The sequence below is a fragment of the Ambystoma mexicanum genome, chromosome 1p (genome assembly GCF_040938575.1).
Source record: "Ambystoma mexicanum isolate Mex_15411 chromosome 1p, UKY_AmexF1_1, whole genome shotgun sequence".
NCBI classification, from domain to species: domain Eukaryota; kingdom Metazoa; phylum Chordata; class Amphibia; order Caudata; family Ambystomatidae; genus Ambystoma; species Ambystoma mexicanum.
This window is the reverse complement of record NC_090921.1, coordinates 28,028,130-28,172,308: the sequence shown is the minus strand read 5'-3', so window position 1 is coordinate 28,172,308 and position 144,179 is coordinate 28,028,130. Positions and strand designations below refer to the sequence as shown.

The following is a 144,179-nucleotide window of genomic DNA, read 5'->3' as shown; positions in this document are numbered from 1 at the left end:
ATGGAGCAGTGCAAAACAAGAAAGAGATGTATTTGAAATAATAAATGTGTTGGCAGGTTCAAGATTGATCAACGCTTTAGAATCCAAGATGCTGAATTTACAAAAACATATTTACTTGAGAAGCCTTTGAAGGGAGTAGTGGGTGAGCCGAACCCAGAGGGAAGATAACAGTTCCCAGGACAAGAAGCAGTGGCCTCCCAAATTATTTAAATTAATAAGAGCTCAGACAGCCAGAACTGGACTAAACTGATGCATGCGCCATGGATCGGATGACCAGTGCTGGAGGGGTAGAGAGAGAGAGATGGGAAGAAAGGAGAAAGTGGTGAAGAAACTGAGACCCTGGGTTCCTTAATTACATCATGTATAGAATTGAATGAAATGAGAAATCTACTCTTGAACAAGCATTTGAATTATTTAGAGATGCTTAAGAGGCAAAGGCTTAGCCGTTAATTTTTAGCTGTGACTTTGTCTCACTGGTTTTAGATACTGTTAGATATCTGGAATACATAGGTTTAAAATGAAAATTTATGTGATGAAGAATTGTGTAAATTGTTTAGTTCTAAAAAATTGTTAGATAAATGTGATATATTATATTTGTTATTGTTAGATTTAGAATTGTATAATATTGAAAGGTTGTATATCAACCATAACAGTAAAAAAAAAAGAAATTCTACAATACGGTCGCCTAGCACATGATGAAGACACTGAGACCACTGGCTATTCATTATGAGCCAAACACAGATAAGACACCTGCTGAGCTCCCCAGTACACAGACACCAGATTATACACAAGACCAGGTATAAAGGAAAGGATAGGCTTCATCACATCAGAATGAAAAGATTTACTTTTCATTTGAATTACCTATGTCTCTCTCATATCTTGACATCTCGCCAAAGTGTCCAAGGTTGGTGAGCAAGTTGCCAACCAATAGAGATCCTACTTGTCACACCGCCTATGATGAACAGTGCCACCCAATGAATTATCAATGTATTGATGGTTTGAAAGAATCATCTAAAGTACCCAATCATAGAATTAACACATATATATATATTTGTAGTTTGCAACGCTAACCAATCAACGTATTCATACCTTTTGGAATTTATACTGGCCCTCATTACGAGTTCGGCGGTAACCATGCCGCCGAAATCGCATCGGGGTCCGGGTCCTCGGAATGAGGATTTACCGGGCCATTCCGAATTCGGAAGGCCCGGTAATTCCTCCCTCCAAGGACCCGGACACGGTCCTTCCCCATTCCCATTTCAGCGCCCATAGGGCTGAATGGGAATGGGAATGGGAGAGGGAGCAAACAACGGGCCATTACGAGATGGCTCGTTGTTTGCGCCCTCTTCCCCTCGCGGGACCCGGTAAGCACACCTGGTTTTCCCAGGCGTGCTTACCGTGTCCCGCGAGTGGAACTCGTAATGCGCATGTACGGGGTGAACGGCGGCGGCGGCACCTTTTACGGCGCCGTTCACTCCGTACCGCCACAATCGTAATGAGGCCCACTGTCTCTCGTTTAAAAAAACGCTCACTTCTATTGTAACATTGAGAGCAAATAGTATGCTGTCCCGGCCGAGTTTCAATGCTTTGGATAAAGTTGGATTTATTTGTGCACTTTGAGTACTCCATTATTGAATATTGATTTTACTAGTGTGGCAAATTGGGCCATCTGGACACTTGGTAGCAGAGGATGGTCCCCTAGGAGTCTTGCAGACTGTTGAGGATTCCTTGCTGCGCTCCCCTTGGATAGTGAAGTCAGCCTGTGGAAATAAGAATAAACGCACACCTGAGAAGAGAGGTCCACAGGAGCCCTGATTGACGCAACTTCCTGCCTGGTCTTGCTGGACGCCGCTCTGGGCGCTGAGGGTAGAGCAGGCAGATAGAGGAGTGTTAGGCAGAATCTGGTTAAAAAATATAAGTACATTTATTTTTAAACCATCTGTTCATAAAACACTTCACTTCTATTAGATAAAACCACACTCTAAATATACTACACACAACCAATTCCTCTTGTTTAGGTCAATTCAAGGTAAGTACATTAGGATTTGACAGACCAGTGTTTCGAAACAAAGACGTTACCGTGGGTTAATACGCAATCACTTTTCGACAGTAATGACAGTTTGGTCTTACGAAAATAACGCGTACCCGCAAGAAGAAATACACCCGAATTTAAACACTGTTAGCACATAGAATTAAAACAAGGGAATAGTGGATAAAAATCATAGGCAATACTTTTGTCAAGGCAATAGAATCAGAGGACGTTTCTAAGAGGCAGATAAAAGTCAATAGGCCTGCGCCAGTGTGAAATGGAGCAGGGGCTCTGTTGTCGAGGATCACACGGTTAGAATAGTTCAGATTAAAGTTGCCAGGAGTATTTGATATTATCAAAGGGAAGCAAAAGTTATAAGATGGAAGAAAGAAGGGACAAGCATTCGGAAAGGAAAAGGGTTCACCCTGATTCCTGAAGGTCAGACTGTTAAGGATTTCAATCAGGCTATACACTCAGCTCTCGGCCTAGTGTACAGCGCAATGGAAAAACGTATTGATATATGGAGTCAATTATTTGAAAATTGTACCACTCGTATCACAACCCTTATTTAAGAATACCCGGGTCACGCTGGATCAGAAATCAGGCTGGTTTGTAAAAGGTATTATTTATTTACTTAGTTAAGATCAAAAACACAATGGCCCTCATTACGACCCTGGCGGAGTGGGTTTACGCCAGCGGTATTCGCGGCGGACCCGTCCGCCCTACTACGAGTTCCCGTAGCGCCATGGAGCGTTTTCCGCCTGGTTTTTCCGGGCGGAGAAATCCATGGCGCTACGGGACCTTGTTGTTAATTACGCCACCGTATTTTACGGTGGCGTAATTAACGCCTTCCCCACTCCCATTATACCCTATGGGGCAAAAATGGGAATGGGGAAGGGTAAAATGGGGAATGGGGATTTACCGCCCCTCCAAGGTCGGTGTGGGGCGGTAAATCCGCCAACCCCCATGGCGGTATCGGCAGCTTTCCGCCGTGCTCCATGGTGCATATTGCACCACGATTTCCGCCAGGGTCGTAATGAGGGCCAATATATTTATTAATAGGTAAACAACACTCACCAATGGGGTGACAGAACACATAATGATGTCTTTAATACACTGGCACTAAGTTATGAGCAAACAAATGCAGCACAGAAACTAATACCTTTGTGTTGCTTTCAGATCAGATAGCACAATGGTTAGAAATTCCCCCTGTAACACTTCTCAACCCCCCAATAGGCAATGCAAAGCGATGGAAGGAGAGAGCAGGTATTCAGGAATAGTACAAGTCAAACAGTGTCTTACTTCCCCCTTACTCATTACACAGAAAGAGAAAAACGAAGTGGGCTTTTCAATTGTCAGGTTTACTTTTAAAGTGGCTGTGCAAGAACTCTAAATGTGTGGAAAAATGCTTAAATTTATGCCCATTCCTATGGGAACCACTTTGAACAGTTGCACACAAATGTAAGCAATGATTTAGCAGAAAACATTTGCAATCTTAAAATCCAAGTCGGAAGAAGTTTAAATCTATTTTACACGTGTAAAGCTTTCAGATTTTTAAAATCGCAGCAAACTTTTCATTGCGCGATATGCGTGATAATGGGAGAATCGTATTGATGTGGGTGCTATGGATAGATATGGATGTTGGCTACAAGTACAAGTTGAATTTTGTTTTCTATCACAAAAACTGAGGGGGTTGTGCAGGTTTTAGTAAAGTTTGTTTTTGTAAAATAGGCGCGAGAATAAAATGAGGCTTTAGTTTTATAATCAGAAAATATTGGCTATGGACTAGAGCATCCCAGCTAAGCTACCAGGATGGCACAGGTAAGAGTCAGGAGTGAAGCTTTCCACCTTGGAGCGCTAGGCAGGTCACTCAAAGGAAATTAATGGATCATAGTTGACAAATGACTAGGAAAAGGATGCTTTTACAGATAGACAGAATAAGATTTCTTTGGGGTTTATTTTTTTCTCCTGCTAAGAGTGAGACTCTTTTCCTCCCACTCTTAGACATGATTTGAGGTGTTCCTTTGACTTTGTATGTGTTCTATGGGCTATGGGGTCCTTTACCCATAGGGCTTCATGTGTTTTTGGTATGTGGGTTACACAGCACCCTCCGTGCCGTAGCCCAGGGGTGTCATAGCGACCCCCAAACATAGACTCCATACCCTGGGACTGACTACTGTCTCCCAGTGCATGTAAAGTCACCATTGGCTTTACTAGTCTCAAATTGTGAACAGAACCAGTACAAACCATCCTATTGTGGATGTACTGGGCGGGGCAATTCGATTGCCCCGGGGTCTGTTGTTCGAGGGGGCACTGTCCAGTCCCCCCGACCGCGTTTTGGCTGGTGGCAGTGGATACTACTTTTTATATTCGACCGCAAAATATTCCTATGGGATTTTCCCATTGTTCGAGGCTACCACTTTTTAAAATAGCCTCGAACATACCGCCGGTTTATTAAATTAATATAAATTCTCCGGTTGGTATTTTTTGCCAAGACTCGATTCTAAAATGGCGTTTGTGTTCTCTTCTGTGACTCCAACCCAAGTCGAGCCCTTTGTTCCACTTTTTGGTGGGCTTCTCCACAGAAGCCTTCAAAAGTGGTGCCACTTTGTCTGGGTACCACAGGGGGTGTGGGAGGGGGTTTAGGAACCCTGGACTGAGTTGCCTTGGCAACTCAAGTCGCACTCTTGTGTGATTGGCCCAAGTGTGAATGGGGGTTTTCTGCATAAAAGCAGGGCTTTGGGGAATGGAACTTGAGAAGTCACCACAGGACCTAAAGAATCCGAGGAGGGAGAGGCCGAGCCGACCTGCAACGACGATACCACCGGTGGAGCCCTGCTGAACCGTCTCACCACTTTTCCCGACGACAGAGGAGATCTCCAGTCCGGAGAGTCTTCTTCCTTTGACTGGTGGGGATAACCAGTTTGGCCGTCTTTTCACCTTCCTGGACCATCTCATGGCCGCCTTGCCCGTGCCAAGCACCCCGGCAACCGGAATACCACGGTTTACCACTACCGCGAAGAAAAGGGTGGTACCTTGTAACCGGGAAACTCCACGGCTGATTTCTGCCCTGGCAGCGCAACGACCTTCAGCTTTCCTCCACGTCGAGACCTCCCCTTCCTCTGGATGAAACACCGACTTGCACCCGCTGCCAGGAACAACTGCCCCCGCTGGAGCGTTCTTCCCACTTTCAGGTACTGTGTCCCGCCTGGCTTCCCTTGCGACAGATCATTCGGGGTGACAGTAAATCCTCGACTTTCTAACCTGGGTTAGCCTGGGACCTGTTAACTAACTTTTCCTGACTTGATCTCAATCTTTTGTGAACTTTCTACAAAGACTCTTTGGGCATAACCCCACTGTGTGATCCTGGACACATTTCGCTTGCTCTCTCTAAGAGTGGGCCTGGCATTTGAACTTCCTTGCTCTCCAGTAGACTTTGCCTAACCTGCCTCACTGTGGTTCTTTGAAAAGTATTGCCATTTGTGTGCTTTCATAACTCTGCCTTTTTCCCTCCCTTTTTAAATAACTTATTAGAGTGCTATCTTATGTTAAGTGCTCTTCTCTGTCTGAAAATAAGTGGTATTTCTCATTAAGACTTGTCTAATAAGTAATTAGGGTTTTATATATATAATAGGGACTGTGTGTTGAATTTACTTACCTCTTTGTACTAGCGTAATTTACAAGTGTGTCTTTAAATAAATAATTATATACTTTTACACCAAAGCTCTGGTCAGTGTTTGCTTGTGCTACTGTATCTCTGTACTTATTGTGCATACTCTATATACTGCCTAACTCATCTTGAGATAGGTCTGACTGCTCAGCCACAGCTACCAGGTAAATCTGGGTGGTACAGAGTTGCTACCAATTGGGTTTACTGCCAACCACCTGTAGTCCTAAATCTTTTGCAGTGGTCCCTAAGGGAACTGCACAGGTTTCTGCCTAACAGTGGGGGACGAAATATGAGGCATACTCAACACAAAAGAGTAGATGATGGCTGATACAAACGAAATATGAATCCTATCCTGGAACATCCAAGGGATGAACTCACCAAGAAAGCGCAGATTAGTGGAACACCGGCTGGATCAACTATCCGGAGACATTGTGTTACTTCAAGAAACCAATCTATTAAAAGAAGACACACACCGCATAAGATTAAAAGGGGGGGTAGCAATATTACTAAGTGACAAAGTCCCGCTGTCAAAGATCACAATAAGAAGAGATCCAGAGGGCCGCTTTCTCTTACTCAAAGGCCTCTTCGAAGAGCTTCCCATCACAATTGTCACAATCTACAGTCCCAACACATCTCAAACCAGCTTCATTGCGGACCTTCTTCCAACCATCTTAACTTTCGCAAACGCCACTTGATCATTGGTGGGGATTTTAACTCCATGCCAAACCCGCAGCTGGACAAAACTCTCTCCCCCACAAACGCAGACTTCACACAGGCTCTATCCCTAGCTAAACTGTTCAGAGAAACAGAGACCGTCGATGCCTGGAGACTATTTAATGACATTTCACGAAACTACACGCACTACTCCACTGTTCACAGGGGATATTCAAGAATAGACTTTATTCTAATCTCCGGAGTGTTGTTCCCATGTTTAAACAACGCAGAAATCCATACCTGCATGATCTCCGATCACGCTCCAGTCTCCGTGAACCTAGCCATATCAGGCCAAAGAAACCCTATTCAGAGGTATTGGAAATTAAACGACTCCCTATTACTAGATGTAAGCATCAGAACAAAGTGGAGGACACAATAATCAACTACTTCAAAGAGAACACTACGGAGACCTCTCCTATCAACGTTATCTGGGACGCAATGAAGGCGGTAGTCAGAGGCTCGCTGATCGGGGCAGGAGCGGAACAGAGAAGAATATCAAACATCGCAACAACAAATCTGGAAAAAGAAGTGGTCCAACTAGACGCGGAATTGAATGCCCGCTACACCACAAAAGTAGAAAGATCCCTGAGAAAGGCTAAAATAGCTCTAGAAATGCATTGTGCTGACTGAACAGCCAAATCATTAGCATATACAAAACAGCTCTATTACAGCAAAGAGAACCAAGCAAATAAAGTACTAGCGCAGAAGCTAAAAACGATCCACGGCCGGAACAACATTCTCCAGCTACGAGGTGAAGATGGGAAGCTGCACTACTCCGAGACAGATAAAATCAATGAACTGATGAGGCATCATAAATCTATAATGTCCGGAGATCCTACGGTTCTAGACAAGCTGCCGGAATACGTGAGTACTATATCCCCCCAAAGCCCAACCCAGCTGGAATCCCTGGAAGCCCCCATCAATATTGAAGAAATTATCGAATCCATCAAAACCCTCAAATCCACCGCTCCTGGCCCAGATGGCCTCTCCGCAAACTTTTACAAAATATTTGCCAGAATTTTAGCACCCCAGATGGCCGCCTTATTTAACTCCTTCCTGACCGCAAGATCAGTCACTAGATCAATGGCCCAGTCGATCACAGTCCTGCTACATAAACCCGGGAAGGATCCCGAATTACCTGACTCTTACCGCCCGATATCACTCCTGAACAATGACAGCAAGATTGTCACCAAAGTACTAGCCAGGAGACTGGGACCGGTCCTCCCGTTCTTAATTAACAAAGATCAAACAGGGTTTATTCCGGGAAGAGGGACCCACGACAACATTAGGCGAACAATAAATATAATTGAAAGTGCCCACAAAATGAAGGTAGGGATGGCCGTGATCTCATTAGATGCCCACAAAGCCTTCGACCGGGTATACTGGGGTTACATGCAAGCGGTTCTCGAACATTTTGGCTTTGGCCCCAACTTTACCTCTTGGGTTATGGCTAATTATCAAGTTCCCACGACGCAACTACGGGTCTATGGCACCAGGTCAGGACATATACACATATCTAGGGGCACCAGACAGGGTTGCCCACTCTCACCCCTGGTTTTCGCCTTGTCTATGGAGCCCTTTGCTGCTAGAATTAGACAGAATGGGAGTATAAAGGTGATAACGGTGGGAGACCAAGAATACAAAATCGCGTTATACGCAGATGATGTATTAATCACAGCATCAAACTTAGCAACATCCCTGGGAGCATTATGGGAGGAATTAGGGAATTCGGGGCACTATCAGGATTCAGGGTGAACCTATCTAAGTCCTCAGCCTTAGCCATCAATCTCTCCACACAAGAAAGAGATTCCCTAACCCCCTGTCACCAATCCCATGGGCTAAGGATGCAATCCAATATCTCGGGGTCCAAATCACAAAAGACCCAACAAGGTTGTACTCAAGAAACAGCCCGCAATTAATCCGTGACCTGCAAAACGACCTTAAAAGGTGGAAACAGCATGAAATCTCTTGGTTCGGGCGAATTACCGGCGTCAAAATGAACCTGATTCCCAGATGGCTGTACCACTGCGCAGCACTACCAAAGCTCTACAAAAGAAAATAGTTGAATTTGTATGGGGAGGGTAAAAAAACCCGAATTAACAAACAAATTATGTTGAGGGGAAAGCACAGGGAGGGCTAGGAGGGCCAGACATGGCTAGATGCACCCTAGCCGCTCAATTATCACACACATTCTCCTGGGTGCAAGAAACAGACCCCCCCGAAATGGAAACAAATGGAAGAATTCTGGTGTCCGGTCCCATTATCTGATCTCCCACACCTACTAAACATAAAGCCACAGGCAAATAGCGGTCCCCTATCAGCCACAACTGTAACGGTCCATTGCTGGAAAGCTGCAGCTCGGAAATGGGGCATATGGAGCGCCTTGGGACCCCTGACTCCTGTCTGGAATAACCCTGACTTCTCACCGGGAAGGCCCCAGCTGGATTTTCAAGCCTGGATAGAGGGTGGGCTGGGTAAAACTAGCGACTTTTTAGAAGAGGGCTCACCCATCACGTTCACGAGGTGCAAAATAAAATTTGGAGTGGGCGAGCGGGAAAGATTCCACTATACCCAAATCAGGCACTGGATGTCCCACAGGATAACCCGAGAAAAATGCTCTAGTGAACTGACAGCGCTGGAGCTCTCTTTAACAACACCAACCAGCAGGGATAGGACCTCAATCATCTACCACCTCCTAGACAGGTCAGACCCCGCAAAAAAAGAAAGATATATGCTAGAGTGGGAAAAGGACCTTGGGCGAGAAATAGCGAGGGAAGAATGGGGAAAAATATGGGCCAGATTGCACAAAAGCTCGCAATGCATCACGAACAGGGAAGGGGGTTATAAACTTTGCTATAGATACTATATCACCCCAACCCAAATTCACAAGGCCATGCCAGATGTCCCTGGAACCTGCTGATGTGGTTGCCCAGTCCCCGGATCATTATTTCACTTGCTTTGGTCCTGCCCAAAGGCAGAGGCATACTGGAAAGAAATCTTAAAACATATTAAATAAATCTCCAGTCTCTCCATACCCTGGGACCCAGGAATTGTCCTGTTGGGAGAAACTGGAAACGGGGCATTTCTGATCTTAGGGCAAATACCCTGCCTATGCACGCACCTACTGCTAGCGGCAAAAATCGCAATGGCCCGATTGTGGAAAGACGAAGGCGGCCCTTCGATAGCTCTAATGTGGTCCAAATGTTGGGACATAGCAGTAGCCGAGAAAATCACGGCAATACGAGCAGGTTCCCTGAACAGAACCCTGAACATATGGTACCCATTTATGGACTACGCAGCTTAATTCCCAGCCCTCACAAAGAGGCCCCCACTCACCAGATGGCTCCAATGTAGCCCACTTTATTGAACGCTGGATCTCACTCAAAACACGTCAAAGACAAGGTTCATACCCGTTTATGAACAATATGCACCATCAATAATGGCAATAAGGCCAGCAATAGTCCCCTCAACCCACAAACATTTCGAGAGACACTCCACCGTGAAATAATTTATAATTATTGCATTGTTGTAATTGTTATATTGCTTTGAAAAAAACAATAAAATGTTGTTATGAAAAAAAAGATGCCATATTTTACATAGCAGCTATTCCTCAAAACCCCATAGTTGTGGGATCATGTCTCCCCTTTCTACAGAATTTTGCCCTTTTCGTTATGAACACACTTTTAAATTTTTATGCAATTTTCCACAAATGTATTTGTTTAACATGGGAATGAGTGTATAAAGTTTCACAATTCTAGTGGAAATACAGACCCCATAAACCCACATTTATTGCCATTCCTGTTCAGAACATGTCACATAGTTCTGGCGCCTCTTCCCACATGCAGCCAGAAATTAAATTACCAATTCTGTCATTTTATATTTTTCACCATTTTGCATAGCAAGTTATGTCTTTTAAAATGTCTTCTTTGATCCGGTTCAGCAACAGATGGTCGCTTGGCTCCACCCCTTTGTCTCTCCTGGGAGCCCAGTACATCCCCCTCCATGGGGGAAGCTCCTTCCAAGAGAGTTTACGACTGCCTTCACACTTCCAATTTCCTGGGTTGCAACTCTGTCATTGTTCCTTTGCGCTCTGTAGACCAGATTCTGTCCCTACCTTGCAATTAGCACCTCCCTGTGAGTTTCTGTTGAGCGGACGGGCCCTCCCTCTGGGAAATAAACCTGCTTTTCAAGTTCTTGCAGCTCAGCCAGTTTTAATTTAATTGTTAAATTATTTTGGCTTTTCCTTAGCACAAAACAAACTTGTTGCCTCAAATAACAGATAGAATTCTCATTCAAGATTTTAATCCTATGGGATCAAAAACAACTACAATATGGGTTACTATCAGTAACAGGCCTCTTATATTGCAAACATTTGACTTTCAGTTTATAACATGTTAAAGTTTAATCAGGAAAGCCCCTGACAGGTGTCATCACAGGTAGCCCTCTGCTGGACAGAGATTTTTTTACAGATGCACAGGCAGGCCACTTTTGCTGTGAAGATCTCTTTATGCTCTTAGCCTTTCAGGACCTTGCAAGTTCACAGTGATTCCTTAAACTAAGTGAATTGTAGCACCCAGCGAGAATTTTGAATATTTTGAAGGTGTTCTGGACCGGCATTCTGAAGTTTCTGCGGCAAAGAAAAGGTGATTTAAAGCAATATTGGAGTTTCATTTAGCTAAACACTGCTTTTTCCTTCTGCCCTCCACTTTCAATTGTTGTGGAGCCCAGTGACACATTTCAGTGGTGAGAGCTCTGTTCCACCACTGACAACATGCGCGGCAGATTGGGCATCCATCTTTTTGTGCGTTGAAAAGCACGATTTTCAGGGGTTTTGGCACACACAAGGGTTCTGCGGCCATTTTGCTTTTTCTGGCACCACCATAACAGAGTGATGCAGCATAGCAGAGCAAAGGTGGGTCAATACATCCCACAGAGCCCCCCTCCCGACTTGAGTTTGACCACCTGTGAAGGGGAAGTCGGGAGATTGGGATGGTCTTTTTCTTTTGTCCATGTGGAGAAAGTCAGCTGCTTCTCCCATCAGTGCTGGAGGCGACCCGCTCCCCTCGCCGGTTCTGGTCAGGAGCATTTCTGGTTCTGAGTGGGAGTATAGAACGGCACTCCAGGCTCCTTGGGTTTTTCCTCCCAGTCCCTGAGTGTTCCTCCTTGATGATTAGATGATTCTGAGTTCCAATGCTAGAAAACAGAACATAGCATGGTTATGGAAATTTCCCCACTACTACTCCCCGAGGTTGTAGTGGGGCAGATGCATGCATTGAACACAATTGGTGATATTCCCCATCTATATTTACTAAGGGTTTTAACAGGTGGATTCTTCTAGGTCCCGGATTTTCCCCCTCTAGGTTTCTGTGTGGCTCCTCTATTTGCCGCAAAGTATGCCTGGGATGGCAACTCTTCAGCTGGTTTGTGTGGACCCACTTGTCTTCCCCTTCTGCCAAACTGCCCTTGGGGATGCAGATTCTGTAGGCGACTAGTGAGAATCTGTCCACAATTTCAAAAGGACCCCGCCAAGTTGGGAGGAAGTTGCGCTGTTTGGCTTGGTTCCTTTGGAAATTGTACAAGTAGACCCGGTCTCCTACTTGGTATTCCTTTTTAGTTGTTTTAATACCATAGTGGGTCTTCATACTGTCTGCAGATCTCTCCAAATTCCGCTGAGCATAGGCAAAAGTTGTGGAGGCATTTATCAGGGTCTGCTCTTGGGTTCTCTAGAGCAGATGCTGGGTTAGCACTATCCTTCGTCCAGTCATCAGCTCAAATGGAGACATTTTAGTTGCAGAAGAAGGGCTAGATCTGATGTCCATTAGGACAAGGGGTAATCGAATGTCCCAACTTGGCCCAGAATCTGCCACAAACCTTTTCAATATGCTCACAATAGTTTTGTTGTACCTCTCAACTCCACCACTAGAGAACATCTGGTAGGCAATGTGTCGTTTCCTTTTGACCCCAAGCATCTCCCACATCTTTGTCATCACTTTGTTAGTGAAGCGACTACCTGTGTCTGACTCAATCCTTTGGTATAGTCCAAAAACACGAGAAGATGTGATTGATCATCAGGGCAGCTGCTGTTTCTGCCCTGCAATTTGGGCCGGGAGACATTCCACCCATTTAGTGAACAAGCATGTTACGGTCAACATGTACTTGTTCCCCCTAGAGGAGCGAATCACAGGCCTGATAAAATCGACTTGTAAATCTGATCAAGGCAGTGTCATCCCCCTCTTTTGGAGGGGATCACGGTGTGTGAGTAATGTTGGCTAAAACTGTGCACACACAAGACACCTCTTCAAGCATATTGGTTGAGGTCCTGCCCCATGTGTGGCCAGTATGCAACCTCTCGCAAGATTTCTAATGTTGTATGAAACCCCCGATGACCGGCTGTGCCTGCATCATGGGCGTGACTTAGCATCAGGCTTTGGAAGGAGGTAGGGACCACCCACTGGTCATGGCCAGATAGGGATTTCCTTACCAACAAACCGTCTTGGATTCGGAACATTTTTGGATATTTCATCAACACTCTGAGGTCCTCTTTCCAAATATAATTGGTATCAGTCAGGGGAAAGTTCTCAGGGTCCTCAATGTGTTGATAAAACTTTACTAATTATTGGATCCCCCTTTTGAGTTGTAATCAAATCAGCATCTGGGGTCTCCTTACTCCATTGTGCAGTTGAGAGTTCATTGTGAGCATTTGTCTGGGACCTAGTGATAGCAGTGACCTGGATTTTCCCCAATAGGGACTCAATTTCAAGTAGAACCCCTTGGCTCTGGTTTTGGCCAGCTGATCGGCTAGGTCATTTCCAGTTTTGTCTGGTCCCTCTACTTTAGAATGACCCTTGATCTTTTTCCAGTAGATGGTCATCCCATTCGAGGTGACAAGATCATCAATATTTGTATTCATTTTTTATGTTTTAAAGGTTTATTATTAGCACATAGCATGCCTCTGCTTTTCCAATTAACCAGGTGCTCCACATACCCGTTCCGTACATAATCTGAATCAGTGATTATGACCTGTTAGTGGAGTTGGTGCTGGACGGCAGTGAGGATGGCTTGATGCAAAGCCATCAGCTCTGCCACTTGACTACTTCGGGGACTGATTTTGTGCCCAGCGGAGGGTTCTGGGCCATCATTGACCCATGCATTCCCCACACCAGCCACAAGTTCCTTTTCCCCGTTGTTGTCAACATGGTAGGAGAACCCATCCACATAGACCGTGGGCATTCCCTCACACTTGTCTTCTTCATAGACCTTGTGTGGGGAATTAAGGTATGCCTCCATGTTGACCTTGATTTTAAGACTTTTGTCCTCAAGGCCTCAAGGCACAATCTTGCAAGTCAGCCAAACCTTGCGCGAGGGGACTCTTCTTGTTTTGGCCATATCTGACCTCCACAGGAAAGGCTTGCATTGACAGAATCCAGGAAGTAATTCAGGAATTACTCACATTTCCGGCCTGTATTCTGTCACTTTGAAGATATTGCAAAGGTTGGTGTGGAGTCTCCACTATGATGTGTTCCCCCTGGATAAACGGGCAGTAATTCTTCAATGCCCACACCGTCGTCAGGAGTGCCTTCTCACAATCGTTGAATTTTTTCCTCCACAGAGGATAAAGTCTTACTCGCATAGGAGATTACTTTATTGACCTTGGCATGCTTTTGATATAATACTGCTGTCAAGCATGTATTTGAGAACCCTGTCTCCAAGAAGAACTCCTTGTTTTTGACTGGGTAAGCTAGGCAAGGTGCTTGTGAGAGGCTTCTTTTGAGTTGTCTTACTGCCTCGGCTTGTTCTGGACCCCATTCCACTTGACCCCCCCCTTGAAAAGATGGATCAGGGGTCTTGTGATCTCTGTGTAATCCTCAATGAACTTTCTGTTGTAATTAGTTAGTCCAAGGAGGCTCCTTAGTTCCCGCAGGGTTGTGGGGTCTTTTATTTTCTGGAGTGCTTCTACTTTCTTTTCCTGGGGACAGAGACCCTCAGGGGTTATCTCATGCTCCAAGAAATTGACACAGGTCCTGCACCACTGTGCCTTTTGGAAAGAGAGTTTTGCTCCGGCAGCCCTCAACTAGGTCAGAACATAACAGATCTCCGCTATTTTTTCCTCCACAGTTGAGCTTTTGACTAGAAGATCATCTACATAGGCCAGGTTACCCCTCGCACCCAGGTCGGGCATGGCCTTATGCAGAAAGATGTTAAATTCATTGCTGGAGTTGATGTATCCAAAGGGAGTCCGGTTCCAAGTGTACTGCTGCCCTGAAGGTAAAGGCCAGTTTGTATTGGTCCTCCCTACTGACAGGTACAGTCCAGTACCCATTGGTCAGGTCAATTGGAGTGAATACCTTTGACCCCTGGATCTGGGCCAGCCCTTGGTCAATGTAGGGAAGAGGCCATCGGGGAAGTATGGATCTGTTTGTTGAGCTCCCTCAGGTCAGCACAGAGTCTCCACTGGCCGTTTGGTTTCAAAATCCCCAGCACTGGATTATTGAAGGTGCTGTGGACTCGACGAATTATCCCACGGGACTCAAGGTTCTTAATTATTTTAGTAAGGGACTCCATTGATGCGAGAGGCAAGCGATATTGCTTCACAAACACTGGAGTCATTCCAGGGTTTTGATTGATTGATATTTTACTTCTATCGCGCTCGTACACAAGTGTTTCAGAGCGCGACAAGACAAGGGAGGGGAACAGGGGAGAACAAAACAGCGATTTTACTAGGCCCAGTGACATTGAGAACGCACAAGTGCATGGGGGAGGGGAAAAATACATGGAAGGAGGGAGAAGTGGAAAATGCGAAGCAGAGGAGAAAAAGATAAATAACAATAAATAAATAATAAAGGCAACAAACAGTGGTAATGCAGCCAGCAATCTGCAAGTGCTAGGTTTAAGGCAGCAGACAGGGTAGGTCTGATAAGTGCAGGAAGAAAAAGGGGGGGCGGTATGGGTACAGATACAGACCCCAGTGCAAGGGGTGGCCCGTAGGCAGTGCGGCAGGGTGGCAGGGTGAGCAGGTACCTGGGCCCGAAGGACAGAGGGTGGCCAGGTGCACAGTGCCAAGAGAGAACAGATCAGCAGGGGAGAGGGGGAGCGAAGGCAGGAGAAAAGAGGAAGGTCTTGAGGTGCTTACGTCACAGGAGATGGCTCTCCTCAAGTATTAGAGTGGCAGGGAGGCTGTTCCAGAGGGAGGCCTCGGCCGAAGATGGAGATCTACCCCCAGCTCGTTTCTTTGAAAATCGACTGACCCTGAGGGAGTTGGAGGTAGAAGAGCTCGAGAGGGGAGGTATTTGCGGAGGGATAGCTGAAGGTATATTGGACCCAGGCCCCAGAAAGCCTTGTGGACAATGCAGAGGGTTTTGAATTTAATCCTTGCATCTACTGGGAACCAGTGGAGAGATTTCAGAGCTGGAGAGATACGATCCCAGGGCTTGAGGCCAAGGACAAGTCTTGCAGTCCTGTTCTGGATTAGTTGCAGAGGGCGGAGAGTAGAGGCAGGTAGATTTAGAAAGAGGCTGTTACAATAGTCCAAGCTAGAGAGAACCAGGGCTTGGGATACCATGAACTTCTGGGGGAAGGAGAGGAAAGGCAGAGTACCTCTGAGGAGGTGCAGTCAGATATTTGACTTTTTAGAGACCTCAGAGATGTGGGCGGAGAAGGAAAGGGTGGAGTCAAAGATGACCCTGAGGTTCTTAGCCTCGCAGGTGGGGGTAAGAGGAGGGCCAAGGGAGGCCGGCCAGAGAGTAAGGGGAAAGAATGGTGAAGGTGTGCTGATGAGGAGGATCTCCGTCTTGCTGGCATTTAGACAAAGATCATTGTTGGCACACCAATCTTGAATGGCAGTTAGGCAATCAGAGATGAGAGAGGGAGAGGAGGTGGCAGAGGGCAGCCTGATAATGAGTGTCGTCAGCGTAGCACTGGAAATTTGAGCAGAAAGTGGCAATGCAGTGGGCGAGGGTTGTGAGGTATTGGTTGAAAAGCCAGGGCGAGAGGTTAGACACCTGGGGAACACCACAGGCAGAGAGGAAGATAGATGAAAAGAAGGACTCAAGTTGGACCTGGGAGGGTCAAACTGAGAGGAAAGAGGTCAGCCAGGCCAGAGCCTGATCAGTGATAACCAGGTTTTCACGGAGACGGTTGAGCAGGATGGTATGGTTGACCGTGTCGAAGGCGGAAGAGAGATCGAGGAGGATGAGGACAGAGGGAATGTTAGAGTCAAGGTTGGAGAGCAGATCTTCATGGATGTTCAGGAGAGCAGTTTCCGTGCTTCTGGCAGCTCTGAAGCCAGACTGGTGGTCATGGAGACAGCCAACAGAATTGGAATGAAGGTTAAGCTGAGAGATGGCCAACTTTTCCAGGAGTTTGCCAAGAAAGGGAGTAATGGAAATTGGGCGATAGTTAGCTGGACAAGAAGGATCAGCTGTGGGTTTCTTGAGAAGAGGATGCACAAAGGAGTGCTTCAGAGGGGAGGGGAAGGATCCCGAGGCTTAGCAGCAGCAGGGGTGTTGGTTGGTTTTGGGCTTATGTTAGTACTTTTACTTTCTAGTGGCTTCTGCACTTCATAGATGTGAGTTGCTTGTTCAATGACCCAGTCTAGTGATCTTTTCTTGTGAAAGTCCCTCACTAGCTGGGTCATAATGTATTTAGGGAGGGCATGAAAGAAGGTATTGACACATTCCCTACTGTCAGTGTGCACCCTCCTGGTGGTCTGCGCAAAGGCACGTTTAAGTTCTTGGACAAATTCTTGTGGGGCCTGGTCTTCCCCACATTGCAGGTTGTAGGATGCCTTGCGGGCCTCTTGAGGGTTTCTATGAATAGAAAAATGCTTCAGGATGGCCGCCCTATGGGTGGACCATCTTGAATGGTTCTGATCCTCCAGCCCCGCAAAGAAGCTGGAGTACTTAGGTGAAAATGTCCACTTTACATACTGAATACAGTTTTGGCTGTCCTTCAGGTGGAAAGTCTCCATCATTTACTCAAACAATTCAAGGTGCTCCCAAACTGAATATTTGGCATTTTTGTGGTAGGGCGTGATGACGCTCCTAATAGCTTTTATTTGCTTCAGGGGATCCTTGAGTAAAGCTCTCTTAACTTGTTGGCCTTTTTAGTTCTGGTCACCCTGGTCCACTCATCCTCTAACTCAGAGGCACTGATACCTGAGGTGGCTGTCTGATCTTCTTGGCTGTCCCGGATTCTGAAAGCTTGATAATGGCTGGCAGAATGTGGGGGCCTAGTCTCATGAGACATGTGGCGCTCATAAGAGTCATCTGACTCTCCCTTGCTCCCAGGATTGGCTGAGTACACCCCTCCCATCCCCCTACCACCACCCCCACTGTCCTAGCTGGGAAGAGGTTTTTAAGATGCTCTTAGAGGGCGTAGTCTCATGGAATTCCCCACCAAATTTCACTGACTGATCTCTAGGTAGGTGATATTTCAGAGGATCCAGTTCTCTGATTCTCCCCTCACTGGAGTCTCCCTGATCAGAGAAGATGGCCGTAGCACTTGGGAACCTGTACATAGATGCTCGCCCATCCATTTCTGGGAGGCGCTGACCTGTCAGTCCCATTTTCCTATTATGTTGAAGTCTACCATCCCTGTGGCCCTTGGTTCATATGAGCCAGTGGACATGGGGGTGGCAGAGTCCATGGAACTAAAGGGATTAAAGTCCCTGATGCCAGGATTCCTGAGGTTATGCTCAAGGCTTTCTCTCTCCCATCTTACCTCATCTCATTCAGACCCAACACACTGATGATATGCCAGAATCTGACCCTTTTGTTCTTCTATTAAGGCCTTACTGGTTCCTATGAGTTGTTCCTGCATGGCTATCTGTCTACGGAGCCTGTCATTCTTTTCACAGAGAGCCTCAATGTCGCTCTGTGCTTCCTGTCTGCATTGGGAGTATTGGGCCAATGTTAGCTGCAGGAGACTCACCTCCCGAGTTTGGTCCTTACTGGCCTGATAATTCTTTGCCAGAGCATCCTCCACCCGCCTGGTGTGCTCTAACAGATTTTCATAATCCCTTTTGATTTCACCAAGTTCCTGAAGGGCCAGGTGATTTTCTTCTAACTTTGTTTTTAAATGGCTGACTTCCTGGCCTATGGCGTCCCTCACTTGACATAGAGTTCCCCTCTGCTCAGCCAGGACGTCCCTTTGTTTCCTAATGGCATGTAATTTCTGGCGCTTCTCATCAAAATCTGTTTGAGTGTGGAGATCCTTCACTATTAATCTATTATTTTCCTCTTTTAGTTCATCAATCTGACTTTCTAGGACAATTATCTGCCCCGCGCAGGCTCTATTATAGTTTAATTGCTGTTTTAGCTTTTGTTGGCTCTGTTTTAGAGAATCCGACCTTTCTTGACACTCTTTTTGCAGTGTCAGTAATTTGGCATCTTGCTCTACCCTCTCTCGCTGCAGGAGATCCAGATCTTCCTTTAATTTTGTCAGGTACTGTCTGGTTTCTCTCTCTGATTCTTGGCTCTTTTGTAGCCTTTGCTCTGCAGAGTCCAGATCAGTTTGGGTTTTCTCTAGGGATTGTACTTGCCTCTTTGCCAGATCTAGGCTTTCGGCATATTTTTCCTGTATTACTCCAATGTGGAGGTACAGGTAAGCCACTATTTTGGCAATTTTACGTTGCTCTTCTTTTACGTTTGGGGCCATATACAGTTCACTAAGTTCCTGGTGTAATGGACTCTGGTCCTGCCATGTATCTAAGTCTGTGGCAGTGACTTGCTGTTTGATTTCCTGCAGCCAGACTTTCTCATCCTGCTCTACCCATTCACCCCTGACAAACAATTTGTGCAGTAGGTGTTCCCTTGCAATATTGATTTCCACTGGGGTCGCCATTCCAGAAATATTAATTAACTTCTGGCTTATTTCAGGGTATATTTACTTTTTCAAACAGGCATGATTTCTAGAGTATTTATTCTAGGGGCGCGTATACAGTGTAGCACAGTACTCACACCACACAAAGTATTGTTACTCTGCAGGTTAGATGGCTGTGTTAGACTGTCACAGTTGGCAATCAATCAAACCCCGGACTAGAGCCCCCAGATTTGTTAAGGATTTCAATCAGGCGATACACTCAGCTCTCGGCCTAGTGTACAGCACAATGGAAAAACGTATTGATATATGGATTCAATTATTTGAAAATTGTACTACTCGTATCACACCCCTTATTTAAGGATACCCCGGGTCATGCTGGACCATAAATCAGGCTGGTTTGTAAAAAGTATCATTTATTTACTTAGTTAAGATCAAAAACACAATATATATATATTAATAGGTAAACAACACTCACCAATGGGGTGACAGAACACAGAATGATGTCTTTAATGCACTGGGACTAAGTTATGAGCAAACAAATGCAGTACAGAAACTAATACTTTTGTGTTGCTTTCAGATCAGATAGCACAATGGTTAGAAATTCCCCCTGCAACACTTCTCAACCCCCAATAGGCAATGCAAAGCGATGGAAGGAGAGAGCAGGTATTCAGGAATAGTACAGGTCAAACAATGTCTCACTTTCCCCTTACCCCCTTGCACAGATAGAGAAAAACGAAGTGGGCTTTTCAATTGTCAGGCTGACTTTTAAAGTGGCTGAGCAAGAAATCCAAAATGTGTGGAAAAATACTTAAATTGATGTAAATTCCTATGGGAGCCACTTTGAACAGTTGCACACAAATATAAGCAATGATTTAGTCAGCAGAAAACATTTGCAATCTTAAAATCCAAGTCGGAAGCAGTTTAAATCTACACGTGTAAAGCTTTCAGATTTATTTTAAATTGCGGCAAACCTTTCATTGCGCGATAATCGCGATAATGGGAGAATCATATTGGTTTGGGTGCTGTGGATAGATATAGATGTTGGCTACAAGTAGAAGTTGAAATTTTCTTTATATCACAAAGACTGAGGGAGTTATGGAGGTTTTAGTAAAGGTCATTTTTGTAAAATAGGCGAGAGAATGAAAAGAGGCTTTAGTTTTAAAATCAGAAAATATTGGCTATGGACTAGAGCATCCCAGCTAAGCTACCAGGATGGCACAGGTAAGTGTCAGGAGTGATTCGCAGTCCAGGTTCCTCGCTGTCAACCTTGGAACGCTAGGCTGGTCACTCAAAGGAAATTAATGGATCACAGTTGACAAATGACTAGGAAAGGATGCTTTTACAGATAGACAGAATAAGATTTCACTCTAGATTTTAACAATATTACTGATTATGGAAGGAAGGATAGCTCAGAGGTTAGGAGGGGAAAAGATAGTGCACAGAATCAAAGGTTTCTAGCTTCCTGTGAATACTCACAAAACAAATGAATTTAAGATTTTGGACCGTCAGGATTCTGGACCTGTCAGGGACCGACAGCTGGGCACATCGGCTGGACAGGGTCAGCAAGGCGCTCTGGTCACAGCACGGCACAGGACTGGACAGGGTCAGCAAGGCATGGACTGGATGGGATCTGCCCTTCTTGGTTCTGTTCTAGAATTTGAGGCCTAGCTGACAATGGTTCAGCTATGCAATAGGCCTTTGCTTTGCCAAATTTCTGGAGTCTGGAACAAGGAAGATGTAGATTTCAGCAGCAGGGCGTTCCGCCAGCATCAGGAGAGTGAGTGGATCTGTCTGTCCTTATGTGTGGTCAGCTGTGTCTATTTATGCTATAAAATAACATCATGAAAGGGGTGTGTGTGCCGGCTTATCTAAGCTTGCCCCTTTGAGCTGGGATAGGGTCAATACTTCATCTCCGCCTTGTAATTTGAGTGATTGGCTCAAGACTGGGTGATGTCAGGTTTTATGATTTGCTTTGCAATTCTCAGAGACCTCCCTTTAGCCATTGGTCTCCAAATCTGATTATATATTAAATGTACATTTCTACATTGGTCACCTTTATACAAATCACACATAAAGATGCCATATTTTACATAGCAGCTATTCCTCAAAACCCCATAGCTGTGGCACCATGTCACCCCTTTCTACAAAATGTTGCCCTTTTCGCTATGAACACACCTTTCAATTTTTATGCAAGTTTCCACAAATGTGTGAGTTTAACATGGGAATGAGTGTATAAAGTTTCACAATTCTAGTGGAAATACAGACCCCATAAGCCCACATTTATTGCCATTCCTGTTCAGAACATGTCACACAGTTCTGGAGCCTCTTCCCACGTGCAGCCAGAAATTAAATTAACAATTCTGTCATTTTTATATTTTTCACCATCTTGCCTAGCAAGTTATATGTCTTTTAAAATGTCTTCTTTGTTCCACCCCTTTGTCTCTCCTGGGAGCCCGGTACATCCCCCTCCTTGGGGGAAGCTCCTTCCACAAGAGTTTACCACTGCCTTCACACTTCCAATTTCCTGGATTACAACTCTGTCATTGTTCCTTTGCGCTGTATAGACCAGATTCTGTCCCAACCTAGCAATTAGCACCTCCCCCTGAATTTCTGTTGAGGGGATGGCCCTCCCTCTGGGAAATAAACCTGCTTTTCAAGTTCTTGCAGCTCAGCCAGGTTTAATTTAATTGTTAAATTCTTTTGGCTTTTCCTTAGCACAAAACAAACTTGTTGCCTTAAATAACAGATTGAATTCTCATTCAAGATGTTAAACCTATGGGATCAAAAACAACTACAATATGGGTTACTATCAATAACAGGTGTCTTATATTGCAAATATTTGACTTTCAGTTTATAACATGTTAAAGTTTAATCAGGAAGGCCCCTGACAGCAGCTGTCATCACAGGTAGCCCTCTGCTGCACAGAGATTATTTTACAGATCCACAGGCAGGCCACTTTTGCTGTGAAGATCTCTTTATGCTCTTAGCCTTTCAGGACGTTGTAAGGTCACAGTGATTCCTTAAACTAAGTGAATTGTAGCACCCAGCGAGAATTTTGAATATTTGGAAGGTGTTCTGTACTGGCATTCTGAAGTTTCAGCAGCAAAGAAAAGGTGATTTAAAGCAATATTGGAGTTTCATTTAGCAAAGCACTGCTTTTTCCTTCTGCCCTCCACTTTCAATTGTTGTGGAGCCCAGTAACAAATTTCAGTGGTGAGATCTCAGTTCTACCACTGACGACATGCGTGGCAGATTGGGCAGCCATCCTTTTGTGTGTTGAAAAGTGAAATTTTCAGGGGTTTTGGCACGCACAATGGTTTTGAAGCCATTTTCCTGTTTCAGGCCCCACCAAAACAGAGCAATGCAGCATTCCATAGCAAAAGTGGGTCAATACAACCCACAGGACGGACAGAATGACCAAATGGACACAGTACCTTATTCGGCTGAAGAAAGCTGGTGCTACGGCAGTTGTTCCTGGTAGTTACTGCAGACTCATGGTTCCTGGAGCTTCAGTTGTGTAGACAAGAAGGAGGACGTCTGGAGCGATCTGCACTACCCAGGGATGAGGCCAGCAGCAGCAGCAAAGCAACGATGAATAAAAGGTGCGCTCCTTAAAAATAGGAAAATGATCTTCTAATGGCTATCCGGACCACTACAGTGGTCTACAATCAGTGCAGTGATTTTGACCCAGAAGAGGATTCTATGGCTGTTCAAGGTGAGCTGGTTGATCCCACCAGGCTCAAGGGAAGAAGACTCCGGACTGGATCTTCTCTGTCGTTGAAGGGTAGATAGCTCAGGACTGCAGCAGGGCTTCACTGGGATCCAGGAGTTGCTGCAGCCGTCTTCTTCTCCACTTCTCTTCAGTTCTTGTAGTTCCAGTGGCGACTCTGACTTCCAGCCCAAGAGTCCTGCCTTTTATGCCAAAATCCCCCATTCACACAGCCTGGCTGTCAATCACACAGCAGGGGGGGTTGTGCAGCCCGGACAACCACCTCAGCCAATGGATACAAAGTGTGACTTGGGTCTCCAAGGAAATCCTGTGCAGGGGGTTACTAAACCCCTCCCTCACATTCAACCCACCTAGACACCCAGACGCCAATGGAGGGCTTCTTTGCAGAAGCCCGCCAAAGGATGGAAAACAAGGAAACCAAACCTGGTTTGGAGAGAAAAGCAAACAACAAGAAAGACCTTTCCAACACGAAATGGCGAAAAACCACGCTAGGACCCACGATAAAAACGATATGGGGTAGCGGGTTTTATGTTCACGTCTGTCACCACAGCCAGAACACTAACACGGAAATCCGTGTAAAAATGATAGTTACCACTGCCACCAGCCATGTCGAGTCAGGAAGAGGGACAGAAAGTGCCCCTTGAGGTACAGAAGGACAGGGAAAATATACCCCCCACCCAGTACTCATTTGTAAAATGGATTGTACTGGATCTGTATTTTAAAAGGACTAGTAAAGCCAATGGTGACTTTACATGTTTCTGGGGGACAGTAGTCATCCCCAGAAATGGAGTTCACAAGGGAAGCCTAAAGGACATCCCTGTGACACTGCACTAAAGGTGCTGTGTGACACACAAGTAAAACGATGATGCCTAGGGAGTTCGTGACACTCCATAGCCCATGAGCACAAAAAGTACAACACACCCAAAACAACACTGTAAGAGTGGGGGAAAAGGCTCACACTCTTACCAGGTGGAATAAATAAACCCCAGAAAACCAGCAAAGCTGCTGAGGGACTCATAGGTAAGGGAAGTTAGCCATAAATGAGAATTCTCCCTAACAAGGAGGCTTGACACCGAAGACCTTCAGGTGATCTTTGATGGGAGCATAAACTGTGCATGGCAAAACCGGGGATTTGGTGTTTTGTATATTATTAACTTGTGAGATATTTGAGATATTGAGAGATTGAAAACTTCCAACAAGGCCGGGAAAAAACGCACATTAAGAATCTTTTAGGGGAAGAAATATAAACGAGAAGGATCCCCACATATAATGGGAAGACAGCTGCATTTCGAATTGAGTTAATGAGTGTTGTGGTATAATATAGGATATTAAAGATGGTTTTTGTTGGTAGAAGAGTGATTTAGTGTTGTTGACAATGGAAGTGGTTTAGATTGTGAACGTTGTTCTTGCTGCTGTGTAGGAGAGGGATTTTATGACACGTGGAACGAGTGGAAGAGTGTGTTATTATTGGTGAAAGAGCATTTAGGGGAGAGGTGTGAAAAGGAAAGAACAGGCGAGCAAGTGTTGAAGCAGTGTTTGCTGACTAATGCTAAGTTGTGTAGGGTAACTCCACAACAACCAGACCAAGGAAAAACAACCTGCTAGGGAAAAAGGCTAGTTTTTTCTTTTTTCGAGAAGAACAAGAGCTTTATTTTTTATACAAAAGGGAAAAGGGGACAGGGGCTGTCACAGAGCTCTCTCTCATCCTCAAAATGGAGTCTGTCTTACGAACCTAAAAATCCTCATTCATGTCGCGCTCAATATACAGTATTCATCCCCCACCTGCATTGGCTGTCGCCTATTTACATGCTAATGATTGCATATAGCCCCTTTTCTAATTAGCAGTGTTGTTTTCTCCTCCATCTTCACCACACGTGGGTAACAGCCTCCACTTAACATTCTGATCTCAGTCCGTGACTGAGATATACCACTGAGTATTGTGATCTCAGTCCATGCCTGAGATAAGCAACTAAGTATTCTGATCTCGGTCCATATCTGAGATATACCACTCAGTATTTTGATCTCAGTCTGTGTCTGAGATATACCACTCAGTATTCTGATCTCAGTCTGTGTCTGAGATATACCACTCAGTATTCTGATCACGGTCTGTGTCTGAGATATACCACTCAGTATTCTGATCTTGGTTCATGTCCGAGATATACCACTCAGTATTCTGATCTCGGTCTGTGTCTGAGATATACCACTCAGTATTCTGATCTTGGTTTATGTCCGAGATATACCACTGAGTATTCTGATCTCAGTCCGTGTCTGCGATATACCACTGAGTATTCGGATCTCAGTCTGTGCCTGATATATAATACTCATTATTCTGATCTAAGTCTGTGGGGGTCATTACGAGTTGGGCGGTAGGGGATACCGGGCACCGGTAAGGAGACCGGTCCTGGTAATCCCCTACCGCCCGATTCCGAGGTCCCCTAACGGGAACCGCAAGGGACTTGTGGTCGGACCACACGTCCCTTACGGGTCCCTTTAGGGAAACCAGGCAGCTAATTACCGGCCTGCCATTAGCAGGCACGTAAATAGCGCCTTCCCCATTGAGCTCAATGGGGCTCAAATGGGAATGGGGAATGGCTGGTGCAATGGGGACTTACCAGTCCCGCCAGGCTCGGACTAGACCGGTAAGGCCCCATTGCACCACACCAGACTCGGTCCCGTTATTGGAGGAGTCATGGCGCAAATAGCTCCATGACTACCTCCAATCTCGGAATGAGGCCCTGTGTCAGAGATATACCACTGAGTTTTCTGTTTTCGCTCCGTCTCTGAGATATACCACTAAGTATTCTGATGTCGGTCTGTGTCTGAGATATAACACTCAGTATTCTGATCTCAGTCCGTGTCTGAAAAATACCACTGAGTATTCAGTTTTCACTCCGTGTCTGAGATATACCACTAAATATTCTGATCTCAGTCTGTGTCTGAGATATAACACTGAGTATTCTGATCTCAGTCCCTGTCTGAGATATGCCACTCAGTATTCTGATCTCAATCCGTGTCTGAGCTATACCACTCAGTATTCTGATCTCAGTCCGTGTCTGAGATATACCACTCAGCATTCTGATCTCGGTCTGTGTCTGAGATACATGATATGATATGATAGGTTATTTATAACGCTCTTACTACCCAGAGGGTTCTAAGCGTGGACCCGGGGATTGAACCTGTGTTGCTTCGTGTCGTCTTGCTTCCAAGGCAAGCATGTTGCAGCTGAGCTATCCTCTCAGAATACCACTCAGTATTCTGATCTCGGTCCGTATTTGAGATATACCACTCAGCATTCTGATCTCAGTCCATGTCTGATATATACCACTCAGCATTCTGATCTCGGTCCATGTCCGAGATATGATGTGATCGTTTATTTATATAGCGCCCATACACAATGTGTTTCAAAGCACTTCAAGGCAAGGGAGGGAACAAGGGAAAATACAATGACATTCTTACAGGCCATGAATAGTAAGGTTGTGAAATTAACTATCTTACTCGGCCTGACGACATTTCAGAATGTGCAAGAACTAAGACATAGGGCCTCATTCCGAGTACGGCGCTAACCAATGGCGCTATTAACGCCTTGGTTGACGCCGTACCCGGACCGGCAGCGCCTTGGTGGATGGCGGAATCACCGCCCCATTCCAAGGTTGGCGGGGCGGTAATTCCCCATTCACCAAGGCTCTTCCCCATTCCCAAATGAGCCCCCATAGGGCTCAATGGGAATGGGGAAGATGCAAATAACGGTGACCGTTCATTACGGTCACCGTTATTGGCTTGGAGGCCCCTTTGCGCCCTCGACTTTAACACCTGCTCAAAGCAGGCGTTAAGGGCGAGGGCGCAGAGGGAACTTGGAGTATGGCGGTAAGGGATTACCGCCACTGGTCTCGTTACCGGTGGCCGCGATCCCTTACCGCCATACTCGGAATGAGGCCCATAGATAAGGAGGGGAGGGGAGAGTGGGAAAGAAATGGAAACAGACAGGTGACTACCATATTAGGCCTGATGACATTTCTGGTAGAGCCAGAGAAAACAAAAGGTGAGGGAGAGGGGTGCAGAAAGGTAAGGGAGGAACAAAACAAGCGACTATCGTACTAGGCCTGACGACATTTCAGATAGTGCTGGAGGGGGCAAAGGGGAAGAAACAAACAAGTAAGTGGAGTGGGGAGGAGACAGACGAGGTTGCTATCATACTAGGTCCAGGGAGAATTCTGATAGAGTAAGTGCATAGAAGAAAGTAAGGGCAGGGGTGGAGGAGATAGGAAAAGGGAGAGGAGAAGAGAACAGAAACAGTCAAAGAATGGAGAAGCAAGAGGGGAGAGTGAATACAATTGCAGAAGTCGGTAGTAACACATAATGTTGCAAGCCAGGATACAAGATGAAGATGGGAACAGCATGATTCAGGTCCACCATAAGAAAGGGTGGCGTACTGTGACTTAATGTAGTCCATAAAAGTAAAATCCAGCTTTTTCCACAAGACGGTGATGGTGAAACCAGAATGTATCAGGACAGACTCCTGCAGAAGTAGCCTGGAGGGGGAGCAGGGTAGAAGAATCAAGCAAAACAGGCAACGCCTGTGTGCGAGAAGGGGGGGCACAAGGGAACATCATAGGGGGGACCAAAGGGGTGGGGATGGCCTGTGGGGACTGAGGGAGTAAACACATGTTGGTGCATGCTTACCTGCTGTCTGAGCAGGGGGTCGTGCCCTGGGTCCTCCTGGTCCGAACAGGTCCAAACAGTCAGTATTCTGATCTAAGTCTGTGTCTAAGATATAGCTCTCGACTGGGTTCAGATTCTACTCCTTATCAGTGTCTGGCCTCTTCTTCTGGATTCTTAAGAGCTCTTCTTCCTCCAGATCAGTCTCCCGGCCTGACACATGGGCTATGGGATTCAGGGAGTTTTTGTAGCAGAGTTGATTGGCTTCATGATCTAATAAGGCCCTTGATTAGTTTTTGTCTATTCCGCTCCTCTTGGTTATGTGTATGCATTCCCTCCATTGTATTCCCCAGATGCTGCTGCAGAATGGGCAGGAATGATCACTCCGCCAGCTGCGATCAGTCATTTTTAAATCTTGTCCTTCTTAAGTCTGGCGGAAGTGTCCTGACAGCTGCACGGCTCTGCTAAAGGAAGATAACATCCTGTCCGTGCATGTATGGAGGCACTGGTGTCCTGACAGCTGCATGGCTCTGTAAAAGGAAGATAACATCCTATCCGTGCATGTACAAAGGCACCGGTGTCCTGGCAGGTGCATGGCTCTGCAAAGGAAGATAACATCCTATCTGTGCATGTGTGGAGGCACCGGTGTCCTGGCAGCTGCATGGCTCTGCAAAAGGAAGATAACATCCTATCTGTGCATGTATGGAGGCACTGGTGTCCTGACAGCTGCATGGCTCTGCAAAGAAAGATAACCTCCTATCTGTGCATGTGTGGAGGCACCGGTGTCCTGGCAGGTGCATGGCTCTGCAAAGGAAGATAACATCCTATCTGTGCATGTGTGGAGGCACCGGTGTCCTGGCAGGTGCATGGCTCTGCAAAGGAAGATACCATCCTATCTGTGCATGTGTGGAGGCACCGGTGTCCTGGCAGCTGCATGGCTCTGAAAAGGAAGATAACATCCTATCTGTGCATGTGTGGAGGCACCGGTCTCCTGACAGCAGCATGGCTCTGCAAAGAAAGATAACATCCTATCTGTGCATGTATGGAGGCACTGGTGTCCTGACAGCTGCATGGCTCTGCAAAGGAGGATAACATCATATCTGTGCATTTATGGAGGCACTGGTGTCCTGGCAGCTGCATGGCTCTGCAAAGGAAGATAACATCCTATCTGTGGATGTATGGAGGCACCGGTGTCCTGGCAGCTGCATGGCTCTGCAAAGGAAGATAACATCCTATCTGTGCATGTATGGAGGCACTGGTGCTCTGCATGGCTCCTGACAGCTGCATGGCTCTGTAAAATAAGATAACATCATGGCTCTGTAAAGGAAGATAACATCCTATCTGTGCATGTATGGAGGCACCGGTGACCTGGCAGCTGCATGGCTCTGCAAAGGAAGATAACATCCTATCTGTGCATTTCTGGAGGCACCGGTGTCCTGGCAGCTGCATGGCTCTGCAAAGGAAGATAACATCCTATCTGTGCATGTATGGAGGCACTGGTGTCCTGACAGCTGCATGGCTCTGCAAAGAAAGATAACATCCTATCTGTGCATGTGTGGAGGCACCGGTGTCCTGGCAGGTGCATGGCTCTGCAAAGGAAGATAACATCCTATCTGTGCATGTGTGGAGGCACTGGTGTCCTGACAGCTGCATGGCTCTGCAAAGGAAGATAACATCCTATCTGTGCATGTGTGGAGGCACCGGTGTCCTGGCAGCTGCATGGCTCTGCAAAGGAAGATAACATCCTATCTGTGCATGTATGGAGGCACTGGTGCTCTGCATGGCTCCTGACAGCTGCATGGCTCTGCAAAGGAAGATAACATTCTATCTGTGCATGTATGGAGGCACTGGTGTCCTGGCAGCTGCATGGCTCTGCAAACGAAGATAACATCCTATCTGTGCATGTGTGGAGGCACCCGATGATTATCAAGGCTGCTGCTGAATAGCTTGATGGTGCTACAGTGGGGAGAACAATTGTACTGGGTGTTTCCCTGACATGCTGCCATGGGCCCTTGCTAACTGTGTGTTGCCTGTCCCCTCCCTGTGTGTTGCATGTTCCCTCCCTAACTGTGTGCTGCATGGCCCCACTGTAACTATGTTGCATGTTCACTGCCTAAATGTGTGTTGTAAGGAAGGCATGTTATCAAAAGTAAGACAGACACAAGTGACCACAGTTCAAGGGTGTTTATTGAACTTAAAAAGGGTTTGAAAAAAACCCAATCTAATCCTAAATCTACAGATGGGAGCAAGCTATAACCATCAAATAATGATAACGCAGTCCTAGTGGTGTGTTGTCAAAATAAAAGGCCCTATATTAATAAACATATTGCCAATCCTTGCCTCTAAATACAACTAGTGTGGGAAACAATGGTCCTCATTCTGAGTCTGGCAGTAAAAATCTGGTGTTACCGTGATAGCGGTCCTACCAGGTCCATCACTGGGTGTTGCCGGAAACAAGGTACGATTATGGCTTGCGCATCCCTTATCAGCAGAACCGGTGACACCGCCATCACGGTAACACCGGTGTAGACAGATGTCCCATCGCCAATGTTGGCGGTGCACCAGCCTCTGCTGCGTGCATGCCAGACCTAGCGGCACCGCATACACGGAGCCAGAAACACCGGAACCAGAAATAACGTGATATGATAGGGCATTTGTAACGCGCCTATACACAAGTGTTTCAAGGCGCGACGAGGCAGGGAGGGGGGAACAAGGGGAAGACAGACAACGATCCTACTAGGCCAGGTGTCATTCAGACCGCGCAAGTGCAGGGGTAGGGGGAAGGGAAAAAGTGCAAGGGGAAGGGGAGGGGGGAAGTGCAGTACAAAGTAAGTAGAATAAAAAAATGTGATCGCTGGAAACGGAAAGAGCCCAGCGGCCATTACAGAAATCACAATCCACTGCAATCTCCCTGTTCCTGAAGCCATCCAGCCTTACTGACTGCCACAACACATCCAGGGACATGTCATTGAGGATTCCCCAAACCCGCCAGTGGAAGCCACGCCCCAGTGAGACAGAGCTCACCGTGCTGGTGGACCACATAGTGGACAATGCTGGGGAGCTATACTCTGCAGACCAGCACCACAGCATGCAGCTCTGATGCAAGGCAATCTGGGCAGGAGCATCCCGGAAGGTGACAGTTGTGGGGGTGACAGCACCGAGTGCGAAAGACTGCCACAAGTGGTGGGATGACCTCCGGCTAAGGGTGCACAACCTTCTGGCTGCCTACTGCCGCAAATGTACAGCCATGGGTGGCAGAGCACCCTCACCCCTGAAGCTACTTCCCCGGGAGGATAAGTACAGCAGTGTGCTGCATTTGGAGGGCATAGAGGGAGTCGGCGGAGCAGAGGCAGGAGCTGGGCCCCCAGTCGAGGGTGGTGAGTACAGTAAGTGTACAAAGATAAAGCTCACTCAAGCAAATCCTGCCCCGTCTACCATCAATGCACATAAATGCCCATAGCATTGGCCACATCATCCTGACCAGACCCAGCACTCCCATGCCCCCCTCACTGAATGTAGTGCAAATCAAGTCACATGCCCTAGCCCAAGCATGCCCCATACACAACCACATGACAATGCACCACACATGACTGCGTGTGAACTGACACTATGGTGCCTGTAAGTAAACCGCCGCCACACATGTCACAGGACCAGCAAACACATGACAATGCCCATTACAGTGGCTGCCAGGGCTACAGCGCCCAACAGGCCTGTCTGTGGCAACTCCAGGCACGCACCTCCCCCAAACAACCTCCGCAACACATCCCGAATATCTGCACACGGGCAGACACGCATGGCACTACCCACTGCCCAACGTGGGTGTGCATGTCAGTATAGCCAGCACAGCTGTGTCACATGTGGCGTCTGCACAGTGCCTGAGGCTGAGTCTACACAACACATGCATAAGTTAGACATATCATGCAGCAGTGCCTGCCCCCACAATGTAATATAGCACAATGACCGTGTTGCATTTAATCGTACAATACTCAGCCAATCAATTCCCTAACATCATGCCTTTCGTTCACCCACAGGCACATCATCTGACACGGACGGCGGTCAAGCACACACTTCAAGGGACAGCAGACGTGCAAGGGCCACAGCACACCATCGCTTAACCTCTGATGCAAGCACTGTGGCCATCATGGGAGTGACAACTGCAATGGTAAACCAGGCAGAGCCCGCAGACACCCCCTCTGCCTGCTCCACCTGCTGCCCCATCCCACAGGCAGCCCCTCTGCCTGTTACACCTGCTGCCCCGTGACACAGGCAACCCTTCTGCTTAATCCACCGGCTGCTCCATCACACAGGCAGCCCCTCTGCAAGTTACACCTGCTGCCCCTGTGACACAGGCAACCTCTCTGTTTGCTCCACCTGCTGCCCCATCACATAGGCAGCCCCTCTGCCTCCTCCACCAGCTGCCCCATCACACAGGCAGCCCCTCTGCTTGCCCCACCTGCTGCCCCGTCACACAGGCAGCCCCTCTGCTTGCTCTTCCTGCTGCCCCGTCACACAGGTAGCCCCTCTGCTTGCTCCACCTGCTGCCCCATCACACAGGCAGCCCCTCTGCTTGCTCCACCTGCTGCCCCTGTCACACAGACAGCCCCTCTGCCTGTTCCACAAGCTGCCCGTCACACAGGCAGCCCCTCTGCTTGCTCCACCTGCTGCCCCATCACAGAGGCAGCCCCTCAGCTTGCTCCACCTGCAGGCCCCATCACACAGGCAGCCCCTCTGCTTGCTCCACCTGCTGCCCCGTCACACAGGCAGCCCTCTGCCTGTTCCACCTGCTGCCCAGTCTCACAGGCAGTCCCTCTGCTTGCTCCACCTGCTGCCCCCATCACACAGGCAGCCCCTCTGCCTGTTCTATCTGCTGCCCCATCACACAGGCAGCTCCTCTGCCTGTTACACCTGCTGCCTCTGTGACACAGGCAACCCCTCTGCCTGCTCCACCTGCTGCCCCATCACGCAGACAGCTCCTCTGCCTGTTCCACCTGCTGTCCTGTCACACAGGCAGCCCCATCACACAGGCAGCCCCTCTGCTTGCTCCACCTGCAGCCCCGTCACACAGGCAGCCTTTCTGCCTGTTCCACCTGCTGCCCCGTCACACAGGCAGCCCCTCTGCCTGCTGCACCTGCTGCCCCTGTGACACAGGCAGCTCCTCTGTTTGCTCCACTTGTTGCCCCCATCACACAGGCAGCCCCTCTGCTTACTCCACCTGCTGCCCCGTCACACAGGCAGCCCCTCTGCCTGCTCCACCTGCTGCCCAATCACACAGGCAACACCTCTGCCTGTTGCACATGCTGCCTGTAAAACATGCAGCCCCTCTGCCTGCTCCACCTGCTGCCCCGTCACACATGCAGCCCTCTGCTTGCTCCACCTGCTGCCCCGTCACACAGGCAGCCCCTCTGCTTGCTCTTCCTGCTGCCCCGTCACACAGGCAGCCCCTCTGCTTGCTCTTCCTGCTGCCCCGTCACACAGGTAGCCCCTCTGCTTGCTCCACCTGCTGCCCCATCACACAGGCAGCCCCTCTGCTTGCTCCACCTGCTGCCCCTGTCACACAGACAGCCCCTCTGCCTGTTCCACCTGCTGCCCGTCACACAGGCAGCCCCTCTGCTTGCTCCACCTGCTGCCCCATCACACATTCAGCCCCTCTGCTTGCTCCACCTGCAGGCCCCATCACACAGGCAGCCCCTCCGCTTGCTCCACCTGCTGCCCCGTCACACAGGCAGCCCATCTGCCTGTTACACCTGCTGCCCCCGTCACACTGGCAACCCCTCTGCCTGCTCCACCTGCTGCCCCATCACGCAAACAGCTCCTCTGCCTGTTCCACCTGCTGTCCTGTCACACAGGCAGCCCCTCTGCCTCCTCCACCAGCTGCCCCATCACACAGGCAGCCCCATCACACAGGCAGCCCCTCTGCTTGCTCCACCTGCAACCCCGTCACACAGGCAGCCTTTCTGCCTGTTCCACCTGCTGCCCCATCACACAGGCAGCCCCTCTGCCTGCGGCACCTGCTGCCCCTGTGACACAGGCAGCTCCTCTGTTTGCTCCACTTGCTGCCCCCATCACACAGGCAGCCCCTCTGCTTACTCCGCCTGCTGCCCCGTCACACAGGCAGCCCCTCTGCCTGCTCCACCTGCTGCCCAATCACACAGGCAACTCCTCTGCCTGTTCCACCTGCTGCCTGTAACACAGGCAGCCCCTCTGCCTCCTCCACCTGCTGCCCCATCACACAGGCAGCCCCTTTGCTTGCTCCACCTGCAGTCCCATCACCCAGGTAGCCCCTCTGCTTGCTCCACCTGCTGCCCCTGTGACAGCCCCTCTGCCTGCTCCACCTGCTGCCCCGTCAAACATGCAGCCCTCTGCTTACTCCACCTGCTGCCCCCATCACACATGCAGCCCCTCTGCTTGTTCCACGTGCTGCCCCATCACACAGGCAGCCCCACTGCTTGCTCCACCTCCTTCCCTCCTGCCACAAAGGCAGCACCTCTGCTTGCTCCACCTGCTGCCCCCATCACACAGGCAGCCCCTCTGCTTGCTCTATCTGCTGCCCCTGTCACACAGACAGCCCCTCTGCCTGTTCCACCTGCTGCCTGTCACACAGGCAGCCCCTCTGCCTGTTCCACCTGCTGCCTGCAACACAGGCAGCCCGTCTGCTTGCTCCACCTGCTGCCCCCATCACACAGGCAGCCTCTGTGTCTGCTCTACCTGCTGCCCCATCACACAGGCAGCTCCTCTGCCTGTTACACCTACTGCCTCTGTGACACAGGCAACCCCTCTGCTTGCTCCACCTGCTGCCCCCATCACACAGGCAGCCCATCTGCCTGTTACACCTGCTGCCCCCGTCACACTGGCAACCCCTCTGCCTGCTCCACCTGCTGCCCCATCACGCAGACATCTCTTCTGCCTGTTCCACCTGCTGTCCTGTCACACAGGCAGCCCCTCTGCCTCCTCCACCAGCTGCCCCATCACACAGGCAGCCCCATCACGCAGGCAGCCCCTCTGCTTGCTCCACCTGCAGCCCCGTCACACAGGTAGCCTTTCTGCCTGTTCCACCTACTGCCCCGTCACACAGGCATCCCCTCTGCCTGCTGCCCCTGTGACACAGGCAGCTCCTCTGTTTGCTCCACTTGCTGCCCCCATCACACAGGCAGCCCCTTTGCTTACTCCACCTGCTGCCCCGTCACACAGGCAGCCCCTCTGCCTGCTCCACCTGCTGCCCAATCACACAGGCAACTCCTCTGCCTGTTCCACCTGCTGCCTGTAACACAGGCAGCCCCTCTGCCTCCTCCACCTGCTGCCCCATCACACAGGCAGCCCCTCTGCCTGCTCCACCTGCTGCCCCGTCACACATGCAGCCCTCTGCTTGCTCCACCTGCTGCCCCGTCACACAGGCAGCCCCTCTGCTTGCTCTTCCTGCTGCCCCGTCACACAGGTAGCCCCTCTGCTTGCTCCACCTGCTGCCCCATCACACAGGCAGCCCCTCTGCTTGCTCCACCTGCTGCCCCTGTCACACAGACAGCCCCTCTGCCTGTTCCACCTGCTGCCCGTCACACAGGCAGCCCCTCTGCTTGCTCCACCTGCTGCCCCATCACACAGGCAGCCCCTCTGCTTGCTCCACATGCAGGCCCCATCACACAGGCAGCCCCTCCGCTTGCTCCACCTGCTGCCCCGTCACACAGGCAGCCCATCTGCCTGTTACACCTGCTGCCCCCGTCACACTGGCAACCCCTCTGCCTGCTCCACCTGCTGCCCCATCACGCAAACAGCTCCTCTGCCTGTTCCACCTGCTGTCCTGTCACACAGGCAGCCCCTCTGCCTCCTCCACCAGCTGCCCCATCACACAGGCAGCCCCATCACGCAGGCAGCCCCTCTGCTTGCTCCACCTGCAGCCCCGTCACACAGGTAGCCTTTCTGCCTGTTCCACCTGCTGCCCCGTCACACAGGCAGCCCCTCTGCCTGCTGCCCCTGTGACACAGGCAGCTCCTCTGTTTGCTCCACTTGCTGCCCCCATCACACAGGCAGCCCCTTTGCTTACTCCACCTGCTGCCCCGTCACACAGGCAGCCCCTCTGCCTGCTCCACCTGCTGCCCAATCACACAGGCAACTCCTCTGCCTGTTCCACCTGCTGCCTGTAACACAGGCAGCCCCTCTGCCTCCTCCACCTGCTGCCCCATCACACAGGCAGCCCCTCTGCCTGCTCCACCTGCTGCCCCGTCACACATGCAGCCCTCTGCTTGCTCCACCTGCTGCCCCGTCACACAGGCAGCCCCTCTGCTTGCTCTTCCTGCTGCCCCGTCACACAGGTAGCCCCTCTGCTTGCTCCACCTGCTGCCCCATCACACAGGCAGCCCCTCTGCTTGCTCCACCTGCTGCCCCTGTCACACAGACAGCCCCTCTGCCTGTTCCACCTGCTGCCCGTCACACAGGTAGCCCCTCTGCTTGCTCCACAACTGCTGCCCCATCACACAGGCAGCCCCTCTGCTTGCTCCACATGCAGGCCCCATCACACAGGCAGCCCCTCCGCTTGCTCCACCTGCTGCCCCGTCACACAGGCAGCCCATCTGCCTGTTACACCTGCTGCCCCGTCACACTGGCAACCCCTCTGCCTGCTCCACCTGCTGCCCCATCACGCAAACAGCTCCTCTGCCTGTTCCACCTGCTGTCCTGTCACACAGGCAGCCCCTCACCTCCTCCACCAGCTGCCCCATCACACAGGCAGCCCCATCACACAGGCAGCCCCTCTGCTTGCTCCACCTGCAGCCCCGTCACACAGGCAGCCTTTCTGCTGTTCCACCTGCTGCCCCATCACACAGGCAGCCCCTCTGCCTGCTGCACCTGCTGCCCCTGTGACACAGGCAGCTCCTCTGTTTGCTCCACTTGCTGCCCCCATCACACAGGCAGCCCCTCTGCTTACTCCACCTGCTGCCCCGTCACACAGGCAGCCCCTCTGCCTGCTCCACCTGCTGCCCAATCACACAGGCAACTCCTCTGCCTGTTCCACCTGCTGCCTGTAACACAGGCAGCCCCTCTGCCTCCTCCACCTGCTGCCCCATCACACAGGCAGCCCCTTTGCTTGCTCCACCTGCAGTCCCATCACCCAGGTAGCCCCTCTGCTTGCTCCACCTGCTGCCCCTGTGACAGCCCCTCTGCCTGCTCCACCTGCTGCCCCGTCAAACATGCAGCCCTCTGCTTACTCCACCTGCTGCCCCCATCACACATGCAGCCCCTCTGCTTGCTCCACCTCCTTCCCTCCTGCCACAAAGGCAGCACCTCTGCTTGCTCCACCTGCTGCCCCCATCACACAGGCAGCCCCTCTGCTTGCTCTATCTGCTGCCCCTGTCACACAGACAGCCCCTCTGCCTGTTCCACCTGCTGCCTGTCACACAGGCAGCCCCTCTGCCTGTTCCACCTGCTGCCTGTCACACAGGCAGCCCCTCTGCCTGTTCCACCTGCTGCCTGCAACACAGGCAGCCCGTCTGCTTGCTCCACCTGCTGCCCCCATCACACAGGCAGCCCCTCTGCCTGCTCTACCTGCTGCCCCATCACACAGGTAGCTCCTCTGCCTGTTACACCTACTGCCTCTGTGACACAGGCAACCCCTCTGCTTGCTCCACCTGCTGCCCCCATCACACAGGCAGCCCATCTGCCTGTTACACCTGCTGCCCCCGTCACACTGGCAACCCCTCTGCCTGCTCCACCTGCTGCCCCATCACGCAGACATCTCCTCTGCCTGTTCCACCTGCTGTCCTGTCACACAGGCAGCCCCTCTGCCTCCTCCACCAGCTGCCCCATCACACAGGCAGCCCCATCACGCAGGCAGCCCCTCTGCTTGCTCCACCTGCAGCCCCGTCACACAGGTAGCCTTTCTGCCTGTTCTACCTGCTGCCCCGTCACACAGGCAGCCCCTCTGCCTGCTGCCCCTGTGACACAGGCAGCTCCTCTGTTTGCTCCACTTGCTGCCCCCATCACACAGGCAGCCCCTTTGCTTACTCCACCTGCTGCCCCGTCACACAGGCAGCCCCTCTGCCTGCTCACCCTGCTGCCCAATCACACAGGCAACTCCTCTGCCTGTTCCACCTGCTGCCTGTAACACAGGCAGCCCCTCTGCCTCCTCCACCTGCTGACCCATCACCCAGGCAGCCCCTCTGCTTGCTCCACCTGCTGCCCCTGTGACAGCCCCTCTGCCTGCTCCACCTGCTGACCCATCACCCAGGCAGCCCCTCTGCTTGCTCCACCTGCTGCCCCCATCACACATGCAGCCCCTCTGCTTGTTCCACGTGCTGCCCCATCACACAGGCAGCCCCACTGCTTGCTCCACCTCCTTCCCTCCTGTCACAAAGGCAGCACCCCTGCTTGCTCCACCTGCTGCCCTCATCACACAGGCAGCCCCTCTGCTTGCTCTATCTGCTGCCCCTGTCACACAGACAGCCCCTCTGCCTGTTCCACCTGCTGCCCGTCACACAGGCAGCCCCTCTGCCTGTTCCACCTGCTGCCCGCAACACAGGCAGCCCCTCTGCTTGCTCCACCTGCTGCCCCCCGTCACTCAAGCAGCCCCTCTGCCTCTTCCACCTGCTGCCCCGTCACACAGGCAGCCCCTCTGCTTGCTCCACCTGCTGCCCCCGTCACTCAGGCAGCCCCTCTGCTTGCTCCATCTGCTGCCCCCATCACACAGGCAGCTTCCTCCCCCATCACACAGGCAGCTCCCTCTGCTTGCTCCACCTGCTGCCCTGTCACACAGGCAGCCCCTCTGCGTGTTCCACCTGCTGCCCCGTCACACAGGCAGTCCCTCTGCTTGCTCCACCTGCTGCCCCGTCACACAGGCAGTCCCTCTGCTTGCCCCACTGCTGCCCCCATCACACAGGCAGCCCCTCCGCCTGTTCCACTTGCTGCCCCATCACACAGGCAGCCCCTCTGCCTGTTCCACTTGCTGCCCCATCACACAGGCAGCCCCTCTGCCTGTTACACCTGCTGCCTCCGTGACACAGGCAACTCCTCTGCTTGCTCCTCCTGCTGCCCCCATCGCACAGGCAGCCCATCTGCCTGTTACACCTGCTGCCCCCGTGACACAGGCAACCTCTCTGCTTGCTCCACCTACTGCCCCTGTCACACAGGCAGCCCCTCTGCCTACTCCACCTGCTGCCCCATCACACAGAGAGCCCCTCTGCCTGTTCCACCTGCTGCCCTGTCACATAGGCAGCCCCTCTGCCTCCTCCACCAGCTGCCCTGTCACACAGGCAGCCCCTCTGCTTGCTCCACCTGCAGCCCCGTCACACAGGCAGTCCTTCTGCCTGTTCCACCTGCTGCCCCGTCACACAGGCAGCCCCTCTGCCTGTTCCACCTGCTGCCCCTTCACACAGGCAGCCCCTTTGCTTGCTCCATCTGCTGCCCCCGTGACACAGGCAGCCCCTTTGCTTGCTCCACCTGCTGCCCCCGTCACTCAGGCAGCCCCTCTGCCTGTTCCACCTGCTGCCCCATCACTTAGGCAGTCCCTCTGCTATTGCCCCCATCACACAGGCAGCCCCTCTGCCTGTTCCACCTGCTGCCCCATCACACAGGCAGCTCCTCTGCTTGCTCCACCTGCTGCCCGATCACACAGACAGCCCCTATGCCTGCTCCGCCTGCTGCCCCCGTAACACAGGCATCTCCTCTGCTTGCTCCACCTGCTGCCCCCATCACACAGGTGGCCCCTCTGCTTGCTCCACCTGCTGCCCCATCACACAGACAGCTCCTCTGCTTACTCCACCTGCTGCTCCATCACACAGACAGCCCCTCTGCATGCTCCACCTGCTGCCCCCATCACACAGGCAGCTCCTCTGCATGCCCCACCTGCTGCCCCATCACACAGGCAGCTCCTCTGCATGCCCCACCTGCTGCCCCCATCACACAGACAGCCCCTCTGCTTGCTCCACTTGCTGCCCCATCACACAGACAGTCCCTCTGCTTGCTCCACCTGCTGCCCCATCACATAGGCAGCTCCTCTGCTTGCTCCACCTGCTGCCCCATCACTTAGGCAGTCCCTCTGCTTGCTCCACCTGCTGCCCCCATCACACAGGCAGCTCCTCTGCTTGCTCCACCTTCTGCCCCATCACACAGACTGCCCCTCTGCCTGCTCCACCTGCTGCCCCCATCACACAGACAGCTCCTCTGCTTGCTCCACCTTCTGCCCCGTCACACAGGCAGTCCCTCTGCTTGCTCCACCTTCTCCATCTGCTGCCCCCATTACGGAGGCAGCCCCTCTGCCTGTTCCACCTGCTGCCCATCATACAGCCAGCCCCTCTGCTTGCTCCACCTGCTGCCCCCATCACACAGGCAGCTCCTCTGCTTGCTCCACCTGCTGCCCCATCACACAGACAGTCCCTCTGCTTGCTCCACCTGCTGCCCCATCACATAGGCAGCTCCTCTGCTTGCTCCACCTGCTGCCCCATCACACAGGCAGATCCTCTGCTTGCTCCACCTGCTGCCCCATCACTTAGGCAGTCTCTCTGCTTGCTCCACCTGCTGCCCCATCACACAGGCAGCTCCTCTGCTTGCTCCACCTTCTGCCCCATCACACAGACTGCCCCTCTGCCTGTTCCACCTGCTGCCCCCATCACAGACAGCTCCTCTGCCTGCCCCACCTGCTGCCCATCATACAGCCAGCCCCTCTGCCTGCTCCACCTGCTGCCCCCGTCACACAGGCAGCCACAAGTGGAATCCCACGGGGACGTGCACCACCACCACCACCACCACCCCAGCCGGCCGAGTCATATGCCACAGACAGCAGTGATGGTGATGGAGCTGTCGAAGCAGGCCTAAACAGCGCCGAGGACACTGAACACACCTCAGAGGTTTTGGACACATTTAGCCCCATGAGCCCCAGAAGTCCTGTGTGCTCGCCCAACGCCTCACTACAGGAGGTGAATGCGCGTCTCCAACGAATGGAGGAGCGATAGGATACGCTAACCGTACTGGTGCAGTAGCACGTAGAAGAGTCACTCCTTCAGATGCAGAGCAATCGGGCATTTGGACGGCGGGTTGCCCGTGCCACTGTCCTCATGTCTCGGAGGGTCCGTGAGGGCAATAGTGTGCAGTCTAACATTGCATGGACAATGGCACTGGCCCTACAGGCTATCATGTCCCGACTACCACCTCAAAACATACCAGTGCCCTCCACCAGAACCACGCCTGCAAGCTCCTAGGCAGGAAGCCCCAGGAGGAGATTTATGCACTTGTCTGGCTCCTATCAGAAGGACAAACATGCTGTCAAGCTGTTAGGCAGAATCACATGCAGTACTCTTTGGGAACACTACATGCAATTAAAACTACACGTGTCAGTACCATTTCACCTTTGGTACAGGCCTGTACTACACAGTTATGTGGTAGCAGTGGCTGAGCAGCCAGACCGATCTCGAGTTGAGTGAGCAGTAGAACAAGTTACACAAAGGACCAACCAATACAGTGATTGAAATATACACTTACTCAAGGTTTCTTGGTAAAAGAATATACATTTATTTACTCAGTCAGTTGGAAAACATTACACTAGCAAGAGCAGCTCAATATCACACACTAATAAACCACAAATACACAACCGGTAAGTAAATGAACAAGTTTAGCTCCCCTGAAGTGGGAGCAAAATGGCACCTGAGATACTTAATAAAGGGGTAAAAAGACAAGGTTATAAGAATAGACAGCCCGAATTCATTCATAGGCAGGGCAAAGGGTTACAGTTAACTACAACCAGCAATTCTTCTCACTAGGCCTGGGCCAATGTCAATGGTTCAGAGTCTTTGTATAGGATAGCACAGTTCTGGTAGATAACGGTGAAGTTTTTGCCACAGAGTTTAGAAGAATTTGGCTAGGTGAAAAAAATCACGAATGTTTAGGGAAGGACAAGCCTTCAAAGTTGAGAAAATTTCCACAAACTTTTGCGATGGCCGAAAAGATTTCCGGACCGCGTTTGCACAGTACCTTGTTAGTGAAGAAGAGCTGTAGCTGAGGCAGTTGTTCCTGGCAGTTTGAGCAGAAAACTCTCATTGATCTGTTCTCTAGAAATGATTGGACTCAACTAGTGGCTTTGTCTGAAAAGTGTGCTGCAGAGATGAAATCGTTACATAGGACTTGGTGATTGACCAATTTGAAAGCAGCCGACAGACAGGTCAAGAATTAGGAGGAGGGCGAGTTGGCGGTCAATGGTGTCGAGCTGTGCTGGTTTGGTACACCTAGGGCCTGTTCCTGCTCACCTTCGACTGTTTAACGCCTGGTACCCGGTGCCAGAATTACAGGCGTGGTGGTCACGGTGCCACTGCCATTTTTATGGTGGTATTTCAGTGTAGGCGGAACTCTGAATGTGCCCGTACTAATGCTGTGCCGGTAATTCAGGGATGTATGGCAACTCTTGCTGCCTTTTGTTGTCACCGTGCTACCGGGTGCGGTAGCACTGTGGGTGTCACTTTGTAGTGACTGTGTTTCTGCACTTGTGACTCTGAATGTGCTGGTCCGGTAAACAGTGCTGGCACTGTGCAACCGGCACCGCTATTTCCAGACTGGCATGCTTGTAATGAGGCCCAATTTTACAAAAAAGAAAGAAGTGTTCACAAAATGATATCAGGATGTTCCGGCTGTTGGCCTCCCTTCCTCACGTTTTCATCATGGCATAAGGCGGTACACTTGAGTTTAGCACAGTCTCAGGCTTCTCTAGCACGAAGTTGCAGTTCAAACATTAGCATCAGGGCCTTCCGTTTTGCCTTTCAAAGTCTCTTGATCCAGAGGGCCTGATGCAACAAACAAACAAATCATTTAACTCTTTCAGATTTTCACAAGTACTCAATTTCTCAGGCGATTCACTATTTACTCTGGATCCCCCTCAGCCAGGCTCAGATTTAGTTAACACAATGTCCTTCACCTTGGACCCCCCTCATCCTGGCTCAGATCCGCTTTACACAATGTTCGCAGAACAGGATATTCTTTCTCGGGTGACTCACGGTTCATCCTGGATCCCCATCAGTCAGGCTCAGATCTCGGATCCCTCTCAGTCGGGCTCAGATCTCGGATCCCCCTCAGGAAAGTTCAGATGTCGGATCCCCCTCAGGAAAGTTCAGATGTCGGAACCCCCTCAGGAAAGTTCAGATGTCGGATCCCCCTCAGGAAAGTTCAGATGTCGGAACCCCCTCAGGAAAGTTCAGATGTCGGATCCCCCTCAGGAAAGTTCAGATGTCGGATCCCCCTCAGGAAAGTTCAAATGTCGGATCCCCCTCAGGAAAGTTCAGATGTCGGAACCTCCTCAGTTGGTCTCAGATCAACTTCATATACTTTCTCATCAATTATCGAAGACTTTTGAATGTGCATGAGGTTTTGCTTGACATGTTGCAGGACCACTTTAATTTCACAATTCTTGTATCACTTTTCACATTTGCCTCCTTTCAGCTGGATACCTAACAGATACTTTCGAATGAGCACCCACGTGGTACCGGACCATTCTGTCTACGGTATCGTATCTTGACTTCAAAGTTAAATCACTCATCTTCTGTTTAATTATGTTTGCGTCGCTTGCCACATACGCTTCATATACAGTACTCTTTAGTTTTCACTATACAATGTTGCTGTTTACAACCTTGGCTTCAACATAGATCAGTCTCCATAACTCACCGGCTGTGCTAACTTCACTGGCACTGCTTTGTTGTAGGACCCAAGGGAAGTGCCACAGCAGCAAACAATTCTATCCGCCTTGACTATCGATGCGGGAGAGCCCTGGGTACCTCTGACACACAATGCATGAATCTTCAGTTTTGATTCCAGGTCTTAGGTTTCCTATTCTCAAAGGTTCATGAAAGTAACAGTCTTTTGTTGAAAAGGTCAGGGGCACTTCACTCCTTGCAATCCTCTTCGGTCTTGCCGTCTTTTGCCTTGTATTAACCTGCTATCTTGGAACTGCTGCTCCCTTGTGTGCTTTGCCTTGCTCAGAGTGTGCTTTCGTATTCCGCCTTTTATCCATATGGGGAATTGTGATGGAAGTCAGGCGTGTGTAATGATCAGTCATTTCCTGACCCTGCCTGACCATTATATTGGAAATTAACAAGGGGGGGTCCTGGGAGTCCCTCTGCCAGACATTAGTCCTGGTTATGAGAGACTTACCCAGAGTCTTTCACAGAAAAGAAATATCCCAAACATATCAGTCTTTGTCCTACCCTGGGGCAGTCCAGCACCAAAATGCTAGGACATTCTCCTCTGAACAAGAGTACCAACAGCAACCCCAGATACGTGTTTTGGTCTGGTTGGACCTCATCAGTAGGGTGGATCTGTGCCTTTCTTAGAATAGTGAGCAAGGGGTCCACGTCTGGATTCCCCTAGTAACTTAGGGTGAGACGCAAAGTTACTTAAATATGCAAATTAAAAAGGGGGGTCCTGGGAGTCCCTCTTCCAGACATTAGTCCTGGTTATGAGAGACTGACCATTATATTGGGACATGACAGGTTTACGGCTCGGGTGTTAGTCCGTCTTTTCTCACAGTGAGCTGTCTGTTAGAAAGTGTTTGTGTTGTAAAGGGGGGGGGAGTTGGGGTTGAGTTCCTAAGTATCCTACCTGGTAAGATGGGGTAAAGGTGTCACAGGGAAGGGGATACCGCGTCTCACCATCCAGTGTCCCACTTCCACTCCCAAAGACCCCATACCCAAGTGATCCACCCGCACTGGTCCGCCCCTGGGAACTTGATCCATAAGCAATGGCTGTGCCCTGGCCACCTGGATGACAGAGCCCCGGGGACTAGCGAGTGAGGCACCTTCAGGTTTCTTGCAGTGTTGCATGTTTATTTATTACATTTGTAGCTGCGCGCAAAGCCCTAGGGCATGTAGGCGCTAGTTGGGAACAGAAGCCATCAGGTAGCAATAGAAGACCTTGAAATCATTTGAAGATTGTGGATACATAGAGGGTACAATAGAGGGCAAATTTTCCCCATTGGGCCCAATGGGGAATGAGGCATTCCCGAATGGGCCAATGGAGAATGTGCAATAACCGTTCCACCAAACCCGTGATCTGGCGATAATAGCGCTGGGGGTTTGGTGGTAGGGTTATTAGCGCTGGCGTTACCGCCCAACTCGTGATGAGGCCCGTAGTGTCTTCTGTGAAACATCTGGCAACTTCCGTGGTGCCGTAATGTGATCTAAAGCTTGAATTCCATAGATAAGATGTGCCGCGTGGTTTAGGTCCATTTAGGGTTTGTCCGGTATCTCAACTGAGAAACCACCATTTAAAACAAGGGCTCCAGGGTGAGGGACCAGTAATGGAGGCAGCATCACCCCAAGAAGTCCAAGGTCATAAAAGGCAGCTTTAAGAACTAGTGCAAACAAGCAATCAATGTGTGTTGTGACTGCCAGAATGGGAAGCGTTTCAGAAAGTTGGGACTGGTGCAGTAAAGTATTGGCTTCATAACTTGACAGTCAACTCCGCATTCTTGCAATATTCCGGCAAGGATCTGGGTTTCTTAAGCATCCAGGTGGTAGCTGAGGTCTTAGCTATCAATGGTGTTCTCAAAAGGTTCTGCCATGGGTGGCAGCAAGGCCACAGGAGCCTGCCCGAGACATATCGATTCACTCGAGTTAAGTTCATGTTTACTTCACATTTGGCGGTTGCTGCCGCGACTAGTCATTACCCAGAAATTACATATAGTAAACTGTTCCAAGTTTGTGTATAAAGCATTTCACACATAAAAACTATTCTTATACATATGTCACTTCTCACTTAACATTTGGAATTTCCCTTTCCTTCTGTATTCGACCCGGCTGACCAATCGCAGACAAGAATTACACATGGGAAAGAGGCCGATGGATCTTCTGATTGGAAGAAGACCTTCACTCACACCTCGAGCTCCAAACATGAGCCAATGAGCCGCATGAAAGAGAGGTTTTCCCCCCTGCACTGGTTGCGAGAAGATCTTCACTCACAAAGCAAAGCTTCTGAGTCACCGGAGAATCCACACCGGCGAGAAGCCATTTGCTTGCAAGGAGTGCGAGAAGAGCTTTGCTGAGCTGACAAATCTTCAGCAACATTTGAGAAGCCATACAAGGGTACAGCCCTTCATCTGTATTGAGTGCGGAAGGAGCTTCACACAAAAGAACCATCTTCAGCATCAGCGAAAGATCCACACCGGGGTGAGGCCCTTCCACTGCTGCGAGTGCGAGAAAAGCTTCATCCGAAGGATTGACCTTGAACATCACCCAAGAGTCCACACGGGAGAGAAGCCCTTCCCTTGTGACACGTGTGAGAAGAGCTGAAGCTACAAGCCTACTCTTAAACAACATCAAAAGAACCCCATAAAAGAAAGCCTCTTCCCCTGCACTGACTGTGAAAAGAGCTTCATGAAAGAGGCACATCTCCAATGCCACTTGAGAACCCACACGGGAGAGAAGCCCTTTACCTGCACCAAGTGCGGGAAGAGTTTTACTGAAATGAAAAACCTTCTCAAGCATGGGAGAGTGCACACAGGCGAGAGGCCCTTCCTTTGCAAGAAGTGTGATAAAGGCTTTATTCGAAGAGTAGACCTTGAACACCACCAGGTAATCCACACAGCAGTGAGGCCCATTCCATGCGCTGCGTGCGAGAAGCGATTCACTCGCAAAGGCTACCTTCGGCAGCACCTCAGAATCCACTGAGGCAGTGAATGTGAGAAGCGCTTCAGTCAAAAGACAGATCTTCAGCAACACCAGAATGGCCACCAGCTTGAACAGGGTGTTTCCTGAATTTATCAATATGTTTATCCAGGAGTGGCTGGTCAGCCTACCTATTAATATCACTGTATCATCTCTGCATCTGCAGTTTGACCAATCTCTTACTTACAGGCTGTCTCTAAGGTGCTGAGAAAAATAATGTTAACTAAACACCTGACCAAGTAAACCCAAGCATATCCCATTGAGTCTCCAGTGCTCAAGAGTTCAGTTCAGACTATGAGGCTATTTATTGTATCTACTGTGATACACTTACACACATAGCACCGTTAGCTGCCTGATGCACCACCGGGAAGCATGTGGTGCTGCTTCAATCCTTCAAATGAAGCTTTTCTTGCACTCACTTTCCCCCAGAAGCTCACTGTCTCCAGAGCCCTGGCTCTCTCCAAACTGGACTGCTGCAATAGTTTCTATCTCACTCTTCCTACTTCTACTCTCCGACCCCTGAAACCTTTCCAGAACAGAACCGCGAGACTTATCCTTGGCCTCAAGCCCAGGCACTGCATCTCTCCGGTGTTGAAATCACTCCATTGGCTCCTCGTGGCTGCAAGGATCAAGTTCAAGTCCCTCTGCAAGTCCACAACGCTTTCTGAGGCCAGGGGCCTTACTATCTACAACACTCACTTCCCAAATACTCTGCTTCTATAGCCCTCCACTCAGCCTCCTCCAACTCTCTGCGGGTGAGCGTTTCTAAAAAACCGAGATTTGGGGGTAGATCCTTATCCTTTAAAGGTGCCTCCCTCTGGAATAGCCTACCCACCTCTCTCTGTCTTCAGCCTGACCTGCTTAGGTTCCAGAAACTCCTCAAGATCTACCTCTCCTCCTCCTTCTTCTTCTTCTTCTTCTTCTTCTTCTTTTTCTCTCTCTCTCTCTCTCCCGCCCCCTGCTAACCTCCTTCTCTTCGCCAACCTGCTCAATTAACTGAATGGTCGCCTGGTGCACCTCCCGAGCCTCATAGGTCCCAGGCTCCCCGCCAGTCCGCACTTGCCTCCGCACTCAGCCAGCCACTACTGCAATATGCTCCATGAGAGGGGCACCCAATCTGCACTTAACCCAGGCCCTTGCTAGACGGTGCGCACCTGTCCCCCATCCCCTCCCTCGCACTTCCTGTTGTGTGCACTTGCACGCTCCTTGACTATGAATGTTCTAGTCCTTGCAAGTCAGTCTGTCTGTCCGGTCCTCCCTCTGTCTCTCGTCCCTAGTTTGGCCGTGCTTGAAATACTTATGTATAGGCGGATGGATGACAAACTACCAAGCAATGCCGAAATGTTGGCCAGGTCAGTACTGTTCTATTGACCTGCAAGCTCCTCTACCGCTCCGCCTCTTGCTCCCTCCCTCTGTATCAAGCGCTTCACTAGTATATATGCCTCTGGCCCAGCAAGTAAATCATTCGGAGTCTTCAAGGCCTAAAAATGACAACTGTACTCCCATGTTCCTTTCCCACCTTGGAGCGCTTTGAAGCACTTCACTTGTGTATAAGCGCTCTACAAAGAAAGAACATAATACTGGACATGTGTGCATGGTCAGGGGATGCTTGGCTCTACACTCCCATGGTTCACAGGCACACCTGTTATCAGAAACATGCTTCCTTTCAGGATACATGCTGGTCAAAAATGCATTGTGTTGCACATATCGCCTACACTAAAAATGCACTGTCATAACATAGGCCAATGAAGTGCAACCTTGCAGCTCTTGAAGGGAAGTGCCTGAATGCTCACACCAGAAAGAATACAACCTGCCCGAGAAGAAAAGGCCCAAGTCAATCTCACACACAGAGGAGAGCAACAGCAAAGAACGTTATAAGAGACACATCGTCATAGTGACGCAATACATATAGTGAAAACCTGCACAGGAGGTTGGTGTTCGCCTATACCGAGTCTGCCTGCCCCATAAGGGACGTCCGTCCGTCCATCCGAAGGTCAAAGAACACTCCTAACACAATGCTACTTTATCATAATACTGTGCACCTGGCAGGCCTTAAGACTGGCACAAAGGAGGTTCTGGGGCACTCTAACCTTCATGCACACATTTCACTCACTCCCTTCCGCAGGATCCGGCTCCAAGGTCTCCACCCACATTTTGAACTATAATGTATCCCTCCCAGCACCTAGCAATACAAATCTCATGATTGTCACTTCAACGAAACACCCTGTCCATCCTCTTTGAATATTTCAGGACTTGTTACTTTGGGGTTGGTGGTCAAAGGGCACCTCGTGCCATGGAATTTAGGGATCACAAGGTTTAGTCATTTATATGGGCTATATTACTCGTGGTTGCCTGGCGATAGGCCGGGCATGCTTTGGCCAATGTGAGATAACATGCACACCAGGCGCCAGTCTATGATCGCGGCCTTGTAGAGCACATTCGTTGAGAATATAAAAACATCTTTGCAACACTGTTAGAACAGTGAATAAGCTTTATGGCAGTCAGGGTTTTGTGGGTTGTCCTCATGGGAGCTCGGGCATGGCTGGAGATTTTCTTGGTCTCATTTGCTGCACAGGCTTTGTCTCCAAATTATGGTTACTAACATCTATACAAAATACACTAATATTTATAAAGAATGTCAGTCTTGCTCGTGCTTTGGGCTATACTATGTGGGTTGATTGTATTGAGGTGGGGTCATACCACTGTTCCCCCTGCCTTCTGGACCATCATAGTGTTTCAAATGCTGCTTGCCTTACTTTAAAGTGCTTAGGGGGTGGGACGGGGTTGCCCCCTTTATAAACTTTCGCCAGTTTCGTTACTTCTACAGTAACAAACTCCTTAATACCCCTGCGCTCCCTCTGTCTTCTTTCTGCTTCCACATATGGCTGTCCCCCATTTATTGGTACCCACACTCTACATACTGACTGCAAACTCTCCCCCCTATGCGCATATTCCTCAGGTAAGCAGATCATATGGATGCATCCCCCACCAGGTCCACCCAAACCTCTGTATAATTCTCTATATCATGGGGCTGAGTAGTGATAGTGTGGTATAGGTGATACATACGGGATGGGGAGCATTTCATGCTTAGGGCCACACTGTGGGAGATAGGTCTGTGCTTCAATAACTTATGTCTCGCAAGGTGCTTTTGAAACCCCAATTGATACCATCATTCTTCCGCTATTGGGTGCTACATTGGCACAACATCGAAGGCCCAGTTGACAGGTGCAGAAAATAACAAGGATAAACACGATGATGGCCATCAACATCTTCATGATTGCACCGAGCCACGATGGGGCCCAGTCAAATGCCATGGTGAACCAGACACTCTCCTGTACTCCTCCCTCTTCATATAAACACCCAGGATATGGACAGCTGCAATGATGTGGGATAACAACGCGTTCTCTGCATCCTCTGAAGGCACGAACGTGCAACAGGAATCACCAAGCATTTTGCAAACCCGCCTTTCATTGCTGTTAAATTGTGCAGCACATAGCACCTAGATGCCCCCGGGCTAAGTGCGCTTAACAAATGTAAAAAAAGAAATAAATAAAAATACATATAGCGGTTCTGCATCATTATACGTCTAAATGCACGCCACTCAACCTTGATCACGTTGAACCCGTTCTCTGTATCGTTCACGAGCTGGTCCAGCTCCCAGCGCACAAATCTGTAACCATTTTGCATTTGCTGCAGCCTGCGCACCTGGCAACAGTAGAGATGTAAAAAAGGATTCTGCTGAGCTGACCTATTCTTCTGGTATTTCAACGAGCAATGCAGGAGTCTTTTTGTCCTCTTTCGTTGTTGGAACTGTCCTTTCCCTGGCAGAATGCAGAGCTCTTGTGTGGACAACAGGTTTTTGTCTTCTTCGAATATGGGAAGGCTAGTTTGCTCCTTGGCAGGCAGTACTCCCCCCTACAGGTGTTCTCCTGGGATTACTAGTAGTGCTGAGTGCAGCGTGGCTAGAGAACAATAGCCTCTGCATGATGGCGGGAGGTGCAAGTAAGGATGTTGGCCACAGACCCAGTAGTAATCCATTACAGCTGCTATTCCCTTCCTCATGTCTGCAATCAAGATAGCCTTGCTGCAACGTTCGTTCCGACAAAGACGGTACCCTTGCTGTAGAAACACTCCATATACTTGTTCCCTGTGCACTTGCACCGAATTTTCCATTGTTGCAATCCACGTCAGCTTTGTGATATGATCTGTCCATATTGGTGCACAGAAATTGTCCAATCGTGCTATTATGTCCTTGTTATATGTTACCAGTCTGTCTGCCAGCAAGGTAGTGTGGTGTGGTGTCCTGCTATTTGTTATCGACATGTTTGCATCCTTTCACCATCAAATCGGGCAACTCCACACACTTCATGTTGTTTGGGTTATCGTTGCACTTCACAAAATCTGACCCCACTAATTGCAGTTGATACTGTGTGCCCTGAACGTTTCTTTCATTATGCATAGCGCAAGAGGAACTAGGAATTGTACCTCTATCATTGGGACTGCTTGCAGTACTAACATCTTGGGAGCCCCTGAAGCATGTGGAATGAGTGAACACGCATAACAGCTTCCATTCACAACATTTGTTCCCACGCCACTCATGTCAGTATACCAAGAGTTGGTAAATTCGGCATAGCGTATTTCCTCAATCGCATCCAAACCCAGCCCTTGATACGCATCATACTTCTTTCGTACTTCCCTTTTCATTATTCTATACACGCTCTCAGGGGTTCCAGCTTTAACAGTGCTATCGAAAAAAACATAATATTGTTTCGAATTATTAAACAATCCTCGAATTGCTGGAAACAACCTTCTCACTATTACTCTCATTGCCAATTGTGCACATACTCTTGCTGTTATATTGTTCCTGTTATATTCATCACTAACACTTATATCAACACTATTGTTACTCCTATATTAATTTTCATTGTTATTGATAGCAATCCTATTGCTACGAATATATGTAAATCAACTAATCTTATTAAGATCTATATGTACTGTCCCATTTAAATATACAGTCCCATGCCCCCTTTTATAGGACCTCCCCTATAACATACTCTCCCAAATAAATACCCAATAGTACCATCAATATCATACATAGGCCTGTCATAATGGTCACCCTACAATAGTAGGCATAGGTCCATATATTGTAATTTATGCATCTACACTTCGGATCCCGACTTAACAAACAATTATTTACATTTGTGAGATTCATCATCTTCTCTCCTGAAATGGAAGCAAAAGACACACAACAAAGGAAAGGAGAGACGTACAAGACATACTTTTACATAGATAGAGTGTTACGCTCACCTGGTATCCACAGGGACGCCACCCAGCCGGGCTACTCGCTGGTATGCTTCTCAGCTTTGCCCTGATGTGGTCTGCGGGGAAGGTTCTGCCTGAAAATACAGGAGGACTGTGTTCAAGACTGACCGACTGGGGCAAGTATCCTCCCTCCACCCGGTATGCTTTCAGTCCCTCTGGCACCCTCTCCTCACCTTGTGGTAGAATTAGACGTGCTCTCCGGCCTGCCTTCTTCGCAGGGGCACGTTGTTTTTCATGGGCGAGTGCGGTCCAGTTACTTCATTGACGCCGGCCCGTTTGATATTGTTCAGGTAGGTCTTATTGCTGTTCTTTACTTTTGTTGCTATCCTGCATGCCTTTCTTTGTTTAAAATGTCTCTTTTTTCTCCCTTAGGTATGCGGAGCTTCAGCACGGCGAACTGGCTTGGTTGAGCCCCGCTGGTAAATGATGGCGCATTAAGAGCGCTATGATGCAGTAAGTAAGTGCTATGCGTAGCGCTGCAAAGTCTTGCCTTTGCTAACCTGTGTTTTCCTTCCTTGTAGGTCGCAGTGTTCTTCAGCGCAAGTGGAATGTCCGGAGTGGTGCCAGCCGAGAGGCGACCAACCAGGTAAGCCTTTTGAGCAGTTCGTAATTTGTAAATGTCTCTACAGCTTTCTTTAATGTTGCCTCTATCTTCCTCTTTCAGGTCGTTCTGTCCGGGAGGAGTGCAGATTCGAGGAAGCTGTTCTCAGTAGCTGCGAGTGTTTAAAGATGAAGACTGCAGGTAAGATGCTGCTGCTAATGATGTTCCTTTTGTCTCCTTGCAGGTTCTGCTTCTCCGAGGTTCGAGGGAATAGCTGGACACGGTGAGCGTCATGTTGCAAGCTGCAAAGTAACACGAAGCATGTTCTGCAGTCAGGGTGTGGTTTATATAGCCCAGGTAAGGTAGTACCAGGGAAAGTAGTTCCAGGCCTGCCACACCCAAAACACTAGACCGCATAGCTTGGTTCTTAGGGAAGCTATGTGGATGCCTCCATTTTGGCTGACAATACAATAAACTAGTTCCCAAGCACATTGTTCTTCATGGTGTATGAGCCCGGCGCCAGGACTGGCCCCAGGAGGGCTTTTGAAGAGGATGCCAGGCTCTAGAGCCCCAAGTCATGACTCCACCTGGCCAATGGTTTTGCCAGAGGGGGTATTGGGCGAGGGTCGGGAGAGAGAGAGAGAGAGAGAGAGAGAGAGAGAGAGAGAGAGAGAGAGAGAGAGAGAGAGAGAGAGAGAGAGAGAGAGAGAGATAAAAAGAGAGAGAAAAAGAGCTCCCGAAAAAAGAAGAATATGGAGCTAGCAGCTGGGCTTCAGACCGCCAACGAAGTGTGACACCGCACACGTCTATTGCCTGGACAGGCCAGTGAGGTAGATAGGGTGCAGGTACTGCTGCCCCTCCTTTTAAGATAACTGATGTGCCGATGTGTTGTCTGAAGGTTCCCTGCGGATGTCAGAGAGGTGGACCCAATATCGCAAGCCCTTACCTTTACAGCTAGGGGAGTGCAAAACATGACACCGTAGGGCCCGTGGAATCGAGGGTTGTTCCACGTATGCATCAAATTGCGAATGTAGACAAAGTCACCGAGCAGTAGTGTGGTCATGCACTCAGGATCTGTCGCCATTGTGGTTGCGACATCCGGAGTGTCTGTCTCAATTCTAGGAGGTGCAATCTCTCGGGAGACAAAACACATTTAATTGCCTGCATTAGTGTGGTCAAATAATCTGTGAACTCATCACCTAACAACGCTGTTGCCCTATGTGCGTCTGAAGCTCTTCTTCCAGAGGATATGGGGGTGTGCATACGCAAACCAGGGACCACCTCGTGAGGTGACAAATGGTGGTCTTTGATGGGCTGTGTACGTAGACTGAAGAGGGCCAGGGGCAAACAGTGCACCCAGTTCTTCAACGTAGTACACAGTTTGGACAATTTGCTTTTGAGGAGCTTGTTGATCCTCTCCACAGTGCTGTTGTTTTGTTTGTTTGTTTTGTTTATTATTTATAATGCGCAAACATACCCGGGGGCATCGGGGCGCAGCTTTTACAAGAATTTTCTAAGCTTAGTTACAGTACATAGGGAAAATAAACAATACAAGAGTAGGGTACATCAATATTATATACAAAGCAACAGTGAAGTATGCAGGCTGTTATATACATATAGGGAGGAAGCACACGAGTTAGCAAGGTGTGTGGGTGGTGTTAGGCACTGTGTTGTCTTAATGGGTCGCCAATTTCAGCCAAGAGATTACCTTGGAGCGGAAATTCTGATAGGGTTCGTCCGCTCTGAGGTTAGGAGGCAGAGAGTTCCATAATGTGGCTGCTTTTACCTGAAAGCTGTAGCCTATCGAGGCGCGTTTGTAGTGGGGAACAACTAAGCAGTCTTTCTAAGCTGTTCTGGCGGGTCTTAAGGGAGCATGTCTGTGGAATCTGTTAATCAGATAAGTTGGTGCAGCATTATTAAGAGACTTGTGGGTGAGTGATGCTGTTTTTAATAGAATGTTGTCTTTGGTGGAGAGCCAGTTGTTCTGTTGGCTGAGTTTTGTGATGTGCTCTCTTCTGGAAATACCCAGAGCAGCTCTGAGAGCGTTATTCTGGAGGGTTTGCAGTTTTGTGGTGGTGGCCTTTGAGGATCCCAGGTAAAGAGCATTGCAGTAATCAAGGCGAGACAATATGAGGGCTCGGGCAAGTGTCAGGCAGCTAAAGTCCGACAAGGTTTGGCTGCGCGGATTAATTTACAGTGTAATTTACACGTATAGGCCGTGGAAGATGCAAGGGAGCTCACTTGTTTTTTGAAGGAGAAGCTGGTATCCAGGTAGAATCCCAGTGTTTTGACCTCCTGACCGACTTTGATGTTGTTCCTGTCAATCATGAAGGAATTGTAGAGCGGGCCAAGTTTCATTAGGCTGAAAGTGGTACCTAGGATGATAAGTTCTGTTTTATCATCATTCAGGCATAGTCCATGCTTGGCCATCCATGCCTGGATGATGATATACACCCTATTTAGCAAGGCCAAATCCTTTCCATAATCTCCAGAAAGCGGAAGGAGGATCTGGGTATCATCTGCATAGTTAGTGTAGGTGATACCGAGATGATCCAAATCATCGAAAAGGGGCTTGGTAAATATGTTGTAAAGTGTGGGGGAGACACAGGAGTCCTGAGGTACACCGCAGGTGATGGGTATGTGGGTGGTAAATTGAACACATCCAGTGCTTAATGCCAAGTAGTGCTGTAACCTGCTGAAAGAGTGTATTGAAAATATGCATGCCATTGTCTGACCTTAAAACCTCACACACACCCAATCGAGGGAAAACCTTGCGTACCAAGAATCTAGCAGCACATTTGGCATCCGGATGTGCACAAGGCCTTGCTTCCACCCACCTTGAAATAAGGCAAACCACTACTATGAGGTATATGGAGCCATTGTAACGCTCAAACATATGAGCATAATCTATGTGTAATTCACAGAACAGCCTAGTAGGGTGGGGCAATGCACCCTGTAGCGTTCGTAAAGTCTTCCCTGTACTGAAACTTTGACATGTGGTGCAGTGTATGACCATTTCTGTGATGCTCTCCTGGATGTTTGGTATAAACCAGTCTGCCTATATATCTGCTGTGATGTGCTCCTTCGAACTGTGGGACGAATAGTGTAACTGTTCAACTGCTACTGTTAGCAGCTATTGGGGCATTACTGTCTTTCTAGAAATCTCTTGTCTTCACACTAGATCTGTTGGGGATTGCTTGCATCCCCCTCGTAGTCACAATTCCTTCCCCCTTTCTGGTGCCTTACCCTGTAACTGTATTATACAGGAAATAGGCAATGCTGCATAAGGTGTTGGATGATCACTGGCTGGTGGGGTGGTCACAATGTACTCAACAGGCATTTTATTTTGCAGTTACACCGCCATATTGGCAGCCGCATCGGTGGGTTCGTTCCCCATTGATATTTTATCTGTCCCATTAGTGTGGGTGGCACACTTGACGACTGCCACAACAGATAGCTGGGATAATGCTTCTATCAGTGCTGCATGCTGCACTGGGGACCCATCCCCCTCCGAAACGCCCTCTTCTTCCAGCAGGATAGACCGGCGTGCACAGTTGTTGTGACGTACACTGAGTCTGAATATATTGTGACATGGCACCCTTGGGATGCTCACAATGCTTCAATGAGTGCTATGAGTTCTGCCGCCTGTGCAGAATAATGCATGGGCAATCTTTTCATAACCACAGTCTCATATTCCCCTTCCTCAAGTCGTACCACCACTGCCCCTGTATTTCTTTGTCCATCCTCCTGGTCAATTGAGGACGACCCATCAGCAAAGGGTACCTCACTCTCTGCCAATGCGCAATCTTTCGCTTTGGGGATATCATCTTCCTCCCCCTCGTATGTAGCGCAGTCGTACACTGTTAGATCTTCAGCAGTGGGCATAACTATTAGAAAGCAGGCCGGATTCATTGTTTTGCATCTAACCACATGAATGTGGGTCTTTGAGATAATAATCTGGTACGCCGAAGATCGCTGTGTAGTCAGGGTAGATTTTGACCTTTCCATGAAGGCAAATGTTCCACATACAACGCAACTCAGCACCCCATTACAATAATAGAACTTTTTTCTATTGCAAATGCAGCAGCTGCTAAAGCTTGGTCGCACGCGAACTGCCCTTGCATTGCTGAATTCAGTGTGCTGCTGTAATAGGCCAACGGCTTATGGCCCATAGTAATTTTCTGTGTGAATACTGCAGTCATGAGCTGGCCATCTGAATGTGAGAACAAGCTAAATTTATGTGTGTAGTCTGCAGTGGCCAGTAAATGTGCTGAACTAATGACTCCTTTTAGATTGTCGAACTGTTTGATCAGATGTTCAACCCACTGTAACTTATGATCCTTTGTTTTTTGTGCTTCACTAAGGGCCTGCATAAGCGGTCTTGTGTATATGATCTGATATGATTGGTTATTTATAACACCCATAATACCTAGAGGTTTCTAAGCGAGGACCTGGGGATCGACCTGTGTTGCTCTCTGTCGTCTTGTTTCCAAGGCAAGCACGTTGCCCCTGAGCTATCCTCCCGAGGTATGCTGCGTAAGATCCATGCCCTACAGTAGTTGCATAGTAGTTGCATAGTCCCAAAAATGTTTGCATTTATTTAACTGAAGCAGGCCTGGGGGTGGCATGTACTGACGCTGCCCTATTTAGTAGTATCCTTTAGCATTTGTAGGTGTGTAATGGAATCCCTTCGGCAGTGCTGCTCACTTTCACTGCACACTAACAGATCATCCATGCACTGGATGATCGTGCTGGGCACCTGAATATTTCCTAAATCAGCACGCAGTATTCTGTTAAATAAGCTCTGTTAAATATGCTTGGGCTCTAACAGTACCTCTGAGGTAACCTAGTTTGTTCGAAAGGCACCTGGACCTGTGTAAATGCCGTGAGGTACCTCAACACAGGATGGAGTAGAATCGCGAGGAATGAATTTTCGAAAGTACCCAACTTGATCACATTTACAATTGACCTTTTGTCCTTTTTTACCTGCAAATTGATGTCCTTTTTTACATCTGACCTTCCATTATCAGGTACCTTTTTTCTTTCTCTTCCTCTGCATTTTACCATATTTCCTTCCAGTCTTTTCTTGGTAACTTCCTCTTTCCTTGTGTTAATGTTTGGAGGAAAAAACATCCATGAATATAAATTCTAGAACATTTTATTGGTGTCCCTACAATCCAAGTAACATAAACCACTCAACAATATTTATCAAACTAATTCATGTTTACGTTTAATGTCCACATGTATCTGATTGCCTTTAGTTCACAAGTCTGCTGCAATGGCATAAATCTAACAGTGAAAGACATTGGATTTCAAGAGTTCACCACTACAATGTTATGAAGCTGCAGATGCTATGCTGGTCAAATAGTTTGCTATACTTAAGAAAATACATTTTTCTGCAATTTCTCTCATTTTCTTAACGTCTTGCACTCCTTTTAGGTTTCTTTTTTGGATGTTCATTCCACTCAATGTCTAAATTATTGTGTTCTCCTGCACCACTGCTCTGTTTGGAACGCGCTTAGGAATTTCCATAATGTGGGTTTGGCATGGCCCATTGCCTCACATTCAGGCCATTATGCCCCCCCTTCCAGTTTATTTGTTTTTGGTGACTTATTTAATATGGCATTGAAACAATTCCAGTAGTCTAATTTGATTTTGTGTGCCTTGAGTCCGAAACGGATCTGTGCCCCTAGCCATGTTTCTTCATAGTAATTAAGAAAGTCGACCAATTCCATTTCATGTCTTTTATAGTACGTGTCATTTACTAATGATAACGAGTATCCTGTAATCACATCCTCCTTGGGTAAGAAAGCAAGAGTACAAAGCTTGCGCACATGGTGCTGAAATTCACTGTCAGAGCAATATTTTTCTGTAATCCATGCAAATTGCACCACAGTGCCTGGTTGTAATAAAAATAGCAACCTTGTACAATGAAATTTGGGAAAACATGTGTGATTGCTTTTATCGTAGTCATTGCTACATGTTTTGTTTGCTTCATATGGCTCTGAATCGTGAAAAGATTAAGGAAGGTTTTCTGGCATATCAATATCACTGAATTTTTTCGGTAATCTTGGAACCTTATTTACAACATTTTGTTGGTACAGAACCTGCTTTTTTAACAATTTTCCACATGGCATTGCGCCAGCCAAATGTGGAGGTAGTTCTCCCAGTACTTGTCTGACTAGTTGTCTGCTAATACCTGCGTCACCTTTTGCCTTTTTTTCTAGTTCAGAAAGATTTTCTTTCACATCAAGTTTTGTCACATGTGGTTTGTGATTATGATTCTTTGTATGTTCTATGTATTTGCCTTTAGTACAAGCTCTTCCTCTACAATTACCTTTCTTGTACTCCACCTTGTGTCATTTTGAAATCTCTCCATATTATATATGTATACATTGCTTTACAGCAGTTTTTTTCCTCTTGAAGATACTATGTACTCTGCCTTTTCCATTTGTTTTAAAAAATCGAACTGTCCCTAATAAACGACATATGAAAGGAGGATTGTTAGCTCAGTTGCGTTTTTTGCTTTTCATTTCTTTTTTTTTGTTTAGCAATTTGTATTACGATTTGTAATGGATAAATGAAGGATATAATCATCAACAGTTAACAGTTATAATACTTGCTAACCAATAGTCCTAGATACACATTTAAGATGAGTTAACAATTAAAAGGCACAACGTAGTGTATCAAGGTTACAATAAATGTAGAGATGCACTAAATATTCCTTGCAAAACTCGTAACATCAGAGTTCCTTGAGGCAATATATGAGAAATATATATCTGAAAGGACTACAAAAACACAAATGAAGAACAAATCAGACAGGACAATACAAGAAAAGAGAAGGATGAACAGACAAAACAACAAATTAAAAGGACACTGCTGTGGAGGCATGAAGATATTCGATAAGTAGACTCCACTTTTACGTACATCAATTAGAGAAGTGGCGCAACCCTTTTCTATTCTGGGAATTTAGCATTTATAATTCCACCAAGTAGCATAAGATAAGCGATCAAAACATTTCCAGTTAGAAGATATTAGATGAAAACCAATGAAGACAAGTAGGTGAAATAACCTGGGAGAGGAAATATTAGTTAAATCAGAGTAACCATGCGATCCAATAATAAGATTGTCAAGATTGAGTTGTGCTGTAAAATGAAAAAATTCTTTGTAGAGTTATCCAAATTCTTTCCAAGAATGAAAAAAACACATTTACAGTAAAAAATACAGTGTTTAAAATCAGCCGTACATTCTTTACAAGACCAGCATAAGGTTGTCAAGTTGGAAGCAAAATTGAAATACGTTTAGGTAGGCTCTACTCAAAATAAAAAAAGGCAGTCTGAGTTAGATTTGTGGCTTTCTATTAATGCAAACAAAAAATAATTTTCTTTCAATTCAAAACTAGCACATTTATCATCAGGTGATGTGTATATCTATTTTGATTTTACACGATTCAGGATCGAAATAACTTAATTTCACAATATCCCTCTTTCTTCAATCCTGTGAGCTGTTATTCGCGCATACTCCAGCAGCACGTTTACTTTCCACACAAACAGCACTGTTTACACATTACACAACTTCAGTTACCCGGCATGCACAATTTCCATGTCACCATCCCAAACCTTGCGAGAGCTCGATCCAGAGACTTTTTCTAGCCCTCAACTTCTTCGTTTGTAAGTTCCTTCTTTGAATATTTCCTTTTTTTTTCCAAAACTCCTATTTGTTTTACAATAAATGATAACGTGCAGCATTTACATTTATAATATACCATGCGCACTGATGAAATGTTGATCGGACGGAGAGATTATAACACGCATTCACATTTATAATATGTAATGCACACTGACGATCTGTTGATCGTACGGATAGATTGGCCGCAAGCTGTTCACCCGGGAACAATTGTAATATGCCATTTATCAAGTCAACTACAGTGAAGTATGTGGCTTCTTTGGGGATACTGCATAAAAGTGTTGTAAGATTCGGAACGACTGTAAATTCTTTCTGTACCACGTCATTTAGGGGGCGCAAGTCCTGAATGATTCTCTGATTGCCCTCTGTTGATTGTTTGACAGGGTATATCGCTATGTTACACAGAGACATTGATGGCACGATGATCCCCTGGTCCAGTAGGGCCTGTATTGTCTTTCTAATATCCTTCTCTGCCTCCCTCGATCATGGATATTGTTTTACCCTGGGTAGCACTGCACCTGGCTTCAGTGTTATACGCACAGGGGACACGTCTTTCAGTAGTCCTACATCATGGGGATTTGTAGTCCACAAGTGTAAAGGCTTGTGTTATAAGTCTTCATCAAAATAACGGGGTGGAGTTAATACTGCCATCAGTGGGCACTTCATCCTTTGGTACTGTACCATTATGTCACAGGGGATACAAATCTCGAATATTATTTTCCCATTTTTGTCATTGTTCTTAAACAGCTCATCATCTGTCACCTCCTTTAATTGTACTGTTGGATCTAAACAGAGCACTGTGCACCACTAACACCCATCCCCGCCTATTCCTAGCATGACAACCCTCTTGTCAGACCAACAATCCCTGTAAATTCAGCGACCATATTGTCCCTGCCACCACCTCAGTTGACAACTGGACAAAAGATTAAATCTGTGGGCATTCGTCAACACTGTTAAGCAATCTGAGGCACCGCCTCCATGAGCACAGTAATACCATATATGATCATTTCCAGCTCCATAGGACTCCCGTGGACCACCACATCCCTTGTCATTGTATTATCAACATTGCCCTTATTGTGCACATCCCAGGCATGGAGAAAACTATACCACAATCTGTAAATGATATTGTCATGTTTAATTTGCTGAGCAGGTGCCTGCCCAGCGAATTGACAGGGGAACTTTCAGCATATAGTAGGGGAGCCCGCACCACCTTCCCTCCCACCTTTACATCCAACTCCTCAGTGTATGGAACCATGGAAATAGCCCCAGAGAATCCCTGCATGTCGAGATATTTGCCCGATAATGGAACATTTCCTTCCATGATGCACCATTTCGTTACACCGGTTTACACCATAAATATGAACTGTTTGTCTCCTATCTCCGCCCCCACCAAGGGTTCCTCTTCAGGGTGGATGGTCGTTGACAAGACCAGACAGGCAAGTGCTCTCTGTGAGCTGTCCTAATTGAGATATGTGTTCAATCAGGGGAATGAGAATGGGTTACCCCATCACTGTTACTCCTCCAAAGGGGGCGGTGGTCCCACTTGGTGATCTATTGACCGGGGCCACACCACTCAGCTGTTTCTGCAGCAGGTGCCATAGCTGTATATCAAACACATGAGGCTGCTGGTTGTATGTCAGGGCTTGCTCCTATCGATACCCTTGATTCTGATACCCTTGACCCTGTTGCAGATACCCTAGTCCTTTGGGCCCTTAGTCCTGCTGCTGTGACCCATAATTATCCCCCATTGAAGACCTGCTCTTGCATTCCCTTGCAAAATGCCCCCACCTCAAACAATTCCAACATTGTGCTGGTCCAAACCCACCCCCCCTGGTTCCAAATCTCCCCCTCTTGCTCCTCAGAACCCCCCTCTTCCTCGCTGCAGTCGTCCTTGCTACCACTGTGGGCCGGCGTACTGTTGCCCACCTCCCCAACATCTTTGTCCTCCTTCAAGCCCAGAGTGCAACAATAGTGGACCTGCTGGGTGCTTTCCATCCCTTCCAACTGCACTGGTGTCGCACAGGTACCTGGACAGCAACCTTTGCCAATTTCTTTTCTACCAATTTCGCTTCCTCCGTTTGGCGCCTTTGGGCGGTTTCCCTTTCCCATTCCTTGATTCTTTTGCAATGGTGCACTATTATACTCTGTGTCACTGGCCTCCCCTTTGCTTCGATACCCACAATCTTATCGAACACCTTATGCTCCTCCTTTGGCAAGCACCTCTTTACAACAAAATAGAAAAATGATATTGAATGATCCCACAGTCCTCCTGTTTCAGCGCTACACATCTCTAGTCATTTAAAAATTAATTATACTGGGTCCTCATCATCACCCATTGTACACTGTATCGGGGACTGTAAATCAAGGGTGTCTGGGAAACCACATCTGTGCTCTAATTCTGTTGAAGGATGCTCCATCGTGTGTATTGTCCCACAGGGTTATTTCCGGATACCAAGCTTTTACCCACATATCGCCGGCCCAGCTCCCAATTATAGCAACCATCAAGCTCTTTAGATCCCCTATTTCCATGAACACTCCTGCTGTTTTTTTCTCAAATTTGTATATCCACTTGCTCGCCCCTGCTGTGAGCTGCAGGAGTGACTTAATTAAATTATTATCCATTTGCGTCCAGGGCACATACTCTGTCCTCCCTGCCCCCTTGTGTATGAAGGGCATCTGCATCTTTGTCCTACTTCCCACACCCTTCTCCATAATTCCCCTTCTCTTTACCAATGTTATTGGGCCGGCCCTATTCCTCAACCTGCCACCCCACAAAACTTCTACTTGGGGGGGTACTCTCAACCACCTTTTCACCCCTTTCTTCTTCTTCACCCTGTCCCCAATGTATCATTGTCATCCTCCCTCTCATCGTTTTCCAACACTGTATTCTCCTGTCCAAGGACTGTCCACTCACCCTTCTCAACACATATGCTTCTTATTCCTTCAGTATGCATCCTGAGCAGCACCTCCGCTGATCTCCATTTTCCTGATCCTTTTCCGACACCCCTACATCCCTCACTCCTCTTGAGGATGCCTGTATCCTGTTCAGTTCTGTTAGCAACTCTGCCAACCTACCTTCGAACTCCCTTGACCTGACACCTGCGGATGCCGATACTTTGGGCGGGTGTGCATATAGTGGTTGGGAGAAGGGTTGCCTGTGGTGGTACTGGTGCTGAAGGGGTACCTACCACAATGGGTACATAGGTTGGATTCATGTAACCGTCTGTGGGACATGCTGCCGGAATTTTCCATCTTTCTGTATCTGCACCCCCGCACTGTCCCAATGGTCCTCTGTGTCCTCAAACATTCGCCAGAGGTCTAGAATTTCTTTTCTCTTCTGTAGCTGTTTCCCCTTGTACTTCGCTACTAAAAATGTAGCCATGTGTTCCAAGACGCTCTTATTGTGGGGGCCCTGCTCTGGCCACGGGCAGGGCATCCCCCACTCCAGTCTTTGAGATCCACTGCTTATGGTATTTCTCCACCCTGTCACGATATAGCGACAGGACCTTGTACATAATACTCTAGTGGAATTCCTCCCCCCATACTAGTGCTGTCTGCGTCTTACTAACCCTGCAAAGCCCAGATAATGCGCCATGCACGCTGACGCTGCTTGTGCCAATGGACAAAAACAAAAAAGAAAATCACCCCCACCCTTTCTGTGCCCCTTCCCTGTGCGCACTCACACCACTCCACAAAAGCATCCAATGCCACACCACGCCACGACACACACAATTACCGCCCCTCCTAGGGCCTGTTCTTCATCCAATAAAACACAAATACAATAAACTGAAATTACAAGCTAAAATAACAACCACTTCTTGTTCCAGGACTAATACTTATATGAGACCACTACCTTTATTTTTGTATTCCTCTTTTAAATAATATATTTTATCATGGTACCACCTTCCCTCCCCTTCCGAGGAGGGTCAACCTGCCGTACGTTTGCCTTTCCTTATAATGCCTTACCAAAACAATCTTCTTCACAATACAAACACCAATAAGATATAACAGAAACCATGCCCACGTCACACCAACGACCTCGCTCTCCACATGTTCACACCTCTCACACTTCCCCATGCATCTGTCCCCTATTTGCTATTGCTTACAAGAGTATACTCATATGTGCATGCTCACCCAAACTCACCCGTCACAGAGTTACAACACCTGCATGCACTCTCCTCAGAACTGCGCCCCGCTTCAAAGAGCAGAGAGGAATTCTCTTAAAATGGCTCCTGCTAAACCACTCGAAACACTTGTTTTTTCAGGACTAGTTGCTGTAGGTGGGCGCGGCTCCTTCTGGAGAGGCAGCCTGGAAGCCTCCACAAATACGAGGCACACTGGGATTACATCGGGGTCCCCAATTGAAGGAAGGTTCCTGAACACTCACAGCAGAGAGAATAAGAATCGCTACAGAAGAAAGGCCCAAGTCGAGCTTGTACAGATAACAAGTTTTAATCTCACACACAGATGAGAGAGAGCAACAGCAAAGAACTCTGCTGCTAAGAACGTTCTGCCAGAAAAGGGTACAAGAGGAGGCTTAAGAAGAGACACATCATCATAGTGACGCAATACATACAGTAAAAACCCATCTGCCCCATAAAGGATGCCAGGTCATTGGTTCCAGTCCAGTCCATCTGTCTTCCATCACATGGGTGCTGCATAGATCATCTTCTTCTAACTGACAAAGGTCAAAGAAGAAATTAATTAAGTTCCTAACACAATGCTACTTTATCATTATACTGTGCACCTTCGCCGGTTTTAAGACTGGCACAAAGGAGGTTCTGGGGCACTCTAACCTCCACACACACATTTCACTCACTTCCTTCCGTGCCCAATCCGGCTCCAAGGTCTCCACCCTCATTTTGAACTATAATGTATCCCTCCCTGCACCGCGCAATAAAAATCATATAATTGTGGGTCAAAGAAGTGCAATGTGCGTCCTCTTTGAACATTTCAGGATTTGTTACTATGGCGTTGGTGGTCGAAGGTCACCTGGTGCCATGGTATTCAGGGATCTTGTGGTTTAGTCAGTTATATGGGCTAAAACTTGTGGTCACCTGGGAATGGGTCAGGTCATGCTTTGGCCAGTGTGAGATAACATGCACACCAGCCGCTCGTGTATGATCGCGGCCTTGTAGGGAGCATTCCTTGAAGATAGAAAAACATCTTTGCAACACTGTTAGAACAATGAATGAGCTTTATGGTGGTTGGGGGTGTGGGTTTTCCTCATGGGAGCTCGGGTATGGCTGGAGATTTCCCTCATCCCACGATTAGGGCCAAATGCATGAAATGCTGCATTTGCTGCACAGTCCTTGTCTCTGATTACTAACATCTACACAGAGTGCACTAACATCTATACAAAATGGCAGTCTTGCTCATGCCTTGTGCTATACTATGTGGGTTGATTATATTTGGGTGAGGTCATACCACTGTGCCCCCTACCCCCTGGCCCATCATAGTGTTTCAAATGCCACTCGCCTTACTCTAAAGCGCTTAGGGGGATGGGCAGGGTCACCCCCTTCCAAACACTCTGAAGTGGCTCAGCACATGTCACCACAGTACAGGTCTGTCCATATGTGCAGCTCCACACCTCTTCAAATTGAACAGGGCAGAAACCAAGGTCAGCTTTCTGAGCTTGGGGTTAGTAGCCAAGACAGATTTTTGGGTATCTCTGATCTTTGTCTTCAGAAAATCATTCAATTCCTATGCCAGGGTCCTGGAGGGGCATGACATTGTGTGATGTGACGCGAAGGTGGTCACAGGTGGCACACCCTGTCATCATGATCCATGACCAGTCCTGTGTTGACTGATGTCCGTGCCTACAGGATATCGGGCCGCGGTCACTGGCACCCTCTTTCACAGAGGATTTGCTTATACAAGCCCCTTATACACAAGCCTTCTTAGTATAAAATGGCCAAATTATAGCACAGTTAAACCCACACTCGGTGGAAAATAAAAACAGTTGCTCATTCTAGTACAAAAGAAATTCATGTGCAGGTATTCTTCTTAATGAACAGCTTTCAGGAAGGCACACAGATATCATTATAGCACAGTATTACAATAGGTGCTGTCGGCGTCTGTATTTTTCTGCCACCGTCACCCTTTTACAAGGACAAGGCTCTTTCATTTGCTTTCCACTTACAATGAAACCATCTTTCAGTGAGAGGGAGAATTAAGATCAGTAGGTTGTTTAGTTGTCTGCTGTAGTCCCTAGTATTTAGCCTGAAGCTCCTTAGGTGGTCAGCCTCAGTATTTGCAAGAGTCGTGGGACCTGATGCAAGAGTGGGGCCGTTGCTGCTTATACCGTGTGCAAGGAGAGTTTTACCAACAACATGCAACTAAATCTTGCACAGCGATCCGGACAGGGAATATGCCGGCTTCCCTGCAGTGACTGTGACAAAAGCTTTATACAAAAGAAAATGGCAAGAGAACACACATCCTCTAGAAACCAATTCTCTAAACCGTGCAGGATGAAAGCTCAAAGCAAAGTATAAGTCAGGGACTTCACAATCTGTGCACTGGTGAGAAGGAAAGACTCAGATATACAAGTATTTGAGAATCCACACTCCAGGGTTGCCCTTTCGTGCACGGTTACCAAACCTCTGGCCCAGAAGCGGAGCTCTTTCCGTGATGTGTGTGTGATAATAGTATTATTATTTGAAGGGTAAGTTGTGGGCATCGCCGGAGGAGCTCCTCGGGTGAGGGCCCTTTCTGTACAGAGTTACTGAGACAGGTTTTACATAAATGCCACAGTCACATCTTTCCAGGCGTGCAACCGTTGCACACAGGAACCTAAGGCCATGGGTCATGAGCTCTTCTTGAAACGCATTATTGGTCTCGTGCCGAAGCGATGCGACTTACCAGTTTGGGCTGGATTGCTCCTTTTGGCATGAGTGGAGGTGATGACCTCAAGGAGGCACCCAGATAATTTGGCCACGTCATCCCTTCCCCCCCGTGGGGGAGGGGGCGTTGGGTAAAAAAGGCAATGAAATCAGGCCACCAGCCAGTGAAAATAAAGGCGGCGGGATACCCGTGAAAATGAGCAGCAATCCTGCGAAAGGAGAACAAAGGGTAGAGTGGGGGAGCCAGGAGGTATAAGGTGTCGCACCCAGCATGCCGCACCATCTTGCTGCGACGGCGCCGGAAGGATGGAGTCTCAGAGCCGTTTTCATTCCGGGTAGAAGTCTTTGTAAACAGCGGTGAGCTGCACTAAGCAACCTGGAAGGAGGTCGCTGCAGCCATTTTGCAGTTGTGTGTGCCGTCGTTGATTGGGACCAGCACCAGAGAAACTCAGCTAAGCGGATCGGGCAGTGCGTGTGCCCGGAGGGAAGCTGACCAGCAAAGAAGTGCGGGGGAGAAAGGGTAACCAGTATCGAATCAGGTAGTGCGTGTGCCGGTCGGGTTGCTGCCAGGAGGATCGCCGTCCTGCAAACACTTGTTGGGTGAGTGAGGGTCGGGCAGGAGCAGATCAGGCAGTGCATGTGCCATGGAGGACGCTGCCAGGAGGGACGCCAGCCCGCAATCGTGCTACCATGCCCACAGGCCTTATCACGAGGGCCAGGACAAAACAAGTGCTCTGAGCAGCGCAAGGGAGAACAGTTCAGCAGACGGCCCGCGGCGGAGAGCATTAAAGCAAGCCACATGGCTATTTTGAGTAAGAAACAGGAACCGCACACCACCGTGCGATCTATTGGGCAGCACTAGAGGAGGAGAAGCGACACGCATATTAACTGAGGAAGCAGAAAGAGGTACCCAGGCAGCGCATGTGCCATAGGGGACTTCTAGTGCGCAAAGGCCTCTGCAAGAGACTAAAATGGAGTCACAAGGCACGCCCGATATGAGCAGTGCTGAAAAGGGTGTGGAGCAGTTTCTACAGATGGCAGCAGCCAGGCATGGCCCTAACTGGCTACAGAAGGTCGAAAAGGAGCTGGAAGGTGGTGTGGCCGGGCCTTCAAGAGACAGGCCGCAGTCCCCATTACGGTTTCCTGCCACTAAGGAGATCTCTACAGGAGCACCAAAGGTGATTTCTGTAGGGGACAGGAGGACAGTGGCCTCCACCTCAGGCATAGGGTAAGGGTAGGCCATGCTGATAGGCTGGACACCAAGTGCCTTACTCTTACAGTTGGGGTCACCCTTCTTGTGGTCCAGAGCCCCACAGTCCCAACAAGTGTCAGGAATGCAGGGTACAGTACTAGGTCCACTGCGAGCCTGCTTTGCAGCAGGAGCACCACTACTCTTACTCACACTCCCACGAGACTTATCCCCACTAGATTTGTGGACCTTAGAGGGAGAATGTAGAGGGTTATTTGGATGTGGCTGCTTCTTGGACTCCTCAGCCTTCTGAGAGATCCCTTTTTCTTTTTCCTTGTCCTTCCCACTGGCATCCGCAGGGGACAACCTGTAGGAGACCCATTTGTCAGCCAACTTGGATAATTTAAAGGGGGCCAAGATGTTCTGGTCAGCCATGCACTGCTGAACAAGCCTGAGAAAAATGTTCCAAAAACAAGTAGACAATTTAACAAGAGACTTCACTTTGTAACCATCAATCCACCCCATCATGTTCATATGAGTAGCACTCACCGAATCAACCCAAGACATATTCTCTCTCTTCTCATAGTTCCTGAACCGCTTAAGGTACTGGGCAGGTATCTTTTCCAAACTTGGCAACCAAAACAGCTTTGATTCACTCATGTTGGTCTCTTTCTTCCACACTCAGTTTCAGAATACAGTCATAACCAGTCTGAGGAACTCTACTTAATAAACACTTAGTCCATTCTCTAAGGTCAACATCATGGATACCATATGCCATCTCAAACGCTTCTATCCATTGGAGGACATCAGAACCCTCCACATACACATCAACCAAATCTTTTATAAACTTGGTAGCAGGAGACTTGACACTCTCAGCTGCTCTGGCTGAAGTTTCCACCTTAGCTTTCTCCAGCTTAATTTTTCGACATTCAGTGTCTCTGTTTTTGAGTTCAAGATCCCTTTCTTAGAGTATTACAAGCTGTGCCAACTCCTTTCTTCCACTCTGCTTCAGTCTCTAATGTTTTGTATTCCAAGGCCAAGTTCCAGGGAATCCCTGAGAAACAATGCTGGGTTTTTTAATTGAAGTGGTAGGAGAGGTGGCAATCCCATTGGTAGCAAATGTGACCGTGACCTCACCATTTTCATCATGTGTATAACAATTTGTCTGGACATCCACAAGGGCAGCTATAAGCTCTGTCCTAGACTTATCCTCAAAGTTTATTCCTCACACTTCAAAAGCACTGTGGAGATCCTCTAAACTCATTCTAGTCTATTTGCGTTTTGCAATAGTTTCTATTGTTTGTATCAAGGTGTTACCAGTATACACCACTAAACCCTAGATTAGCAGTGGATGTTTTGTAGTAGAAAGGTTAAAGACATGTCTTAAAACCAGTGATCCCCCACTGTAAAGACTGGCAAGGGGATATCTGTATTTCTGCACTCTGCATGGTTGGGGCAGGAGCACAGAGCAGCACAGGCAAGGCTCTCAATTGGTACCACTGGACGAGCAGCCAGGCTTAAGCGTTCAGGGGGTGATGCACGCTGGTTTTTGGGTACAGTGATTTCCTAAGCCCCCACAAAGGAATGTACACACACTATGTTATACAATAAGAGTCATTTACTAGCATCAAGGTTTTGATAAATTAGGTTCAAGTAAATATACACATATAAATGATAACTTTGTACTTTGGCAACACTACTCCAACAATGGCAATAATATACATACTCTATGTGGTACCACACAATACTTAGATTTATTAACAATGCCCCAAATGCTGACAGTATTTAAAAAGCATAGCAATCATAAGCAAGGAGTAACGTCATAGATCAAGGAAGAAAGGCAGATTAGTTTCAGAACATAGGCAGCATATTCTCTTTAGACTTAAACATTGATACAGTGTGAGGATCGCCCCACCTGGGCAACCTGTAAGGGAAAAGTTAGGGTGTACCTTATGTTGTCTATTACAGCCCAGTCCATAAATGTTCTTGTTTTCATAGGTCTACTACCCCAAAGTACCGGAGATAATAATGATATTTATTTATTTATTTATTGTATATGGTAAAGACAAAGAGATACCTTTACAATATCATGATTGCAATTACATGAATATCATAAAAAACTTAAACACATATAAAATGTATCAATAGAACCCAATAAAACCAATACGACTAAAATCGCAATAAAATCTTCCCAAAGATTTAAAACAAAAAAAGCAAATCTTTGACACAAACATACATCCCTACAGAAAGCTCTAATGGAAACACGTTGTCTCTATAATACATCATCATATGCTTCATTAGGTACATACAAATTTCATCTAATCACAGAAAAACTTGGCAATTCAAGTATCAGGAGGTAAAGGACTAAGAATTTTCTCTTTTCTCATTACAGTCTACTTTGTAGTAATTTTGTCTTTTATCCAGCAGTTTACCTTCTAAAAACCTTATAAACGAAGTTAAAGAAAGGGTCAGAGATTGGCTCCTTCCCCACATACATCTTTGCCACAAGGTTTCTCTACTTAATCCTGAATCTGAGAGCAGGTAATCACCCAGTATTTGTTTTCTCACAGGTTCAAAAGAAGAGCAGTAAACTGTCAGATGTTTTAATGTTTCTAGATAATATAAGATCCATTTTAGTTTTAAATTTCAAAATCAACAGAGGGGATTCTTTCATGATCATAATAGCCAAATCTTTAAATAGAGATGCAGGCGGTGGCGATAGCATATTTGCGTAGTTGGAAAGAAGACGCCAATGCCATTTCACTGATAAAGGAAATAATCCTTGCTCATGACAGATAATCATGTTAGGGGTGGATAGAGCAAGTCCCAGCACCTTTTTCCACAACATTCCTTGTACTACATCCAAAGTTTCTTCAATATCACATAGACAGATGTCTAGGGAATAAAGAAGAATAGGTTCTATTTTTTGGAGATAGAACTTGAGATTCGGAATGAGAGAAACTTTTCCCAGTCTTCGAAAGATAATCCGCATCTGGGAAATAAGAGGTTTGACTTGGTCATTGAGTACTTTCTTCCAGTGTTCAATAGAATATATCGTAGCTAAATTATATCCTAGATAACGCATAGAGGGAGTCTTAGGAATTAAAATTCTGTTTAGGCACCAGTCAAATTTTACCATCTTTTTCCTTCCGTCTAAAAAGGAGATAATAAAAGACTTTTGGCCTCATTACACGGTAGGCGGTGAACCAAGGCGCTATTAGCACCATGGTTCATGCCGGTAAAATACCGGCACCGCCTTGGTGGAAAGGGGAATTACCGCCCCATTCCAAGGTTGGCGGGGCGGTAATTCCCCTTCCACCATTGCCCTTCCCCATTTCCATTTTTGCCCCATGGGGCTCTATGGGAATGGGGAAGGCGCTAATTATGGTACCGCAAATTGCGGTACGGTAATTAGCTCCACTGGTCCCTTTGCGGGTTGCTTTTTAACGCCTGCAAAAAGCAGGCGTTAAATTCCCCAACCCGCAAAGGGACCTCGTAGTAAGGCGGTAAGGATTTACCGGTACCAGTAAAATACCGGTACCGGTAAACCCTTACCGCCTACCGTGTTATGAGGCCCTTTGTTGGATTCATTTGCAAGTTATTCTTTTTGCATAGCTGTAGAATAAATTCAACTCAGTTTGTCAGCCAAACGGAGTGCAGTCAAAGAATAGTAGATCGTCGGCAAAGCCAAGCCAATTTAGAATTAGGCCACCTAACTTGACTGAAAAGAGGACTGCCTTGTCCCACCCTTCATCAAGATCTAGTAAATAGAGGTTAAACAGGACTGTAGCCATATTGCAGCCCTGTTTAAGCCCAATTTCCGTGGCTATGGGATCGGTAATAGCACCTGCCCCAGTCAATCGTACGCTGTATGTTGGCTCCTAATGCAAGGACGCGATAGCTGCAACCAATTTGATAGAAAAGCCATACTTCACCATTTTTTCCCATAGTAAAGGTCTGATAACAGAGTCGAAGGCTGCAGTCAGATCAAGGGCTGCCATATATATATATCGGTCCTGTATTGGAATATTTAGTATGCCGATGTAAGTGTGCAACTATAGTAGCATTCAGTTGGCATCCCATATGTTTGCGGAAGAAGACTTGAAATTTTGACAAAATGGAAAATGCTGAGATGTGTGATTGAATAGATGTTAATAATAAGCTAGAATAGATCTTTGTGGAAGCGTCCTTAAGTGCTATCGGCCTAAAATTAGCCAGATCGTCAATAGCTCCCTTCTTGTATACTGGAATTATGATGGCGGAACGCCATGAGCTGGGAATAATTCCTGTTAGATGAATCGCATCAAACTTTATTTTAAATATATCGTCCCATAATTCCGGGTTAGCTTTCACCAAGCAGGGTGGAATTACATCAGGCCCCGGTGCTCGAGAGCCTTTTGAATTTATAATAGCCACACGAATATTATTCACATCCCACGGACAGTTTACACCTACTAAGTTAGATGCATTTCTAAATCGTTTATTAATAAAGGGCAGGCACATTTGGATTTTATGAACTCTACCCAGCAAGTGGCCGAGATCGAAGGTTCTTCAATTGAGTCCGAAATCCCAGTTACAGTTCTAAGTGTGCCCCACACCTGTCTCGAATCATTTTTTAGGAGAAGCGATAACATTTTCCGGTTATCAGTCAAATCATTTTCATATTTTAAGGATTTTAATTTTCTTAAGTATGTTTGTGAAATATATTGTTTATGAATAAAATATAAACGAGCTTCATAGTTGGATCGCTTAAGCTGGCGTAGCTTCTTCCGTTTTTCTTTTTTTAAGTTCGCCACCTTAATATTAAATTGGTGTCTATGTGTATGGAGTGTAGACGCCGAACTTTCTCTCATTTTTTGTGACATGCGAGTACAAATTCTCCAGGAATTGAATGATTCAGCTATAACACTTTGAATTCCACCTTGATTCACTCCCAAAATAAAAAGGAGGGTCATTATTAATCTTCAGTAAAAATTTGTGACATAATTATGGGTTCCATTTAAGGGATAGCCGAGAACGATCAAATTCAATCGCTGTTAATATTGGATTTAATTCAAACATACCCAATTTTAGATGAAGTAGTGAGTTCAAGGCAAAATGATCACCATGTTGCAAGTCACAAATTAGTATTGGATCAATCATACCTAGTAGCTTAGTGGATACGAAGATATAGTCTATCATGGACATCCAGGGCCCTCTAGACCAGGTGTGCTGATATGAACCGCTTGCAAAGGGAGCCAATTGGATGTCCCATGATAGAAAATAGTCAACCCATCTTCTTCCGTTTGTCAGCAAACTCTGATCAGGTCTCTGTTTGCTTGTACTGGTCTCCTTGTTGATGGCTAGACAGGTAGCATTGAAATCTCTTCCAATCAGAATACAAATATTAGAATTTGTAGACAATACATTTTCAAAGATGGTACTGATCTGATTGGTGAGATTTTCAAAAGAGATCTTATTGGGATTCCAATATAGTTCTTCGGTGCTGCAGCCACAGTATGGACATCTGAATGGCTTCTGACAACCTGGACCCAACCATTGCACTGGACTACGTACCCTCACCTATGCTGGAACATCAGGGCGTCTTCTTCAGTTTTTGGTGACAGGAAACCCACCAGCAGACCTTCCTCTACACACAGCAAACTGGGATCTTCTTCGAGGGGGAAAAAGTGGTCAGATGCTGTGTCAGGGATGTCCCTTTAAAGAGGTGGAACTTTCGCAGCTCCGGGTGTCAAGCAGCACTATGCAAGTGTAACCCCTCTTCTGGGCGATACATAGCAATCTGGCACCCAGCAGTAACTAACACGCCTCCGGACCCTGGGCGACAACTAGACTTCTTCGGATCGAGATTTCCAAGCACTCTTTTGGACTCACCAAGACTCTTTCTCCAGAGGGCAGGCACACAGGACTGGCTTCTAGTGTACTTCTGATGAAGAGCTGCAGGTGCACGATGGTCCATCATAGGTCAGGAAGAGGTCACCTAACCAGGTCCTCTCTCGATTCCGTCGTTGGGTCAACTCAGCATTCATCGGATTCCTTGAACAAATGCAGCTGCAGACTCCTTCCTGCGACTGGTCGCAGGATTCAAGCTTCAGGTTTCAGCTTCCACCTGAGAACACATTGGGGTTCCTAGTTATACCCATTTGTTCCCTATTTCCAGGCTCAGTCAGCCAATCATACATGAGTGCATTCATGCAGGCAGGCAGCCAATCGGCCTCACAGGCATTCAGGCCATTCACTCAAACCAGACACCCATAACACAGAATGTGGATTGGAGCAATTAGCCAGACTTTCAGAACACTACACTTAAGGTCTGCAGTCACTCCAGTTTCAGTCAGGGCTAGCTAAGTCATTGTTTCATATATCCAAAAACAGACACCCACAACACAGAATGTGAGTTGACTTCAGACTCCACTCATGCAGGTCCCACCCCAAGGGTGTACCCACAACACAGAGCCGCCTGGAAGGCTCCAGTCAGTCTGACAGGAGGCAGCCCCAGAGCCATATATGGTATTTCAGCCCAACAGCCAGTCAGGGAGAAAGGGACAGAGTCAAGGCTTCCCAGGACTTTGGGAAACAAGGTGTTAAGACAATAGGGACGAAGAGGCTAAAGTGGCCATCTTGCCTTTGTCCAGGAATCCACTGATTCCTATGGCAGGGCCTGTGTGTCCCAAAAATAGAGGACACTCAGAGCCCCTGTCAAGTCAGCATGTAGCTGCCACCAGCCCATACCCTGCTTTGTGGGCAACACACAGGTGTCCAAAAACACATAAGGGGTACAAGGGTGTACCCTCACGCATTGGGTGCCATAAAGGGTATCCCATGGGTGCTATTCACCAAAAGGAAGAATGAAGAGCTGCACTGCCAGAGGTCCAGGCAGGACCTCAGTGGCAGAAAACACACACAGAGAAGTAGTAGGATAAGGACTAGCAGCCCCTGCCCCTCCAAAAAGCATTTCTAGCATCACACTCAGACTCAACAATAAATGGTTTCATGTCATCGGGGTGTTGTAAAATCGGAGCTTTAATAAATTCCTGTAAAAGGGCCCTAAAGGCTGCTTCAGCTTTAAGATCCCAGATAAACACTTGGTTCTTCTCAAGTAAGCAGGTGATATCGGATGTCCATTAGAAAAACTAGGTATGAAGCGCTGATAGAAAAGTAGGAACCAAGAAATCATTGCACGGCTTTAACATCCTGCAAGCTTAGCCAGTCACTTACGAACATGAAGACCCTGTTTAAATAGTGTTTTCTTGGGGGTTTTTGGCTACTGAGCTTCAACCACTAATTATTCAAATCTTCTCACAGCAACAGCTGGTGTTGAGTGGTGGCTGCTAGGTTAGGGTACTGAAAAACCTCTAGTACGTTTTTTTTCAAATTCTGTGAAATCAAGAATCGCACTCCCCGCTGTAATATAGGAAGATGGCCAGGCCAACGCATTGCCCGCAAGACAGTTTAAGATATATCCAATCTTAGCCTTATTACTGGAGAAGTGCATAAGACGAAACCGGAAGTGGATACTGCAGTGATTGCAAACAGGGAAATTGAGGCATGTCTGGTGGTGGGAGGTAGCAAACCCTTGATCTTAGAGGAATGTAACATGGCTAACATTAGTTTATATACTTCATCAGGGAAGGGTCCTGTCCAGCGGGATCCTGCTTGTCCTGTATGTTCAGCTTAGTGGGCTCAGCACTCTAATCCCAAAGAGTGTGGGACCCGCTTAGGGAGAGGGGACGAATTCCCAGGATTTGACACAAATCTCATAGAACAGGTTATTTGAACCACGTTCGTTCTCATTGGAGGGCCTCCCACATTTTTGTGCACCCAAAATAACATTATAGAATTCCTAAATTGCCAGTCTGTACCCAGCAATTGCCAGTGACTGTCTGATATATGATAGGATAGGATAGGTTATTTAGAACGCGCTTAATACCCAGAGATTTCTAAGCGTGGACCTGGGGATCGAACCTGTGTTGCTCCTTGTAGTCTTGCTTCCAAGGCGAGCACGTTGCCCCTGTGCTATCCTCCCATAATTTAAACCCACTACACATTATGTCATTATGGGGAGGCAGGATAGCACAGGTGCAACGTGTTTATCTTGGAAGCAAGACAACGCAGCACGATACAGGTTCAAAACCTGATCGTGCACTTAGAAACCGCTTGTTGGTATCAAGCGCATTTTGAAAGAACAATTATAATTATGGACCACTCATCTCAAAGTAAAACCTGACGTCCTGCCAGATGTGAACTTGGTCCGACACTGATTCTTCTCACCATTTTTGCTATCGTTGTATAGGCTATCCACAGCGTGGACTGTCGCTGGCCCTCTTGTCTGTATTAGCACATGCAGGTCATTACTGCAATCCTCTCAGCCAATCAGAATGCTCCAAGTGGTATTGACTGCATTCCTAGCATTCGGACAAGCAGACAAGGGAACAATAAAACTAATTTGACCCGACAGAAAATTACTCTGGCAGAAAGACAAGAAATTCATATCACCAAAACCAAACTAACTGCACACCCGCGCCTGTGCTTCAGGAAATCGGGTCTGTCATTACTTCAACTCGCCTGCTTACAAAGCAAGATACTATCTCTCTGGGGAAATCTTTATTCACTGCACCTTCAACATGACAGGCAACGACCAATAATGCTTGCACTTGCAGCAACGTTTCACTACTGCATTTCACCCAATTCATGCTCTCGTTTAAACTGTTCCAGGTAAACCAAGTTCACAATTAAAATGCTTATCAAAAAACACAACCTTCTTCTATAAATATTACAAATTAAAATACTTACTTTACTCACAATTCAATGAAAGTGTTTACTTAAGCACCTTTATAGTTTAAGCCCTTGGTAGGTGTCACTATAACCTGCAATAGTGACCCTCCACCAACGTATGCTTCTTGGCTTTGCCTCCGGCCATAACTTGAGAGTGGTCCATTACCATGGAATAAGGACTGCTCTCTCAGTCTATGAAGTTTTGTTTTTAGGTGTTTCCATAATTCATTGAGTAATCATGCAAAAGGCCCTGCTTTGACCTCAGTGTAAAGTGATCTTAGGCCTTGCAGGGCCTGGCCCACCCTCTAGAAATCTTCATAGATGAAATACATGAACAGGGCTATACCCTGACCTTTATTCCTGTTCTTGGAGTAGAGCTCTGTCCAATGCATTTCTTCCTCCTCACCCCACTTCCCCGATAACTGTGCACCTCACTGGCTTTTTCTCTGAATGGTTTGAACGCAGTTATTAATGGTAGAGGACGTGTACACATTGGATGTTCTTTAGCATGTAAATTCTGAGCCGGTTCTGCCGGACCAATCCGGAGGCCAATACACCTTACGGTCAGTTACAACATCCGGCGGACACTGGGTCGGTCCTTCTAGAAGCAGCCATACCAAGAATGACAAACGTTGAGCAACGCTTCCTCATAAGTGGACCTGCCCGACATAGGGTGTGCAGCGCCCTACACCATGTAGGAAAATCACGTGAAACATAGAACGGCTCCTTTAGTTCTGTGGGAATTCCCAAGGACTGCCACAGAACCCGTCATTCATTATCTTAACCCGAGTCACACATCTCGTTTCAGGTGCACCTTCTTGGGATTGGGATTAAGGGATAGTAAATTTCAGTGTACACCAAAGGAATAGAGGGATTTTTTTGCACCGGGTACACGAGTCTGACTTTAGTAGTGAACAGATAGCCTAAACAGCAGAAATATGTAGACCAAGAGAGAGGACATTACAGGATTAAACTTTTCAAGTTGCAAGCTAGTGGGTGTAAAAAGTCACTTGTCCCTTCAGTTCTCCACATACACACAGCACAACATTTCTTACTCGCCCAGAATCAATCATCACTGGCCAATGGCTAGTGGAGGGGGCATATCCTGAAGTCTGCACTACATGGTGAATGTACACACTGCAGATGCATCACACCCCTGCATTCCCAAATGCACTGAGAATTGGAAACTCAAGAGTGATCCAAGCGCTGCTGCCAGACTCCCCGTACAATTCCTCTTCATTCTGGAGGCGACTCTTTCCACAGCAGCCAGATTACAGTCATTTATTGAGACTCCAAGATGATGTTCTGTTTAGAATAATTTCATCTGAACCCAATTGCTCATTCATTTTTATGGAAGTTTTGCATGCACTCATTTCCATCCCTTTAGGTAAGCTTAAATGTTGTAGCTCGACCTTTGCTATATTCCTAGCCTCTATGGACGAGGCCTACTCTGTAGCCTTGATCCGACACAACGTATCCTTTACTCGAGCTGCTGTTATTGCAGGAACTGGTCTGCCATTATTACATCCTCTGGAAATGAGCATTGCTGGCCTTCCTTGGATGGCCAAGATTCTCCAAAAAGCGGCACTGTATGGATTAAATGGAGCACAATTTGATTTTGCATGAATACCAGTCTGGATTTTGAGCTCAAATTAGAGTGGAAACCGGCGTGGTCTTCGTCTGGGACGACCTTCTTCAGCATTCGGACTAGAGCCATCTGTCTTTATTGGTCATGCTGGTTTTGTCCACTGCATTTGACATGGTGGACTATTCCATTCCTCTGGCCTGGCATGTCGATGTAATCAGAATTTCCAGTTCTGCCCTGGAGGGGTCTCGGAGCTTCAATGGTGAAGCCTGGTCCTTTTACCTCAGATCCTTTTCTGGTTACCTCTGGCATCCCACTGTGATCCTCTCTTCAGTCACCTTGGCTCTTGAATACATAAAGAGATTACCCTGAATGCCCCTTCTCCATTACATACATTTCCGTTCATATGCAGATGATGCGCAACTGTTCTAGAAGACGTATGAACAGCTTCAGTGTCGACTGCAATTCAATCCTAGAAAGAGCGCACACATGCTCCTGGAACCCTCACGTTATCCTCACCTCCTTGCTCCTTTGCTCTTCCGACAACCTTTGCCAACAAGGTCCCAAACCTTGGATCCATATGGGAGCCTGATCAGAGGCTGACCGCGCGCTCTTTTCAGCCACCGCCCCTGGTCTTCAGCTTTCAGATCCTGCTACAGAGGTTGGGGCATTGGCCAACTCATGGGTGGACCATGCAACTTCTCCATAAGCTGGTCTTCCAAACCATCTTCTGCAGAGACTTCAGCTCTCCCAGAAAGCAGCCATTCGACTCATTTCACATCTCCTACCCCTGATTGTAGACATGAGTTGCATTGTCTGCCCGTCTGTCAGTGCTTCACGCGAGATACTCTGTGCCTCATTACAGGTTTGACAGTGCAGGAAAAAAAATGGCAGAAATGACGTTGCCGCCACTTTTTATATGTGATCGCGGAATTACCACAGTTTTTCCCACACTGCCGAATTATAGAATGTACTGCTGGTGGGATTACCACAGGTTAAATCTGTCAATTTGTGGAAGAAAAGTAGAGGATTCTGCTCCAGCTTGTTGATGGAGGTAAATCCTCCAATTTACCTCCAGAAATCAGTGGAGTTACAACACAGTAATTCCCCTGGTGGTAAATCTGACAAAAATCCCCATAGAGACGTACGGAATTCCAGAAATTAGGAATTACACTGCCCTAGCGCCACCACTTGTAATCCCATGGTAACTCCACAGAAACAAGTGGCAGCAGCGGTATTCAGGGTTTGGTGCTAGCTTCTTACTGTGGAAGGGTAAAGGGTAAGATAAAGCAGCTTTCCCTTTTATTGCACAAAATGAGCAAATATGCTCTCATTTCTTTCCTATAACTATAGTCGGTTTCATTGCATTTAGTGTTTCAATCCCCTTAGATTACCACCCCCATGCTGATTGACGGTATTCTTGTCCGATAGATGAGAATCACACTTAATTTACTCTGATTTACTGCACATCCAGCAAAATGTCTGAAGAGTCTAACTTGACATTTGCCCCTCCATGCGTGCAGAGGAAGGGTCTCTCACGCTCAGAGCAATTTTAAGGCTTGTGCACTGTGTGGCATCTTTGGTGATGCTTCAGTGTGGATAAATGTGTAAAGTGCTTCCCACACACCAGGCACCCATAAGGCCTCTCCCCCGTATGAGTCCTCTGATGCTGGACCAGAGTTGAGGACTGCGAGAACCTTTTCTCACACTCGGTACACTGGTATGGCCTCTCCCCTGTGTGTGTACGCAGATGTGTCCTCATGTGGGATTTCAGCCGGAAGTGCTTACCGCATTGTTTGCACTTGTGTGGCTTCTCTTCTTTATGGATCTTTTGATGCTGACCCAGAATTGACTTCTGAGTGAAGCTTTTCTTGCACTCAGTGCACTGGTATGGCCTCTCGCCAGTGTGGGACCGCTGATGTATAATCAGGTGTGATTTGGCCCCAAAGTACTTACCACACTCGGCACATTGGTAAATATTATCTCGTGTGTGCGATCGCTGATGAATATTTAGTTCTGATTTCAGGCTGTAAAACTTACACATTCCCATGCACTTGTAGGGATTCTCACAGGTATGGATCATCTCTTTCTGGGACAGATCTGTCCTCTGAGGGAAGGAGTTCTCCCCAGTATGCACGCTCTGATGCTTGTGAAGCTGAAACCTCTCTGTAAAACTTCTCTCACACTCTGAGCACTTGTAGAGTTGCTCGTGCACGTGGGATCTCTCGTGCATCATTAGACTGGGGCTGCTGGTGAAAGACTCACCACATATGCTGCAGGAAAAAGCTTCCTCCTTCAGGTGCCTCTTCATGAGTTGGGAGTTCTGGATGAAGGTCTCTTCGCAATGTCTGCTTCCATGGAGGCTCTTTTGACAACTCTGGTGCCTTACAGACCCCGATGAGCCTTTGCAGCCTTCCCTGCAGTCAGTACATGTACACGGCATTTGCCTCTCATGTAAATGTGTCGAGTTATTTCCAAGTTCAGCAGACAGGCTGTGTCCATCTTCTGTAGGACTAGTCTTCTTTCCCTGGATAGTCGTTCCTCCACAGTTTATTTCCAGGCTCTCGGTTTTAATAAGGGCTCTATTTTCTGTTGAAAGAAGCAAAATGTGGAGTAGTTATTAGCTTTTATAAATCATACAACCGTAGGATAAATGAGATTGGTTTAGAAGAGTCAATGCTTAAGCCAGTTCCTAACCAAGGCCCTCTGGGGTCATGAGTAAATCAATCCCTTCCCGGTCCTTCAGATTAAATTTAGCAGTGATGAGAAGGAGCTTAAAATCCAAGCACATTTATACAATTAAAAATGCATTTCAGTTTGGAATAAACGGGGGAGATTAGGAAAGGTTTAAAACTGATATTATTGTACTACTTATGTTATTATCCTTCATTGTTTGAATATTATAAAAAAAAGTTATTAAAAACAAATACCAGCAATTAGATACAAATTCATACCAATTGCTGTGCCTTCTGGAGAAGAGGTTTGTTTATTTTATTTCTATAGCGCACATGACCCTGAAGTATCTGGCCACAATTAGAGCACAATAATAAGGTCACAGACATAGGCAGTAGACAGATTGCAGTTGCATAAGTGGACGTATATATGGCCGGGGTACAGTTGAACAGGGTAATACAGTTGGATTAGACAAGAGAGGCATGCAATAGACAGATGCGTTAGTGAGGCGATGAGGGTAAGAGTTCCTTATCTCAGTTAGTTCTTGCTAATCAGCCAGGAGATGGCACCTCTCCGGAAGTTGGAGAATGGCTGGGTTGTCTTGAGAGCAGGTGGGAGGGTGTTCCACTGTTGGGCCCACACGAAGGGAAAGCTGCTCCCTCCTGATCTTTTTAATTTGTATCTAGGGACCAGTAGACAGGGCGTGTGAGCTGATCTGGTGGCATGCGAGGTGGATCTGATGGTGAATTTTTCTGTTAGGTAGGGTGGCGCCGTGTGGTTCAGGGATTTGAAGGTAAGGCCCAAGGTTTCTGGCTCGCTTATTTCTTTTATGGAGAGCCATTTGTGTTGTCTTCTTATTGCTGAGATGTGCTCTCTTCTTGGTAGATTTAGGGCATCTCTAAGGGCATTGTACTGCAATATTTGTAGTTTGTTGGTCACAAGCTTACTAGCGCCCAGGTAGAGTCCTTTACAATAATCCAGTCTGGACAGTAGGAGTGCTCTGGCTAGGATAAGGCAGCTTTCTGTTGAAAGCAGTGGTCTGCAGGCTCTCATTAGTTTGCTTGTGTACGCAGTGGCTGAGGCAGTCGCGTTAGCTTGTTTGTGCATGTTGGATTTGGCATCCAGGTAAAAACCTAGTGTTTTGACTTCTTTAGCTACGTGGATATTATTCCCGTCTATATTGAAGGAGTCATAGCTAGGGCTCATCTTGTTTAGGTTGGCTGGGGAACCCAGCAGCAGAAGTTCTGTTTTGTCATCATTCAGGCAGAGGCCATGGGTGGCCATCCATGCCTGAATGATTAGGTCGATTTTATTCACAAGCCGTACATCCGTGTCATAGATGCCCGTTAGAGGGAGGAGGATCTGGGTGTCATCTGCGTAATTTGTGTAGGTGACACCCAGATAGTCCAGTTCATCAAACAGAGGCTTTGTCAAGCTATTATACAGGATTGGGGACACGTACGAGCCCTGTGCCACTCCACATTACATGTGATGGGTATGGGGTCAGCTGCTGCAGTCGGCGAGAAGACTCGCATGGTCATATTGTTGAGGAATGATTCGATCCAGGGGATTGCCGACTGCGGGAAGCGGGCTGCTGTGGCGAGGTCGCAGAGTACTCTATGGTCCACCAGGTCAAAGGCGGCCGATAGGTCCAGAAGGAGCAGGATTGCAATTCTTCCCTTGTCTTTCAGTTCGTCAATCTGGCTTTTTAAGTCAATCAGGGCTGTTTCAGTCCCATCTTGAGGTCTAAAGCCAGATTGTCGGGTTCCCACAAGTTGGTTCGTCTCTAGATATTCTTGGATTTGCAGATATGCGACCCTAGCGAGGATCTTGAGCAAGAATGGGACAATTGTAATTGGCCTTTAATTGGTGGGTAAAGTGGGATCTAGGGTTTGTTTTTTAAGTATTGGGAGTACCCTGGATTCCTTCACATTTCTGGCTACAATGTCTGTTGAGAAGGAGACGTTGAATAATTTTGTTAAGAAAGGGGCTTGGTCTCTGGCAGCATCTTAGATGATCTGTGCCGGGCAGCTATCTCCCTGTCATCTCGTGGGTTTCAGGGAGGCGATGATTTTTTTGTACTTCTGGTACAGATACTTTTGAGATTTGAAGCCTTGGGAGCGATGAGTGAGATGCTCTGAAGGTGGAGGAGTTGAGGCTATGTTGGTTAGGTTGTGCCGGTTGTTTGCTATTTTAGTTTGCAGGGTGGCAATTTATTTGGTGAGAGCATTCTGGATGCTCATGCACCAGGGCTTGTCTTCTTTGCATGAATCGGTAGGAGAGTTAGGCGTCCCCATTTCTCCCAGGATGATGAAGAGCTCTTTGGTGCTGGATCCAGCTGGGTTAATTTTGTTGTTGTAGGTGTCGCACTTAGTGCGGATGATCTCCTCTTTGTATTTAGCTGAGAGGTTGGGCAGGTTGGTTTTGTTCTCTAAGGATGGGGTGTGTTTCCATAATGACTCCATTTTCTTTTTTCGGATCAAAGTGTTTTTAACTCAGGGGTGAACCAGGAGTTCAGGTGGGCTCTCGGTTTGCCTTTGCATATTTTCATGGGAGCAACTGTGTCTAAGGCTTTGGACATGGTAAGGTTGTAGGTGTCTACTAGTAGGTAAGGGTTTGTTGTGTTCAGGAGAGAGTTTAGGGTGGGGACCCCCAGTGGCACGATTACCTCTGCAGTGAGGTTCCATTTGTTTCTTGTTGGGCACGGCCGTGTTATGGGGCTGGTTTTGTTAGGTGGGTCGTTTGTGACTATCTTGAAGGAGAGGAGGTGGTGATCAGTCCATGGTTGAGGTAGGATGTCGGTGACTGATGTTACAGTTTAGGTTTGCTATCCAGTCAAGGGTCCTCCCTTTCTCATGGGTAGACTGGGTGATTTTTTGCAAGAAGCCGTGATTGGTTAGGGTGTTGTCCAATGATGCTGCTTGGGGGTCATTAGGGTCGTTGAAGCCTAAATTGAAGTCACCCAGTATAAGGATTTGTGAAGAGGTTTTGGTATTGTCGGATTGTAGTGCTGTAATATCTTCCTCAAATGAGCCTATGGGCCCTGGAGGGGGTGCGGGGGGGGGGGGGGCGATGGATTAGGTGAATTGTACCTGTGCTTTTGTGCAAAATATGTAGTTTGGTTGAGAGTAGTTTGCAGGAGGAGAGAGATGGTGAGGTGATTATTCTCATGTCAAGAGTATTCTTGAAAATGATGGCGATACCCCCTCCTCTGGAGTCGGGTCTGTCCTCTCTAATGATGGAGAAATTGTCGGGAACTGCTAGTAGGAGTGAGGGGCCAGCCGCAGCGTGCAGCCAGGATTCAGTTACTGCTAGGAAGTCAACATTGTTGGCTAGGATGATATCTGCAATGTCGGTGGCATCACAGACCTGGCATTTATTAGGGCTCCCTTGATCATGAGGTCGGAGCCGTGGGAGGTGGGGGTAGTACGACTAGTCTTTGATAGAGTCTTATTTTGGGTAGCTGATGTTTTATTTGTGGTTGAGATCCCGGTCAGGGATTATTTTTTGGTGGATGGAATAGGTTTGTGATGATTTTTGGTTGGTGGTAGGTTGTGGGTTGGTAGTCTAGAGCGGAGTCTATGGTTCCTGTCGTTGATGTAGCATGGTGCTTTAGTGTGTGTAACCATGGAGGGAGTTGAGGGAGAGGAGGCATGCTTGTTGGTTGGTAGGTTGACCACAAGCTTGTTGAATGAGCGGGTCTTGGAGCGGTCTGTGGTGTCAAGGCGTAGTTAGGATAGGAATGTGGTGGGCCTGATAGAAGCCATCGGAATGTCGAGGTTTAGCGAGGGTAGGAATGGGGTGGCTTTGATCCTGGATGCAAGGTCATTAGTTGCGATCATGGTTGAGTAGGGGTGGTACCTACTTGAGTGGTACGGAAGTGGAGAGTGCCAGTAGGCAGCTCCTGAGAGACCTAGTACTTCTAACAAAATTGGGAGTGAGGTGTACATGTTGTGCCCTTTGGCTGTAGGATTGCACATGAGCAACTTCATGCAAGTATTTAGGTGTGGCGCGTTACAACATGTTGCGTATGGCTAAACATCAGTGGGCATTGTGGGGCTATACAGTGCAGTAGGCTCGTCCTGGTATAAGGCAGTATGCGAATGCAAATACCAACAAAAATTAGACAGTAGGCTAGTTCAAGTATAAGGCAGTAGCCAGATGCAAATATCAGGCCAGGTCAAATGCAGTAGGCGATGGGCTAGTCAACATAGGAAGCAATAGGCTGGTCCACATATAAGGTCGTAGGAAGGTGCTAATATTAGTTGTTAGGCTAGTCAAAATATAAAGCAGTAGGCTAGTTCACAGCTAAAGCGGAAGGCTAGTCCATCCAAGTGTAGGCACGGTAGTTTAGAAACATATAGTACTGCTTCAGATTACTTGTGAAGTCCAAAAAGCGTTGGGAAGGCGCTGTGCATTTAGGTAACAGGCTAGAGCTATAAACAGTTATGAACATAGGCAGGAGGGTCGAGATGCACAACAGTAGGCTAAAGAAGCTAGTAGGGAGATCATTTAGGCCACTAGTGAGGTGGTAGGTGAGGTCAAGTAACAGTTAAAAATCACATGGCAGCCGGTGGCCCGTTCACAGGGCTAACAGGTTGGTAACGTGACTAATGTTGGGATAGATCGAGCTACAGGCATATTCAAGATACTGACAATATGGCAGGTGGCCGCATTCAACGTTGAAGGATAGAGATGTGCAGTGTACAATGACTAGATCTCAGGACTAATTATATGCGCAGATCGAATGGGAACAGTAGACGGTGAGTGTCGGGGTGTAACAGCATCCACCGCCAAAGGCGCCGCCAACCCCTATGAGCATGGAGGCGGCGCAAGAGCACCGGGGAACGTATGCTGCACAATGGTTCCCAGGACCTATCCTCAGGCCCGTAACCTTACCATTCAACTAGATACAAAGGACGATCCTTGGGGAGGCAAAAGCCCAGTAAATCTGCTACCTCGTATTCTTCACCACCATCCACCTGAAACGGAGGAGGGCGATCGGGCAGCCGAGTAGAAGGTGGGCACGGTTTCAAAAGACAGACATGAAATACCGGATGCTGCTTCCAAGAGGTAGGCAGGGAAAGGCGTACCGCCACAGGATTCACAATATTAGTGATGGAAAAAGAGCCCACAAACTTAGGCAACAACAAATGCTTGCCGGTAATTCGCAAATTGCGAGTAGACAACCAGACTTTCATGCCCACTTTGTAGTCAGGTGCAGGAGTCCTGTGCCGATCCGCGTTTCTCTTGGTCCTCACCTGGGCTTGTAACAGATGCGACCGGACTGTCCTACGGATTGTTCCTAGCTCCCTCACACAAGCCTGAGCAGCTGGGTTGTTGATGGGAAGTGCCGGGTCCAGGGGCAATGACTACGGCTGGCACCCTTACAGAGCGAAGAATGGCGAAACCCCTGAGGCCGTATGCATCGAGTTGTTATAGGCAAATTCAGCGGACGGAAGCATTGCCATCCAAGAAGCCTGAAAGCGAAGGCAGAGGCACTGAAGAAATTGCATGAGATTTGCATTAACCCTCTCAGTCTGACCATCAGTCTGAGGCTGGTAAGCAGAACTGAATCGGTCGCCAATGCGAAGGGATGCGGTCAAGGCCCTCCAGAAGCGAGATGTGAACTGAGGGCCCCGGTCCGAAACCAAGATAGTGGGTAGACAAAAAAATAAAATAAAAATAAAACAAAAATCGAAAGATGTTCTTGAGAAAAAGGGAAGCCAGGACAGGTGCTGAGGGCAGACCCGAACATGGAATAAACAATGGCATTTTGGTGAAGTAGTCAATGACCACCCAGATGGTATTAAAGCCATTCACGGGAGGCAGGTCCACAATGAAATCCATAGAAATCATGTACCATGGTTTGTGTGGCACGGTAAGAGGCAGTAACAGACCCCCAGGTTTCAATTGGGAGGTCTTGCATTGAGAACACACTGAACAGGAGGCTAAATAGTCAATCATGTCCCTAGACAGAAGGCCACCAGGCCCATGGGCGTAAGGCCTCCAGCATCTTCTGTTGACCTGGAAGAGCCGCCATTAATGAGTCGTGTGACCAAGCAAGTGCACGCATACGTGCCTGCCCAGGAGGCACAAACAGACGTCCTTGGATGTAGGGCAAGCCTTGTACCACATCAAGATTAAGCGTTTCACAATCCTCCATATGCAAGAAGACCCATGCTGAAATCAGGGTAAGTAGTGTAGGCTGAGGAGTGCAGGCACAGACCACACTACAAGGCAATAAGAGAGGGCTGTCGGTCGTTTACTGCAAGGATTGAAGGACAGGCACGACAAGGCATCCGCGCAGGAATTGAATTGGGCTGGCCGATACGTAATAGAAAAATGAAACTGAGAAAAGAAGAGATGCCAGCGGGCCTGCCGGGCTGTAAGGCATGTTATCGATTTGAATGCCAGAAGACTCTGATGGTCCGAAAAGACAGTGACTTGATGACGAGCACCCAATAGGTTGTGTCGCCATTTGGAAAACGCATCCTTGATGGCTAGTAGTTCTCGTTCGGTGATCGGATAATTACATTCATAAGGGGTCAATTTCCTTGAGAAAAATGCAACAGGGTGGACCTCCCCCGAGTCTGGACATCTTTGTGAGAGTACTGCCCTGATAGCTGACCCGGAAGCATCGGCCTCAACTAGAAACGGGAGAAGGAGGTTTGGATGTTGTAATACCGGTGCAGCAGTAAACGCGGCTTTAAAGGTTTCAAAAGCCTGCTGTGCCTCTGGGTTCTATTGGTAGGGTTTTTTAGAGCTAGTCAGTGCCGTCAGAGGGGCAGAAATAGAAGGAAACGGGCAGATGAAGCGCCTGTAGAAGTTCAAAAACCCCTAAAAGGACTGCAAAGCTTTAGTTGATGTAGCAACAGGCCATTCCAAAATAGCCCTGACCTTGGACCGACTCATTCAAATTCCTTGGCTGGTTAAATCATAACCAAGGAATTCCACCTCAGTGGAATTGAAAATGCATTTTTCTGCCTTGACATATAAGTGGTTTTCCCTCAGCCTCTGCAAAACATATCACACCTGTTCAGTGTGTTCTTCTCTGGAAGAACAATATAAGGATATCGTCTAGAGACACTACAACGAACTGATCAAGGCAGTCATGGAAGATGTTCATAAATGCTTGGAACGTGGCTGGGGCATTGCATAGGCCGAACGGCATCACTAAATATTCATATAAGCCGTATCGGGTTTTGAAGGCGGTCTTCCACTCATCCCCTTTTCTAATTCAGACAAGATTATTAGCACCCCGGAGGTCGAGTTTGGTGAAGATCACTAAAGAACCGATTTGATCTAAGAGCACTGAAATGAGCGGGAGGGGGTACTGGTTCTTCACTGTAACCGCGTTCAATGCCCTGTAGTCTATACAGGAGCGGAGGTCTCCCTCCTTCTTTGGGACAAATAAAGAGAGGGGATGCTGCAGGGGATCTAGGTCTGATGAACCCTGTGGCCAGGGCCTGATCTATGTAGTCCTTCAGGACCTTATCCTCTGGCAAAGTAAGGGCGTAGACCCTACCAACAGGTATCTTGGCCCCTGGCAATAAGTCAATGGGGCAGTCATAGGGTCTGTGGGGTGGCAACTGGTCTACCCCCGCCCCTTTGTTGAATACATCTCAGAATTAATCATATTCAGAGGGTATTTTGGATTCAGGAGAATTAGTGATGGCTCCGATTACTGACATGGACGCCACCAAAGCCTAACAGGAAGACTCCGGACACACACTAGTGTTCTGGAAACATCTCTCATTACACTCCGAGGAAGGAAAATGCACGGTTTTCTTTGCCCAGTCAATAGCTGGGTTGTGGTGTTGCAACCAGGGAATGTCCAAAATGACCTGGAATTGGGGAGCCTTGATTAAATCGAAAGAAATCGACTCTGCGTTTCCCTCCTCTGTTTGCATATGGACGAGGGACAGGTTTTGTGTAACCAAGCTGGAGATTAAAGACGTGCCGTCCACTGCGTGAACAGCCTCGGGTTGGGCCTTAGACAAGGTAGAAATGTTATTACGTGTGGCGTAATCATAGTCCATGTAGTTCCCGGGTTTGCCCCAGAGTCAATGATGGCCAGAGAAGGAAATGTAGTGTCCTCAGTAGTAGTAGTAAACACCACCGGCAGGCTGACAGGAGCAGAAGCAGTACCATGTGAGTCCAAAAAAAGTACCCCCAGCGTAGGGACTCTATCGCCGGGTTCTGGCATTTCCCGTCTTTTTAACAGGCTTCTTAGAGCAGTCCTTCAATTGGTGTTCAGCCGATCCGCAATAGATTATGTGATCTACGATGTTCTCGTTGTGCAGGAGTCAGAGGACCTGATGCTCATACAAGCCACAACTAAAGGAAAGCTTTGCAGGACCAAGAAGTGAAAATTCATATCTTCCCAGATGTAACTGGAGCTTAGAGATTGGAGTTGAAAACCTTGTAAAGGAATGGTCGTTGTGACGAGTACAGAAATCTCTCTGGCATCCTGTCAGATTATGAAAATCTCACATGGCACTGCATCACATATCTATGCTAATGGGTGCTGCTTGGGACTTTCTGGAGGACATTAAAAAGGATGCAACAAGATTTGGGCAGCCCGATTTCTAGATCTACTGTCATGCTTATTTCACAAAACCTAGGCCACCCAAAGTCTTAATTCCAAGCAGTGAACTCACTCTTGCAGGCCACATCCGTGACAAAGACAACATATGAGAGAGGCGACCTCATGGATCACATTAAAGATGGGAGATCAGTGGCATAATAAGAGGCTGGCATGATGCCCGCACTCCTCTCACAAGTCTCCATTTTCTTCCCACCCCTGTGTTTTTTCACCTCCTCACATCCTGTTCTTTTCTATTAACTTTACGCTTCACTTCTCTTTTTCCTTTTATAATCACGCGTTCCACTGCACCTTCACTGTAACTCCACTTCACCAGCTCCCATATATCCTCTCCCGTTCACTACTTCTTCACATCTATATTTTACATAGGCCCTTCTTGCCTGTACCATGACAGCCTGGATCTAGCACTCCTCACTCCCCTCCAAGAGAGAGGATCAAAGACGGAGTAGTCAAAGAAAACCACCGCTACCAGGTTTCAACTGGCATGTGACATTCTCCCTACTCAGTTCAGACCAGACTCCCCAATGAACACCAGGGCATCATTACCCTGCAGTGTTGTCCAGAGACGGGCAGATGAAGAAAAGTGACAACCGAATCTTTGAACCACCAAACGCCCAAAAAGAGCTCTTCAAAATCAAATGAAATTAAAAATCCCCCGGGATGCAACAACACACCAACTCCGTCCACAAAACTATGCAATGACCTTGCAGACCACTTCAAAAACAAAATCACCACCATCCAACAAACCATACAAAGCAGACCTCCCGATCCGACCATGGTCCCCACTTACAGTCAGGAGGAACACCCGAACAAACTACAAAGCTTTCCAGAAATAACAGTGGAGACATTCGTCAAACTGGTGAATGAAAGCAATAACTCAGGGTTTCCCGAAGACCCCTGCCCGCCAGACATATACAAATCAATTCTTAAACAAGGAGCACCCATGGAATATCGCAGGAATGTCCTCAACCTTTCTTTTCACAACTGGGAAAGTGCCAGAAGCCTTGAAATCAGCGTACATCAGGCCACTACTCAAAGATACAGCAGGAACCGTTGAGGACCTTTCCAACTACAGACCCATTGCCAACATCCCATACACAGCCAAGCTGCTCGAAACGTACATATACAAAAAGACCCAAGAATTCATAGAAGAGCACTGCCTACTAGACCAGGCACAAGTTGGCTTCAGACCAATGAGAGGAACGGAATCAGCTCTCCTCTCAATATGGGACGATCTGAAAATGAACGCAGACTCGGACAACAGCACTGCCTTGATACCACGAGACCTATCGGCAGCATTCAACAGTTTATTTTTTACATTTTTTTAATTAATTTTATGTCAATCAACCAACAAACCACAACCAAACTTGCAGTACATATTACAATTTATCCAATTTTATACAACACAATCTTGTTGTCTGCATCTCCCCTTTCCTCCCGCCCCCCGAGCCTACATCTCTTTGTGATCTACTTCTGCAGTTTGTAAACGGATTTCCTCTCGTGTCCTCCTCCAGATCCTGGTCACTTGACCAGTCTTGCATGGACCCAAATAGTGTGGTTATTAGGTATCTCCAGCTTGTTAAGGTTTCTGCTTCTTCTTCCCCCCCCCCCCCGTTACTAGCATCTTGCCACACTGCTGTTTCGGCTTCCGCCCATTTCAGGAGGTCTTTCCACCATATTTCAATCCTAGGTCTGTGACACCTCTTCCATCCCATGGCGATCCTACCCTTCGCCAGTAATTCCAACAGTTATCTTAATCCCCTTTTCCTCGAATCTGTGTGCTATTTCTCCCCAAAATTTCTCAATTTCTGGGCACACCCAGAGCATATGAGTCACCCCAGCATCTTCCTCGCCACATTTGGGGCATGTTTGCTTCCCTGCATTGTTAAATGTAGCTATCCTGCGGGGTGTCCTATAGGCCCTGTGAGTTATATATAGCTGTATTTGCTGCAGTCTGGCATTCCTTGACACTTTCTTGTGGTATCCTTGGGCCCGCTCCCACATTCCATCACTCATTGGGGCACCCAACTCCTCCTCCCAGTCTTGTCATAGTTGTACCACTTCCCTACCCACTTTAGACATAACCAGCTCATATATCCTGGATATCTCATGCCCGCCTTCTGCTATATCATATATCATTTCTATAGTGGTATCCGGTTGTCCTTCAAATACTGTTTCTGCCCATTTCTCTTTAATCCGGTGGACCACCCTGTGATATGTAATATATTGCCCTCTATGTAGCCCCGTTTCTTCCACCAGCGTCCCGAATTCCTTCATCTCCCCTTCTAGCCAAATATCACCTATTGCCGCTATCCCAACCGGTTCCCAGTGTTTCCTAATTATCTTCATTAATTGCATCTCTTTCCCCGCCAGCACAACCAGTGGCACTTGCGGGGAAGATGGGGTCGGATTTTCCATTCGCTGAAAAGCCTTGCGCCATATGTTCCACCCCAATGTCATCATCTTTGGGCGCTCTTTCATGTCTGGTTTGGGCAGCCATAGGATTTCTTTCAGGAAGTATGGTGTACAATCCTGTCTGAACAACTTAGATTCTGAGGTTGGGTCCTCCGATAGCCATTTTGCCACATATTGCAGCTGCCTCGCCAGGTAATAAATTTCGAAGTTTGCAAGTTTATGCCCCCCTTATCATACGCATTTTGCAGTTTCCAAAGGGCTACCCTGCTCCTTGTCCCATGCCAGAGGAACCCCCTACACATGCTGTGCACCTTGTCAAAGAATCGTCTCGATTTCAAATACGGTATATTCCCAAAATAATGCAATAACCTGGGTAGGAACAACCTTTTCAGCATTGCCCCTCTCCCCATCATCGCCAGGGGGAGCTTTACCCAAAATGTCATGCTATTTTCGAAGCCCTTGACCGCCTTCTTTGTGTTATGCTGGTGCTCTTCCTCTACCGTATGGTAGATGTCTATCCCACGATACCTAAATGTATTAACCTCCCACGGTATTTGTAAGACTGGCAATTTCTCGTGGGATGCCGACGTTTCTACCCGTAGGGAATATACATGATTTATTGGGGTTCACCGCTATACCTGACAGCGCCGCAAATTGTTCCATCACTTCCAGAACATATTGGAGATTTTCTTCTGGGTATTGTAGATACAGCAGCATATCGTCAGCATATAAGGAGATCAGGTGCGGTTCTCCCCCTATGTTTATCCCCATCATGTCATATTGTTACCTTAAGTATATCGCCAAGGGCCCCAGCGCTAGTATATACAACAAGGGGGACCACGGGCATCCTTGTCTGGTACCTCTACTAAGTTGCCACCTTTCTGATATTATCGCTCCCGTCTTAACCCTGGCCAATGGCGCGCTGTACAGCAATCTGACCCATTTAAGGTACCCAGGTCCTATCCCATAACTGGATAGGGCTGCAATCAGCCATGGCCATTTAACTGAGTCAAATGCTTTAATTGTATCTAGCGATACAATTGCAATTTCCAATGTTTCCCCTTTTGTGTGTTCTAGTTCTATCACTCGATGTAGTCGCCTGAGTTTGTTAGTTATATTTCTATGTGGGACATAACCGGTCTGGTCAGGGTGTATTAGTTTGTCAATAATCCGTTTCATCCTGTTTGCCAGTACCGCCGTCAGCATTTTACTATCTTGATTAAGCATCGACAACGGTCTAAATGATCCGCAATCGTTGCCTGGCTTATTGGGCTTAGGGAGTGGTATTATAACCGCCTCTCTCAGGGACTCCGGCAATCTTCCTATTTCATACTCCTCATTCAACATGGCCAGAAGCGGGAGGAGCACCTCCTCTCTATACAGTTTATAAAATTCAATATGGAGACCGTCAGCCCCCGGGGTCTTGCAAGTGGGTAGCTGCACCACTACCTCCTCTAGTTCTTCCAGAGTTAATCGGGGCATCTAGATCTGATTGCTCCGCCGCACTAATTCCCGGCGAACCTAGGTCTTCCAGTGTTTCCTTTATGTCCCTGTGGTCGCTTCCTCCTTCATCCCCATACAATCGTTGATAGTACTTTGAGGAATTCGTTATTCACACCTTCTTGGGTGTCCACTACCTGCCCATCTACCTGCTCTATTGCCCCAATTGTTGGTCGAGGGGGTTTCACTTTTGTATAACCATGCTAACACCCTACCTGGTTTATCTCCTCCTGCGTGTTGCCTTTCCACATATCTCTTGTAATTTAGGTTACATAATCTCTCCCAGTGTCCCGCACATTCCTGTTGAAGCCTGCTTATGGTTTCAGCGTCCTCTTTAGTGTTGGCCTCACTTCTCATCATTTTCTCCAGCTCCCTTTCCGTTTCCTGCAATGCTGTTAGTATCCCTCCTTGCAATCCTTTAGTTTTAGCTATAGCCACCCCCTTCACTACCACTTTAAAGGCTTCCCAGAGCATACCCGCTGACTCTACGCTACTGGTATGAATCTCAAAGTAGCTGATTATCTCTTCTCTCAAGTCCTCTCTGAACATTACGTCTTTTAACGCTTCAGCTCTTAGGCACCATGTCTGTATCCTTGCTCTTGGGGGTCTGTGTAGCCACGTGAGGGTCAGCGGCGAGTGGTCTGACAAGACCCTCGCCCTGTATTCAATCTGTACTATATCTACCATCAGCTCTTGCAAGACGAACATGTAATTCAACCTGGTATGCAAGTTCTGCGGGGCCGAGTAATGTGAATACTGTCTGTCTTTCTGATGGCGTATCCTCCAAATGTCCTCAAACTCGAAGTCCTTTAACAATGACTGCATTACCCTGGCTGCCGGAGAAGGTTTGTCTATTTTGTTATCCGATCTATCTACTTTCGGGTTTAGCGTACAGTTAAAGTCACCCCCCCCCCCCAGATCACTGCTTCCCCCAGGTACGTGCTCAATTTGGTATACAGGGTCCTAAAGTATGCCACTGTGTCCTGATTCGGGGTCTAAGTATTTATGATACATATTTCTTTATTTTCCACCAACCCTCTCATTGCGACCATCCTCCCATCTGCCTCCACCATGGACTGTAATAACTGGAACATGCGGTGCCACCCATATGATCACCCCTCTTGCATAAGCTGAGTATGTCGCACCAACCACCGTCCCCTTCCATGTCTTCTGAATGATCTCTAGTTTCTCTTTTGTAAGGTGTGTTTCTTGTATCAGGGCTATATCTATTTTTTGTCTGTGCAGGTACATCATAACCTTATTCTGTTTCAGAGAACTATTGAGCCCCCTAACATTCCAAGTCAACACTTTGAGGTCCCCCATTATCCGATACCTTCCAGCCCCTCTTCACATGCATCTGCAGATTTTCCTTGAAGGCCATCACTCATGGCTGTAGGCTCTTTCCCCAAACTGTAACTCCCTCCACCCCCTCCTTTTCTACAAACTACCCAACACCCCTTCTCCTCCCCTTCCCTCCCCCCACCCTCCCCAGCCCCAACTGGTGCCCAGCTCCATCCCTGGTTCCCAGGCCTACCCGCATTTAGTACCTCTTCGGCAATGCCAATATTAGGACCCAGCAGGGGGTTGCCACCCTACTGGCAGCCTAATGTTCCTAACAATTGGGGTTTAAGAGTGCTTCTCTGCGTCTCCTGTTATCTCCTGCACCATGTCGTGCACCTACTGCACTATATTCTTAATCTGTCGCCCCATGAGTTCCACACATTCCTACTCTATCGTATAATCAAGTCCCAAAGTCACAGCATATACAGCACCTCGGTCTCAGAATCAGACTTCACTCGTCCGTGCCGTCCTTTTTCTGACTTTCCGCTCCTTCCGGACAATTCTGGGTATCCAGCCATTCTGTTGCAAAGAGCAGTGCTTTGTTTTTATGGAACACTTTCAGCTTTGCTGGATACATCAGCTTATATTGTAAACCCGCATCTCGCAATCTCCTCTTCACTGTGCCATAATTCAGACGCCGTCTCTGGACTTGGTGAGTGTAATTAGGGTACACCAAGATGTTTGCAGCTGCTCTCTTTATAGTGCCCCCTTTGTGGAATTATTCTAATATCTTCTCTCTCCTCTCTATCTCGGTAGTTCAATATCTTGGCAATTATTGGCCTGGGGGGGCTACCGAGGGAGGTCTCCTTGTGATCGCTCTGTGCGCTCTCTCCACTGAAAATCCTTGCGTAAGGGCACTGCCCCCTATTTCCTGCAACAGCATGTTTTCAACATAGTCCGTCGGGTTAGGGCCCTCTTCCCCCTCCGGAGGAACAATTTACGTATTGTTCCTCCAGGCGCACCCTTCAGCCTCCTCCACTCTGTTCTCTAGGTTGTTGACCTGTTTCAGGATATGGATCTCCGAAGCATGAGATGTTCGAGCGGTCGCGTTTGTGGTCACTTCATTCTCCAGCTCATCTGTGCGTTCTGCTATTTTGCGTACATCCTGTCTTAATAGATTGACTTCCTCCTGTACTGCGCCCACTTTGAGCTCCAGTGCTGCTTTGAGTTCAGCTGTGGCTGCTTCCAGCTTGCTCTCCCACGCAACCTTTATGTCCGTAATTGCTTCCAAGATCTGCCGATCATCTTGCGTTGGGGTCGCATCCACCTGCAGGTTTTTGTCTTTAGGTCGTGCCCCTTCAATCTGTTGTGGGGTTTTGGTGAAGTCCTCCAATGTGGACTGTTTCCCCCTGGCTTTGGGAAGTTTGGATGTCATCTTGGTGCCTATATTCAAACACTCTCCAAACTCCTGGGGCGCAGCTAGGCGTTTCTTTCCGGCTGTAGCGATGCCTTCGGATCTACTTTCCACGGGGCTGGATAACTCTGGGTAATGTCACTACGGGACAAGCCTCCCATTGCACGGATGGATTGTGTCCTCCCACGTATTGAGCTGCTGCTCTTTCGCTTCTCCGTGTTGTCCCGGCTCTGATCCGGTCACCCACCTCACATGCGTATCCTCGGGCCTGTGAGTCCAACGTGGTTCTGTTGCAGGTTGGGACCCAGCCTGCCGCGCGGGAGCATGATGCACAGATGCCAGTGTGCAGTAGTGTGCACTTACGTCTTGTCCTGGGGTGTTTTCCATCCAAGTAGGATCTGGTAGTGTGATCATGTGGTATTTCCATGCGCAGACTCAATGCCGTGTCTGTGCGCTGTTATGCTCCTCAAGCTGCTATCCGGTCTCTCCGAACGGCAGCAGCTTCAAGATTTCAGGACGCCCTCGTTGTGATCCTTTTTGCTTTAGCGCAGTGTGTCCCAAGTCCCCCTTTTACTAGGGGCGTGCTCTCCCGAGTCACTTTTCTGTTCCATGTATTTGTGCCTCCTTCCCTGCTACCTTGCATCAGGACTCCTATTTCTCTTCCTCGCGTTGGGGACGGCTAGAGTGCTATCAATTGCAGCCTTACTCAGGGCCCAGGCTGTGCTCAGTTGTGTTTGGTCACTGCAGCAGTCGAAGCAGGCTATCCCCCCCCCACCCTGTTCGTATGTGGGCTTTCCCAGTTTGTCAGCAGCGCACACTACGTTTTCAGGGCACTGTACGCCTCTTAATTGGAGTCCTTAGATCATGCTTTGCCTTTCCCAGTGAATGATCAGGTTCCACACCTCACTTCGGTGCTGCCATTCTGACTTTGTTGTCAGTTTCACATCTTCTTCCAGCTCTCACCGTACCCTTTCCTCTTTGATCGCAGCTCTGTTAACATGTATCCAATATAGCTTCCCTTGGATACTTAATATAATCCTTCGTTCTGGCCGCGAGCAGCGTTGCCCAGCCTCGGCTGCTGCCGCGGCCCGCGTGCCAGTTACACTGGCAGTATTCTGCACTAGCGGCGCCGCTCCCAGGTTCACTTCAATGGCAGTAACTGCCTCGATTGCTGTGGGTCTCCGACAAGCCTCGATTCGACACAGTTAACCACGACACCCTCATAACGAGATTGGAAGGACTTGGAATAACAGACATCGCCCTACTATGGATCAAATCTTTCCTAACAGATAGAACGTAAACCGTATGGATGAAACCCTTCAAATCCAACCCGTGATTCTACCTGCGGAGTAGCACAAGGATCATCCTTCTCCCCCCTACTATTCAACATCTACCTGTATCTTATCTACTTATCAGAATTATCAAAAGCCACAGCTTCACCTGCTACAATTACGCTGCCAATACACAAATAATCTTCAAAATACAAGACAACCGGGAAATAAACTCAACACTAGAAAACTGTCTCTGCGATGTTTTCAACTGGATGAACCCCAACTACCTCAAAATCAACCCAGGCCAGAAATAACGATTGTCACAAAAAATGGAGGAGAAAACCACTTCATCCCTTGGCCAAGGGAGCTCGGGACAACCCCAGCACCCTCGCCGATGGGTTCTGATGGACAATAATCTCACGATAGAGCCACACCTAAATGCTCTCCTCGAGAAATGCAAAGAGGATCTTACCGTTCATCAACAAAACAACCACCACCACCATCATCATCATCATCATCATCATCATCGCCTTCGTCAAGTCCTGAGTAGACTACGTCAAAAGCCTATACTTAGGCATGCCTGAACGACTTTAAAAAAACTACAACGCATACAAAATTCAGCAGCCAGACTGCTTCTGAAACTACCCCGAAGAGAACACAACACACCAAACCAGCGCTGAAAACACTATGTTGGCTACCAATAACACTACTAATAAAATTCAAAACAATGTGCATCACGCACTGAGGAATTCACAACCAAGGCGCTGAGTTCCTGAGACACAAACAGCGTATACATCAACCAACAAGAACGCTCAGATCAAGCACTGACATCTGCCTGGAACCGAAAACCTACAACAAAAGAAAACTTGGAGGATCCTCCTCTCAACAGGCGCCGAAAACCTGGAACCACCTCCCAAAGTACATTGCAAAACAAGAAACCACCTACTATTCAGGAAACTACTCAAAACTTGGTTCTTCACGTCATAACTAAGAAACCCGGCCACAGTGGCACACACACAACTAAAACATTGATAAACGAAGAGACAGACCCTGATCCACACCAAGCAATCAATGGAAAGACCTTAAGGAAAATATCCCACGACATACTAACGACTTACCAGGAGACAGCCGTAATAGGACCAAAGACCGACTCCATAGCAAGACAAAGGACAGAAACACCCAGACAACTCAATAATATGACCATGACCCTAAACTATAACCACCCCCAACAGAACGAATCACGGCAGATAGCAAGGGAACAGGAAACCCGTACCATTAGCACTACTCCAGAGGGTGAGAAGCAGAATAAGCACCCACACTACACAATGTCCACCTAGATACAGCGGGACGCACAATGCGCCATAACACAAACTACAACTAAACAATTGCCCAAGGAAGTCACCCCACGGAACCAAAGAACCAACTAAAGATAGTCAACATAGGAGGAAACTAATGACTGAATACACAGGCTGACCTAGACAGATACACTAGGACGCCACACCAACAGCACCCCGACCCTGAACCATTCAAAGCCTCAACCGACCAGGGTCACATTAGACAACAAGAGAATAGATAGTACCAACCCAGTTCCACACCCGAAGAAAAGGTTCAGACACACCTATCGCTCCATGGTAGGAGATGGTAGGCACTCCAAACAATACTTACTATGATAAAGCTGGATCAGCGCAGCACCACCACAGCGATAGGGCCCATAAAGAACCAGCAACAACCCCACCCACAGGGATACAGCCCGAAAGGAACCAGAAGTACCTGACATCAAACCTGGCATCAGGATACAGACCCCACTAACCCAACCCTTGACCTTCTGCATACTTAACCCACACAAAAGTCACACAACCATTTCTCTCCCAGCAATCTGTATTCACTTTACCACACCATAGCAAAAACACATACAGCACACACAGAACACAAGGTCTCCTCTGATCCGATACTCGCACCAAAGCCAGTGTAACCTAATCTACCACTGATCTCCCTCAAGGAGCACCCCAGCGTCCGTCTCCATATCCACCCCGCACCTCCCAATGAACACAATCTGGGGCTCTGGAACGTACAATCTCTCTAACCACATGACGCTTCTTACTGGCCTCTGTCTACCACCACCCCCATCTTACTGCGATTGCTGCCACTGACATATGGACCGTCCCACATAATACTGTCCCCTCTTGCAGCATAGCACTCGGACTCTGCTTCCTTTTGTCACCCCCTCAGGTATGTAATGGTGTCAGCCTTGCGATTGACACGGCCATCCCATCTGCCTTCCCCTTAACACCCAGCTCTTCTTTTAAACACATCACTGTTCTCACACAATGCCCACATACTATCATCCTCCTTTCTTCCCTTAACCTTCTCCTTGAATCTCTTTCTATGAAAGTCCCAGTCATACTCATGGGGAACTTAAACTATCCCACCATTACCAAAGCCTGCAAGCTCCAGCTGTGCTCCACTCTCTGACCATTCCTGGATCTCTCTTGATAGCCTGCCCACTAAAAACCCTGGCAATTCATTCAATCTCATCTTCCACTCCTTACTCAATTCTTCTGCCCATGCTGCTCACCCATCATCCTCCGTCACTGCACTTTCTCCCCTCTGGTTCCTGGCTGCACGGCCATCTAAAAGGTCAGGGCTTCTCTTGCCAACTCCAAGAAAAGGCCATGCCTAGAATTGCTTGGTCCTTCACTACCTCTCTCACCCACGCCTTCAACTATGCATCTCCCCAGCCATCCAACAGCTTTAGGAAAACATGTGCCACAGGTGCTCGGTCCCTCCTTCCTACCAGGATATCACTCCTTGCCCTCGTTACTGCTCTAGACTTGGCACAGTGCAACTATTAGAATAACATTATCTCTGATCTTAGCAAGCGATCCATGACCCAGTCAATGCTTTCCTCCCTCAACACCACCCTCTGTCACTTTGTTTGGAGACCTGTATCTGACTGGGTATGTTTTGAGAGCTACTTCTTCGATCTGCCCTTCGCTCCAACATCCCCACTCTCCCCTCATAATAGCACTATCCGCCAACTACCCCCTTCTTGGGCAAACGTTGGAAGAAGTTGGTAATCTCCCGACTAATCCACCACACTGAAACCGTTGGCTGTCTCCACGACCACCAGTCTGGCTTCAGAGCAGCCAGAGGCACAGAAACGGCACTCCTGAACACCTGTGAAAACCTGCTCTCTAACCTCGACTCCAACTCTCTTTTCTCATCCTCCTTGATCTGTCCTCTGTCTTCAACACTGTCAATCATGCCACCCCCTTAAAATCGACTCTGCGATACTCTGGGCATCACTGACTGTGCATTAGCTTGGCTGACCTTTCCTTTTCGAATCGGCCCTAACAGGTTCAACTGGGCCCTTTTCTCTCCTCTACCTCACTCTCTACTTGTGGCGTCCCTCGGGGCTCTCCTCTTGCGCACATGATTTCCACCTTCTCTCGCTTCCAGTGTAATGCGGATGACACTCTGCTCCCCTTTTAGCTTCGTGCCTCTGCCACCTCTCCCTCCTCACTCATTCCTCAGTGCCCATTTGGTATTCCGGCATGGTTTGCTGCCAAGGATCACTGTCTTTACGTCACCAAGACAGAGATTCTTTATTTAAATTTATTTTTATTTTATTTGTTGTAATGTGCCAGATCCCACAGGCATCAGGGCGCAGAGAAATAAAAAGTGAGAGGAAGAAAAGACAGGGGACAATAGAGCATCAAATCAGGGGATAGGTTACTCAAAAATAATAATTTTCAACCCTTTCCTAAATTTCATTAGGTTATTTTCGGCACACAGGACTTTAGGGAGTTTGTTCCATAGAGTAGCAGATTGAACGGCGAAAGATCTGCCCATACCTCTAGCACGCTTACTCCTGGGAACAGATACACAGACCCCATCGCTCGATCAACTACATCTAGCTGAGCGATGCACCTTGACACAAACTTTTAGGTGTTCGGGGGCTTGGCCATACGAGCATTTGTGTACAATTGTCAAGGCCAATGCAGACTCCTTCTGTGGGAAGAGACAGGTCCGAGTCTGGATAGGTTTTTGACGATGCGTGCCGCATCATTTTGTAAAACCTGGAAGCGCCTTAGGCTGTTTTTGCTAACCCCCAACATCAAGGCATTACAGTAGTCAATCCTTGGCATTATTAGTACAAGAGTGGCACACTTGGCTTCCGAAACATAGGGTTTCACCAACCTCAGAAGCATAAGTACATATTGGGCCACCACATTCCAAAGGCTTGTCAAGCGAGCATGTATTGCCCCACATTATCCGGGACGCCCAGTCAGATTTCTTTTTACCCAAGCCATGGCCTCGGCTGAGTAGCCACCTGCTTTCATCAATCTACGTAACAATTTATCATGGTTGACAAGGTCAAAAGCTGCTGACAGTTCTAACAACATCAGCAGCCCGCCTTATCATTATCCATAACTTGAAGCATTTCAGTTTTCATATTTAATGAAGCACTCTCAGTGCCATAACAAGCTCTAAAGCCCGACAGTCGCGAATGTAAGGCTTCAGATGTTTCCAAAAATTCCTGAAATTGGGATGTAGCCACCTTCAGCAGAATCTTTAGTAAGAAAGGGGTGTTAGAAATGGGTCTGAAATTGAAGTGAACCTTTTGGTCCAGACCTGGTTTCTTTAGTAAGGGAGTCAAAGACTTTCTTCAAGTCCATGGGAACACAACACTCCCTAAATCTTGCCTCAATGAGGCGCAAAAGGAAATGGAGGAATAGTTCATTATTAAGAATAATTTTTGAAGGGAGAACTTCTCCCAGACATGTGGTGGGACTCACTTTTTCCCTAATGTTGGCTTAGGTTTCTTTTGAGATACCTTTGAAGCCAAAGGCTGCCTTGGCGCATTGGAAAAAGAGAGAAGGCAAAGAAGACGGATGGAGGCATTAAAGACAGATTTCAGGGGAGCAAGACAAGTAAATCCAAGATCAAAGAGAGCAGAAAAACAATAAAACGGGATACGATATCAACAATGTTGTGGCTTGAAAAGTCAGAAAGGGACAAGCTTTACAGATATTGTATAAATGGAAGCTATAAGGCGTGTGAGGACAGAGAGATATGGTTTGTTTGTTTATTTGGTATTGCGCACCAATCCCGTAGGTAACCGGGTGCAGCGAATAAGAAGGTTAGATAGTGAGTGAAGGATAAGGCAGAATCAAGGTGAAGCCACAAATTTGCGAAGTGGAAGAAATAGGAAGCTGGGATGGGGGAAACGAAACAAAAGAGAGACAAAGAGGAGGTGGGAGAGTACCTCCGTTTTGGCAGCGTTAAGTGTAAAAGTCGATATCCACGATTTGATAGCTTATAGACAAGCAGACAGTCTGTGGATAATTTCAGAAGAAAAAGAAGAAAAGCAGTTTTGTCAGCATAAAAATGATGTGCTAGACCAAACGATGAAAAAACCGCAGCAAGAGGGGAAGTATAAAGGGAAAACAGAAAAGGACCCACGACAGAACCTTGTGAGACACCATGGGCAAGTCAGAACTTGTTAGATGCTTCACTAGCCCAAGAAACAGAAAAGGTTCTTTGGTACAGGTATGATTGGAACCAAGAAAGGACAGAGCAAGAAAAACCAAAGGAGAAGAGGGAGAAGCCAGTAAAAGAGAGTGTTCAAAAGTGTTTAATGGAGCCAAATGATCCAACAGAATAAGAAGAAATGAGTGTTTGGAAGAGCGTTCAGTGAGCAAAGAATTCAGAACAGAGAGAAGAGCAGTTTCAATGGAGTGACTAGGGCGAAAGCTCGACTGAAATCACAGAAGAATCGAATTAGAAACAAAAGTAGAAACTTGGGAAAACACCATCCCTTCAAATAGTTTAGAGAGATAAGGCAGTAAAGAAATAACATGAAGATTTGAGACAAGCAAGGGGTCAGCAGTAGGTTTCTTTAGAATTGGAATAACAGGAATAATAGAAGCCTGTTTAAAGGATGAGGGGAAAAGTTGACGTCAAGAGACAGATGTTAAAGAAAGAGGTAAAATAAGAACCAAGGGATGGATAGACTTTAGGAATGAGTGCCGACGGGATAGGATCAGTATGGGAAGCAGTCGGATGAGCTTAGCCAATAGGAGAGAAGTCTCGGATGCCTAGCCTAGGATGGTTGATTGCGTGTGTAGGAGATCAGAGAAAAGAACGTTAGGAGGAAAATAAGCAGTCATCATAAAGAGCGTGATAGGAAAAGTATGAAGAATAGTCAGCCGTAGATTTGGACTTAAACCAATGTCTTTCAAGATGGAGAAGAAGGCAGCGCATGGAATGGAGATGAGGAGAGAGCCACAGTTGGGAAGGTTTATAGGTAGGATAAAAGAGTGAAGTAGGGTAAAGCAGATCTAGAGAAGAAGATAGAGAAGAGAAAAGAGTCGAAGCAGCCTCATCAGCAGACAAGTCTGCAAAAGAGGAGTGAAGGGAGGACAGACAAGCAGGAAGAAACAAAGAGTAGAGTAATGAAATGGCGTAAATCCATGCATTTGCATGCTGCCATGTGGGCCATGCCCTGGTGATAAAGAACACCCCCCCACCCCCGCCCCCAATGCCCTGGTGCACATGTGGTGTGTGTGTTGATCATTTGACTTACCCAATAGCCAGGCCCGCTGTCCACCATAACGCGCCATGTACCAAGGCAGCGTGCTATTGCACAGGACCATGGTGTCCTATGTTGATCTCAGAGGAGTGCGCAGCAGTGTGTGATGGTCAGGTCCGCTTCACAGACCTTCCACATTCATAGAGTGGTAGAGCTTTCAGTTTCGATACACCTCCTCTGTGTCATGGGCAGCCACTAGCTCCATGTGTGTGCTGTTCACTGCTCCCAATAGTTTAGGCATGCCTGCAAGGGCATGGAAGCATACCTTAGTGGCGTTCATCCGTGCATTTGTCATTGGTAGGGCGATGTACTGGGACACATGACGCAGGAGCTCAATTGAAAATCTAGGATGGGAGATGCCATGCAGCTACCCGACTGTGCAGTGGCAAGAATCCTCCTCCTCCTCCTGGTGTGAGATGAATCTGGCATTGTCACCACAATCGTCCCTTGGGAGGTCCCACCCCATGTGGCCTGGGAAGGGCGGCCGCTACCTGAAACCAACACTGGGGTGGCTGCCAGAAGTGGAGGGAGACAATCCTAATGAGAGGACATATGATGTGGCATTTATAATGTGCCTATACACAAGTGTTTCTAGCGCGACAAGACAAGGAGTGGGAAACCAAGGGAGGACAAAATAACGATCTTACTAAGCCTTGTGTCATTCAGATCACGCCAGTGTGGGGAAGAGAGAAGGGGAGAAGTGCCAGGGGTGAGGGCAAGTGTAGCCAGCGGTTGGCTCATAAGTGCAGAGAGAAGGGACTGTAGGGTTGCAGATACAGACCCTTACGTGTTGGGGAGACAGGAGGCAGCGCAAGGGCAACTGGACATGCAGGAGCCTGGGCCCGAGTTGAGAGGGTAACCAGCTGACCAGTGCACAGAGCAGTCAGGTGCATCAGCAGGGGAGAGCAAGAGAGAAAGTGGAAGCGAAAAAGAAGGTCTTGAGTTGCTTCTGTAAACGAGGTGGTTCTGCTCAAGTTTGACAGATGCAGAGAGGCTATTCTAGAGCGAGGCCATAGCCGAGGAGATAGATCTGCCCCCAACTCTTCGTTTGGAGAAGGGTCTGACTCTCAGTGAGTTGGAGGTGGATGAGCAGAGAGCTCAAGAAGGAAGATTTTTTGGAAGAGAAAGTTGGAGGTAGAGTGGTCCCAGGCCCCAAAAAGCCTTCTGGACGATGCAGAGGGTTTTGAAATTGATACTTTCAGTGAAGAGATTTCAGAGCTGGAGAGATACGATCCCTGGGCTTGAGGCCAAGGACAAGTCTTGCAGTCCTGTTCTGGATAAGTTGTAAAGGTAGAAGAGTAGAGGCAGGAGGATTTAGAAAGCGGCTGTCAATAGTCCAGCCAAGAGAGGACTAGAGCTCCGGATACAGTGAGCTTCTGGGGGAAAGGGAACCTCTGAGGAGGTGCAGCCGATAGTTTGACTTCTTAGAGATGTGAGGAGAGAAGGAGATGGTGGAGTCAAAGAGGACAGCAAGGCTCTTAGCCTCACAGGAAGAGGGCCCAATGTGGGGGAGGGGGGAGAGAGAGAAGAAAGGAGAGAGAGGAGAGATATCATTGGCAGCGGACCATTCCTGAATTGCGGCCAGACAGTCTGGTAAGAGAGATGAAGCAGAGGTGGCTGAGGGAAGAGAGCCGAGTGACATTCGCATAACATTGAAAATTGGAGCAGAGGTGCCATGTAGTGGTTGAAGAGCCAGGGAGAGAGAGGTTAGACCTTTAATGGGAGTAAAGTGGAGACGCCAGATGAAACGCAGTATTTCTGCCCATGAAGGGACCCAAAATGTCCTTATGACCCTAAGAACAATCCCTGCCCTAATAGTCTAATTTGTTGTACTCCTCTTACCAGACGAGGAAGAATAAGAATCACCTCAATGAAGATCACTTTCCCAGTACTGTGACAAGGGAGAGGAGTGGAGGAGCAATGACGATCGGTCGCCATGAGAAACAATGTCAGCAGTTTAGTCTTTCCCAAACAACTGAGATGAGGAAGTGGCGAGGAGGAATGATACTCATTCCCCATGAGAATCAATGTCAGCAGTATAGTCCATCCCCGATTCCAATTGGCCAGAGCCAACATAGAAGTAAGAAAAGACTCAGGAAGTGTGAGAGAGGCTCTCCCTGGAGGACCTGCCTTGGACTGCTGTGCCAGAAGGAAGTGGGAACCCTTGATCCTCAACTGCGCATGACGAGCTGGGAAGTGCTGGAAGAGGCAAGGAGACCAGTCTATCCCCTCCAGGAAGAAGGGGAACCTATGGGCTTAAACAGAGTGCGACAGTCCAAATGACACTGCACACTCCCTCACTGAGAGGGAACCCTGGGGAGTGCGTTTCCTCACCCACCTGGGGCGAGACAGCTTGAGATTTATGGTAAAGAGACTGTCGACAACTTCTGCTGCTGGCGGGAGAGAGCGTAACCTCTCCGCAAGGGCCCATAACTACAAGTGTATGAGAACAAGAGGTCCTGGTAGGAGAGTATACCAGGCAATTACAAGAATGCAAATGCAAGAAGCCCCAACAGGATAGTATACCAGGCAATAAAAAAGTGTACAAGATACAAAGAAGTCCTGATGGGTAATATCAGGACTACACAAAGGATTGTGCTAACCAGAAGAAGAGAAACAACTCTGGTAGAAAGTTATACCAGAAACCTTGAAAAAAACAAAGTTACAAAATGTGACTGTTGGCCAAGAAAGGCCTAGAGAACTGTTATTTGTGAAATACTCGAAGGGAAGCACCCTCCGGAACAAGGTTCATTGTTCTTGAAGAACTTGTGTGTTGGAGCCATTTATTCTTTCTTTATGAACACTTTTTACCAACCACCCGTGGTTAAACACATTTCCCCTTCACCTTAGTGTTAAGTTTATAGTGTGAGTAGAACTTTGGACACAGGACAATTTGATCTGGACATTCTTACGCTGACAGATCATGCGTTTTGGTTTAGGTAGGGAAATCCTCTTCGGATAGGATCAGAGGCATTTCCTCAATCTCTTATTTTCAATAAAAGTCTTTAACCAAAAACATGGCAAATCTGTGTCTGACTTTCATTCCAGACTCCTCACAATGTGCAAAAAGCAGGGAGTTTCTGCATGAAATCATTGGTTTTCCGACAGCAGAGGGCAAATGGGGGGGGTTCAGCCCCTGCACTCCACCCTCAAAAACAATGAAAAACCCCAGTAGTGTGAATGGAGGCATCAAGACTGGCCGAATACCATTGCACCAGTCTTTAGTGCCTCCATTTACACTACAGGGACTAGGAAGAAGAAGCTCTGCAGTCTTAAGCCGTACCACTATACCGTTGGCATCAATGATTACCTTGTCATCATATGACTTAGTGTTTGCCTTTTCAATTGGGGTTCTGGAGGAAACACTATGGCGACAGGGCCACACCATACAACGTCTCTAACTCCATCACTACAGCTCACTGGTGCCGTCGTCATCGCTTCCTGTTCTCCTTAACCACTTACCATGTTTAAAAGAGCCGAACATTCCTCCCTCCTTGAGACGGTCGTATGTAGGGTTCATTTGTGTGGCCTCCCATAGGGCTGATGGCGCCTTTCATTTCCTGGAAAACTAGGCCTCCAGAGCCACCCCTTCTAGTATGGGGACACACCAGTGTCTAGCCTTGGCCCACTCCACTCCACTCCACTCCACTCCACTCCACTCCACTCCACTCCAGCTAGCTCATCTCCTGGATGTTCATATCATCTACTAGCCAATGATAATCAAGTATTCTTCCGCTCCCTCACTCCTGAGCTGTCCTCTCGATTATTGAACTCCCTACAGAGTACGTTTTACTTGAAGCCAACATGAACAGCGTAAACAGTATTGGGACACTGAGTAACTTGACTCTGCACGGGAAATGGGTTAATGCTCCTATCAATTCATTGTTGTCTATTAATTATTCTTTAACCAAGGAACAGTTTCCAGGTCACACAAAACTACAGTTACCAATTGCACTGATATGAACGGTCCAGCTTAAATCCAAGTGTGTATCCTCGTGCCTTGAAACACTAGTGTATAGGCGTGTTATAAATGCTGTTTCATATCTTAGTAACTTTCAATATTTACACAAGCTGATTCATGAAATGGATCGGGAACAATCACTTATTAATTTGTCAACCAAGTCACTTAGCCACAAGTTTATTTTGCAATACCTAAATGATAATAGAACTCATGGCTACTTGTTAGCATGTCCATATAATTGAATTGTTACAAGGTGTATGTGAGGGAAATTTAATAATGCAGATTCACTGGAGGTTGTTGGGGGATGGGACGGTTTAGCTAGCGAACAGTGTTACTGTTAGATTGTGTGGCGAATTGATCCTTGAAACCCCTAAATATCTGGTTATGGCGTGTGAGAGTCTTAATGACATCACAAGCTCCTCTTTTGTAGGCATGTGGAGTTGACATTTGCCAAAACGATAAACATATGTACGGTCGACCTTCTTTGATGGGAATAATGACGGCTTAATTTTTCACTTGGTCAAAATGTGGTGTAGGGTGGAATCTATCATGAAGATGTTATGGTAGTGCTTAGGGCTAGTGTATGAACGCCTGTGATCACATATTTTAAAATATTTGTATCAAGTTATTATGAATATTAACCGTTTGTATGATCGTACAGAAAGTCTTAAAAACGCTGGACTGTACCATTATAAAATACATGTTCCTAAACAAACACCCTATCTGTTAAAAAGTCTCTTGACTCAACAGCCGACTCTCTACTTCCAATAGCACTATAGTGCCAGCCTCCAGCGGGAGGCCGTAACACTCCTGGAGGGGAGCATTACACTCCTGGAGCCTCTGTAAAAAGTGGGGAATCCTCCAGTAATCACGGGCTACCTGCTCGCTGTCCTCCATCTGCTGCTGCCCCTTCTTTTATGGGTTTGGAAGGAGACTGTATGGATGTAGCCCCATTACTTTCAAATGGAGGCATGTGGCTTATCCAGTCCTGCAAACATCACTACAAATTGGCCCAGCTTCTTAGCAAATGAATTACCAAAAATTAGTCCAGGGGCTGCCAGTCGAGGCTTGTAGGATGCTAAGCTCCTCAACTTCTTATCCTACTTCAGTAAGAGCCCTTTCCTGCCCTCTACGGAAATGGCAGTTTGCATTACTGAGCAGGCACACAACTTGTTGCGCCCAACTGCCCAGCACTCCAGAGTCTACCAGCACTCCGGTTTCTCTGGCGCTCTCAGCTAGATCTATCGTTTTGCTAGAGGCCCTTACCAAGTCCAGTAACATGTCCTGATGAGGCACCACCACTTTTGCATCCATCCCTTAGGGTCCTTGCAATTCTTTGCCATGAAAGTCAATATTATGTGGTCCAGATCGGGCACTCTACCCTGAGGTTTCGCCTCAGCTCTTGCCCAGTGGATTGGAGAGTCTAATACGTATGCATGCAGCAAGTGGGACAGAGGTGTCCAAGCTGAGGACCTCGGTTCCCGATGGCTTCAGGGTCGAACACGCTCTCCTCCTCGACAACCACTGAGTGGACCTTCTCATTGCTCCTGTCCACTTTGCATCGCTTGGAGACTCTTCAGTCATCATCTGAGGAGGAAACCTCTGCTTCAGAAGTCGAGTTCACCTCTACTATGATGGACACTTTGGTCTGTCATATTTTTCTGCCCTGGGTCAGAGTTCGAAAGGCATTGAGTGTCATGTGAATCATACTTATCGTGCGCTCTGTCTCTGAAGGCTTGCCTTCCTATGATTCTCATGGGGGTGGGGGATGGGGGGGGGCGGGGACTCCAGGAGTGTAATGTTCCCCTTTACAGCCTCCCACTGGAGGAGTCCATAAGTGATTGGCCTATCCCCCAGTTTCTCTTGGGTCACATCATATGGATGTTTGCTCGTGATCTGCACCACAAGCGACTCCAGGAGGTCCAACCTCTTCTGAATGGGACCAGTGACCTCAATGAGTCATTCTTGTAAGGAGTTACGCATAACTCTCTAAAAGCTGAGAGTGGAGTGAGCGTCAGGGTCATCATACTCCTGCTGCCTGAACACTTCCTCCTCAAGTAACTGCTCCTCCTGCTCCGAGCATTGGCTGGGGGGCTCTTAATATTATAGATCTGTCCCTTCTTTACTGTACTTTCTTACCTGTGCCCGCCAAGCAGAATCACTGGGGCGCGGGCGGGGGGAGGGGGGGTTTAAGAGTCTCCCTCATGATCAGAAAAAGACCCTAGAGTGTGCGCTCTTCTGAACTGTTCACCTGTGGACGGCTGAACACCGAGATAAAAGCAGGGTGGCTTATTCGCTCACCGAAAAGTTGCAGGTCCAGCAGCGTTCTTCGCGAAGACCCATTCAGGATTTCGTGGCATTGACCTTTGTCTGGTATTTTGGTTTGAACTTCGGACTTGGCCTACTCAGGGGTTGTTTTCCCTGTGTAGGGGCTTTGACCCTCTGGCTCTACAGTTCATATGGTCTCCAGGACTACCCCTGGATTCCCTGCTGCCACCTCTGCTTCCTCAGACTCTGTTTTGGATCTCCCTCCTGCTAAAGAGCTTTGAGCACGGTTTGTGGATTGCCTGGTGACAATAAACTCTGATATTTCCCGTAGGGGTCATACTGGACTTCCACGGGTGACCGGGTCCTAGTGCTGCCTGCGCAGGGCCACATTGGTGCGTTTGTCTTTTGCACCGCATGTCAACTTAATCAGTGCAGGCAACTCTGGATTATGAACTCTGATCTCTCTGGAGAGTGCTTTTACGCTTCCCATGTTTTCCTTCACTAGCCAAGGTATACTGTGGGGCAATAGAGTGGTTAGTTATTTCCATCTGTGTTGTGTTATTGCTTCTAACGACACATGTCCTTTCCTACAGCCTGGAAGACAGCTTTGCGGCATGTGGCCCGGCTGTGGGAGAGGATGCACATACTCCTAACTGCTCCGTTTCAGGAAGCTCTTCCTATCTACTTGAAAACGCTGAGCAGGAATATACTGTAAGCAGATTCAGACAAGAACGTCCATAAAACTGGATTTTTCAGGTAAAGAATAACAATGGAGTACGTTCTTTCTTGACCCTTCACCTCAGGATCAAGTGATGAGACGATTTATTTAGTATAATCCCCGTCTAGCTCATTTTGGGTTTTTTTTCAGCTTGCAAAGGACACTTTGCAGACTGCGTTTACTAATGGATTCCAGTGGAGCCCGCCTGATCTTTAGCAACAGCTAAACTAAGGTGGATTCCACAGCAATGCATTAATTTGATGTCTACATGGAAATCTCATGCAGGTATAAAATTAAGTGCACTTACAAATCAGAGGAGGCCAGCACGGCAGAGCTCTTATCTCTGCTTCGTGCCCCTCCCCCACCTTCTCACTGCAGCTAAATCTGGCAGAGTGGGAAAATGGAGGCATAAAAGCATGGAGCCCAATGTGATGTAAAGCATTCAGGCCCTACCTGCAGTTGCGCTTTCAATCCTCCAACCTCTCACAGGACCCTCGTGTTCATTGGCAAATGGTTCCTGGGGCACATCTTCACAGGGAGAACCTTTATGAGAATCTGGAAGTTCACAGGCAGACTCATCCTCCCTGTTCTTAATCTTCAACTCATTCCCATAGTGCAGACAATGGCAGGCAGGTCGTGCCTCGCCTTCTTTAACTTTCACAAATCGACACAAGCACTGGTGCTCCCGGGCTGACGGCACTGTTCCCACTTTAATCTTTACCCAGTTTATGGAACCCTGCTGACTGGCAACAGGAGGTTGAAATGTTTCAATCTTCACCTCATCCCTAGAGTCATGGTGAGGTCTGGCAAATGGCTCAGTCTTCACCCGGTCCGTGGAGGCCTGGGGAGCCCCAGTAAAAGGTTCCTCGCCTTCCTCAGTCTTGACTTGGTCCATGGAGTCCGACTGCCCGGCAGTAGATGGGGTGTCTTCCTCACTCTTCACTTGGTCCATGGAGTCCAGCTGCCGGGTGGCAGATGGGGCGGCTTCCTCTGTCTTCACTTTGTCCAAGGAGTCCAGCTGCCCGGTGGCAGATGGGGCGGCTTTCTCAGTCTTCACTTGGTCCATGGAGTCTGGCTGCCTGCCGGTAGATGGGGTGACTTCCTCAGTCTTCACTTGGTCCATGGAGTCTGGCTGTCTGGCGGTAGATGGGGTGGCTTCCTCCGTCTTCACTTGGTCCAAGGAGTTTGGCTGCCCGGTGTTAGATGAAGCGACTTCCTCGGTCTTCACTTGGTCCATGGAGTCTGGCTGCCTGGTGGTAGATGGGGTGACTTCCTCAGTCTTCACTTGGCCCATGGAGTCTGGCTGCTTGGTGGTTGATGGCTCCTCTTCCTCAGTCTTCACATAGCTCATGGAGTCATGTCGCTTGTTGGCAGTGGGCTTCTTCCCTACTCCAATCTTCCCCCAGCCATTGGAACCCCCCCACACTCTGGCAGCAAGTTCTGTTCTGTTACTCTTCACCTGGCGAAAGAAGTCCTGAAAGTCCTCAGCAGGTGGTTTGGTGACTCCTCGATATTCATTGTGCTCTTGGAATGCTGCTGTTTTCATGACAGAGTATTTATCTTCTACAATCTCTTCTTGAAAGCCAAATATTTAACTTATCAATCCAAACTCAATGATCATCGTCTTGGAAGTGGACCTTGATTGGAGCGAGAGAGAAAGAGAGAGAGAGAGAGAAAGAAGAGCTGTTATCACAGAATCCCACACATTCACCCTTGCCATCGGCACAAGATTTAATCGATACAACACAAATAACTCAGACTTAACTGTAGATGGACCTACGTGTTGAAACTGGCAGTGAAAGCGTACACGAGGGAAACATGAAGACTATGCAGTGAGTTCTCCTCTCCTAGAGGGACATTATCAACATCACACCCAACCAGTGTCCGCAACCACCTACAATGGACTGCTTTGCGGCGTGCTGCCTCTTTCAGTCTGTGTATTTAATGCTGGTTATGAAGACAATAATTGGCCATGGCTGTGGGAGACACACAAGCTCAAAGGACTATGGCACAGTTTGTGTAATCACAGGTAATGAGGGCAAGGAGACATTTATGCAAGAATCTGACAAAATGTCAATATGGTATGCACTTTCAGTTTCATGAAATGAACAAATTGTTCCTTTGAGTACGGTGATGAATCCCATGGATACCTAACAAGGCCCCTGCCTAAAGTCCTCTTCCAGGTGGCAGGGAAAGGCAGACGCTTCCTGATCCTGGCCTTGGTGGTGGTGCTCTGCGCAAGGATCACCTGGGAGGAGAAAAGGCTCAGGGAGGGGAGAGGAATCTGTGGGGCGAGACACAGCATTTGCCATTCTCTAAGGAAGAGATCTTAGCACTGCCAAAGTATGTGATCACTTCTTGCCACAATAACTGAACTGTTCCGCCCGTTGACCACCTTAATGTGGGTGAAATCAGCCAGGACTTCTGTGGTATAAAAGAGAATGAAACCCCTTCTCAAGGCCATAGAGCTAGAAGCCTCCCTAACTCCAAAGAGTTTGTGAATAATAACCGCCAAAAATCTTGAAATCCTCATTCCCCTCTCCAAACAAGACTGGCAAATGTTGTATAGGATATTCCTTAATGAATGTTGTAAAGAGTGGAAATCAAATCAAAGCAGAAAAGGTTAGAAAAACTAACTTTGTTGGCAGGGACTTCAAATCCCAGAATTCCCTCACTACTGGGACAAGGAAGAGGGATGCAGAGGAACAATGCCGTGGGAGCGGTCAGCTAATTAGTGTAGATGACCTACACCTGAGAATGGCTGAGAGGCTTAAAAAGCTGCCTCAAGTGCAGGCAGAGCAAGAAGAGCAGCAGAAGGGGAAAAAGCAGTGAGAGCCATGTATGCAGTCAAAAGTGAGCTGCAGGCACCACTGTAATGTCAGAAGTCGTGTCAGGTCCTGAGAGGGTGTTTGCCTCGAGTTGTACCTGTTGCAGAGGTCGCGCAGCAGGAAGCAACAGAAGCGAGGGATGTGTGCCCTCTGTAGAGGTTTCAGGTAGCTGGTTTGCACCAGTGCCTCTCCAGAGCACAGGAAGCACCATTTCCCAGTGGCGGGTGCGGAGGTGGACCAGAGGAGGGTGTCTGCCCGATCGCAAGGGGCCACAAGCACAAAAGACCTGCAAAAGTCAAGTGGAGTGTGAGCGAGTGACTTACCCAGTGAGTTCACAGCTTGCAAGTGACTTGAGTGCTCCGACGCTGTCCGCTTATTCACGGCAGGCAGTTTCACTCGCGTGTGAGTGAAAGAAGCACTCATTTTAATTTTGAATACTGAACTATACGAAACCAACAGAAGTTATACCTGTTGAATCAAAGTGACTTTGCAAGCAAGTGTGTGAGATTGTGGTAGTTCCAAAATCCCTGTGGGGAAGCTTTAGAAAACCCAAAAGCTTACAAGCAAAACCCAAGCCAAGAGTATTTAAAAACTCAGCAATACCAATATAACAAGCATTGGTCAAGGCAAGAGGGGAATATTGTGAAGTCCAAGAGTTCTAAGACTTGTTGCTCATGTGTTGGGAAATACCGACTGCCAAACACACAGGGCCAAATCCAAGACAGACACAAAGTAAGACCACATCCTGGTCACTACTTGGTGTTGGTGTAGAGGGGAAAGAAGGTGGCAAACAGGCTGCCCTTCTGGAGAAGGTTATACAGAGGGAGAGGAGCATAGTTGCAAAGGAGTTCTAAAGGAGCACTAACGCGATTCCTTGTTTCCTCAAAATTGGTTTACAGGTATATGCCAAAGAAACCTTGTGAAGAGGTTGTTGTTCTAAGTTGGGAGTTACCACTGCAGCACTTTGTTCTTTTTGGTGAAAGATTGAGCGGGCAGGAGAATATACCTGTATGGCAAGAAGTTGTTGATATAGAAGGCCTGGCACAAAAATAAACCAGGTAGTAGTTGATAACAGTGCTGAACTATGGATCTAACTCATATTAAAGTGTGACATTTAAATAGGAATAGTGCAAACCTACAGTGGAGGTGTTACAATTCTGCAGAGAGCAAAGTATGGAGCAAAACATCCGGACAAAGACAATTGTTGTTGTGCAATTGAAGAATACAAAGGGAAAGCCTGTTCTTGCTCCAGGAGGAGTTGGAACATACTATTTTCTTTTGGTATATTATTGAGACAACTGAACTTTTTTGGCTATCAGGAACTGTGTTGGAACTTTGTGCCAAGCCAGGTTTTCCTAATTTTCATTTGAGCTGTGAAGCAGAACCATGCTCAGATCTGGGGAAGGGGAATTCATCCAGACATTGTTCATATTGTGAATTCGATTGAGATATAGATATATATATATATATTGAATTGAACTGCCATGCATTTACTTGTTACGTTATTGAATGTACAAGTGTGAGGGACAGATATCCTTTTGTTAGAGTGTTAGCTTTAGTTTATTGTAGGCAGGGAAATCATTGCCAGGTTAGGGATAGTGTGGCGCACAACCAACCTTTTGATTTAATAAAAATGGCTAATCTTGAAAACTCTTGACAAAGTTGTCTGCCTCACAGATCTGACCCCTCACAGTACACCACCACTGCAGCAATTGTACTTATATCTTGCGTCCTGGTGCCCTTTAACATGCAAGCATGTGCTTCCTGCCTTCAAATAACATGACAACACCTGGTTCAAAAGATTGCTACCTGAATATGGGGTACCTTTAATAACCTGAATCATGCCACCCCTGTGTGTTCTACATGCTGGGCTCCGTGCAGCTTTTACAAATGGGACCACTTATGATCCTGCGGTATTATTCTAGGCTCTTGCAGGAGATGGCTTACAGCCAGCCACAGGGGGGTCAAGATGAGGATGCAACCATGTCAGAGACACCCCTCCCTCCAAACTTCCATAGAGGAATCATAATAATATATAACATTCTGAATAGAGACTTTATTGTAACTGTGTAGATTAGAGCAGGGCAGAGTGGCCCTTGACACTCAGCCACTGTCGGAGTAAGTGTGGCAAGTCTACACAGAGCAGATTGAGGAAGAGATCAGACAGAGGTATGCAGGTTCTGCTACCTGCTTTTAGCGCTGGGCTTAGCACTTCTAGTCCCTTCTCTTAGATCTGTTTTGGGTAGTTGTGCATTTTCTGTGCACTTCCAGTCAATGATTTTAGCGCATTTTATTTAGTTATTAGGCATTAATTAGGCCCTTACACATCAAAAACAGTGTTTCAAAGCTCCACAAGGCAAAAGGGAAGGGAGCAAGCGGATCAAAAGCATAGACAGTAAGAAACATAGAACACCACTACTAGCGGCCCCACTAGGCCCTGTGACATTCGGAACCACGTGCAAGTGCAGAGCGAGAGAGCTAAGTGCAAGGGTGTCCCCCAAAGGATTATCCATTATGAACCATATATAGACACTTATTCCCCTCTACGCATTTGTTTACGCTACTGGGTTCAGCTTGTATCTGAAGTGTAAACCACATCTACTGTGCAAATCTGTACAGAATCTTAATATTGTTGGGTGTCCTGACCCACGTTTGAGCTATCATGCTGCAACATTTGGTGCTGTGGGCTTAGAAAATCCAAGATGGCCAAAAAGCCCACATGTACGCCAGAATAGGAAAACTGTGCAGTACTGGCATAGAAAACATCATGATGGCCAGAACTTCGCAGAAAATGCACAGGGAAATGCATGAAGAATAGGCTGCCACCCATTTTTGCCTAGGTTGTGAGCACAGGAGGGCACTGCCTAAAACCACCATTGGACTACCCACACAGTAGCCTGAAACCATTGGGAATGGCAATGCTGATTGCCAAAAGCAACCTAGAACTGTGGGGAATTCATTTTCTTAAATCCCAAAAATGGTTGCATTACCAGTATTCACCACTATCAGAAAGCCGGCGTTTTAAAACCACCAGACTTTTGTGTAAAACTGAACAAATGAAACAAAACCAGGCCAAGGAAAGACTTGCTAAGAGGTGGATACAATGTAAAACTATACTCTGAAATGACTTGAAGGAAGTAATTATTTAATGTGAATGCAAAAATCGTAATAGACTTAAACTGGGGGACAAAAAGTGACATTTAGCTGAAACCTGGCTTAATGAAACTGAATTCTGCCTGACATCTACCCCCACAGGAGTTAAAACCTGCTCAGCCACTCTTACCCTTGCCAAAAGGAGTTGTCACCTCTCTGATTAGATTAGGGGTGGAGCAGCTACAGGGAGTTGAACAAAGGCCTGTCCTGGGCCCAGGCAGATGGTTCATTGGGGGGGGATCGTAAATGGCTTCCTTTTGAACAAAGCCCTTCCTTGACTCAGGCAGAAGTTATATTGGGGCGTCGTAAAAGTGGCTTCCTCTTGGCAGAAACTGGGAGGGGCAGCCCCCTCTGAGGACAGGCTGAGCTTAAAGAAAGTGGATAGACTGGTTTCTCCACCATGTGACCTGGGAAGACACACCCCTGTTGGCCAGAATATGATTTTAAGAAAGATGTATAACTCATGGTGCGGACTTGTCAAAATTAGCTAAATGATACCATAATTCTTGTGATTTTTCTGCCCACATTTTAAGAGGTTTTAGGACCCGGTGGTATGATCTGGGGGGTTGCTAGCGGAAAATAGGGTTCACTCCAAATGTCTGCATGTTAAAAATCTGACACTTCATCAATTAATGTCCATACTCCTTGCGCACATGTGTGTAAATTTGGGTAAATGTCCGATATTGCAAAACCAGTTAAAAAGTGCAAATTGTTGCCATTTCTGAATGCAAGCCCCCAGGAAGAGCAGTTTGAACAGAGTACACCTCATGTGATATGTGATGGGTGCATGTAATTTTAAACAACTGTGTATCTGTGCAATATGTATTTGAATCAAATATAGATTTGTGGGCAAACTGACCAGGGGAGGATCCTCTGACCCATAAAACCTACAGCATCACTCTGACTCACATTTCCTTCCCCCAATCATGGGAGAGGGGAGAATTGGCCAATGACAAGTAGAGAGGGGCAGGCTTAGCAAGGCCCAGGCACACACCCATTTTCAAAAACACATAAAAAGAGACTGCTGGGACAGGTAGAGACATTCAAATCCATTTGCTGCGGAGCATGCTGACCGACGACTTCACATCCAGAGATCCAGAGTGACCCAGACCGCTGTTAGCAGAGCCAGAGAGCTGACCCAGATCACTGAAGTGCCGAGACCAGAACCGGAATCCAGTCCAAAACCTGACCAGATCCGTGGCGGGGCCTATTTCAAAAATATATAGTGAGTACCTAGCAGAACTGTGCAGAACCAATCTCTCAATCTAATCCAAACTATTTTAATCTAACCAGAACTGCCTTCTAGAAGTTGTCACTTGTCATTTTGTAAAGCTGCACCACTGTCAATTGTCAATTCTGCAGCTGCAAAGCTGTCACCTGTCATTTTGAGTTTACTTAAAATCCGAAAAACTACCTTTATTTAATCGCCCGTATCTCTGGAACCGTGTGGGCTACGAACTTGGTTTAACTTTCCTCTGAAAGCTTAGAATCTAAGCTTTCCAACACGACTAGAACCGACTTCCTACTCCTCATACTTTTTCTGCAATCACGATTCACGCACTCGCGAATTTTGCCGCGATTTGCGATTTGGCCCGATTTCTTTACTTGTAAAAAGATAGCTGCTTTTGCCTGAATTGCTAAAATTCGTTTGCATCTTAAGAACCATCCCTGAATCATTGCTAAAGTGAGCCTGAACTCATCCCAAGTAGCTACCACTCACCCTGAACCTCCTAAAGGGAATTAAAAGCATTTTCAGCATATTTCTCACTTCATTGCCACCACATTCAAAGCACTTGGGCCTGTGTTTTAAAACTCATACCGGTTTTCTCTAAGCTTGCTGGGGGGGAACTGAATTTCGTATTGTATTTGATTGCATTCCTGAGAACTGTGTGCTCCTCTTTCCATCTACTTCCATGTCTTACATTGCATAGGGGAGGGGGGTGAATTGCCAGAGAAAAAGTGATTATTTTATCTTTTGCTAAAATCATATGAAGTATTTCTTTACTGCATTTTATTCCTCATTGCTTTTCCCTTGAAATCATAAAAGTAGTTTTGCTACTTTATCCATCCTATACTAACTCCTCATTGATTGTAAAGAAGTGTGCTAGTGCCAGATTACCCATTGTTGATCAACATCATATGTCTAAGTGTACTATCAGATATTAATTTATTATAAAGTGTGATATATATATATTGTTTAAATTCTCAAATAAACCTTTTAAAACTTGCAAAACAGAACTCCTTCTTGGCTCAGTGGGGTCAGGGGGATTCCAAGAGAGGGGTGTTATATAGGGGTAGTCATCCAGAACTCATGAACTGGACATAAAGATATATCAATAAGGGTTTCCATTCAGTATCCCAGACTAGGCATTGACTTCGCTGTAGTGTTGAATTGAAAATTCTTACAACATCAAGTACAATATAGCTATAGCCAAAACAATTACAGTAAAGTGGTGGCATCGACCCAGCAAAGGAGCCAGGATATGGAAAGCGAATTAAGGTAACTTGTGTAAACTGAATCTGAGTATTAAGACAAGAAATTATAAACAAACTGGAAGAGCCTTTGCGAAAGATGTTGCAAAGCTCATGGCCTCAATGGTGGACAACTTCCTAGGAGGTGCAATATGATAAGAGGCCCATATTTACAAAGACAATAATCTGGACTCTAAGAAACAAGCCCACCTTCTTCTGCAGAACACTGGACTGTGGCATTGTAGGACCTCACCAAGCCCCCAACCCCCCTTTGCAGAGTACTGGACTATGGTATTGTAGGCCCACACCAAGCCCACCTTCTTCTGCAGAACACTGGACTGTGGTGTTGTAGGACCTCACCAAGCCCCAACCCCCCTTTGCAGAGTACTGGACTGTGGTATTGTAGGCCCACACCAAGCCCACCTTCTTCTGCAGAACACTGGACTGTGGCATTGTAGGACCTCACCAAGCCCCCAACCCCCCTTTGCAGAGTACTGGACTATGGTATTGTAGGCCCACACCAAGCCCACCTTCTTCTGCAGAACACTGGACTGTGGCGTTGTAGGACCTCACCAAGCCCCAACCCCCCTTTGCAGAGTACTGGACTGTGGTATTGTAGGCCCACCTTCTTCTGCAGAACACTGGACTGTGGCATTGTAGGACCTCACCAAGCCCCCAACCCCCCTTTGCAGAGTACTGGACTATGGTATTGTAGGCCCACACCAAGCCCACCTTCTTCTGCAGAACACTGGACTGTGGCGTTGTAGGACCTCACCAAGCCCCCACCCCCCTTTGCAGAGTACTGGACTATGGTATTGTAGGCCCACACCAAGCCCACCTCCTTCTGCAGAGTACTGGACTATGGTATTGTAGACCCTCACCTTCAGTCAGGTAAGGTTCTAGATACCCCCACTTCCGGCATGTCCGCTGGTTGCTCACAGCATCTGCCTAAATGAAGCTGTAAAGCAGAGATGTGTTCACACTGTGATGAATCCCAGGGGATTATCACTGCTTCCATGGGGGTTGGGGGCTCCCATGAGGCCAGGCAGGTGAGGCTGCTACCAGATAGTCCCCTTGAGGTGGTACTTAGCGGGTGGATCTTCTGGGGAGGGAAACCCTCCATGGGACCTGTGATGATCACCTTGGGAGAATAGGTATTCCCCTCCTTCAGCTCAAGCGACTCAGTTCCCTGTGGTCTCCCACACCTATGTCTATTTGTGTAGCATTGAGGAAACCAAATCCTGAGAATACAGAGACGAATGCTACTGAACTCTATGATAATCACCAGTTTTGAACTGTGACGAGGCGGAAGAGTGGAGCAATGAGGAATACCTATAGCAACAAGAATGTGCAGTCTAGTTACTGGAGACTGCCTATTAGATACTCAAAGCACAAATTAGGACTAGACCATTTCACTAACCTGCTCCAGAGGAACCAAGAGCGAAGTTTGAATACAGTAAATAGAGAGACACGGGAAGCTGTAGACAAGAAAGACGGTACAATGCAACTGCAGTCTCTAAAAGGTGCTGCCAAGAACCAACAGCCCAAGAGAAACCAAGCACACAGAAGACTTGGAACTCCTGAAGGAGAAAGCCGTGCAGCCCGATTCACTGAAGCTGAAGCAGGGACTGGGACGACAGCAGGAGCTGAGAGAGGAGGGTTGGCAGGTCGCCCAGAGAGTTAGAGGAGCTTAAGCAGGATGTGCCGCAAAAAAGTTACGGTGCTGTCTGGGTTCATAAGAGGGGCCTGGTACCAAATGAAGGGAGCCCAAGGAGGGTGGGGACCCAATACGAAGTGAAGCTATTAATAAATGGGCCAAGGACCCTAAGAGAAATGTAAAGAGACAGACATCTGCCATAGCAGTAGACACTTGGCAGGAGAGTAAACCAAGTGTTCCTGGAAGGCCGATACAAGGGAAGTCTGGGACCCAAGTCAATTACAGAGGCAAAGCCAAAAGAAATACAAGGGCAAAGCCGACATAAAAGGGTCTGGGGCCTGAGAATATCAAAAAGAGAATAAATGCTATGCTTGGCAGGAGTCAATATCCAGAGAGACAGAAAGGGATAACAAACACACTGCAAAAGTTGGCACACATTTTACAAAGTACCCTACGTGGAACAGTACCTGGCAGGAGAGTACACCAGGTCTGTTCAGTTGGACATTGAGTGAAGAAGGGGCAGAGAACCTGGGAAAGCAACATAGCAGGGTCTGGGACACATATGAATTTGGGTGATGCCCGCAAAAGATAAGCACACTGTCCTAGGACCCATACAAGAGTGAAGAAACACACGATCAAGAGGCTAAGGCCCAAAGAAAGTTGGGGAGAACCCAAGAGAATACAAATGGGTCTGGAACCCACAGAAGAGAAAGGAGTGGAACAAGTTGGGGAGATGCCGAGACAGCCCAGAGTGATTTGTGACCCATGTCAAAGTTGTGAGAAACCAGAGGGTGTCTCACCTGCTAGTCCCCGGGCATCTCTCTCTCAGGTGGCCAGGGCACGGCCATCGCCTTTGGACCAGTGCAAGAGGATCACCTGGGTGAGGGGTCTTCAGGGAGTGGGGGTGAGGCAGCCAATGGTGAGAGGCGGTAATCCCCCCCTATTTTGTTTATCCAACCCATCCTATTTTTTAAGATTCTCCGAGGTCCCAACTCCCCACTCCTCCTTTTTACACAAACACCAGGCCGAGGAGGAGGGTGACAGAATAACATTAACCTTCAGATATTGTACTGGACATGTCCCCCTAATCGGGTCAGGCACTGTCAGGCACTGTCAGGCACTTAATTCTAAGTGCATACAGCTGATGCTGAATAGCTCTCCTCACACGAATAAAAGGCAGCACCGAGACACACTGTGAGCAAGGCGGAACATGAGTACGAGCAGAACTTCCGGGGCGAAGGCAAACCTACTGGAGCAGAGCGACGGACCAACGGGCGAGTACAGCGGGTCGAGAGCCCCAGGAGTTCCCTATTGGAGGTGGTTGCCTCCGACATGCAGCGAAAGACACATGGAGAAGACTGCATTGTGTTTCAAGGACACCAGTGACCCTCCCGGGTGAACGGTAGAGTTGGAGAGGCCAGGCCATGCCTGTAATACTAACCTTGACTTGTGAATTGGGAATCGTAAAACCAAGAAAGAAATGGACACAGCCGGTGAGTTGGCAAGTGACCCAAGAGACCTGTATCGCAAGTGTAGTCTGTACGCGTGTGGATTAAAAGCGAGGAAAGGCAGATCTGTGAATGAACTTTGAAGTAAAAAGGACAGCTGTGGAATCAGCGATACTAAGTAACAGAATGGTCCGGCGAAAAGAAGTAGCCCACTCGAAAGTCTATGAAAGGTACGTTGGTTGCAGCGAATGAACAGCAAAAGTAAAATAAAGAAGATTAACTCCTAGAGAAGGGGCGAGTGAAAGTTCAACCGTGAACTTTGATTCAAAATGGTCCTGCTGGGGTCTGTAAAGAAAGCCACACACATGTTGAACTCTGTTGTGAAGGGCCTGAGCCCAACAGAAGGGGACCTCTGAATTTTTTTGTAGAAACATTATTTAGGAAGTCAAGAAAAGAAATCTTAACGCGGAAGACCGGGCAGGCCTCAATCCACCTTTTGGAACGGTGTATCGTGTTGGAATCCGAGCCAGAGTGTGTCATCTTGCCTACAGGGACACCCTTACTTCGTGAGGTCTAACGTGGGGAGGAGAGCTGGTTCAACTACATTTATTCTTTTGAACACTGATTTTTCCTTTTGCATACATTTCCCGTTTGCACACTTTTATGTACAAGGGATAGGGCAGGCATTAGGTTTTGTTAGCGTAGGCCATTTCGACTCCACTAGGACGGTTTTGTTTAATGTTTGATGGTCGAGACTACTCCCATTTTAGTTATAGAGCAAACTAGAAGTTTTTCCAGCCCCAACAATTTCAATAAAGGTTTTCACTGAAATCGATAAAATGGTCTAATGTGTTGAACCGTATAGCTAAACCAGCCCTGTTTGAAGATTAAGCGACTGTCTGGACTCCGGTCCTTTGCAAAATATTCAATGCAAATTTGGCTAGTGGCGAACCTCTGACATCCTGAAAACAAGCTACAATAGTCCCGATCTATAAATAAGGAGGCAAAGGGCCTCATTACAACCCAGGCGTTAAGGGTTTAACGGCGCCATCGGCACCCTTAACGCCTGATTACCATTTTAACGCCTGCTTTTAGCAGGCGTTAAAATGCAAGGCGCTAACCCGCCCTGGTGCTAATTACGGCACCGTAATTTACGGTGCCGTAATTAGCGCCTTCCCCACTCCTATTATGCCCTATGGGGCAAAAATGGGAATGGGGAAGGGTGAATGGGGAAGGGGGATTTACCGCCCCACTCACCTTGGAATGGGGCGGTAAATCCACCATCCGCCATGGTGTAAACAGAGTTTACACCATGGTGGGAAAGTAGGGAACTTACCGCCTGGGTTGTAATGAGGCCCAAAGACCAAGCTAATTTTCTCCCAATCTCGCTTCTGGATACTGGCGTAAGTTTTTGGCAAACTGCTTATGGATAATTTACAGGACTGGGCTGACCAGTCTAATGTGATCAGCCATCTCCAGGCTGGGTTGCCGGGTGAACAGAGGTATATTGGATCACGGCTCATTATACATGCTTATTCAGAAATACACAGCACTACATACAATGTACCTCTAGGCAGCCTTTTTAGATCTTGAGAGATGCCCTGTGGCAAGTTATGATATTGCAACCATATCTATCATCTCCTCCCTCTATTCTGATCACAAAGCTAGAGTCCGCTATGGACCGGGGGGGGGGGGGGGGTGAGATGTCAAGAGTTTGATGTCAAATTGGGTGTGTGGCATGGTTGTGTCCTGGCACCTCTCCTATTTAACATCTATGTCCAGAAAACGATTGACGCACCAGGGAAGGGTGCCAGGACTGCCCCCCGTCCGAGACTGGCTTGCGATAAATACCCTGCTCCTTTGTATGCGATGATGACATGTTACTTGCTGGTATCCCCACAGGTCTTAAGAAACCTTTATCCATATTCCTCCGCAAGTGTGAGTCCCTTTGCTTAAATCTGAACTCTAATAAATCAAAGGTGATGGCGTTTAAGCCCTAACAGATCCATAGCTTTAGTTGCTAGTGCCACTGTTGACCAAGTTGCCCACTTTGACTATCTTGCTGTGCGTTTCCAAGATAACGATGGGTGGGAAGTGCAGTCTTCTGAAACAGTGGTCACACTCCAGAAGTATAGTGTTGGTATTTTCTCTTTTTTCCACAAACATCGCAGTTGGGCCATTGCTCGAGCCCGGAACCTGCTTCACAAACAAGCCCTGCCAGCTGCACTATGTGGTGCTGAACTAAGCTCCTGTGAAAATAAAATCCTTACACCGCTATTGCTGTCTCCATCTCCAGTCAGTACACCTTCTATATTGCTTGTGAAGATCTGGAGGAACGTGTCGCCAGAACCTGCTGCGCACATGAACAAAATCAAAATATATTTGGGAGCACTATGTCTGCTGCGGGTGGTCGTGAAATAAGGACCCTATGCCCCCATCGTCCTATTGATTAGACAATCAAACAGAAACACACCCACACTGCGCTAGACAAGATCATTTGTTTAACAAACTCATTTGAACAAACGACTGTCTGAAAAAAGACTGAGGTCGAAACATGTGTTGGCTGGTGCTTTGATTCAAATGAGTTTGTTAAACAGAAATGATCTTGTCTAGCGCAGTGTGGGTGAGTTTCTGTTTGATCCCCTTGTACATTGCTCCTCTTGGACCTTAATCATATCAGTAGCAACCCAGGTTTCCCCTTGTACCCGTTTCATACTGTGTCAGATCATGGAATACAAAGGTGCTGGTAAAGTACTGGGAAGGACTAGCTCGTATCTAGTGTCTAAGTGGAGGAAAGAACATTAAATGGTTCACCCATGTTAAAGCAATCCTCCTGAGCTTACATAGGCCTGATCTGAGGGAAAAGCTGTGGGCTTTGACTTCGCAGGAAATTAAACAGCTTAAAGCAAACATGTACTCAAGAACTCTCGAGAATGTCATAGTGGGCCTAGATTATCTGGAGTTCAGAATTGTGTCACCGCCTCTAGAGCGAGACTTGGAATATTATCTGTGGCCACTTTCACTGCATCTTGGAGGGACAATGCTCCTGCAAGGGGCCCATTGTGTGGACTTTTCAAAGAAACTCTGGTGCACTTTCTCCTGAAGTGAAAAAACAACACGACCAAGAAGAACCTTAGGCAACCAATATTATTAGATTATAGCGTCACCGCTTTGGGTCAGTTTCCCCCAAAGGACCTTCCTACAAGATAAACAGTAGTAAGAAGTAAACTTTGGCTGACCACAGTACACTGCCCTTGGAAATTATATAATATATGTATTTCTGTTTTGGAAAGCGCTATCTGCAGGCACGGCTGCTCCATAACGCCTCTAAGGCAAGGGATGGGGTTAAAGCACAGACCTGTGGAGCTTTCAGATCAGTAACAGGCGATACAAGAGCAAGAGGAGCTGGTGCAGAGGGAAGGAGGATGGAGAGAAGTAACGTGTAGGAAAAGAGAGAAGCACAAGCCATGGTGGAGGGGAGTAAGAGGGGGACTGAAGCAGGAAGAAGGAGTACAGTACAGAAGACTCAGAAGGGCGAAGAGTTCAGTGTGAATTTATTGTTACAAAGAAAAGTCTTTGGTCTGTTCGTGAAGCAAAGGCAGCTTTACTCCAGTAGGAGATCTGCAAGATGAGGATTCCAGAGGCAGCCCCAGCTCTCTGAAGTGGTCCCACACCATGAATCTCTTTCTAACGCTCACCACCCCAATTATCCTGGAGGACGAAGATAAGAGGAAACTAGGGGATCAATACTTCATTACCTTCCAAATGAGGTAAGCTTGGTCAGAGTCCCAAAAGGCTTCGAGTGTGGTATAAAGCACCTTGAAGCTCATAAATGCAGCTATGGGGAGCCAATGGAAGGCGACAAGCGCTGGGGTGATGGGGTTGGGTACCAGTGCTTAAGCTGGAGGGTTGGTCTGACCCCTTGATCTGGATGATATGAACATGACTTGGGGGTTTGGTGAGGATAAACTGTTGCAGTAGCCCAGGCACGGTACATCCATGGACGTGTTTATCTGCACACTGCGACATGTTCAGGAATTGAAGAAAATGGTCATAGCTCCCCTACACGACACAAACATCCCTTCCAGGTCTCCCCCACACACACACAGCCTCCTGCCCCCGGTTCTCCCACACACACGCTCTCGGCTCTGCCACACACAGGCCACTCTGCCCTCCCACACACAAAATCCCCCTGTTTTCCCCAGTCACAGCCCCTCCTGCTCACCAACACACAATTCCCCCTCCTTTCCAAAACACAGCGCCCCTGGTCTCCCTCACCCAAACCCCTACTCTCCCATGCACAGTCCTGCTGCTCTCCAGCACAGAAAGCTCTCCCTTCTGCCACACAAAGCTCACTAGTTGCCTCCCACACTCAACCACCTTACTCCCACACACAGCCATTTTACTGCAACACACAGGCGTCCCCTCGGCAACACAAAGCACAGCAGGGGTCTCCCACAAACAGCACCCATACTTTCCCACACCCCATCATTCTGGCTCTCCCACCTACACAGGCCATGGTTTCTCCCACAACCACACGTGCATTCACACACAAACACACAGCCGCCCAATCTCTCCCACATACAACCCCCCCCTTGCTCTACTACGCACAGCCCCTCCTGCTCCCCCTCACACAGCTCTGCACACCTCCCCCTCCTGCTTCTTCCTCACACAGCTCCCCCTGCGCTCCCATACCCAGCCCCTCCCGCTCCACCTGCTCCCCCTCACACAGCCCCTCCTGCCCCCTCACTGCTCTCACACCTCCCCCTGCTCTTCCCCTCACAGCGACAATATCTCCCACAGCCCCCGGTTCCCTCGCACAGCCCCTCCTGCTCCCCCTGCTCTCCCACACCCAGCCCCTCCTGCTCTCCCACACCCAGCCCCTCCTGCTCCCCCTCACACATCTCCCCACTGCTCTCACACTACTCTGCACACCTCCCCCTCCTGTTTCTTCCTCACACAGCCCCTCCTGCTCCCCCTCACACAGCTCCCCACCGCTCTGCACACCTCCCCCTGCTCTCCCCCTCACAGCCCCCACATCTCCCACAGCCCCCGTTCCCCCTCACAAAGCCCCGCCTGCCCCCCCTCACACACCTCCCCTGCTCTCCCTGACACAGCCTCCCCATCTCTCACAGCCCCATCTCACAGCTTCCCCTGCTCCCCCACACAGCCCCTCCTGCTCCCCTTCACACAGCCCCTCCTGCTCCCCTTCACACAGCCCCTCCTGCTCTCCCTCACACATCTCCCCACTGCTCTCACACTGCTCTGCACATAGCTCCCCCTGCTCTCCCACACCCAGCCCCTCCTGCTCCCCTCAGTTTCCCCTGCTCTCCCACACCAGCCCCTCCTGCTCCCCCTCACATCTCTCCACTGCTCTCACACTGCTCTGCACACCTCCCCCTGCTCTCCCACACCCAGCCCCTCCTGCTCCCCCTCACACAGCTCCCCACTGCTCTGCACACCTCCCCCTGCTCTCCCCCTCACAGCCCCCCCATCTCTCACAGCCCCTCCTGCTCTCCCACACCAGCCCCTCCTGCTCCCCCTCACATCTCTCCACTGCTCTCACACTGCTCTGCGCACCTCCCCCTGCTCTCCCACACCCGGCCCCTCCTGCTCCCCTCACACAGCCCCTCCTGCTCCCCCTCACATCTCTCCACTGCTCTCACACTGCTCTGAACACCTCCCCCTGCTCTCCCACACCCAGCCCCTCCTGCTCCCCTCACACACCTCCCCCTGCTCTCCTACACCAGCCCCTCCTTCTCCCCCTGACCCAGCTCCCCATGCTCTCCCACACCCAGCCCCTCCTGCTCCCCCTCACGCTCCCCCTCACACAGCCCCTCCTTCTCCCCCTCACACATCTCCCCACTGCTCTCACACTGCTCTGCACATAGCTCCCCCTGCTCTCCCACACCAGCCCCTCCTGCTCTCCCACATCCAGCCCCCCCTGCTCCCCTCACACACCACCCCGTGCTCTCCCACACCCAGCCCCTCCTGCTCCCCCTCACACACCTCCCCCTGCTCTCCCACACCAGCTACCCTGATCCCCCACACCCAGCCCCCCCGTTCCCCCACACCCAGGCCCCCGTCCCCCCACACCCAGCCCCCCCGTTCCCCCACACCCAGCCCCTCATGCTCCCCCTCACACATCTCCCCACTGCTCTGCACATAGCTCCCCCTGCTCTCCCACACCAGCCCCTCCTGCTCTCCCACACCCAGCCCCTCCTGCTCCCCTCAGTTCCCCTGCTCTCCCACACCCAGCCCCTCCTGCTCCCCCTCACACATCTCCCCACTGTTCTCACACTGCTCTGCACATAGCTCCCCCTGCTCTCCCACACCAGCCCCTCCTGCTCTCCCACACCCAGCCCCTCCTGCTCCCCTTCACACACCTGCCCCTGCTCTCCCACACCAGCTCCCCTGATCCCCCACACCCAGCCCCCCCGTTCCCCCACACCCAGCCCTCCTGCTCCCCTCAGTTCCCCTGCTCTCCCACACCCAGCCCCTCCTGCTCCCCCTCACACATCTCCCCACTGCTCTCACACTGCTCTGCACACCTCCCCCTGCTCTCCCACACCATAGCTCCCCCTGCTCTCCCACACCCAGCCCTCCTGCTCCCCCTCACATCTCTCCACTGCTCTCACACTGCTCTGCACACCTCCCCCTGCTCTCCCACACCATAGCTCCCCCTGCTCTCCCACACCCAGCCCCTCCCGCTCCCCCACACCCAGCCCCTCCTGCTCCCCCTCACACATCTCCCCACTGTTCTCACACTGCTCTGCACATAGCTCCCCCTGCTCTCCCACACCAGCCCCTCCTGCTCTCCCACACCCAGCCCCTCCTGCTCCCCCTCACACAGCTCCCCACTGCTCTCACACTGCTCTGCACACCTCCCCCTGCTCTCCTTCACACAGCCCCTCCTGCTCCCCCTCACACATCTCCCCACTGCTCTCACACTGCTCTGCACATAGCTCCCCCTGCTCTCCCACACCCAGCCCCTCCTGCTCCCCTCAGTTCCCCTGCTCTCCCACACCCAGCCCCTCCTGCTCCCCCTCACACATCTCCCCACTGCTCTCACACTGCTCTGCACACCTCCCCCTGCTCTCCCACACCATAGCTCCCCCTGCTCTCCCACACCCAGCCCTCCTGCTCCCCCTCACATCTCTCCACTGCTCTCACACTGCTCTGCACACATCCCCCTGCTCTCCCACACCATAGCTCCCCCTGCTCTCCCACACCCAGCCCCTCCCGCTCCCCCACACCCAGCCCCTCCTGCTCCCCCTCACACATCTCCCCACTGTTCTCACACTGCTCTGCACATAGCTCCCCCTGCTCTCCCACACCAGCCCCTCCTGCTCTCCCACACCCAGCCCCTCCTGCTCCCCCTCACACAGCTCCCCACTGCTCTCACACTGCTCTGCACACCTCCCCCTGCTCTCCTTCACACAGCCCCTCCTGCTCCCCCTCACACATCTCCCCACTGCTCTCACACTGCTCTGCACATAGCTCCCCCTGCTCTCCCACACCAGCCCCTCCTGCTCCCCTCACACAGCTCCCCACTGCTCTCACACTGCTCTGCACACCTCCCCCTGCTCTCCCACACCAGCCCCTCCTGCTCCCCTCACACAGCTCCCCACTGCTCTCACACTGCTCTGCACACCTCCCCCTGCTCTCCCACACCATAGCTCCCCCTGCTCTCCCACACCCAGCCCCTCCTGCTCCCCTCACCCAGCCCCTCCTGCTCCCCCTCACACAGTTCCCCACTGCTCTCACACTGCTCTGCACACCTCCCCCTGCTCTCCCCCTCACAGCCCCCCCCCTGCTGGCAGCGCTGCTCACCTGATGCTGGAGCTGCTGCTGCCGCCGCTGCTGCTGGTGGAAGCATCGGGCACTGCCTGTCTCTCTGCTGCTGCACCCCGGGTGGCAGGGTCCCTGGCAGCTGGGCCTCCTTCCTCTGCTGCCCCAGGGGTGGCTCTGCTACTGCAGGAGGCGAGGGGGGAGATGTGGGGCCTCGGCTGCTGTCTGGGGAGGGGGGTCGCTCTGCCTGCCTGCCCACCCACACATATCCCACCTACCCCCCTCTCTACGAGCTGCACAGAGAGTGACTGCCGCCCGTGCTGCCTCTGCCGCCACTGCCCCGGAAGTACTTCAGCGCTTCCTGCTTCCGCTCTCCCAAGCCTCGCGAGACCAGTGGGCAGGAGCGCCCTCTGCTGGGGGACTGCGGGAACTCCACCCCCTGGTCCCAGGGAGTTTTAGATTGAAGCTTATTCTGGGGGAGGGTGTTTGCCAGTCCCTTTAAACCCTCCCTAACTCTGCTGGGGTTTCATACACAGACCCCAGTGCTAGTACCACAAGGCGGGCAGGCCTGACTGCACTGATGCCTAATCACACAGGCCAACCCTCCGGATTTAGGCGCGAGACTTCTAACCTCAATGCAGGCCTATGGGAAGCTCTCCTGCTTGAACTGAAAACATCTCCCTTACAGGTGCTTCAGAAGGTCGTCATGTATTTTTTGTATTTTATTTATTATTCATCAAGCACCTTACACCAAGGCGCTGTGCATATGCCAACTTTCCTTACTACAGATATGATTACATGATAAAACAGTACATAATGAATCGAAGATTAAGAATACAAAAAAAAGAAAACAGAAAAAAAGAGAACAAAATAGGATAGAGTGGCCATTTAAGGTTGAAGAAGATGGTTGTTCAAAGACGACAAGTATAGGAAACAATAGATCGAATGGAAAGGGTGGGCATTCCAGTGAAGTGGAGCAAGCAAAGAAAACAAACGAAAACGGGATTGAGGACAGGGAAGACAAGGAACGGATAGTAAAAAAGTAAGATTGTGAACGAAGGACCCTGTGAAGGAGCATAAAAAGAAACAAGGGATGTAAGATAAATAAGAGCAAGACCATAGAGAGATTTAAACACAGTACAGAGAAAGTAACATTTGAGTCGAGAATGAAAAGATGGCCATCCAAGAGAGGATAGAGAAGCAGAGGTAGAGTCGCTGTTATATCTGCAGCACTTTCAATAATATCATTCAGGCAACGAAGACGGAGACACAATATATAGGTGCTGTTTCTTTAGTCTCTAATCACAACTGATTCTCCCTGGTGGTAACCCCACCTTGGCACGTGACCAAAACCCTGTGCCTTCACCCATTCACAAACATGGAAAGGGTGACGAGATGGAGTCCTCAACAAACATAAACAGAAGACATTACATCTCCCCACCACTTATAATGATGCATGCCCAAATTACCTCATCTCTTCAATCCATCTTGTGGGTTTTTTCACAGCCCTCTTTGACAGGCTTTGAGTCACCAGAATGCATTCTTCACTCGCACTGCCACTGTAATCAGTGTCTATGTCACCATCCATGAAGTCAGAGCAGCTGTCTAGTGAGCTCACTGCACTAGCATGCTCCTTGCCACCAGACACTTTGCTTCCCAATCTTGTAAAGAAAGATGGGTTTCTGGTGATGTTACCACATGTGACACCATGGATCCCTTGATGGCGGTCACAGTAAGAGGCTCAGGGTTAAATGCAGACACCTCTTTTGACCCTAACAGTTGGCATACTAGGACCAAATCCCCTACTTGCAATTCTGGTTTCCTGTCCTTCTTCTGTCGGCATAACTCTTCATTTTTGCCTTGCTTGCCTCGTCCTTGCTTCAAGCTCTTGATTCTGCATTCCAGACAGCCACCGAACTCGGAGCCTGGGGAAGTGTGGTTTTTATGACCCTTCCAAACATCAACTTTGGAGGACACACTCCCGTTGAGCTCTGCTTTGTGTTTCGATAGTATCTTAACAGAGTACAAATGGGTTGCTTGAATTATCCTTTTGTGATGGCACACACTTGTAGGGTGCGTTTCAGATTGGCCATGAACCTTTCGATAGTGCCATTAGTCTGAGGCCACAAGGGTGTTACCCTCCAATGTTGGAAACCTAGATGTTCAGCAAACATTGCAAAGTCATGTCCACTGAAAGGCGGGACATTGTCAAGTTCTGCTGTGGTCGGAATGCCATAGTCTGCAAATATCTTGTCAAGTGTGGGGATGACAGTGTGGGCCACTGTTGAGTGAACTAAATGTACTTCAGGAAATCGAGACATTTTATCCATGATGACCAGTATATGTTTCCCATTTGCTAAAGGTCCAAACATGTCAACCACTACTTCGTCCTACACTTTCAATGGCATGGGTGTCATCTTCAGCGGTTGAGGGAATGTGCCCGGTGCTACTTCTTTGCATGTGAAACAGTTCTTTAGTGTCCTCTGTATTTTGGTGTCCATTTGACGGAACCATATCTTTGCTCGTAGTTGTCGCTTGGTAGAGATAATCCCTCGATGTCCTGTCTGCGCCAAAATGATCACCCTACATTGCAGTGCCTCAGGGATGATCATTCGATTCTCCTTCAGTAACAGGCCTTGTGGAGTGATAGACAGTACCAGCTTCAGTAAATGTCTTTAGTAGATTCCGTTCGCCTTCAGGCAGAGTCTCTTCACATCTGGATGATTCACGCCACCTTCCTGATGATACCATCTTGTTGTATACTTTTGAGAATTTCAGGAATGGTTAGCGACTTGGGCAGGGTGCTGCTTACGATGTAGTTGATGTATTGATCCGCCTTGGTTGATTGTGTTTCTTCTTTTGCAGGCAGGGGATACCGGGATAAGATGTATGCTGGATTATGGTCTTTCGCGGATCAGTGAAAGATGTCAAAGGAATCAAAGCCTCCAGCGCGCAATTCAGGGAGGCATCTTGGCATTTGGCTCGCCATAAATGGTCGTAAGTGCCTGGTAATCTGTGATGATGGTACATTTTTGGCCATAGAGAAATAAATGATAGTGTTCACATGCCCAGACCACTGCCAGGCTTTCTTTTTCAGGTTGGAGATAAACACACTCTGGTTGACAGGCTGTGCCTCGCATATGCTACAGTTCGGCGGGGCGAAGAAGAGCCCTACTTGAATTGAGCCAGAATAACACCCAGCATTGATATGCCTTGCATCAACGGTTAATTCTGTCTCCAGGTCCGGGTCATAATAGGCCATGCAAGAAGTAGACGAGATGCGTGTGGTTTGATTTCTTCAAAAGCTTCCTCGCACTCCCTAGCCCACGCCAATTCTTGCTATTTTCCAGTGAGAAGTCATAGAGGTGTGCTCACAGATGCAAAGTCTTGTATATACCTTTTGCAATAACTGGCCATGCCCAAGAAAGAACCTAAGGCAGCCGTCGATGTGGGCATTGGTGCGGAAGTAAGGGCTTGCACTTTGTCTGGGTCGGGTTGCAAACCATCCTTTGAGAATACATGACAGGTAGAATTTTGTTATTGACTTGCTAAATACACAATTCGCAGCGTTCAATGTCAAATTGGCATCTATCAGTGCCATGCATACTCGACTCAATGTGGTATCCCTACATATTATCCCCGGTTTATAGTGATAATATCGAAAATAAAAAGTCGAACTACAAAAATATCAAGAATAAAAATGTCGAAAATGAAAATATCAAAAACATATACATACAATTACAAGAGTCAATTTTTCGAAAATATAAATATCGAAAAAAATGTTAGATTACGCATATCAATAAATGGAAATAAAGAAAAAACAAGAGTGTCATTTACTATGAGGGGGGTTCCCCCCTCCACCCCTCTCACCCGACACCCCGTTGCCAACCGCCACCACCCCCCCACCTCCCCCAAACCACCTTCTCACCCCTCATACTCGGCATAAGAGGGTAAGAAAGGGTTAAACTCATAAGTGAAAACCATGAGTAAAGAACCTTGTTTAGGTACCAAGAAACCAAAAATGGTTGTGGAAAACCGTCATTACCTGACAGAACAACACTTGACACGGTACTGCAGGAAATCGATTGGAGTTGTTTCACACTAAAACAGGTACTATTGATAAAACAAACTTGTGACTAGACATTAGGGTATCATACGACATATAAATGTATGACAGGAAAAATAATTTTCTCGTTTGTTTTAGAATAAGAAATGGAGAACAAAGTGGAATTTATCGACACACAAAAAAGAGGAAAGCAGTTGGTTTTACATGGATACGTTTTCCATAAGGAATACGAGAAAAAGGAACGCATTTACTGGAAATGCACAGAATACAAAAAAAAATAAATGCAGCGCACAAGCATTACAGAGGGAACGGATGTAAAAAGTAAAAATGAACACAACCATCTGCCAGATAAAACCAATATTATTATCAAAAAAACATTATCCGAGCTAAAAAGAAAAGCAGAGGAAAGTCACGGTGAAGCTAGTGTATCGATACTGGCAGGTGTTTGTGACCAATTACCAACACATATAACGGCTCAGTTACCAGCTGAAAAATTGATGCAGCGTACAATTAACCGAACAAAAAATCAGAAAGAGAATCTGCCACCTGCACCAATGTTATTTCGAGACATTACAATCCCGGATATTGTCAAATTAACAGCCAAAGGAGAACATTTTCACCATGCCACCCTTGAATTGAACAATGAAAAAATATTAATATTCTCTACTGCTGCAAACTTTCACCATCTAACTCAAAGTCAAAAGTGGCAAAGTGACGCAACGTTCAAAGTGTGCCCGCAACCTTTTCACCAGTTTTACACAATACATGGAACAATAAACGATAAAACCGTACCGCTTGTATATATATTAATGCCAAAAAAACTGAAGAATCATACAGGATCGTGTTTAGTAAAATTAAGCAAACTGCACCGGATTCAGAACCAACAACAATAATCATGGACTACGAAACGGCTCAGATTAAAGGATTTTCATCAGTGTACAAAGAGACAAGGATTCAGGGATGTTTTTTTCATTTCACGCAAAGCATATGGCGCAAGTTACACAAATTAGGACTAAGTACTAAATACACAGAGAACAGTTGCTACCAGTATAACATAAAAAACATTTTGCATTGGCATTTGTACAGGAAAATTATGTTGTTGATTTTTACGAACATTTGATTGAGACTGATTACTACAAAAATCATGAAGAAGAAAATACTGATTTATTAGACTACTTTGAAAACACATGGATAGGACAATTAACTAGAAATGGAACAAGACGCAGACCAAAATATCCAGTACCATTGTGGAATTGTTACCAAGCTACATGGAAAATACACCTCGAACAAATAACACCCTAGAAGGATGGCATAGCAGATTGAATAAAAACTTCAACATCCACAACCCTACATTATGGCATTTTTTGAAGGACTTACAAAGTGAAGAACAACACCAGCAATTTAAAATAGCACAAACACTTTCATTGGCAAACCGAACACCAAAATAAATAAATACAGGGACTGCGAGAGTAGACTGGTACAACTAATACAAAATGTTGATGCACAAAATAAGGAAAACTTTTTAGATTCGGTGGCATTTAACTTAAAATGTTAAACAAACTTACGATTCAGGAACATCTCCAATCCAGTGTGGCATGGACAAAGAAAATCCAAAAACAGCATCCTGCGGGTCCATAATACCAAATCTGGAACAGGAATCCATGTGAAAAAACCAAGAAAACCTCAGAGAAAAATCCAAATACACAGCAGAGGAAAGAATACACAATCCAAGATGAGAAACTCCATCAGTCCATGCCTATAACATCGATCCATGTAAATGTGCCAGGAAAAAACCAAAGTATATCCGAATCCAGGAAGAAAAAAAAAAGTGCAACTCCAGGAAAAAAACCATAGGAAAATAAAACAACGCTGCTCCATGATCCAAAGGAAGAGGGAATACAAATCCGTCAAAACCAGTTAATCCAATGAAAAAAAAGGCTTCCTCCTGGAAAAAATCCACGAAAAATTGAAAAAATCCACGACCAGAACCGTTTACTGAATGAGCTTTAAAAATGGCGCTTACGTATACGTAGGCAAACGTAACGTGCATTTGCATAGGAAAACAAACAAACTTTAAATGTACTGAGACTACTTATTTCTAAAGCAATAGCACCATCTAGTGAACTATACACATATTACAAGTTAAAATACAGAAATATGTTATAGACATATATATATATATATTTATGATTTTATATATACAATTATACTTTAATAAAATAAATATATAAATATGAATTTAAGAATTTATAAAAGTAAGACAAGTTATTAAACAATAAAAAGTTATTATTTAAATAAAGATTGTTTGATTTGTATTAATGATGTTCTATTTGTTGTACTTACCATTCAAAAAAATACAGATAGATAAAATTTGAGATTATATAAAAAATTCGAGATTATTACTTTTCGAGATTTTTATTTTTCGGTCAAATATTTTCAAGATTTTTATTTTCGAGATTACTAAATTCGAAATTATGACTGGTCACCATTATCTCCACCAAAAATATTGCTGTACATATGGTTGTTTGTCTCGCCATAGGCAATATTTTTTGGGGGTTCATTTGTGGGAGTGGGGATTGCGGGGGTGTCTCCCGCACATTTAAACCTAATGCAGGGGTTGCAGGGGTGTCCCCCACAGGGTCCATGGCTCAATATCGCCACAAAAATATGGCAATATTTTTGTATTACAATATTCTTGCGGGGATATTAACACATGGAACCCTCAATGTGCTTCCTGTGATGCTCCGTAGAACAGGATGTCATCACTGTAGTTCAGATATTATGGTGTATGCTTGATCACTTAGTGTATCTCATTTTGAAAAATCTCAGCTGCAGATGAGACTCCAAAGCTGAGCCTCTTATATCAAAATAAAGCCAAATGTGTGGTAAATGTGGTAATATATCAAGATTCTGTCACAGAATTCCCCCTTTCTCACCTGGGAGCGATCCTTGCAGGATTTCTTGGGCAGTGTCTTCTTACGCATGGACCTGGTCTTGTATAAGCCTGCGCGAGCCTCTTCTGGCTCCAGCGTGCGTTCAAAGCTCCAGGATTCAGACACTCCGGGATCCAGGAACCAAAAAGGTAAGCACACAGCAAACGAGTCCGGGAAACAAGGAGGAAGGAAGAGGGTAATGGGAATGGAATTAGGAGGTCCAGGAACAAGGACAACAGAGTAGCGAACTACAGAGCACACATCTAGTTGCTGCTTGCAGTAGCATTGAGACGCGCGGGCGTGGCCTATTTATAAATACGCTGCGTCTCTTTGTATCAAAGAGTACAAGTCCCGTTGTGAAAAGGACCATGAGGTCCAAAAGGGGCGTGTTCTGTGGATCATGACAGCATGCCCCCTCCGAAGATTCGTTCCACCAGGTTTGCCTGGGTGTATGAGATGGTATCTTCTGAGCAATCGAGGGGTATTCAGGTTAGAAGCTGGTTCCCAGGTTCTTTCACTTGGAGGATATCCTTTCCATTCAACCAGGTATTGAAGCTGACCCCGTTTATACCTGGAATTGTATATTCGTGTCATGATGCCTGCCCCCGGAAGACCAGCCCAGGCTCAGCAGCCCCGGAAGCAGGCATCATGCCACTTGGAGCATGCCAAAAGCCCCAGTTAGGGGCTGTTTGGGTGCAGTCCTGGCGCCTATGGCGCCAGGCTCATAAAGATAAAGTCAGTCCTGGCGCCATGGGCGCCAGGCTCATTATTGATAACTTACCTGAAGCAGACCATGCTGCATACTCACCTGAGGCAGACCATGCTGCATGAAGACTCAAGCCAAATGAGGCTTAGGAGGGACTATTTTACTGAAGGGACTATTTTGTTACTTGGGTGGGGCTGTGGAAGAATACCTACCTGGATCTTCTTCCAAGGCTATTTAATCCACGCCCGGACAGCCACACGTGCTTCGCGTTATTCTGCTTGCTGCAGCGTAACGCTCACCGTGTTTTCAGCAGATCCAGTCTTCAGCCACGCCCGCTTCAGTCCTGGGACTCCTGAAACAAGAAGAAAAGAAGGATAAAGGTTAGAACAGGAGTTTTAACTTTAATCCTTACCTGAATCCTGATCCATTTCGCCACAGAACTGAAAGACAGAAGTCTTTGAAGTATTGCTTTGCATTCCTACGGCGCCGCGCTGAACTCACCTGCTTGGCGGTACTTCAGCATTACATCACGCTCTCTCCATCTCGCGGCCGCCCTCCGACACCTAAGGAGACAAAGACAGCAAGGTGAGCAAAGGGACTCTCTAAGGCTATACAAGCTACCCCCAAGGACTTATCTGATTTACCATGGGAGGTACTCACCTCATCTCGGGTCGGCGCAGTCAACTCTGCTTCATCGCCGTACCCTGGCCCCTAAGGGGAGAAAGCAAAGACAATACCAGTTACCCCCCACAAAACTTACCTGATTTACCACGGGGATCTCACCTCATCTCGGGTCGGCACAGTCAACTCTGCTTCATCGCCGTACCCCGGCCCCTAAGGAGAAAACCACAATAGACTTACCTGAATCTTACCAAGTGCCATTTGGAAATCTTCGAGTGGATTAATCGGCAACCTGCAAGGAATCGGACAGAGTGAAGATCAGACATTTGAACTCTTATGAACAATTGGACTTTAGAGTCAATACTGGAACTCACCAATTCCTCTACGCCAGTGAAGTAACTGGTCATCAACGCGCCCCTGTGGTCGATGCAGGATGGAGCGCTCATCCTTCCAAGCCATCAGGTGAGACTAAGGAGGGGACATCAAGAGTGATCTGTGGGAAGACAACGGGAGTGAGGAAGGTGGGTTGACACTCAATTCCAGGGGTGGTTAATTCCTCTTCTCCTTTGCAGAAGAATATTCTTGCGCGCCAGACAAACTAGGCTGAGCGGGCCAGTCCAGTCAGTCATCTCGGCGCTACACGTCACGCTGGTGGAAACACAGCGGCCCAGTTCCGGTCGACGCCCCCGTGGGAACCAGGTGAGCGTAACAGAACGCGAAGCCTACCCACAAATACCCACCTGGGCATCATGGAGACCTCGGAAACTGATCAGTTGGCCCAATTATTAGGGGAATTAAGGGCCGAAGTGCATTCCGCCCGCCAAGAAACCAATGCCCTCAGGAGGGAACTGATAGTGTCAAAAGAACAAACTGATGAGTTGGCCAGACAACTATTACAGAGCCAGGCTGGACAAACACCTCTACCAGGACTTGGGGCAAGTCCAGCTCCTGTACCATCGAGTAACCCGGTGCAGATAAATTTACCTGGAGCCGTTCCTATGGCTCCGCCTGAACGCTTTGCCGGAGACCCAAAAGGGTTTGCAACATTCATGAATCAATGCTGCGTGCACTTTTTATGTAGACCTGGAGCTTTCCCAAACAATCAGGCCAAGGTAGCCTTTGTACTGTCATATCTCAGCGGCAGTGCGGCGGATTGGTCCATTCCACTAGTTAACCAGGATGACCCGATTCTTCGAGATTTCCAGGGTTTACGAACAAGCATGGAAAGACTATTCGCCCGACACTCCCGAGGACAGGCTTTGGACAACGAACTTTTATCCCTACGTCAAGGTAACCAGGATCTTTTATCTTACATTGCAACTTTCAATAAATTAGTAGTGGAAACCGAATGGCCTGAAGCCAAGCGAATCACGTTATTCCATCGAGGACTTCGGGGAGAACTCAAAGATGTTTTGGCCCAAATCGTGAACCCGCCTCAAGACTGTGCTGAATATATAGATCAAGTATAGATCTAGTGGTCTAGCTCGATCACAGACTTCAAACCAGGAAGGCTGACCGAACCAAGTTTGAGAACAGGGTGTTGGTTAAAACCCACGTAAGCTCCAAGGGAGTAGATGTCTCAGAACCTATGCAAATCGGGGGGTTAAAGGACCCTTAACCCAAAAGGAGAGAGATAGAAGAACTACTGGTCATTTTCTTCAGAACTGCCCTATAAAACCACCCAAGAAAGTTATAGGAGCAGCAGACGAAAACCATGTGAAATCTGACTCGGGAAACGACCACGCCCAGCAAGCGTAGAGGTCCGCTTGCCGAGCTTAAAGAAGGACACATTCTGACCTCGCATTTCACCATACCCATGGTCCTTGTAGATCCAGAGCAGCCATCACGCATGCACGCGGTAAAGGCGTAAGTAGACAGTGGAGCCATAGGAAATTACTTGGACTGGGAATTGGCTACCAGGATGAATCTATCTCTCACCCGCAAGACCACGGCCGATGTTGTCACCACTGTAGATGGAACGGAAATTGCCTCTGGACCCGTAACTCATTCCACTGCAGAGATGACATTGCTGAGTCAAGATGGGCATCGAGAGGCTATGATGTTTGACTTAATCAAGGCCCCACAGTTTCAGCTGATACTGGGGATACCTTTGTTGGAAAAACATAATCCCTGTATTGATTGGCGAGAGAAGAGACTAACCTTCCCACAATGTGCTCACACCTGCTACCCAAGGAAAACTCAAAACTCAGTCCTGGCCCCAGTAATTCCAGTAGCCATACAATTACCTGTTGAATACCAAGACTTTCAGGATGTCTTCCAAAAGGAACAGGCAAACACCTTACCACCTCACAGATCGTATGATTGTCAAATAGATCTTGTACCTGGAGCACAACCACCTTGCAGCAGAATCTAAGCCCTTATGGAACCCGAAAATCTCCATTTGCGCCAGTACCTAGACCAGTACCTTGCTAATGGCTTCATTCGCCCGTCCAAGTCCCCTGCGTCTTCAGCTTTGTTCTTCGTACCGAAAAAGGAAGGCGACCTTAGAACATGTATAGACTACCGCGCACTGGATCAGATAACCATCAAGAATCGATACCCACTGCCTTTGATCCCAGAACTATTAGACCAGGTGAAGGACGCTTGTATATACACGAAACTAGACCTTCGGGGGGCATATCATCTGGTACGTGTCAAAGAGGGTGACGAATGGAAGACTGCTTTTCGCACCAAGTACGGACTATTTGAGTACCAGGTGATGCCCTTCGGACTATGCAATGCACCAGCAGCCTTCCAGTTCTTCATGAACGATGTCCTCCGAGAGCTTATCGACGTTTGTGTGGTCGTTTACATCGACAACATCTTAGTATACTCTTTATCAGAATCTGAGCATGTAAAACACGTCCGAGCAGTCCTAGAGAAGTTACGCCAGCATAAATTATATGCTAAACTGGAAAAGTGCATCTTCCACACTACGGAAGTGGAATTCCTTGGATTTATTCTGACCCCGAGAGGAATCCGGATGGATACACGAAAGGTGGATGCCATTCTTAATTGGCCTTCGCCAAGTTCAATCAAAGGAGTTCAAAGCATGCTTGGCTTTGCCAATTTCTACCGCAGGTTTATCCCGGACTTCTCACACATTGTACATCCCATTACAACGCTATTGCGAAAAAACAAACGCTTTGTGTGGACAGAGGATGCCGAGAATGCCTTCCAAGAGTTAAAAGCTAAATTCACATCTGCTCCCATATTAAGACACCCGCGCCCCGAGCTTCCCTACATAGTGGAAACAGATGCATCCAGTTCAGCCATGGGAGCAGTCCTTTCCCAAAAGGATCCCGAAACGAACCAGCTTCACCCAGTGGCGTTTTGGTCAACAAAATGTTCAGTCCCCGAATTAAACTATGCCATAACCGACAAGGAGCTGCTGGCCATCAAGTCTGCCTTCAAGGCTTGGCGGCACTATCTACTGGGTGCCAGACATACCATCACGGTCATCACCGATCACCGCAACTTACAATACCTACAGACAGCCAAAGCCCAATGTTCGCGCCAACTCCGTTGGGCATTGTTCTTCGCCGAGTTTGATTTTGTAATAACCTATCGACCAGGTTGTAAGAATGGTAAAGCAGACGCCTTGTCCCGGATTGGAATGGGAGAAGCAGAAATAACTTTAGAACCCGTACCCATAATTCCGGAACAGAGAATCCTTGGCCTGACATCCATACAGACACTGGAGGACATTCAAAACAAGATCCACCAACTCTTTGATTCCGTTGCCCTACAGGACTGGGCAAAGAAAGGTCCAGAGTACTCTGTCATTGATGATTTACCTTATTACCAGGGCTGGCTATTTTTACCGCAAAAGGAACTACAGGAACTTGTCATTTCCCATTACCATGACACCTTACTAGAAGGGCATCCGGGTATTGCAAAAACCGAAGCTAAAATTAGGAAGCAATTTTGGTGGCCCACTTGGCGAAAGGATGTCAAGTCATTTGTCATGTCTTGTGGCATTTGCGCACAAAATAAAGGGCAAAAGAAAACACCTGCTGGATTATTGCAACCATTAGACGTACCACCTACCCCTTGGAATACCTTGTCATTAGACTTCATCACGGATTTACCCCCGTACCAAGGTTCCAATACCATTCTAGTTATTGTAGATCTTTTTTCTAAAATGGCCCACTTAATTCCTTTAAAAGGGATACCTTCAGCTTCAATCCAGGCCAAGGAATTCCTTGAAAATGTTGTCCGCCAGCATGGCTTTCCTTCAGTGTTAATTTCAGATCGGGGCAGTCAATTCATTTCACATTTTTGGAGGAAATGCTGCCAACTGGCACAAATCGATGTTAGGCTTTCGACCAGTCACCACCCTCAGACCGACGGTCAAACGGAGAGGACCAACCAGACTCTTGAACAGTACCTCCGTTGTATGCTACATCAGTCTGAGGGGAATTGGAAAGACATTCTGTGGATCGCAGAGTATGCGTACAATAATTCCGTACACTCAGGAACTGGACAAAGTCCTTTTTTTACCATTTATGGGCACCATCCTCGAACCTCGGATTTGGACTCACCCCAGCATTTAGAGATGCCCGCAGTGGACCATTTCCACGCTGTTATTACACAAGCCTTTAAAGAAGCAACCATCCATTTGCAAAAGGCTAAGGAAAAATACAAAAAGGATGCGGATCAGCACAGAAGTGAAGCTCCTCAATACCAAATAGGGGATCAAGTATGGTTAGCCACTAAGCACTTACCACTCAAGGGGACTCGGACCTTTAACCCCAGGTATTTGGGACCTTTTTCTGTCAAGGCAATTATTAACCCAGCGGCCGTCAAGTTGGACCTACCTACTCATATGCGAATCCATCCCGTCTTCCACGTGTCTCTTTTGAAGCCAGTGCAACTAGGAACTAGGCTAACCACTCCATCTGAACCCATCCTCATAGACGGGGAGCCCGAGTTCGAAGTCAAGAATATTTTGGGACTGGCCACCAGGGGGCGCACGGATGATCGCCTACCTCGTGTGAGCTCCGTCGTCGATGGTCCGCAAAGTGACTTGAGCCCCCACATCGCGACCCCCCCACGGCGACAAACCCGTGAATAAGGCGTCGGAACACCTCCCCACGGAACAGGAAAAAACCCGAACGAAATCGGGGCTGGGAAGCCCGGGAAAACCCTATCTGAAGTTTTCACCCTGTCGGTAGCGGGAAAACGAAACTAGTTGGCCCGACGCAGCCGCGCTGGAAGGCGGGCCTGCCTGGAGGGGAACACTCGACTTCTGGACTTCCTGTCGACGTACCTCCCCCAGACCGCAGCCCTTAGTGTTGGAGTGCCCCCGCTGACTCCCCAGCACGGACCCCCACTCCTGGCCTGTAGAACAACAGAAGGCCCTGCCAAGGAAGTAGGCCGCACCCCGAGTCGAGTGCGGCCAACACAGCCAGCTGAGATCAAGGCTCCTCGTAGTTCCAAAGCCCGTCACTCGGCAGATTGAACCGGACCCCCCTCACCTATGAGCGCCCGGCATAGACGTACATCGCTCTAGGTGGCCCCGATCCTGACCAGGCCACGTGGGGATAAAGAGATGGCGCAGGACCCAAGGTGAAGCGCCCGACCCCCTAGATAACTAATGGCCGCCATCGTCCTACTCCT

At 47.8% G+C, this 144,179-nt stretch overlaps 1 protein-coding gene across 1 annotated transcript; it reads right to left on the bottom strand.

The window, feature by feature from the left end:
- Positions 1-69,546: 69,546 nt before the first annotated feature.
- Positions 69,547-130,560, bottom strand: LOC138564887 (zinc finger protein 182-like). The gene is made up of 3 exons (XM_069642939.1): positions 130,274-130,560; positions 111,336-112,519; positions 69,547-80,767 (listed from the first exon to the last, which is right to left on the bottom strand). Exons 2-3 carry the CDS (start codon positions 112,426-112,428, stop codon positions 79,731-79,733), a joined length of 2,130 nt encoding a protein of 709 aa, XP_069499040.1. The 5' UTR covers positions 112,429-112,519; positions 130,274-130,560; the 3' UTR covers positions 69,547-79,730.
- Between the last annotated feature and the right edge of the window lie 13,619 nt (positions 130,561-144,179).

Bases quoted from the DNA above. Each gene is read 5' to 3' on its own strand.
- LOC138564887 (XM_069642939.1), bottom strand. From the start codon at position 112,428: ATGAAAACAGCAGCATTCCAAGAGCACAATGAATATCGAGGAGTCACC. The intron at 80,768-111,335 runs GTAGGGCCTGAA...TTCTTTCAACAG, and splicing joins GATTGAAAGCGCAACTGCAG to AAAATAGAGCCCTTATTAAA.